The following is a 121,896-nucleotide window of genomic DNA, read 5'->3' as shown; positions in this document are numbered from 1 at the left end:
ACTCTTCCCCTGACACACTCCCCACCAGCACGCTGACCTGCTTACTCACATCAGTCACTCTGCCCTTGTCCTTACAAGCGAGGCTCTTTGGCTGAAAACAACCATCCCACGTTGAGTGCAGGATGGATTCATTCTAGCAATCTCCAGGATGTCCTGGTATAATGTTGGTGTGTTAAACTCTGCTGATAGGTTTGATGGGTGAAGAAGTCTGCAGTCGCCACGCCCCTACATTTCACAGTGAACCAAGACATAGAGTGGCAAACGGAATAAATCACAGCCCTGGAGAATGTGTGTGTTGTCAAAAAACAAAACAAAACAAAACACACACACAGCAGGACATCACTGGTGAAATGAATGCATTTCAACTTTCTCAGTCATGTTTTCATTCACTGGTCTCGACAAGATGAAATTCTGAGTAGTTTTGTTCCCCAGGGGCTGCTGTAGAAATACAAAGCATAAAAGAAAGAGACAATCTTTGAAGAAATAGGGATTTTGGTACCCTTGGTCCCTCCCAATAACCAGCACCTTTGCCGTATTCATCGTCACCCACAGGAGCTCGGCCATCAGCATGCCTCCAGTTACCGCCACCACCACCACCAGCACTATCCCCATCAAGCCACCAGTTACCATCAACACCACCATTTACCATTACTGTTGTTTTTTTTTAAATATTTATTTATTTATTTGAGAGAGAGAAAGAACAAGAGCGAGCAGGGGGAGGGAGGGGCAGAGAGAGAGAGAGAAGCAGGGCTTGATCTCATGACCCCGAGATTGCGACCTGAGCCAAAACCAAGAGTCAGACGCCCAACCGACTAAGCACCCAGGCGCCCCTACCATTACTGTTATACGACCATCATTACCGCCATCACCACCATGCCACCAAGTACCATCAATGCCATCACCACCAACCCAACCAAGCCTAGTGTTGCCAGCAGCAGCAGCCTGCCGACCACAGCTACCACTTCTGATATTTCCATCTCCGTCATCTTCACTGTAAAAATTATCAGCATGTTTATCACTACATAGTAGATGACACCATAGTAGATGACACCCCACCTAGACGCCCTTTACCAGGCTGGTGCACTCATCTCCCAGCTGCTGTGAGGGTTGGTTCCTCACAGGTCACGGCTACTCCCTTCTGAGACTACCCCTCAGCCAATGGAACTCCCTTGCCAGGAAAGGCCTGGAAAGTTGTGCCCCTGAAGGTAGCCACCACCCAACGACTTGACTAACTGGACATGTGAGTCCCCCGCCCCCTTGCCGCAGGCCAGGATAACTCCATGGCAGTGTTCATGCTCCTCGAGTTCTCTTTGAAATTAGACAGAGGCAAGACTTCAGCTGAACCCACATTTTTTGGCCTATCTTTCTCCCTTGTCCTATTCTGCTTCCCTTCGCCCCTCAAAGGCCTCACCTGAGCGATCCCTCAATAAATCACTCCAACAAGAGTCCCATTTCAGACCTTGCTTCCAGAGAACCCAGGCTAAGACACACTACCACCACTTTAATCACTGTTCTAGGAGACAGCTTTTGGAATACTTTCCCTGCCCATACCGCCTTCTTGGGAGAAATTCCACCTCGCATAGACACTGGTGTGCTGGAGCTGGCCAGCTCTAGCTCATGAGGGTCAACTGCACACATTCTTCCCAACTCTGTGTTGAATGACATTGCATTGATAGCTTGGAATCAGACATGGAAGGAGTATTTACACTATGGAAATTAGCAAAAACATTTTTTGTTAACGTTTATTTTGGAGCGCTAGCTGTGAAATATTTACTGACATAGCACCAGACACAGGTTGGCCATACAATTCCAAATCTTTGTTGGAATGCCAGCTCTGAGTTGTAACTTAAGGGGCAGAGGTAGACTCCTACCCCTGGGGGGACTTACCCATAGGCTTCCAGTGGCATATGAATTATGTGGTGAGAAAAAAATGGCTTAGGTCTGCAGGTGTCTCATGGAATTGGGAAATCAACAAGTTGTGACCAGTTGGCAAGGAGAATTGAATAATGCTAACAATCACAGCTGCCATTTATTGAATGCTAAGCTAAATTTGTGTTGTGCTAAGCACTTTGCATACATTATCTTGTGTAAGTCTTATAACACCCCTTGCAGGAATACTATCACTCCATTTTATCAGATTGAACAAGCTCAGGGAGGTAACGTCCTTGTCTAAGGCCATATAGCTTTTTGGTGCAAGAACTGGGATTTGACCCCCAGTCTCTCTGACTCCAGAGCCTGTAGCCATAGCCACTCATGAAACAGATCTGGGGGCCCAGATAGGCAAAAGCCACACAGGCACAGTGATACTAAGAGTGAACAGAAACCAGAGTAAGGCAAATGTACTCGTCAGGACACTTTGGTTTCAAGTTACAAAAACTAAACTTGAATCAGCTTCAATAAAAAAGGATTCTTCCTTGGCTCAAATCTATCCTTAGGAGGGACAAAACTAGGGCTAGTTTTAGGGCAGACTGGAAGAAGAGTCTGGAATCCCAAACCAAGCAATCAATTCATTCTCTCTCTCTCCCCCCCAACCAACCCACTCTGCCCCTTTCTTTCCCTTTTCCCCTCTCCCCTTTGTTTCTCTTTGCATCCTGGCTGGATGCATCCTAGGGAAAGGCTGTCCCAGTTACCCTGGGCCTTCGGTCCCATCCGATTGCAGAGGATAGCTGTCCAAGGCATCCAAAGGGTAGTGGGGTCCTGAACCCAGAATTCATGTGAGGTGACTCTGATCAGTAAGGAGACAGAGAGATTTTGAAGAAGATGAAAAATCTGATGGATAGTAGATAGTCTCCATAGCTCACCATCTTTCCCCATGATTGGAATTCCTGGACTTGATCACAGTTCTTCCCCGGCAGCAGGTGGTGCGAAGTGGAAGAGAGAGAGTGAAGTTTTGGTATCTGGGAGATCTCGATTCAAACAGCAGCTTTCCTGTACCCACCCAATACATTGCCTGGGAGATATGTGATGGTTAACTGGCAGTGTGTGGCTTTGGGCAAGTCGCTTCACTTCTCTGAATCTGAATTTGCCCATTTATGATGTGGAGATGATCATCATGCTTAGCTAGCAGCATTGTGAGGATGAAATGAATAAGGTGAAGCACCTGGACCAGAGATGGGGCTTAGTCAGTGTGAGTTACCACATCCACTCGCTTTCCCCGCAGAATCAGCTCTCCTCTCTTAGGTCATTTCCGACTAGGCTAAGTGGAGTGGCCTCCACTTTTACCCAGGGATAGGGAAATATATCATACAAGGGAAAGGGAAATATATCATATTAAAAATATCTGGATGAGGCCCTAATAATCTGTTCTGCTAGCAGTTACATAAATTCCAAAGTCATCTCTATCTTTCCCTGCCACCCTGGCTAGCCTCCAGACCAATTAAACATTGATGATGTAACTATACTTATCTCCAATTCCCTCTTCCCACCAAGGCTTGGACATCAATTCTCTCTTTCAAATAAAAAATTTAACCCTCACATTTTTGGAGTTCTTTGGTTTATGAAGTACTTCCAGACTCACTGGTTTCGCATCCTTATTATAGCGGGTAAAGCAATATGGAAAAGTACAAAAAAAAAAGTGAGAAAGTCAAGTGATCAAGGTCAACATCATGAATGGTAAGTCATGTTGATATTATGTGCCCCTGCTGTGATGTGGTAAGAAGAGTACATCACTCCCCCACAAACCTACAACCTCGGTCTAATCATGAGAAAACGTGAGGTTTGCCAAAATTGAGGATATTCTACAAAATATCTGACCACTCCTCTTTGAAAGTGTCAAGACTATGAAAGACAAAGAAAGATGGAGAAACTGTCAGAGGCCAGAGGAGCCTGAGGAGGCATGACATCTGAATGCAAATGGTATCCTGGTTCAGAAACTGGAACAGAAAAAGGACATCAGTGGAAAAATTGGACAATCCCAATGAAGTCTGTAGTATAGTTAATCACATCACACCTATCACCAAGTTAATTTCATTTTGATAAATGCACCATGCTTCTGTAAGGATGTTAATGTTAGAGCAAGTCGAGTGAAGAATAAATGAGATGGGACTTTCTGCACTGTCTTTGCAACTCTTCTGCAAATCTACAATCATTTCAAATTTAAAAGTCTAAAAACAGAAACAACCTAAAAAGCCTGAAATTTGCATAATTCAAATTAAATGAACGTCATGCCAAGCATTTTTCGATGCATGTACACAGATAATCAGAAATAATTTTATCAAAATTGTTTCATATTATAATACTCTTCTTCAATTTTGAAAGACATTTCAAATATCTTTCATCATTTGCATCATTTATTTGACTGGGATTTAACAGAATTTTTGTAAATGAAAGTAAAGGTGAAAGACTATCTGAACTTTAGATCCTCTTTTGCCATCGAAAGCAGTATTAGCTCATCAAAGATCCCTCCAGAAAACATCAGGAGGTTGCAGTTATCATTGTTTTTAGCTAAATATTTCAATTTCAGGTGGTGACTACCTGTGAAACATTAGCACTGTTATGCTTTTTCTCATCTCTTCTCCCCAAACTTCCCATTTTGTATTAGCTATATTATTATGTTTACACTGTTGGGTGGAAACAGTTAAAGATCACTTTTAGTCATGGGTTACAGAAAACCAAACAGTAGCTTAAACAAACAAGTAGTGAAGAGTTAGACAGTTGCTGCCTCTGGTTCAGGGCCTCAAGGATGTCAGGACTGGGGTCTCTGCAAGTTTCCTGGGGTTTTCCTCATGATTACAAAATAGCTGCTGCAGCTCCAGCCACTATGTCCTTATTTCACTAAAAGAAGGAGAAAATGATTCTATCAAGAAAACTTTCGGGGCGCCTGGGTGGCTCAGATGGTTAAGCGTCTGCCTTCGGCTCAGGTCATGATCCCAGGGTCCTGGGATCAAGCCCCACATTGGGCTCCCGGCTCAGCAGGGAACCTCCTTCTCCCTCTCCCTCTGCCTCTCTCCCTGCTCATGCTCTCTCTGTCTCTCTCTCTGTATCTCTTTCTCAAATGAATAAATAAAATCTTTAAAAAAGAAAAAGGAAGAAATCTTCCAGAAATTCCTAGTCTATATCTCATTGGCCATAACTGCATTATATGTCACCCCTGGCTGCATAAGAGGCTAGGAAATGTGGGTTGTTTTTTTGTTTTTGTTTTTTTTGTTTCTTTTGTTTTGTTTTTACTAAACACATTTGATGGACCTAATAAAATTGGTATTTCTTAGCAAGGGAGGGAGAACTAATTCGCCCAGCTATTTTCTTCTTGTTCTATATTTAAGCATATTTAATATTTACAGGTAATCTTATATAACAAAGCTTCTTTATACTTAAATTCTATATTCTGATCCACTTCTTGGTTGGCAGGATTTCATTGTCAGGGATGAGCTGAGGCTTAGGAAGCAGCCATGAGAACCTGCCTTGCACCCGGTCTCATTTCTCCACTGCCCTGGAATCAGACTCTAAATGGAAAGAGAGAGGCAAGGGGGCCCAAACCCAGCTCCCTTATCCAGGCAGAAGCTGTCCCTTTAAGAGAGGAGGCAGAGACAGCTTCCTGCTGCCATGAAAGCCTTCTGATTGACAGCCAGTGTGCTCCCCGGAGGTCTGATGTCATCGCCAGGGAGCAACACGGGTGTCTGACTGGCAACAGAATGAGGAGCTGAGGAGCCAGGAGCTGTTGCTGTGACTGGGACGGCTCTGTGCAGCATCCACCCCGGCAGGCTTTTAAAGTTGCAGTGATTTGTCTTCAGGGTGTTACTTCAAGTCCATCCCAGGCTCTTCCAGAGCCTCTCTCTCAGCTTTACCTATCAAGCAGGGCCGGGCACCAGGCTTCTCTCCTTCATTCTCTCTGTCCTCGGAACCGTGGTGTCCTGCCTGCAAGACCAGACTCCAGTTCACCCCCAGAGTGCCAGGTCTGGACCATAACTGGCTCTCAAGTGTGTGCTCTCCTCCCCACATCCCCTCCAATGACGAACTTGACATTATTTTTTTTCTAACTACAAAACTAATATAGACATTGTAAAAAAAAGAAAGGAAAGGGGGCGCCTGAGTGGCTCAGTTGGTTGGGTGTCCAACTCTTGATTTTGGTTCAGATCGTGATCTCAGGGTCGTGAGACAGAGCCCTGCCTTGAGCTCTGCGCTCACCATGGAGTCTGCTAGAATTCTCTCTCCCTCTGTCTCTGCCTCCTCTCCTGCTCGCGTGCTCTCTCTCGATCTCTCAAAATAAATAAATAAAATTAAAAAAAAAAAAAGAAAGGAAAGAAAGTACCCATTGGCTCTTGGACATTGATGACCCTGAGCAGTTGAAAAATCACATATAACTTTGGATTCTCCCAAAACTTAACTACGAAGAGCCTACTCTTGACCAGAAGCCTTATTGGTAACATAAATGGTTAATTAACACATATTTTGTATGTTATATGTATTATATACTGTATTCTTACAATAAAATGAACTAGAGAAAAGAAAGTGTTAAGAAAATCATAAAAGAGAGAAAATATATTTACAGTACTAGACTGTATTTATTGAAAAAAAAAATCTGTGTATAAGTGGACCCGTGCAGTTCAAACCCATGTTGTTCAAGGGTCAACTGTAGAGAATAGTATAAAGAATAAAATGAAAATTACATTTAGCAACAATCACTACTAACATTCTTCTGTTGCTTTCCTTTAGGACTTTTTCTATTCATTTACGTATTTTTTTCTTTTTTAGTGGAACATGGCTTATATAAACTTATATAAAGCACACAGAATTTTTTTAAAAGATTTTATTTATTTGACAGAGAGGGACACAGCGAGAGAGGGAACACAAGCAGGGGGAGTGGGAGAGGGAGAAGCAGACTCCCTGCTGAGCAGGGACCCGATGCGGGGCTGGATCCCAGGACCCCGGGATCGTGACCTGAACTGAAGGCAGCCGCTTAACGACTGAGCCACCCAGGTGCCCCTAAAGCACACAGATTTTAATTATACGACTGGATTGATTTTTATATATGCACAGACCAATGTGACCCGCAACCCAAATCAAGATCTAGAACATTTCCAGCACTCTCGCAGGCCTCCCAATTGACAACCCCCCACAATCTTGATCACTGCACTCTAGTCTTTCCTACTTTTGAACTTCATAAAAATGGCATATATGCATTTTTTAAAAAAAGATTTTATTTATTTATTTGACACAGAGAGAGACACAGTGAGAGAGGGAACACAAGCAGGGGGAGTGGGAGAGGGAGAAGCAGGCTTCCCGCTGAGCAGGGAGCCCGATGCAGGGCTCGATCCCAGGACCCTGGGATCATGACCCGAGCCGAAGGCAGACACTCAACGACTGAGCCACCCAGGCGCCCCTGCATATATGCATTTTAAAAGTTAAAATGGGACCTAGCTGTTTTACATATTTTTTGGTTAGTATATCGTGAATATTTTCCTGACATAATTTTTTCAAAACTTCTTCTTAATGATTATGTATTTTATCATACGATTCTACATGATTTATTTAATTATCCTTCAGTTTTTGCACAATTAAGTTTATTTCTGAATTTTTGCTCTTCTAAACAGTACTATGTGGAACATCATTTTTATACAGCTTTTTGGAGGGTAGGATAGTAAGGTGGTTCAGAGCATGGGTTTGGGAGTTAAAGAGATTGGGGTTGGAGCCCCAGCCTATCACTTGCTTGACAGGCTTGAATTTGTGCAATTTACAACCCCTTGTTGAGCTTCAGGTTCCCCACCCGCAAATGGCAATACCCATCCCATTGGATGTGGCTGTGGGGCCTAATTGAGGTAAGTGTAAAGAGCTTAGCATATTGCCTGGCACAGAGTGAACACCCAGTAAATGTTAAGCTGCTATTATTCATCTTTGTGTTCACTTCTAATTATTTCCTTAGGAAAAATTCCTAGAAGTAGAATTGCTGGATCAAAGAGTGCTTGTCTTTAGGGTTTTTAATACAGTCTGCCAAATTGCCCTCCAGATAAGCTGTGCCAATTCACAGAACTATCAGCTGTGCGTGAGCGCCCTTCCACCACTGTCTCTCAACAATCAGTATCGTCATAAAGAAGAGAGGGAGCAAGCAAGCAAGAACAAAGAGAAGGAAAAAGAAAAAAAAAACCTTGCCAATCAGACGGGGCAGGGGGGAATCCCTTATTGTTGTTTTGCTTTCTAGTGAGATTGACCATTTTCTTTTCTTATATTGGCCCTTTATTTTTTTTCGTTTGGAGATTTGCCCGGTCAGGTCTTTAGCTATTTTTTTTCTCTTGGGACATGTGCTGGTGTTTCAATAATTGGACTATTACTTGGTTCAAGAAGTCCTGTTCTACCCCTGTATGGGCCAGAGTTCCTGTGGTGGGGCTTTGGCCTTGGTCCTCATTCCCAAGTTCATACCTTGGTGGTCTACCTGATTTCCTGGTTTCTTTAGGTTCAGGCTTCTGCTTCATTCTTGTCAGGAACCCCTTGCTCTTGCACTATCCCCTACTTTGCCAGCCTGAGATGCATAGTGCCCAGAGCAGCTAATAATCCAGTGTCTCTTTTTCCCTTTAAATGCATGTTCTAAGCATTTGCTTAGAAGGGAGGTTGGGTGAGGCATAAGAAAAGAGCTGGGAAGGAAGAACCCTTGTGGCAACAAGCAATTCAGCTCTGGCCCTGAACTTGCATAACTGGCTTAATGAGACTAGGGCCCTGCAGTTGAGCAGAGCTGTCTTCCTTAGAAGGCAGTTCAACAGTGCAAATCATCATTTCCCTCCCCCAATACCCAAGCAGTTTAAGTATCCCCTTCAAATGAGCCTATGGTACTCTCGAAAGGAATCCAGGTCAGTATAATTCTTTCCATCTCATTTCATATGCAAGACTGTTTTAGAGCCTCAGAGATGCACAGCACCTTTGACAGATTAGAACTCTTGGCAACTGCCCGTCTGATGACTGCTTTCCTGGATCTGCCTGGTCCTGGTAGGGGCCTGGGTTTCTGAGATCTTTGGGGTCATTCCTTGCCAAAGAGGTGATCCAGGAGACAGGGTCATGAAGGGAAGTTGTCTAAAAAACTTGGCTGTCCTGGGGGTGCCTGGGTGGCTCAGTTGGTTAAGCGACTGTCTTTGGCTCAGGTCATGATCCTGGAGTCCCGGGATTGAGTCCCGCATCATCGGGCTCCCTGCTCAGCGGGGAGTCTGCTTCTCCCTCTGACCCTACCCCCTCTCATGTACTCTCTCTCAAATAAATAAATAAACAAATCTTTAAAAAATAAAAATAAAAATAAAAAACTTGGCTGTCCTGAAAGAAGATACCATTCCCAACGATTAAATTGGAGAATATTAAAAAAGAGAGCAAAAGAAGGAGAGAAACTGAATTATGTAGAAATTAACTTAACCAAGCATGTCAGAGAAAGCTCACTGAAAGAGAGGTTTAGTTCTTAGATAAATGGAGATATGTTTGTGAAAGGTAAGGCACAGCATTGTCATGGTGTCAGTTCCTATAATTCTAACTAATATTTGGGGGAGAGAAATTGGATAAACTAATTCTAAAATTTGCATGGAAGAATAAGTTTCCATGAGTAGCTAACACAAGTAGTCTCAAAAAAAAAAAAAAAAAGCAAAGGTGGGGATCTCACCCTACCCGATATTATGACATACTATAAAGTTTAATTTTTTGAAGTGTAAGCACTACAGATCAACGGAACAGAAGAGAGGAATCCGGAAAGAGACCTATGCATGTGGATATTTGGTATGTGATAGAGGGGGCAACACAGATTGGTGGGGAAAGGATGGATTATTTTAATGGTGTTGGGAAAGTGACTCCACTGTATGGAAAAAATAAAATAACATCTTATCTCATACCATGTAAAGACAAATTTCAGATGGACTAAGAAGCTATAAAAAATTGAAAGGCAAATCTTTATGATACTGAGTTAGGGAAGCATTTTTTAAATAAGATACAAAACCATAAAGGAAATAACTGATGGATTTCCATTCAATAAATGACATCACAAAGTTAATGAATGATTAACAGTCCGGGAAAAGGTATTTGCAGCATATTGTACGATAACAGATGATAAAGAATTAAAATCTCAATTATATAAGAAACTTAGTAGTAAATCAGCAAGAAAAAAATTTGGCAACCCAAGAGAAAAATAGGCAAACTCACTTTCTGAGGAACTCAGAAATGTCCTCAGTTGAGGACCAAGGCCAAAGCCCCACCACAGGAACTCAAGTAGTGAATAAACATATGAAGAGAAACAAATTATTAGAAATCAGAGAAAGAAAAATCAAAACAGTGACATTCTGCTTTAGATTCATCAGACTGGCAAAAAAAAAAAGTCAAGTGCTGGCTAGGACATAGGGAGATGAGAACCTACTGCCTTGTAAATTAGTGTAACTACTCTGACATGTAATTTCAAAGTATTTCATGAAACTGAATACATTTTAATTATTATTTTTCAAATTGTGAGTCATGGGCCATTAACGGGTTATAAAATTAAATTAGTAAGTTGTGATCAATGTTTAAAAAAGGAAATTGAGTTAAATAGAATAAAACGCACCAGAATGTTTTTCTTATGATAAGGATAAGCACTATTTCACAAAACTTTTGTTTCACTTGTGTTCGTGGAGGGAGCCTTACCAGATTCTGATGTAAAAACTGTATTTCTAATGCGTCATAGTCAAAAGAGTTGGAAAGATACTGTTAACCCTGCCACCCAGCAATCCCACTTCTGCTTAGAAACTCTAGCAGAGATAAAGAGACAGGCATGAAGATGTTCATTGCAGCGTTGTTTATAACAGCAACGTGATGGCAACAAGTTCCATCAGTCTGAAAATGAACCTCAAAAATGAAGACAAAAATCAGGGAGTCATTAAAACAAATGAATTTGAGTTACATAAGTTAGCACAGATCTCAGTAAAAAACAAAAACAAAAAACCAAAACACCCGCATTGATTGAACAAAAAGGGACAATAGAATGTAATACATAGCACAATAGCATTTACATGAGGTTTTATAAATGCCCTCCCAAAGCAGTATTATATATTGTTTGGGGATACACATGCATACATATAAACAAAGGTTTCGGGGGTGGATTGTCGATGTTTACACATCTGACACGTGAGAGTGCGTGCCCGGTGATGGGGAGTGGGAGCTATGCACTTATGGGATTGTGATGACAAACAACAAAAAGAATCACAAAGAGAATAGCTAGTTCGAGAGAATGGGGAATAATGTCATATGCTTCTGGAGAGTGAAGAGTGGGCCAATATTGTTTGGGGAGATTTGTCAATATTTATTACAAGCTTCCAAAACATGCATCTTTTTGACCAGTGGTTCCACGTCTAGAGAGGCCATTAAGCGTGTGTCCAACAACTGAACTGCAAAGAATATTTCTTTGAATTTTAACACAAGAGCAAAAACATTAAATCATAAGAAATGTTATTCAGTAATTTAAAAGAGTGACATAGAAGTATATTTATTGCTGTGGGAAAATGTTCATGATAGGAAGCTAAGTGGAAAAAAACAGATTACAGGCCATGAAACTACTTACAGTATGAGACCATTAAAAAAGCACTTATATGAAACACGGTCAAGGAGGGAAAAGGGAGAAAACACATCAGGTTAAAATGAATCTCAAAAATGAAGACAAAAATTAGACAGTCTGTCTCTGGGTAGCATGACGAAGATGATTTTCAATTTTGCCTTTGTGCTTATTTTCTTCCCACGATTTCCTAAAATGTGCAAAAATTATTTTTGTAATAAAATTCATTTATTTTGATTTGCAAATTGAGCAGCGTATCCAGATGATTTGTCAAATGGAAGGAACTAGGTTGAGAAGAGAGAACGAGGCACAAAACTATCAGGATGGGAAACTAGGAGATGGGCAAGAAGCTCAGAAGCAGGGAGAGCAAGGAGAAAGTTTAGAGAATAGAGGGTCTGGCGGTGTCTTACAGGGACTCTGCAAGCTAGGGACTCGGCCAGGAGGGAGGGTCAAGGTGCAGGGTCTCAGCCCTGACCCAGCCCTACCTCCTGCAGGCAGCTTGCCAGTCTTCAGATGCCCAGTGGCCTGGACCCCACCACCTCCCAGCCTTGATCTTTTGTCATTGTCCTATTTGTCAGGCTGGGAGTGAAGATCCCCCAAGTATGGAGCTCTGTTCACCACGGGGAACCTCAAGCCACTATCAGCCTCAGCTGGATGCAGCCAGAACGAGACAGGGAAGCGTTCCTTGTGGGTCAGATATAAAAGCGTCAAGTCTAAAGGGTACATAAATGAGCGATCCAGATGAGCAGGACCTGGGGAAGCAGTGGGACGGAAAGAATGTCTTAGTCATGTATTGCTGAGTATCAAATTACCATGTATGTACATAAGGGCTTAAACACACACACACACATACACACATGTTTATTAGCTCACAGTTTCTGTGAGTCAGGAGTCTGGGCAACGGTCTGCTGGGTTTTTTGCTTTAGGGTCTCTTGGGAGGATGCAGTCTAGGTGTTGGCCTGGGCTGTTGTCTCATCTGCAGGATCAACAAGAGAAGAATCTGCCTTCAAGCTCACATGGTTGTTGGCAACATTCGGTTCCTCTGGGCTTTTGGTTTGAGGGTGTTCATTCCTAGTGGGCTGTTGGCCAGAGGTTGCCCTTGGGCCTGCCTGAGATGACTTCTTGCTTCATCAAGCATGCAAACAGAGAAGGGCAAGAGAGAGAGTATGTCAGCAATATGGATGTCACCATCGAATGTGATCTAATCATGGGCGTGACATCCCATCACTTTGGACTCCTATTACAGGTTAGAAGCAAGTCATAGGTTGCACCCACACTCAAGGGTATTCTTGGGTACCTGGTGCATGCGCATAGATCCAGGGGGTGAGGATCATCTTGGAGTCAGCCCATGAAAAGGGCAACCCAGAAAACAAGTTGAAACAAGAGGGTGTGACGCTAAGGAATGGGATAGGAAGCCCTGGGGATAGGATGTCCAGAACCATCTCAGTTCTAGCCCTGAGAGAACATCCTGGACAGCCCCTCAGTCCCAGGGAAACCAGAACAGTTGGAACACAGATGATGTGTCACACCCCCCAACATAGACAGTCTCCGTTTCATGGACAAAGTCTTCACTGCCGTGTCTTATCGCTTCTCTAAGACTGTCAACCAGCTGGTTATCAAAGAGATCGCTGGCTTCAGACCCAAGCCTTCTGCAGGCTACGGTATCTCCCTATAACTCAGTGTCGTTTCAGTTTTGTCCTATTTACTTATCTGGTTACTTTCTATTTATGGCAAGTAATACTGGGTTCTTCATTTATAGTAGTGTTATAAAATTTTCATCTCAAATAAATGCATCTAAACAAAAAGTAAAAGACACTTGCCACGAAAATCAACATTTAGATGTGACTTGGAGAAGCTCTGGCTGAGTCTGGGCTTACTTGGTATCCAATAAAACATATCGAAGAGATGCAGGGGAATGTCAAAGAATCACTGGTAGGAAATAGAGTCAGATAAGTATATCCATGGGATGCTTTTGGTGACAAAAAATAAAACACCCCAAAAAACAGAAAAACAAAAACAAAAACCAAGAAGCCCAAAGCAAAATGTATTAAACAATAATAAGATGTATATGCTAACAATTACACCAACCCACTAAGTAGGGCAGCTCCAAGGTTGGTTAATTCAGTGGCTCAATGACATCATTAAGGATCTGGATTCTTTTTACCTGTTCTGCCATCCACTGTTGCAGTTTTGTCCTAATTTAGCTTCCCTCTTGGTTGCAATAAGAATATGTCCAGCCATGGAAAAAGTGATGTTTCTCTCTTGTGTCTGTTTTTCAAGATTGAGGGCACCTTTCCAAGTAGCTGCTGGCTCCCCAAATTTCACTCACTTCACCATGGTCAGAACTGGGTCCTATGCATACACCAAACACTGGCCAAGAGGAATGTGGGGCTTGTAGCAGAGGGTGAATTACTCAAATAAAAACAGAGGAAGGGGCAGGAAGAGGGATTTGGGTAGGCAACCTACCATATAGGTTTCAGGTGACCTCATGAAGGAATGGAACTGGTAACTGAAGTATCAGGCATCGATCGAGGTTGCCTGCTCCCTATTCCCACGGTTTGATTTGCTCTGTTCATTTCCACAGACTTCTTTTTCACTTTCCTGCTTCTCTGGGCAACCTGGCTTTCTTCACTCCCATGGTCCATGGCCCAGACAAGGCTCCATTACCCCAACTTCAATCTCCTCCCTGTTGAAGTACAAATACCCAGTAGTGAAGGCGTCAGCTAGGGAAGGTGAACCACTGTAACAAACACCTTTGAAATCTCAACAACTTCAGGTGATACAATTTTATTTCTTGCTTACATCCCAGCCCAATTTGGGTCAGTGTGTGTGCGTGTGTGCGTGTGTGTGTGTGTGTGTGTGTGTGTGTGTGTGTGTGTGTGTGTGTAGGTGCTGATCGAGGATGACCCAAGAAAAGTAGCAGCATCTTGATCCTGGGGCTGCTACAGGTGAAGCCTTGTTTGGGGGGCAGCCCAACCGGGTCTCATGACGCTGCTGCTGCTGTTACTATAGTTAATATAATAAGCACCTACTATGTGCTCTGCAGTGTGCTAAGTGTTTTATATGCAGTATCTCACTTAATTCACCCCACCCACTCCCAGCTCTTTCAGGTAGATGCTTGTATCATCCCCATTTTATAGGTGAGAAAACAGATACACAGAAATTTAGAATTTGCCTCAGAGAAAAAAACCACGTAACTAGTAAATGTCAGTGCAATTGAGATGAATAGGTGGGTGGTTGGATGGAGGGGTGGATGGATGGATGGAAGAATAAAATAATGGTTAGGTAGTTGGTTAGGGACTTGGAGTTAACAAAAGATTTGGACTTGGAGTTAACAAAAGATTTTAATATCTCTATTCCCCTCAGCTTAGTCATGTATTAGCCACTTAAAGGCAAGGAGTACGCCAAGGAAATACAAGAGTCCTCTCTCAAGCTACCAGTCTACATGGACAAGCTGCATTCATGCTCAGTCAGGGATGAATTCATACCAACCAGGATGCAGAGAGGCAGATACACATGCACAAGAACAGAATCTTACAGTGACATACAAATACACTAACACAACCTAGTTACACACATACACCAGGATGAATGTTGCATTTAAGGCCACACTGGACTCATTTCACTCAAGAACACACACCTTGCAAGGACGTGTTTAGAGACAAGGTCATTCACAGACAAGGACACAGATATGCAGAAATACCCATCTCTTCCAAGACATGCATACATAAACAGAGATGTTTTACACATGCACACACACACACGCGCGTGCGTGTACACACATGCACACCCCCACCCTGGTAGGCAGAACACGGACAGGTTGAGTCTCTCTCTGACAAAGCTGCAAACAGGGCCCTGTCAGATTTAGCTATATTCTAGCCACTTCTCCCTTTCTGGAGAAAGGCACTCACCAGGGTCTTGCTAAATATGCAAAATTTAGGGGCCACTTCCCCCAATGCTTTGTCTTAGAGGAGAACTATTGAAAAGGAGGTGCTCCATCCAAATGCGGTGTTTTCTCTTGATGCTCTAAAGCTGGGCAATACCTCTCTGTCTTTCCTTTTCCTTCCTGGTCTTTACTAGTCCAGTCCATCTCTTAATCTGGTTCAGGTCATCTCTGGAACTTCCTAAGGGTCAGCCCTTCTGGCTTCTCCTCAGCCTCGTCCTTTGTTGCATCCGGCCAAGGCCCAGAGACTTAGGATCCAGCGTCCCCCTCCCTCCTTTGCTTCACCTTTCCACAGGGCACTCCCGCTCAGCCTCCCCAGCCTTTCCCGGAGAGGAAACAGTCAGTGGTCTTTTGGTTCAAATTAGAATTTATCTGAAGAGAAGGAGGAAGGCAACGCTCTGAATTGACTCCAATCTATTCCTTCCAGAGAAGCCCCACGGATTATTTTAACATGCAAATGTAAGGGCAGTGACTTTATTTTATTTACTGATGTATATATCCATCCTCAGGGCCAAGAACAGTGCCCGGCACATAATAGGTGCCATTTTCAGCTTAAACGCCACTCCCCGGGGAAGTCTTCCTAGATTCCTGCAGGTTGGATTAGATCCGCCCTACACCCTCACACACTTGCAGGGGCAGACAAGCACACACGTGCACTATAAAGCACGTAAATATGTATCTTGTATGACACTCATCACAGTTGTAGTTAGAATTATTTTTACAGGGCGCCTGGGTGGCTCAGTCATTAAGCGTCTGCCTTCGGCTCAGGTCATGATCCCAGGGTCCTGGGATCGATGCCCACATCGGGCTCCCTGCTCAGCAGGAAGCCTGCTTCTCCCTCTCCCACTCCCCCTGCTTGTGTTCCCTCTCTCGCTATCTCTCTCTCTCTGTTGAAAAATAAATAAAATCTTAAAAAAATTATTATTACAATAAAACAATTACATCATGTTATAATTAAATAATTATTGGCATAATTATCTGTTTAATGTTGCCAGACTGTAAACTCCATGAATTTGGGGACCAGGTCTGTCTGATTCCTCTGTGTGTTTAGGGCTGAGTACAATGACTAGACTGGGTGGGCACTCCAAATTACTCAATGAATGTGTCTATTAAGTATCTAGGATCTGCCAGGCATTATATTTACATCCCATCTCCACCATGACTTGGCAAAGTGAATGTGAATTATACTCATTTTTTGATGGGAACCCTGAGGGGGCTTGCCCAAGGTCACACAGCTAAACTAAGGATAGGCACTGAAACTCAAGGCAGGCAGTTTTTCAATTCCAATCTACTGAGCTGTCTGGCCCTTGGCGTCCTCCCTCTACCCGGGCTGTGAAGCCCACACCTCGAGTCTGTTCCTGATTCCCCATTGTTCCCTGTTCCGGACTAACCACTTCCCCCATCCGCCATCTCAAGCATCTCCCACCATCAAACTTGTTCTTAGAACACATTATTCATACTCAGGTGCAAGTAGTGGACAACTTCGATTTCCCATGGGAAAATGATATATTTACAAGAAATCAAAGATTTAGGTTTACAGGCCCAAACCCTACTGGGAGAATTTTAGGCATGAGCTAACCAAGAAAGGAAAAATCACACCAGGAGTCCACTGCCTATATTGCTGGCCAAAGGCCAAGTCTGTTTCCGTTGGCTGCCTCTCTTCCTTGACACCACCAGCTTTGTCTGCATTCACCCCAGGGACCCTCTGCCTCTCTTGCCAGGTGAGCAGGCAACCTGGAGCACAGCAGGAAAAGCACTGGCCTAGGTCAGGAGGCCTCTGTTGTTGATAACAGCTCTGCCCCCATGGCTATGTGGCTTTAGGCGGTCCCTTGCACTTTCTGGGCCTCAGTTTCTCTCTCTCCCAGCAGAGGGAGGCGTTGGATGACCTTTCCAATTCCTCCCAGCTCTGGACATCTGCCTCTGACAGATGGGGCTGTCCGGTCCTGAGTTGTAGGAGCTCACACTTGCAGAGCACGTACTTTGTTTGGGCACTGTTCTAAGAACTCCACATTTATAACTCACTCCACGATGACACTCACACTGGGAGGCATTGTCCCCATTTTACAACTGAAGAGACAGGCCCGGAAGAAGTTCATTTGCTTGCTCAGGGTCACGATTCCATTGTGGCAAACAATATTATCCCCAAACTTAGTGGTGTCAAACAACCACCATTTATTCTTGGGCCAGGCATTTGGGAAGGGCTTCCCCTGAGGAGTTCCTGCTTGTGTGTCCCTCATGCAGCTGCCATCAGATGTCAGTTGGGGCTGCATCAAAGTTAGACACCCGAGATCACTCACTCAGATGCCTGGTACTTGATGCTGGCTGTCGGCTGGGGGCTCAGCTGGGCCCACTGTGGCCTCTCCAGCAAGCGTGGCTCAGGGTAGTCAGGGTCCTTATGTGGAGGCTGGCATCCGCCAGAGTGCGCAACCCAAGTGAGCCAGGAAGAAGCTGCCGGAAACTTTCTGACCTAGTTCGGAAGTGATGCATGTCACTTCTGCATTCTACTGGTTACAAGCCAGTCACTAAGGTTGACCCAGACTTAAGGGGAGGTGACATAGAACCTACTGCTCAATGGGAGGGCAGGCAAAGAATGTGCACACATGCTTTAAAACCACCATCGTGACTCAGGTGGTAAGTGGAAAAGCTAGAATGGGAGCCTCCAAGCAGGGTCTGCATGCTGAACTGGCACACATGTCTAGTTTTAACATTCAGGCCTGGTTCCTGGGAGCCTCACTGCTGGTCAGTCAGACATGCCTCACGGGTCCTTGAGACTCCTTCCCCAGCTCTAGGCCAGCCTTCCCTGGCCTCCCTGTTGTCCTGTCCCTTCTCTAGGCCTCTTGAGTGCTGATCTCCCTCCGGCCTGTCTTTCTTCTGCCGTGGTCTTAGGCCGCCAGCAGGGCAGTGGACAGAGCACTGGCCTTCCCCGCTCCCTGTGACCTTGAGTGTGTCATTTCCCCTGTGAAAACCTCTGTTCTTCATCTGTCAGACTGGTGGGGAGGTATTTATCCAATCAATTATCTACTGAGCACCTGCTTTTTGCTAGGCACTCTTCTAGACTCTGGGACGGGGGAGAGAGAGACAATAAGCAAATAAGCAAGAAAAATATGTATGGCGTCATATATATATATATGATATGTCAGATAGTGATAAGGGCTAGAGAGAAAAAATAAGAGTAAGGAGGATGTGGCATTTCAGGGAGGGGTGTTGCACTTTACAAAGGGTGGTGAGGGAACACTTTCAGAAGAAAGTGATGTTTGAGCACAGCGCTGTGAGAGTGAGCCACACAGCTATCTGGAGGGAAAAGTGTTTCAGTGTTTCAGTGAGAGGTCAGGACAGTGGATCTGGAGCGGAGTGAGCCAGTGGTGTGGTAAGAGGTAGGACAGAGAGGGAGCAGAGCCAAAGGACTTAGGACTGCGTCCAACTTGTGAAATGAGTCCAAGTGAAATGAGACCCCGGGAGGGTTTTTGGTAGAGAAGCAGCAACCTCCGACTTCTGTTTTTGACATCCTGATACTGACCTTGAAGATGGAGGAGGCCATGAGCAAGAACCAGAGAGCCATTTCTAGGAGTTAAGAGCAACTCCCCAGCAAAAGGCCAGCGAGGAAACTGGGGCCTTGTCCCATAGCCACAAGAAACAGCAAACTGCTAACAACCTGAAGGAGCTACAAGCGGATTCTTCTGCAGAGCCTCCAGATAAGAGCCCCGTCTGGCTGATACATTGTGAGGCCCCAAGCAAAGAACACTGTTAAAACTGCTTGGATTTCTCACCTATGTGACTGTCCACTAATATGTGGATGTTGTCAAGCCTCTTAGTGTGTTATGCAGCAACAGAAAATTAATGTACATGTTATCTGAACCCTCACAGCCACCCAAGATAGAGGGTCTCCCCATTGTACAGACAAGGGAACAGGTCAGTGAGGTGAACCGCTTTGCCCTAGGCCACACAGAAGCGTAGTGCCACAGCTGGGATTGAAACTCTGGGATCTTGCTCTCGCCCCAGGCTGCTCTGTAAAGAGGGTGTGAGAGCAGTTGGCTGAGGTTAGACATCTGGGGCTTGGCAGGATGGGGACCTCAGGCCCTGGGTTAGAGGATGGAGTTCGGGTTTCTGATTGTGATTGTGTTCATCCTGGGGGCTCCGAGTGTCTGAACCCACGTGTGTGTGAGTCTGAAGACTGTGGGTCCCTGGAGGCGTATATGTGGGTGTGTCTGTGTGAGCGTGTGATCCTGGTGGAGTGTGTCTCATTGTCTGTGTGCGTGTGCGAGGGAATGGATCCACCACCCGGAGTGACTGAGACTATATGTCTGTGTCTGGGTGTCAGCATGTGTGTGCGCACTGAAGTGTGTTTGAGCGACTCTCTTGGTCTGGGTCTGAAGGTTACCATGTACGAATCGGCCAGTGTTTGCTAGCATCTGTGTGTATGAGTGAATCAGTGCTCAGGGAGTCAACGGTGGGGGGCACTGAGTGTCTCTGTGTGCAGATCTGAGAGTGTGCATCATCAGTGTGTGTCTCTGTGTGTGAATTTTAGGATATCTGTGAGTAGTGTGGGTGCATGAGAGTGTGTGTGCCTGTCTGAACTTCTCTGTGGGTTTGTGTGGGATCTGAGGGTCTCCCTGTGTGGGCGGCGGTGGGGGGGGTCCCTGCTTTTCACTCTGAGTGCGTCTGCAGGTCTCCTTCTGAGTCAGTGTGTGTCTGTGGGTGTATCTACCTCTGTGCATCTTGTGTGAGAGTCTGAGGGTGTCTAAAGGTGTATCTACCTGTGTGCGTGTCTGGAAATGGTCAGAAGGTGTCTGTGGATTGATTCAGCAAGCGTCTCTATGAGTGAGTGAGTTTGTGGGTGCATCTCTCCGGGTGTGTGTGTGAGTCTGAGGGTGTCTTGCAGAGAGAATGCTATCGCGTGGGAGCCTGTTTGAGCTCCTCTGCGGGTTCATGTGCGAATCTGAGGGTCTCTGTGTGGGATGCTGAGTGCGGTGCGGCGGTCGCTCTGAGTGTGTCCCTTCTGAGCTTGTCTTCGTCCCCAGGTGAGGCCTGTCTCTGTCGGTGACAGGACGCCTGCGTCCGGGGCGAATCTGAGGGCTGAGCCTGGGGTCGGGACAGAGCGGGGGGGCCGGGGGGGAGCGAGGGGCACGGCCCCGGGACGAGGGCGCAACCCTTTCCGCCCGCTCCTCCCACGGGGCGCGCACACCTGCGGGGCTGGGGGCGGCGAAGAGGGGCCCCGCCCGCGCCCTCCCGGCTCCCACGCCCCCGCGCGCGGCGCCCCCTCCCCCGGGCGGCGCCGATTGGCTGCGGCGGCTGCTCCGAGCCCGCCCCACGCGGCCGGCTGGGGGCGCCGCGGGCCAGAGCGCTGCGCCGCCACCTCCGCCGCCGCCACCGCCACCGCCGCCACCGCCGCCGCCGCCGCCGCCGCCACCGCCGCCGCCGCCGCCGGGAGCACAGCGCGCCTCGGGCTCCGCGCGCCGCCAGCTCCCGGCCAGCCCCCCGCCCGTCGGCCCCGCCGCGCCGGCCAGCCCCGCCGCGGAGCCCCGGCCTAGCCCCGGGCCGCCGCCACCACGCCGCGCGCCGTACTCCGCGTCAAGAATGGGGCGGCCAAGCTGCCCAAGCCGCCCGCCGCCGCCGCCGCCGCCGCCGCCGAGGCGCCCGGGGCCGGCGCGGGCATGGAGCGCTCGCAGAGCCGCCTCAGCCTGTCCGCTTCCTTCGAGGCGCTCGCCATCTACTTCCCGTGCATGAACTCCTTCGACGACGAGGACGCGGGTAAGCGCTCGGCCCGCCCCCATCCCCGGGGTGGGGTCCGGTGAGTCAGGGCCGGGAGGGCCCCTGCCCAACCCGGTGCTCCCCGAGAGGGGCCACTCTCTCCTCCCTACCGCCAGCCCTGCTCGGGATACGCCCCCACCCACGGGGCCCCAAGGTCTTGAGCTTGCGGCGCCTTCTAGCCTCCCGCCGCCCCCAGGGACCCCTAGCTCCTCTGCATTCAACCCTTTCCCGCAGGTGGGCCCTTAGGGTCGTCTGGACCAGCTCTGTTTACTCATCTGAGCCTACTGGATGCCCTCTGTCTTGTCCCCGGATCCGACCTGCCACCCTTCCTGAGCCTCCCTCCTGTCGTGCCCACACCTCGAGCCCCGGGGCTTTGGCTGCCTCACCCCTGGGGCTCCGACGCGCCCCCGGCCGTTGGAGGTGGCGCGCAGACCTTACCTCTCCATCTTTGTCTTGCCTGCATCCAGAGGCTCCCTGCCCGAGACCCCCGCCCTGCGCCCAAGGCCTTGAGCGTCCTCATTTGGCTCTCCTCCCCTTCCCCCCAGAGGCTGGAGCTCCAGACTCCTGGTTCCTATCATACTGGGGCGGACCGCGGGGAAACTGGCCGGGTGCGGCCTTTCCTCCCCTCTGCTCTCCGCTGGTCCCGGAGGGAGGCTTGGGGCGGCGCTCCCCCCGGAATGTGCCCGGACCTTGGGTGTTCTTGTCCCTGGAGTAGCCCTTCTGGGTGGGCTGAACCCGGCCACCATCTAGCGGCCCGAACCTCGCGCTCCCGGGCCTGCGCGCAGCCTCAGCCAGAGCCCGAGGGGCGGGGAAATGTAGGGACACCTGCCTTTTGGGGCCCTGGGACCAGGCAGAGGGAACATGAGGGCTCCAGACATGTTTCTGCGGCTTCTGAGGAAGCCAATCCACCAACAGGTGGGGTAGCTAGAGGGTTTGGGTGAGAGTTCCCCAGAGAGTGCCAAATTGGGAGTCAGAATCAGGTTCCAGTCTTGCTTCTCTACTTATTAGCTGTGACCTTGGGCAAGTCATGTCACCGGTAGCCTTGAATCCTCATCTGTAAAATGGGATGACAGTGCCTCAGACACAGGATGCAGTTAAAAGTGTTTTCTGAAAATCTGATGTAACAGAAGCTGAACATCTGAGAGTATTTGAGTTCAGTGAGAGGACAAAAAGGAGAGGGGTGTTTGTGGTGGGGAGGAGCAAAATGGCTTTATGGACACTTTTGAGAACCTGATGAAAATATGGACTATCTCTTCAAAAAATACACATATGAGCCATGCTCAAAATTTTGTCTGCAGTTTTAGGGAATTTATGGGTCCTGCTTAGGACTCCCTGCCTGCCGGGACCCTTGTCTGGTCTCCAAGCTATCTGGTGAGACATGGGATGGAGCAGTGGGTAATGGGTGCTCACGTCTTGCAGGCAGGTGGGGAAAAGGTTCTCCAGAAGAATTTGTTAGCCAAGTGAATGAATAATGGGGTGCATGAGGCAGACTCCTGACAGACCTAGAGTTGGGGGTGGGGTAAAGATGGTTATTGCAGAGCCATTTTACAGAATCACCATTTTATGGAAAAAGTAAGTGAGGCTCAGAGCATCAAGAGCTTCCCCCTTGATGTAGCTGAGGGAGGTCGTTATGCTGGACAGGGCAAGATGAGGCGGAATGGAGAGGCTGTCTAACACAGTGGCCTCCACTGGAGAAAATCAGGTTAGCGGTGAGGGCCGGGAGAGGGACCCCCACCAGCGTAGGTGAGCTGACTCTTCCACTCTTCGCCTAATGGCCAGGGACTCCCTTGAAGTTCAGCAGGCCACTTGGGTCTCAGGAGGCAGGTGGGGCAGGAGCATGGGTTTGTAGGAGCAGGGACGGTTAGGTTTTTTTCTCCTAAGTCATGCTCCATGTCCTGGATCAGATGCCTTGGTTATCATTGCTGGTTGCAGGCAACTTGCTCTGATTTCACTGAAGTCAGAATAGAGAACTTCATGTAATAGTAGAGATTTTTTAAAAAGATCCACCTGATGTTTTTTCCAGCAAGTTTCTTCAAGTTCTTGTTTTGCACTTGGAAGAGACCTAGAAATCATCCTGTCCAACCCCTTTTTGCCCTCAGATGGATGAGTGTGTGTGTGTGTAACCCGAGGTCACCCAATGAGGTTAGGCACAGAGCTGAGACTAAATTTAATCAGTTTTCTGGTTCTCTTTCCAGTAAACTACTAGCCTTCTGTCTAAAAGAGGATTTTTTGAAAAGCCACATCTCACTGTGTGGAAAATAGTTCCCAGGTGAGGGGGCCCCAGGGAACGGCTGACAGCCAAGAGTTTGGTTTGGGCATCTTGTGCTCCTTGTCTGCTCATCTTAAGGGATGCTTCGAGTTTGGGAGGGGGAGGGAGACAGTCAAGTTTCATTTCCGGGAGACTAATGAGTGTCTGGTAAAAATCGGAAGTAGGAAACACTGTCTTGGTGCTTAATTTCTCTTGTTCTTCTCAAAGTCATTAATTTTCTCCTAAAAAAAAAGCCTTTCGGATTTATTCTTTTAGAACAGCACCACAGAACCATGCTGAACTAATTTCTAAAAGCAGTTCGAATAATCTGTCACATACTGGACAGAGACTGCGTCTGTAGGAGGGTTACTAGACCTGGCTTCGCTCCACCTTCCTCTTCCCTGATCCCTCCCCTGGCCCGTTAATGCCAGGCTGTCTGGTGGCCCAGAGGTGTGTCCTTGACGGCTTCTGGCTCATCTAGGTGCCTCCTCTTTGATGCTGCTTCCAAAGCCTGTGGAATGCATCTTGTCCATCACCCAGGTCGAGCCAGAGCCATCTGTGGGCTTTACCTGCCCCTTCAGCTGGTTTCCTGAGAAACTGTGTGAGGGGAAGGCTGTCTCATTAGTCTTAACTGGGCCAGAGTACTTTCCTGTATCGGGCTTGGGAGCCTTGGACGTTTTGTGGGCAAAGGAAGCTGCTCCTTCCTCCCACCCTGTTCTAGCCCCCCTGAGGCTCAGGATGCTGGTCATTGTAGGATCCTAGAATTCCTCCCAAGGAGCATCTTCCTTCTCTTTGCACTCTGGACTCATTTCTTATGCTGCTTTTGTCCCTTTTCCAAAGATGCTGGGGCTTTAGACATGACCTGGGGGCATTATTGTGTAGGTGTCATCCTTGCTCAGTCTTGCTGGCATTGGGTTTGTAATTGGGGAGTTAGATACATGACCTCAGCTTTTTCATGCGGATGAGGAAGAAAATAGTAGCATGGACTGTATAGAGTCAACATTTTAAAAATGATTACCTTTTGAAAGGCATTCTCCTAGGTACTTTAAATATATTACTTTAATTCTTTCCTCATGGCAACCCTCTTAAATTAACATTTAATATCCCCGTTTTCAGATAAGAAAATTAAGGCACAGAGAGTATTTGTTCAAGGTCACTCAGCAGGAAGTGAGGGAATTAGGATTTGAACTTGAGCAATCTGACTGAAACATACATGCTTTTGATTATTATATTGTTTGTGGTCTGCAAAGGGCACCAGTACAGTATCTGGCACCAGGTAGGCTCTTAATACCTGTTAGCCATTATCTAATTATCAAGTAAGACTTGTTTTTGAGCATGACTGTAAAAAAGAATCTGTGGGATTCTTAAAATGTTAGCTTTTATAATTTTTATAAGCTAATTTTGTTGCATTGTTGTAGCTATTAAGGCAGCGTTGGGCACTCTTTTTTGGCGGTGGTTTAAAGATGGGGATTTGGGGGGCTTGCATGTGGAACAAGAGGGTGGGGAGCAGTCCAACTCCCTGTTTCCCTGTTCTTCCTGAACAGTTAATTTTCATCACATCTATAGTCCTAGCCCTGCTACCGTGCACTGGGGCACGGCTGGGGAGCAAGGGTGTCTCCACTTTCCAACAAATGCCAAAGGGGTTTGTTAGCATCAGGGTCTGGAATTGAGGATGGTGTCCCTGGTCTGACCAAGTGGTTTCAGCATCCAATTCTCCCTGGTCTGGGAGAAGGGCGGAGAAGCTGGAGCAACCAGCTCTGATTTGCCCATAGGATGCTTCGATCCAGCACTGGAGGAAGTTGCCATGGCAACACCAGGCTGGCTACCGGTCCCTCTCTTAGCGGTTAGGGCCACATCTCTGGGCTGCAGAGCCCTTGCTGCACCGCCCTCTTCCGCTCAGGCCAAATCTGGCGGGTGGGGCGACATGGTGGATGGATCCCACAGACTAGTACCAAAGCCCACTCCCTCTGTTTTTGGACAGAGGGAAATGGAGGGGGTTGTCTGAGTTTCTTCTCCTGGATTGTGGGGTAGAGGTGCCTATATCTTGCCAGACAGATCCCGGCAGGGGGAATTAGAGCTCTAATTCTTGCCCGCACCCGAGGCACCTGGCACGACAGCACTGGACCTCCCTCCCCACCCCCAATTTACTCCATTTGGCAGAGTTTTCTTTCCCAGACCAAGTGCTAACTTTTGTCCTTGAAATTTGACCTGAGCTTTTTCTGAGAAACAAAATGTCATGCTGTCCCACCCCTTCCCGCTAAGAGGGTGGGTGGGAACGGAGTACTTCAGCCCCGAGGGGGGGCTAGGGCTGAGTGCATAAGGAGGAATGGTGAGGGAGAGGCCTTGAAGTATCCTTTGGGATCAGGTCCACTTGAGGTGTGTGGCTGAGGTTTTCCCATTCCCACCCTCTTTTCTGGGGCAGGCCACTTCCTGCCCCCCCCCCCCCCGTTCACTCCCCAATTTACCGCCAAATGCTGTTATCTCCTTTAGTTTTGGTAGTTAGGCAGAACTCTTCTAAATTTGGGTAGCTGAGGCATGGTAAAGAATTGTACCAGTGTTCCTCTGGTTCATGTCGCGGGGTGGGGTGAGAGTATGGACCCAAACTACTTTATCTGAATCAAATTATCCTGAAGGAAGCATCTCAGAAAAATCGGGTGCATGGGGATTCAGCCCTTCCTTCACTACCCAGAGCACTGCCCTGCAGATCTGCCTCGATGCCTTTAGAGCTCTTTCCCTGAAATCCCTCTCCCTCCGGCACCCCCTCTTCCCTGTCCCCAAGCAGCCAGACTCCTGGCTCCAGCTTCTTGGAGTTTGCAGTGGCAGGAAGGCCGTCTGGTTCCGTTTTAGTGGGAGGCGGGAAGGAGGGCTCCCTGCACCTCAGCTCCCTCGGAGGGTGGTGCTCTGGCTCCCTCCCCACCCACCTGGGCTCCGAGGCTGAGCCAGTTCTCGAGGCTGGCTGAGTGAGGGTGGGGCGGAGGTGTGGAGGAGAGCTGGAGTGTGAGCAAGCCGCCTCCGAGTCAGCTGACCTGCTCTCCAGGCTCTGGGCCTTTTACTTTGCCTCCTCTAACGTCTTTTCATTACGGCCTTAACAACCATCGTTTCAGCATTTCTTTTAAGAATTGTTGGAAAGGTGCCAGTTTTGGAGAGTGTGTTCACAAGCGTGCACACACGTCCTGCACTGTAATCTGTGCCTTCCATCCCCTCCAGGGCTACCTACAATCCCACTGTCTTACTGTCAGAGCTCCAGGTCCCCCCAGCTCCAGTCACCTGGAGTGACCGCATTGCAGTCACCTCTCTCCCTCACCAGTGTACTCCGTGGGGCTGGGATTGGACTCCACTGTGGCTCTGGGGCCTCAGGCAGGGCCTTTCACCTTCCCCGGCCTCAGTTTCCTCTTCTGGAAAAAAGGGTTAATTATCCTTGTCTGAGCATCTCTCAGGATGGTAAAAATAAAATGATTGAAAGTTTTGCTTGGCTGTGCTCTGCGCTTTCCATGATCTTACTGAACCCTATAGCAACCGGAGGGGATAGCCGCTGTTGCAGATGTACCCATTTTGCTGACGAGGAAAAGCCAGGCAGCTTGGAGGCATTTAGTGACTTGCTTGGGTTGCACAGTGGTGATTCACACTGAGGTGTGTTTGGCTCCAGAGGCCACCCTCTGCCTCTTGGCATGAAACAAGATTGCAGGTGGGAGAGGGCTGTGCACGCCCCAGGGGCTGTGCTTGTGCTAACAAAACCGCCAGTGACAGAGGCTGGGGCGTGGGGTCCTGTTCAGATCCACATGTGCCCCTCCAGGGCCCACCATCCCACTACAGTCCTCCCCAGCTCTCTGGGTTGCCTTTCTGGCCATCGTTTCCTGGACCATCCCCATCACCGGGCTGCCTGGCCTCCTTGAAGAATCCAGTTGTCTGTCCTGGCCCTGGGGGCCGAGCCGTCACCTGCCTCTCCAGACCGATGTAGGCCAGTGCTGGATTATATTTAACGCTGTGCTATTTCCACTTGACAGCTTTAGAGCGCCATCCCCCCTCCCATTTTCTCCTTTCTCCTTCCTCCCCCCTCCCTTTCTGATTCACTCGGAAACTGACGTGGCTGATGTCAGCGCCTTATTCTTAGCCCCCGTAATTGTAACTGCATTTAGCAGTGCGCACTTCATTAACAGTTTCTGCCATGGGGGAGTGAGATGACTGCGTGCCTGGGCAGGGACACGGGTGGGGGTGAGGAGGGGGCAGCTGCAGCAAGGACCCTAGCCAGCCACCTCTTCTGGATGGACTGACTGGGCGGGTTCAGGCCTGGCTTCCCAAGACTGGCAGTCTTTGAAGGACCCTTGGAGAAGATCTAGTCCATTCCTCTCGCTAGGCAAGGAGGGAAGCTGAGGCTCAGAGAGCAGAGTGGTTTGCCAAGGTCACATGTTAAAGATCCAGGGCCCTGGCCTTTGAGTCCAGGTTTTCTTCTTTGGTATTTACTTGCTCAACTAATATTTAATTGGCTGCTCAGGGCCGAACAGTATTCTAGGTGCTGAGGATATATTGGGGAACAAGGCAGACATGGTCTCTGCGCTCATGGACTTATGTTCTGTGGTGGGAGAGGCAGACAATGAACAGGGAAGCAATTAAAAAATAAGTAATTTCAGTAATTTCAGATGGTATAAAGTGAAATGGAAATAAAACTGATGGGATAGCAGGTAACAAGAGGTAAGGTAGTCAGGGAAGGCTCACTGAGGAGGTGACATTTGAGTTGAGGCCTAAATGACAAAGAGCCAGCAGTGGGAATATGAGGGGGTAGAGTGATCTGGGCAGAGACAACTGTTGGTGCAAAAGCCCTGAGGTCAGTGTGAGTTTGGGTGTTTATGGAACAGAGAGCAGACCAGTGTGGTTAGAGAGAATGGGTGAGGGGAGACAAGGTCAGAGACGTAAGCTGGAGACAGATCACTCAACCTTGCAGACAATAAGGAGTATGAGATGGGGAAACCGCCGTCCAAACTGGGAAGAGAAAATGCCCCCCACCTGTGTGAAGTCAGAGAGAGGCTGAGAACGCATGCTTCCTGAAACCCTGTCTTTGTTCCTTAGACAAAGGTGGTTGTGCCTTTTAAATGCATTATGTGGCGTCCTTTCACATTGTAGCCTGGGCAGGGCTCTTTCTGCCCTGCCCCTCTGCCTGCCCCCCTCCCCCCCTTTTTTTTTTAAGATTTTATTTATTTATTTGACAGAGAGACACAGCGAGAGCAGGAACACGAGCAGGGGGAGCGGGAGAGGGAGAAGCAGGCCTCCCGCGGAGCAGGGAGCCCGACGCGGGGCTCCATCCCAGGATCATGACTTGAGCCGAAGGCAGCTGCTTAACGACTGAGCCACCCAGGCACCCCCACCTCCCCTCCTTGAATCTCACCTGACCCAGCTTTATAGCTCCCTAAGCTGACGTAGCTGTGAAAGACCTCAGGGAGCTTCTGTTGTGGGACAGAAAGAACATGGCTTTGGAATCCGACAGACCTGAATTCTCATCCTGCTTCCCCTACTTCTGAGTTGTGTGACTTCGGGCAAGTGGCTTCAACTCTCTGGGGCTCAGTCTCCTCATCTCTAAAACGGGGGAGGTACTCTTCACAGGGTTATTTTGAGGAATACGTGACGTGATGCACAGAACTCACCTAGTCCAGAGCAGGGCATGCGGGATGGAGGTTTCCTTGGTTACAGGGATGGATGAGATTGTGTGTTCCATGCTGAGCACATAGTAGATGCTCAGTTACAGGTAGTTGCTGCTGTTGTGTTTGTTCCCGTCAGTTTCAGTGCGTCAGAATCACCTAAGGGGCTTGTGGAAGACATGGATTGCTGGGTGCCACCCCAGTGTGGCTCATTCAGTTTGGAGTAGAAGCTGAGCATCTTGTTTCTAACAAGCTCCAGGTGGTGCTGATACCAATGCTGCTGGTCCAGCGACCCTACCTTGAGAACCTCTGGGTTAGGGAAGAAAGCTGGAGAGAAATGAAGGGTTCTTCTTGACTTAGGATGTCTCCTGGCTACCTGTGTCTTAGATGCTGGGACATTGGGTACCAAATTCAGGAGCTAGGAATAGTCTTCCGGTGTTCCTGTCTCCAGCACATGGTCTTAGATCAAATGAGCCTCCGATGCTGCCCTGCTTTGTACCGGGTTTAATGTGTGGGACCCCATAAATCCTTTTGGAAGTCATCTATATAAATGATAAATGAGTCGACATGAATAACACATCGGGCCTTAATATCCTTTTGTGGGATAACAGACTCAGACAGTTCTGGGGAGTCTGAGGGGTTCAAGTCTAGCACCTTTACCAGAGGGAACAAGACACAGTCCCTTTCCTGAATTGGAGAAAGGCAGGGCTATGTCTTAAAACCAGGAGGTTCATTTGAGGACAAGCCTCTGCTGGGTAGAAGTAAATCAAAGGAATCATCGATGTAAAGGGGCAAAATGCTGGGAAATGCTACTAAGGGAATTTACTGAGTCAGTTAATTTAGATGTTTCTAAGAAAAGGGTCGCTGGTAATTTTCTAGGGAAGGTTTGAAATTTAGTTCAGGTTGGAGGCCAGTAGGGAACGGGGGGAGGGGGGGCAAACTTTATGATGTGATAAGATTCCTACCCAGTCCCATGAAACTCTGAGTCTGAAGGCAAAGGCATTTACAAATAGTTTCCAGGTGAGACTTGTCTTAAACTGATGGGAAACACTCCAAGAGGGGTAGCTCAGGGTCATGAAAGAACACGGGCTTTGGGTTTGAATCTCTGCCATGTACCGGCTGAGGCGCTCTCTCTCTCTGTTTTTTTGTTTTTGTTTTTTTTAAGATTTTATTTATTTGACAGAAGAAGAGAGAGGAGTGGGGGGAGGGGAAGGGCAGAGGGAGAGGAGACTCCCCGCTGAGCAGGGAGCCCACCGCAGAGCTCGATTCCAGGACCCTGAGATCATGACCTGAGTCGAAGGCAGACACTTAACTGCTTAACGGACTGAGCCACCCAGGCGCCCCCCCCCCCCCCCGCCCCCCGCCGGCTGAGTCTCTTGACTGTGATATGTAACTGTTCTGCTCAGCCTCATCCTTTGCAAAATGGAGTGAATAACTCCCACCTTGTGAGAATTAGAGATAATGTGTCTACTACCCATAGGGCATCCAGGAAAGGGAAGCTGCTAGGGTCAACTGCCCAGGTGCAGGACAGGCAGGATGGTGGGAACGCACACCTGGGCTCGGGACTCGTGGCTCTGGTCTGGTTGGCTGTGTGCCGAGTGGAGCCCGAGAGGCTGCGTGAGGAGTCAGAAGGGGTTTCCGTTCAGCCGCTGAATTTCAGGGTCTCCTCTAGCCACTTCCCTTTGTCCTTTGGGCCTCAATTCCCACCTGCAGAGTGAAGGTCTGGGGGGCTTGTTTATTACACACAACCAGAGTCTCCCAGAAAACAGAGGATACTTGTCCAGGCCCCCCATTTCCTCCTTTGGATGCCTCCCCCACTCAGCTTACAGCCCTTCTCTGGTCATTTTTACCCCCAGAGCATCCCCTCCTGGTGCAGTTTCTCTCTGGCTGGTCCTTGGCTGACTGGCCATTGAATACTTTTGAAAAGATTAAGTGCCATTTGGAGTAGGTAATGAATGCAGATGGTGTAGCATTTTATTTTTATGTATTTATTTTTTTAAAGATTTTATTTATTTATTTGACAGAGAGAGACACAGCGAGAGAGGGAACACAAGCAGGGGGAGTGGGAGAGGGAGAAGCAGGCTTCCCGCCGAGCAGGGAGCCCTATGCGGGGCTCGATCCCAGGACCCTGGGACCATGACCTGAGCCGAAGGCAGACGCTTAGCGACTGAGCCACCCAGGCGCCCCTGGTGTAGCATTTTAAAAGCATGAAAAGCATCTAGTGAAAAGTGTCCCAGGCACCTCCGTCTTCTGACACCCCTGTCTGCTCCCCGGGACACACGCTGTTTCCACCTCTTCCTGCTGTTACTGATGACATGTTACAATAAACAGGCCAGATGGCACCTGTGGACACCCAAGGAAGCATCCGTCTCCCCCCCCACCTCAGTCACCCAGGCCCACTCCCAGCACCATCGTGGTCTTTTAGGCTGCCAGCTTTCTCTTTATTTTCCAGTTACCACATTCTTATTAGGCACTTGTGGTCGTGGTTAGCTCTGTGCCAGGTATTGTGAAGGTTTGAGAGTAGTCCGATTAGACTAGGCAGTATAACTTGGTGATGCTTATGGTACGGACTCTGCAGCCAGATGGCCTGGGTTTGAATACTGGCTTTGCTGCTTATTGGCTCTGTGTGTCCTTGAGCAAGTCAGTTAACTTCTCTGAGCCTCAGTTTCCATGACTATAAAAACGGGTTAGTAATAACCCCTCCCTGCCCTGAAGGTATCATGAGGATTAAAGAGTAAATACTTGTAAAGTGCTTTGTAGAGAGCCCACACACAGGGAAAGTCTGTCAAGAGTGTTAGCTCTGACTGTCTTAGAGCCTCCAAGCTGGGAGTCTCTCTGAGGTCATCTTCTTGCTCATCTTCATTCGAGGCCCAGGGAGGGATCTCATGGCTTGCCCAAAGGCCCACAGCAGGTCTGTGGCAAAGCCAGGAATAGAACTGATGTTTCTGTATTTCCCAGCCAGGGCCTTTTCCTCTCCCGTGAGGTACCCCAAGTGACCACCTTGGACCCTATCTGCGCCCAAAGCTTTAAGTCCTCACCCTGCATCTCCAGCACTTGGTGTCCCTGGGAAGTGCTGCCTGGAGTCACCTGGGGAGTGGGTAGGAGGATGTGTCACTCATTGGGGCCTGTAATGGAAAGAATTAGTTCCTCAGCAAATGTCTCAAGAAACATCTTTTCATCTGCCCGGGCCCAACACCAAGACTGGACCAAGTACCTCTGGGGACCACCCACCCAGGCCAGCCCATCCCCAGGCCATCTGGCCCCAGGAATCTGCCACTTTTGCCTAGCCTCTGTTGGGTGCAATGAGTTCTGGGAGAGGGACCCCCACACTGGGAAGCCTGGCCCTGTTGGGAATCAGGTGGGTGCCACTCGGGAGGGAGGAATGAACATAAGGAGTACTCTTAGGCTCCTCCCAGGAGTCTTCGAGTGGAAAAGAATACCGGTGAGGGAAGACCTCTCCCCTCTTGTTGCTGCTGTCTCAGCCTGAGACGTGGGCTCTTGGGCAGGTGAGGCGCTGTGTGGTGCTCTTGGCGGGGGCTATGAGAGGGATGCACGGCAGGTGGGAAAAGCAGCAGCTAAAGCTGGGTCCTTAGCCACAGGCCGGCCTCAGCCTGATTTGGGGGAAGCTCTGGGAAGCAGATGGCATTGCAGAGTTCACTGGCTGCCTGTATTCCCATATCCTTCATTGGCTGTGGGCGGTCCTGAAGGTCAGGACATAACTTTTTGGGCAAGTCAGCTCCCATCTAAGAGCAATTCTCCCCAGAAGGGGCTGCTGTGAGCCAGGACTTGCAGCTACTCCCAGCAGCTATGGGATGGGTGTCCTGCTTGGCAGAGGGGATCTGGCTGGGCTGGGGACTTCCACCCCTAATTCAGGTCACCCTCTCCACCGTCCCACAGGATGTGTGTGATCATTGTAGTAGGTGGGCTGGAAGAATCAAGTATCTGGATGGACCCTTGACTTGGCCACGGTCACACAGCTAGTGATGGGTTACAGGGCTTCACATCCAGGTCTGCCTCCAACACTTGTGGTCTTTTCCAACATTCTGTGTACTGCATTTCATTTCTTTTTTTTTTTTTTTTTTTTGGTGAATGTGTTTGTGTATTTCATGTTCTTAGTGGGCTTCTGAGTACCTCTTTGAAGGGTGTCTTTCTTGATGTTCAAGCTCTTTGGGTTTGACAGAACATTTTTGCCTGTTTGATCTCACCTGATCCTCATGGAAAATTGGCACGGGCCCTCACAGCTTCCTGAAGGCAAAGTTTAAGGGGTAGCTGATTTGTCGTGGAATGAGCCCTGGCTTTGTCATAAGAAAACCTGGATTTGAGACTCCATATCTTCCAGGTTGCCAGTTGAGTGACCCTGGGCAAGGCATTCTCCTCTTTGAGCCTTGCTTTCCTCTTTGGACAAACAAGTCCATGGCTGTAAGCCACAGGTAAGCCTGCAGGTATTCTAATAATACTGCAAGGATTTGGCAAGGCTTTGACCGGGGTGGGGGTGGGGAGTCCAAAACCAGGGCTGACCTCTGCCATGTGGGTACAGGGCCTGTCTGTCATATGGGCACAGTGACACTTACACTGCTGTCCAGGTTTGGGTTCCCCTAGAAGCAGGTCCCAAAACAAGGCTTTGAGTACAAGTATCAGGAGGGGCCACATGAAATTGCCATTTTTAAGTGTCAAAACAGTCACAGTAATTGTACATGGTTTGTGTGGTTCATAAAGGTGATGGATGAAACTTCAGGAGAGGCATTAGAGAAAGTGAGTCAGGGAATGGTGTGAGGAAACAGTGTGTTATCCTCCAAGTTGCCCCTAACTGAGGGCAAGTGGAGTTGAGTCTTGCTGGGGGCTTCTGGGAGATTGTGTAAAGGGCCAGGCAGTGGATATTTTAGTCTTTGTGGACCATAAGGTCTCTCTTACCACTGCTCAGTTACACAGTTGGAGCTCGAAAGCAGCCATAGAGAATATGTAAATGGATGGGTGAGGCTGTGTTCTAGTAAAACTTTATTTACAACAGTAAGCAGTGAGCTAATTTAACACATGGGCGGTAGTTTGCAGAACCCTGGAGTAGAACATGTACCTCGGTTGTCCCATCTAGGAGTGAGGGAGCTGGGGTATTTATACACCAGTTCCTATCAGTCATTGGTGAAGAGCCATGGGGGCTGGGCTGGGGAGTATTTATTGCAGTTGTTTGCAGCCTGCTACCAGGTGGTAGCCCTCAGGCCAGGAAGCACCAGGAGTTCGGACCAGTGGTCACTGACAGTAGTAAAGATGAGGGATACAGGACAGGGGACCACCAGCATTGCTCATGCCAGTTCAGGGGCATGGCTGTGTTTGGAGAGTGTACTGGAAAGAGGGTGGCAGGATGAACACATTTATGGCTAGGGCCAGATTATTTCATTTCATATTTCCAGGCTTTCCAGCCATGTGTTACTTTCAGGCAAAAATTGGCTCCTCCATTCTTGGCAGTTTTGTTTGCATTGTCTACCTTCATGCCTCTACTTCAGTTCCCTTTTCTGGGATGCCCGCCCTCCCCCCCCAAGCCCCCCCCCCCCAGGGCTCCAGTGCTGCTGCCTCCAGAAAGCACACCTGTCTTCTCTCACATGGAGTCGATCATACAACGTGTGGCTTCTGTCATGTTTCCACTGCCACCCTGAGAGGTCCTCCAGGTCAAGGACTGTGTGATTCCCTGTTTGCATCCCACCTGGGGAGCATTGACTTGGGAAAGGTGGAGCTGAATCCCAAACCCCTCCCTCCCTCCTATGCTCCCTACGCCCTCCACTTCTCCCTTTCTTCCACTAGTACTTGGTGAGGGCCAGGCCCTGTCCTAGGTGCTGATGACCCGGGAAATGCACAGTCTTTGCGGGTCTCATGGAGTTTACAGTCTGGTAGGGTGAGGGGTTAGTCATTAGATTACCCAAAGGAACAACTAATAATTCAATCACTACTGTGGTGAGTGCTGTACAAGTGGAGGGTGCCAGGAAAGGCTGGAGCTGGGAGAACTGACCTGTCCTGTTTGGGAGGAGAAGAGGGCGGGGACAGCTAAGCTGAGACCTAAGGGATGAGTAGATGAGTTCGCCAAGCGCAGGTTGGGAGTGAGACAGGATGCCATGTGCTGAAGGGACAGACTTGGGAGTCCGTTGTGAGTCAGTTGTGAGGTCAAATCCTGGATTCGCTCAGTCTGTTTGTTTTCTACTTTGTGCTTTTTTTTTTTTTTTTGTATTTTCCGAATTTTCTACAGTGGATGTGTCATGGTGAAAATTGAGAGCTTCAGAGTCTGGAGACCACGCTCCCACTGGTAGTTATGTGACCTTGACCGTGTGATTTAAGCATGTTCTCCTCCTCCTCTCTCCGCAAAATGGGGATAATCTAGTGATGATTAACACACGCTGCCCATCACGTTCTGACACTTCACCTTCATTAATTTATTCAAGCCTCACAACCACTCTGTGAGGTAGGTACTATCACTATGCCTGTTTTTTAGATGAGGAAACAGGCACAGAGAGATTAAGTATGTTGCCCAAGATCACACGGCTGGTAAGAGTCAGAGGCAGGATTCAAACCCAGCTATGTGATTTCAGAATCTGAGCTTAACCGCTTGACTATACCACCTACTTCACAGGGTAGGAAAGAAAATTAAAGAGAGGACACCTGTCAAGCCCTTAGTCTAGTGCCTGACACATAATTAGTGCTCTATAAATATTAGCTCATATTTTTACTGGCAGCTTTGTAAAGGCCCTGTGGTGGGAAGGGGCACATGGTGTTTTGAAAGCCCAGGGAAGGGAGCATGTAGTTGGCAAAGTATCAGGACTGGATCATACTAGATCTTTAAGTCAAGAATCCTAGACTTGAGCTTATGGACAGTTGACCCCCTGTTAGGTTATCAACAGAGAAGCCACAGACTCAAAATCTGCAGTTTGCAAAGACTTTTCTGGCTGCAGGTGGGAAGAGTGGAGCCCAGAGGCCCAGGGATGGCTCCTTTTGGTTATAGCAGCTCTCCCCAGATGGGTCTGACCAGTCCAGCGTTGAATCCTCAGACCGTGGCGATGATGATCTTCTGGTGTCTGGGCTGGCTGCGTGGGCTAGCCCACAAGACACGAAAAAGTCAGGAGTGTGTCACCAGGCTGGTCTGGTGATGCTGGGAGGCTGGGAAGTGCCGGTTTGAAGGCAGGAACAAATTACTCTCCTGGAGGTGAGGCTGGGCCAATTCCTGCCGTGTTACATTATTAAATTTGTAATCTTCATTCTGATACTTCCCAGCAGTGAATAAGAACCAAATTTAAAATGCCAGCTTTACATTTCGGGAATGAAGCTCTTTGTCAAGAACTCTTGAAACCCATAATTTCTCTCCAGAGGTGAATGTCTATGTCTTAAAAAAAAAAAAAATTAAAAAATAAAGGAAAGCCACTGTTTTAGGTAAAGGTTGGACTTGAAAGGTTGTCTGAAACCCCAGCCCCAGCCAGGAATTGGGAGTAGGGTCTGTATGTCCCCAGGCCCAGAAAGGGTTCAGAGGAGGACTGGACCTACAGATACCTGGGGCCGCCCCAGAAATTTAAGCCCCTAAATCTGGGCTTTGCCAGGGAAAAAAGGTGAGAAAAGCCTCATGTTCTCCTCCCCAAGTAGTTGGCAAATCTGCTGATTTTTGAAAGGGTTGGGTAAAAAATCAGGCCATAGTCCCGGAAAGAATGGAGCCACGTCAGGCTGTGGTAAGTTTTCTTGTACCTGTATGGTGAGTGGTAGCCCCGGCTGCTGGTAGGGCCGTATTGTTACTGCCCTTACACCTGGCTGGAAGGGCCCTGATTTGGGGCCTGCAGCATTCCTGGGCGGTTCTCTGGCCCTCCTCACTGGGTGAGGAATCTATGGATGAAGGGGATATACCCACCTGGACCCCTCTCATCTTCAGGGTATGTGGGACCCTGGAATTTTCTGTCCAAATGGCCCTGAGTCTTCTTGGGTCTGTCCAGACCCCTTCCCTAGGTCCATCCTCCCGAGGAGGGTGGACTCTGCCCATCACTGGTGTCCCGATAAATGGCTCAAAAGTGGCTGTTTGTGGAAGTGAGGACAGAACACAGATGTGCAAAGTGGGCCCCTTTATATGAGGAATGAGGGGGTGGGAATGAATCGGAGGGCAGGCTGCAGCCAAGGACTGGCTCCCTTTTCACTCCATATTCAGCCATGGAACACTGTGGATTCTAAATTTGAACCTGTGCTGGCCTTCAAGGTCATTATGTAGGCCTATTTGTCAGAATAGAAGGATAGATCATATTTTATTCAGTAGCCTAATTTGTAACTTTTAAATATTTAGAATAAGTATGAGGGCCTCCATTGGACTCTTGCCCTGGGCCCCACAATATTAGGGGCAGGGTGGGGGACAGCCTTGTGTCCCTCTCTGAACTGAGAGTGAGAACAGCCCAGGGATGGCCCTTCTCATGGTCCCATTGGTGGTACACATGGCTTGCATGGACCTTTGTGCAGATTATAGAGAAGAACACTTCTCACACCCAGCCTGGGTGACTGAATAAAGAGATTGCACCTCCTGTAGAGGGATGAATCGGAAGAAGCCCCCCCCCCCCCGCCCTTCTCCAGTGCCAGCTCGGGAAGACAGGCTGTATTTCTGCCCCGGACCCACCTTCCATCGGGTGCCTTTGTGCAGGGAGCAGCTTGCCCAGTAGTCCGCAGGGCCCCCTGAACCGGAACCATGGGCAAGACCAGAGGGAAAGTGCTTGACACTCTGGGATCCCAAGATAATCATTAAGTCATCTTAGTTTTTAATAATCATCCTCATGATAGCAAACGTTTATTCTTGTTTCATACATGCTAGGTACTCTGAGCACTTTTCCTGGACTATCCTATTGAAACATCAGCATATGAAGGTGGTAAAATTGTCCTATCCATTGTACTGATGAGGAAACTGAGGCTCAGAGAGTCTAGGCTTATCTTTGGCCCAAGGTCATTCAGCAGGAAGGTCAAACAGGCCTGCCTGGCATGTGAGTCTCTTAGCCTAACCACTGCTGGGCACAGCCCTTTATCATTTTTTAAAAGCATTGTTTATGCAGTCAACATATTTATTGACCCTGCTGCAGTGTGCTGGGTACTTGAAGGTAGGATGGGGGCCTCCCTCAGTCGAGGAGGAAAGATGAGCAGAGCAGGTAACTGGGTGACCCCATTGAGCAGGGGGTGCTGAATGTGTCCCCGAAGTGTGAGTAGCTGTTTATCAGGCTGTGTAGTCAGGGAGGAGCCCCCTGTGGTTTATCGATGTCTTGTGAGGGCGAGGTAGGTGCATCAGGAGGAGGCAGGGCCAGGAAAGAGGTGGGTGGTTGGGAAAGGCTCTTGTGCCCCCGCCCTTCTTGGAGACTAGAACTCTCTTGTCCTCTTCAGGCTTCCTGGGCCCTTGCCGAGAGGGGCGAGACTTACTGTCCACCCTGCACCACGATCTTTTGCAAAGGTGGAAAAGTGAGATTGAGAGGGTGATTTGCTGTGTTTTTGGCTGGGAGGACTTGGGACCCGGGCCTCTGAGCCCTCCTGGACGTGGCCTGGTCCCTTCACTGGACTCCTGCTATGGTGGGAGTGGTCGAGTTACTGCTTGTCGCTGTAACTTCTTAAAACAAATATTGTGCTTTCCCTAGTCACAAACACTTGTACGGTTATACTAGCTGACATTTCCCGAGCACACACCATGTTCCAGATGCTGTGCTAAGATTTCACGCAGTTTACTTTGTACAGTCCTCAGTCCTGTGCAGTCCTGTTGCTATTCCCGAATTCACCCAAGGTCACAACCCAGCAGACAGCAGAGCCGATTTCCTCGGGCCTAACGTCCTCAGTCTGTGTCATGTGTACCCATGGTGGAGATTTTGAGAAAATGCAGAGGAGGCACACAAAAAGAAAATAAAAATGACTCCGATTCTATCATCCAAAAGCAGAATGTTTAACCACTAGGGCTGTTTCTCTCCAGTTGTGTGTGTGTGTGTGTGTGCAGGAGTGTGTGTTTAAACCAAGACATGGTCATGCTGTGATACTGTTTTGTAAACTGAAGCCACTACTTAAAAATCACCTTAAAAGGACCTTCACAGACTGGTCTCCACAGGGACACTCTGATTTCTAGGATCGGGTCTAGAACTGTGTATGATCCGTCTGTAGACCACAGCCCGGCCAAGGCAGGCCCAGGGACAAGACAAGGCTGCTTACCCTAAGAGCTGCGGCTCATTTTTGTTCCTGCTTTTCACTCTTGTTCTTATAAAAGATAAATAAATAAATAAATAAATTGAAAACTGACAGACTTACCCAGGATTTTATTCCATGCCCAGCCCCGCATTTAAATGTGAGAAGCAGAAGGCTTGTGAGCTATAAATAGCGCAGGCCAATTCTGAACAGTGGCAGAGAGAATTTGTAGGTTCTGTTTCCTCCCAACCTGGTGACCTGGATTACTTCCTTCCTGCAACGATGGCTCTCCTCCCTGCCTCCTCTGCCCATCCTTCACGGAGCAGCGCAAGTCCCTCTTGGCAGGTGTTCAGCGAGCGCCTACCCTGGGCCAGGCCCTGGGTGCTGGCCACACGGATCTGAGCGAGCCACCAGCCCCGTCACAGCCTGGGGTGGCAGGGGTAGATGTAGACACAGTTGTCCACAAATGGAAACCTTGTCATTGTGGAAGCCCAAAAAGGGGTCCCTAGCTCTGGGAGTGGGGAAAAGCATCCCCATCCTGAAGGACGGGATACTGGAGGTGACAGAGGGCAGGAGGAGACAGGAGCCCCAGAGAGGAGGGGTCTCTGGGGCGACGGGTGTGCTGCTTGGCACCGAGCAAGGTTTTGTTATTACTCAGCGGTTGCATACTTCTTGAGGGTGCGTCCTAGCTTCCTTTGGTGGCTCCTGTGGCTTCTAGAATCCCATCATCTTGGGTGAGGAGGGTGCACAACATTTCACTAGTCCAGTGATTCCCAGACTGCTGTGCACATGCTTTTCTACCTGACACCAGGATCCTGAGCTCCAACCCCGATTATTCAACTAAAACTCTCAGGTGGGACCTGGGAATCTATTTCTTCACAAGCTCCCCAGGTAATTCTATTGTTTGACCACACTTAGGATTTGCCCTACCAATCCAGTCTCCATCTGGGGACCTGCCTTGACTGTCCAGTCTCCCTTGGATGACAGTGAGGAACAGTCTTAACCGCTCAGGGCTGTTCCTTCCATTGACCGACAGCTCGACTGCAGAAAGTCCTTCCTTTGTGCCCAGAGTCACCTTCACCATTAATCCTAATATAATAATGATGCTGAAAATCAAATTTGCACAGCCCTTTGTTATCTATACAATTACTTATTTAATTTGAGAGGCAAAAACCACATAGATTTTAAATTCAGAGGGACCTGCATTAAAACCTTCTCTCTTTTCTTGTCCTACTCTGTGTCCTTAAACCAGTGAACCTCTCTGTGTCTCAGTGTCCTTATCCCTTAAGTAGACATAATAATAGTATCGGGTCATTGGAAGGACGGAGTAGTGTGTGATATGGGCTCAGGATGGGAGTAAGGCACCGATTTCATAATCATCATAATTTTATATTATTGCTACTACTATGACATGAGACATTTACATTCAGTATTTAGAGGTTTTTACTGGGCGCTTGCTGTGTGCCCAGCACTAATCTAGGTGGTGTGGTACATCGTGAAAAAGCTCTCACTCACTGGCAGTCGTCCTCAGTATTGTTAATATTATTTGAACCTTCAAAGTTGCTGGAGCAGGTGATAAAATCACACACCTTTTACCGATAAGAAGATGGAGCTCAGATGGTTGGGGGAGTTCCTTAGTTGATAAGAGATGGGCAGGGAATTTAATTGGTGCCTTCTGCTAATTCTCGTCTTTTCTCCCACCTTCAGCAGGCTTTTGTTTCAGTCCCTCTGGGAAGGAAGGAGGGAGGAGAGACCATTATGCACAAAGTTAAGCTCCCCATCCCCGACATACACTTTAGCCCCCCTGATTTCCTCGGTGCTGGGCAGTTTAGGGACAGCTGTGTGGTCCTTTATTCTCTTCCTCCACGGCATTCCACTGGAAAAATCTAGTTCTGGTGCCTTTGAGCATCTTGCAGGCATAAAGGAGTCCTAGGGGAGAAGTGTAGGGTCTGGCTGCTAGCTGGCTCTGCTGGGTTGGGTTTGCAGCCTGAGTGCGGTTAGGGTCTTCACATCTGCTCTGGCAGCCATGGGTGCAGCCCCCACTCCACCCTGAGTCACTACCCGGTGCCCATAGCATGACTTCCCTGAGTCCAGGTCTGACCGGATTGGTTGGGTCCAAGGCTGGCCCTGGCTGGCTGCAGAACCCTGCTTGCTCTTGGCCTCCTCACTGTCCCTGGAAGGTGAGCAGGAGTTTCAGGCACTGAGTTCTCTCTCCCCAGGGGGCTGCCATTCAGCCTGATCTCTCTCCACTGGATGAAAGACCCCATCTCCTGGTAAGGAACCACGGACATCAACAAGGAAAGGAGAAGCCTTGTAGTTAGAAAAGGGTCCCTGTAATCAGACATACAGGTGTGTTTGCTGCTGGCGAGGTGGGTTCCAAGCCAGTGACTCATGTGTCTTTTATCCTGTGTTAGAAGTCGGTCTCAGCTTCCCTCCTATGAGCTTTTGTCTGAGCTCCCTTGCTTTCTTGTACAATTTCAGCTGCCCTGTTCCTGCCTCCCCTTCCATCCACTTCATCAGGCAAATCTCATTTCTAGTAGCCTCTGACCGTGGGAAAGCCCTGGGTCAGGAGTCAAGAGACTGAGTCGTAGGCCAGTGCTGTCTAACAGAAATTTCTGTGATGATGGAAATGTTCTGTATCTGTACTGCCCCAGATGGGTAGGTACTAGCCACATATGGCTGTTTCAGCACTTGATGTGTGGTTAGTATAACTGAGGAACCAAATTCTTCATTATTAAAAATTGTGATTAATTTAAGTGGTCACACGTCGGTAGTGGCTACTATATTGGGCAGCACAGCCCTGGACCCAGTCTTGTATGTGCTGAGCTGTGAGACCTTGAGCAAGTTTCTTGCCTGCTCTGGGATTAGGAAGGGGTGCAGTTGGAGAAATTAGAAGGAGACTGGAATAGAGACTGAGGTCTGAGTCAGCTAGATCTGGGGTGTATTCCAGCTCTGTCGAAAACCAGCTGTGTGGTCTTAGGCAAGTCACTTAACCGCACTGTGCTACAGTTTCCTCATTTGTAAAGGGTGCATAACAATAGTCATCTCACAGGCTTTAAATGAGGTTTAAATGAGATAAAACAAATCTACAGGGACTCACTCCCAGGAGGCTCTTGACAAATAGAAGTAGTTTTAGCTGATCTTATGGGAGTCCATGTTCTCCTCTTGCCTCTTTGGACAACTCTGACAATTCTTGCTTTTGCTACAGATGTGTAAGAAGTGCTTACTTTCAGAGCCAGAGGTTTATCACCTTGAACCTCTTGGAATTATGTGTAGGTTGTGTCATTGTGCATTTGTACTTTTTTCTGGAGAAAGCCAGAATTTTTTTAATAGAGATAAACAGCTTTCAGAAGATTTTCAAAGGAGACCAAGAAGTTTATAAGAACTCTGGGAGGGAAAGAAGCACGGTACATGTGCAGCAGGGCTGGGATGTTTGGGAAGACAGAGGGTTCTGGCCCCAGACTGCCAGCATTTTTGACGCAGCCTTGCCACCTCCAAGCTGCATAAATCTTGTTGAATCTCAGCTTCCCCATCTGTAAAATGGGGATAAGATAGGGCCTCTTTCATGGGTTGTTGTAGGGATTAAATAAATGAATCCATGTTCATTGTGTAGCCCAGCACCTGGCATATGATCATTGTCCAGTGAATGCTGGCTGCTTCTGACATCATCATCATCACCACCGCCACGAGCACCCATTGTTTCTAACCACTGCATGCCTGGCCTGATGCAAGCTGTGTCTGTCTGCCAAAGTTTGCCCTTCTTCACCTGCTGCATCATCTCAGACTTCACCTCATACTGCTCTCCCGTGCTCATTCCGCTCCAGCCGCTCTGGCCTCCTTGTTTGTCGGACGGGCCTGACATATGTCTGTCTCAGGGTCTGTGTGCTTGGAGCTCTGTGCCTCCAGGTATCCATCTGGCTTGTTCCTTTCCCTCCTTCAGGTCTTTACCTGCATATTATAATGAGGTCTCCCTGACCCCCCGTCCTTCCACTCATCACCTTCTAGCACCCTCTATATCTTTGTGTATTTGGGTGGTTCAATGTTTCCTTCCCTCTCCCGGATTGGAGCTTCAGGAGGGCTGTTTGTATCCCTTATTTTATTCCCGGCGCTGTCTAGCTCCAGTGCCTAGGACAGGCCCTGACATAGAGAAGGTGCTCAGAAAAATACTTGGTGAGTCAGCAAATGAATGATTGGATCTCATTCAGTCTGGGGTAGGCTCCTGTAGGATCCTCACGCTCCAGCAAATATCTCCTATGTAATAGTTTGAATCAACAAATATTCTCTGAACCCTCCTCGGTGCCAGGTTAGGTGTTCGGTTCCGGGGTTAGAAAGATGAAGAACATCCCAGCTTTGGAGGAGCTCACAGATGTGGAGGTGGCTGCAGTGTAGTCCCCTCAGTTGTAACTGCGGAGTTGTGCTACGACACTGGGGTCTGTCTTCCACCCTGTCCCGGGAGGGCCTGGTGGACCAGGGTCCCCATCTGCCTTGCTCCATGCTGTGTCCTCAGCACTGGCCGAGGCAGGCTCACATATGAGTACAGGATGCATCAATGAGCACATACAGGGTGTGGTGGGAGAGGGACTGGCAGAGGGTCTGTGGCTGCACCGAGGAGGAGCACAGCCTCACTCACATGGGAGGGGAGGACCGTTCTCCTGTCCCTTGGCAGACTGCTTGGACTGTTGCTTGGCCAACGATGCAGCGACTTGGGAGCCATGGGAGGATGGTGGCTTCCCCTCCATCAGGAGACTGGGTAGCCCGCTGCAGCCTTTCTGTATTTCAGCTTCTGCCTGGGCCTCTGTCCTTGGAGTTAAAAATAACCAAGGATGGGAGTGCAAGGACACGCTGTCCTCTGCCATGGAACGGGGATTCTGCTACCGTGTCTCAAAAGGGGCGGCCGGGCGGCAGGTTTGAGAAGCCAGTGGCTTAAGGAATCATCCCTTCCTGCCCCCTCGAGGACAAGCACGGACTTCTCTTTCCCCAGTCTGGGATGACTCTAAATGAGCTATGGAATGTCACAGCTGGAGGGACTCTAGGGAGTAGACTGTTATGGGCAGGAAGCCCATCACCTACAGGCCTGGGACCTTGGCAGACGTCACCAATCAATTAAGGCCCCTTTTTCTTGGGCACATGGCAGGCATCACCAATCAATCACAGCACCCTTTTCTGCCAAGTCCAGACACAGTCTAAGAATTTTTTTTTTAAGATTTTATTTATTTGAGAGAGAGAGAGAGAGCGCACATGAGAGAGGGGAGGGTCAGAGGGAGAAGCAGACTCCCCGCCGAGCAGGGAGCCCGATGGGGGACTCGATCCCGGGACTCCAGGATCATGACCTGAGCCGAAGGCAGTCGCTTAACCAACTGAGCCACCCAGGTGCCCACAGTCTAAGAATTTTTAACACAAGAATATTTTAGGCAATAGCTATCAGAGTTGGCAAACAAGAGAAAACCAATTTATCATTGTAATCTAGTCCAGCCCCCTCCTGGTGGGAAAACTGAGCTCAGAGAGGGGTAGAAACTTGTCTGATGTCACGCAGAAAGTCTGTAGTAGAGCTAGGACCAGACCCCAGGAGTCCTGACTCTGCTGGGACTTTTTTTGTTCTCTGTCCCCTACTGCATCTGCTTTTTTATGAGAACTAAAGTGTGTCTGTCCAAAAGAAAGCCTTTTCACTGGACTACAAACCTCAAAATTCTATGCACCGTACTGTGTATATGTGCTGACAGGTACTTTTTTCTAAGGAAAAGAGAGAATAGCTCTTGTCAGCTTCTCAAGAGGCTTCTTGCACAATCAAGAAGGGTGAAGAGGGGCGCCTGGGTGGCTCAGTTGTTAAGCGTCTGCCTTCGGCTCGGGTCATGATCCCAGGGTCCTGGGATCGAGCCCCGCATCCGGCTCCCTGCTCGGCGGGGAGCCTGCTTCTCCCTCTCCCACTCCCCCTGCTTGCGTTCCCTCTCTCGCTGTGTCTCTGTCAAATGAATAAATAAAATCTTAAAAAAAAAAAAAGAAAGGTGAAGAAATCCAAGAAGAGTGAGTAGAATGGGCTGAAGTGCTACTCAAAGTATGGGTCACAGACCAGCAGTGGGGACCTTGCCTGGGAGATAGAAATGCAGAATTCCAGACCCCAGCCAGCAGCTACTGAATCCAGTCTGCCTTTTAACCAGATCCCTGGATGATTCATGTGCACATTAAAGTTTGGGAAGCTTGAGGCTAGAATTTAGAAGCTCCGCCTTTGGGTTCCTGAAGTGTATGGAGTGCCTGCTCAGGGCCAGGCACCTTTGCAAGTCTGTAGGGCGGACATGGTCCTTGCCCTCATTTGAAGGAATGGAAGGAAACAGGCTCCTTGGCCAGGATGGGGCCCAGCTATGCTCAGTAGCTCTGCTAAGGCCAAATCAAGGGAGGCATTTGTTTAAACTGTTGGAAGATAAAGGGTAGCACTTCTCTCCGAGGAGTCTGAGACGTGGTGTGGGGGGATGTTCTTGCCTGGAAAGCCCTAGTGGGCTCCTGGTTAGCATCCCTTCTGCAGAGCAGTGCGGAGGGGGCCTGGACGCTAAGCAGCCATGATATTTGGATGCGCTGAGCCAGAGCTTGAGGCCAGGTTTACCAGTGGCCTCTAGTGCTGAAAACAGCTCATCGAAGGTGGATTTGCTCCAGTGAGTGCTGGAGCCGGTGGTTCCAGCTGGTTCTAACTGGTCACAGCTGATCCTAGTTAATTCTTGAGTCCTTCTGAGGCTCTGAAGCAAGCTGACCATGTGTAGACTGAGGAAGGTGCCAGTGGGGAGGTGGAGGCACAAACAGGCTTGCCCCGGTAGGGCTGGGATTAAGAGATTCCTTCTCCTCTCTCCCATGTGCCCACTGCATGTCATCATCCGTGTGCCTTCGTGGGGATATGAGTGTACGGGTGTGCTTTGAAGATGGCACACCTGGGGTCTAGAGGGCGCAGCCCAGGCCTCATCTGGCCTTTGCAGCAGGCTTCCCATGCTGGCCTCTTGCTCAGCTGAGGCCTTTGCTGCCCCTGTTGGAGGCCAGCGCTGACCTGAAGAAGCCTTACCCACCCCCATGCTACTGGCTCCATGTGGGGGGGGTCAGTGTAGAATAGGGGATAAGAGCAGGGCCTGGGAAAGGAAATGGGTACGTATAGAAAGAGAAAGAAAGCTCTAACTACAGACCATACAATTCACTATGTATTGTGGACAGCTCAGTGGTTGTTAGCACACTCACCATTATATGGTCATCACCACAACCGATCGTAGGACATTTCCATCACCCCGAAAGAAATCCCTGTACCCAGTAGTACTCACTCTCCTGTCTCCCCTTGACCCTAGAAACAATCTTTCTATCTCTATGGATTTGCCTATTCTGGACATTTCATATAAATAGTCATAGACTATGTGGTGTCTCATGTTTCATGTGGCTTCTTTGATTTTGCATGTTTTCAAGGTTCATCTGTGTTGTAGCATTCATCAGATCTCCATTCCTTGTTGTGCCGGAATAATATAACATTCTTCTAAATACATATATACATATATACATACACACACATATATACACAAACATATATACACACATACATATAAAATAAATTTTGTTTAACTGTTCATCAGTTGATGGACATTGGGCTGTTTCCACTTTTTGACTATTATGAATAGTGCTGCTGTGAACATTTGTGCTCAGCTCTTCGTGTGGTTGGGGCAGGTTTGTTTTGCATTCTGCCCCTCTACTAACTTGCTGTGGGACCTTGGGCAAACTGCTTCAGTTCTCAGAGTCTTGGTTTTCTGAGAGTTTCTGGGAATTGGGGACACTGGTATCCGTCTCAGAATATTGTTGAGAATAGTGCCTGTAATTTACTGAGTGCCTTTAACTCACCATGGCAGTCACTTTACATATGTTCTGTCATCGAGGTCAGCCCCGCACGGGGCATGAGAGGATTTATTTCACAATTAATGTGAATCAGTGCTAAAATAGGCTAACACTCTGCCTTGTTATAACAAATCACTTGGTGGCTTCTCTTTGCAGTGTGCATCCGGGGGGAGAGCTCCCCCACCTCCTCTATATCCTTAGCCTTTTCACATTATTAGGGGACATATTTTTTATCTATCCTTTTGTATATTCTTTTTTTTTAAAAAGATTTTATTTCTTTATTTGACAGAGAGCACAAGTAGGCAGAGTGGCAGGCAGAGGGAAAGGGAGAAACAGGCTCTCCGTTGAGCAGGGAGCCCGATGAAGGGCTTGATTCCAGGACCCTGAGATCATGACCTGAGCCAAAGGCAGATGCTTCACCGACTGAGCCACCCAGGCACCCCTCCTTTTGTGTATTCTTAAAAATGCTTAAATATACATAGAGAAAAGCTTTCTGGAAGAGCTGCCTCATGGTTTCATCATTTCTGTTTTCCCTCTGCCGTGAGATTAGCGTGTCCCAGATAGGGTTTGCTCCTTCCTCCTGGATTCCAGAAGAATTCATGGGATGGAGCCCCAGCTAACTCAGAAGGGATGTTTCACGTGAGCAAACGCTAAACCTTTAATCTGTGAGCCACTGAGATTTGGGCGTCGTTTGTTACTGTAGCATAACCCAATGAGAGCTGATCAATATTACAACAGTGAGAAGTGGGTTCTATTACTTCCATTATATGAAGGGACTGAGGCCCAGAGAGGTTCAGTAACTTTCTTTCATTTATTCAGAAAGTGGCAGGAGGATGCTGCAAGTCCTCCACCCAGTCATTCTGGCTCCCAAGCCTGTGCTCTTAAGAAGATGGCAGTATGCGGGCTGTGTTTGGTGAATGATGAGTAATCCAGTGTGGACAGAACACCTGGTGTGTTCATGATGTAAGACTAGTAGTATAGGTTTGGGGCAGATTCTGGAAGCCTTGAATGCTGTGAGTTGTGAGGGTTCCTAGTGCCAGATGGGATTGTAATCTCTACCTTTTTGCCCGCAACCCAGCTTCTTCCAGAGCTTGCTCAGCTTGTCCCAAGAGCTATTGGGAATGGCTTCCTGGGGAAGGGCGATCATTGTGGGGACTGTACATTGTCTCCCTTCCAGTGATTGCTGAAATGCCTCTCCTCTAGAAAGTCTTCCCACTCTGGCAGGAGTAGAGTGAGTGACTTTTCCCTGACCACCCCTGGTAAGTGTAGGAACCCCTCCTTCCCCAAATACATTTACTCTGCATTCAGAGTTCGTTGTCCTCAGTTGACATTTTGGTTCTGCCTTTTTGCCTTCTCCCTGAGTGTTTGTCAACATGGCTTTCGGTTGAACTCCCAGAAGGTAGCACTTGCATCTGCGATAAAAATCTTGCTATGATTTTATTTGCAACCAAGTATAATTCAGTATTGAAATCATTCTTAAAACCCAAGCACTGCCTCTACTTCCAGTGCTGTATTAATTACTCCTCAGTTCCCATAGTACTGTGTGTATATCTCTGTCCTTAAACTATTGTATGTTGTAATTATAACAGCTTGTGTTATAATTGCCCATTTACTTGTCAGTCTCCCCATAGACTGGGAGTTTCAATAATGTCTGGGTTTAATTCATCTGTATTATGAGTCTCTCGCATAGGCCCTGGCACTGAATAGGCACTTGGTAAGAGTTTGTTGAGTGAATGACAGTTACTTATCTGTTATCTCTCCCCTCCCCCTCCACCAACTGTAAGCTCCTTAAGGACAAGTCTTCTTCTAATCTCCAAGACCAGGAAAAGCATGGGATAGGAAATGAGCTCAGTAAATGCATATTTCGTCGGACAAATGAGAACAGTATTTCCTCACAGGGGCAGAACTCTTTAGAGTTAGAAAGCACATTCAGATACTTTACTCAGTCAATTCTCTCAAAATCTTTAGACTCTCCCTGTCCAGTGTTCTCAGATTGTTATCATGTGCCCTTTGCCTTCCTTGCTTCCACCAATTTCACTCTGTGTCTTTATGACCTCTCCCTCTTCACCCTTCGTATGCTCTTGGAAAAAGTTCTGAGGAATTCACACACAGCTCTCTCCTCTCATCCCTCCAGTGTAAAGCGGCCTAAAGGGCAAATTTCACTCTGGCCTGCACTGAACTAAGACCATTCTCCCACTTAACAGCTTTGCCGTCTTGGGCAGGTTCATTAACCTCCCTGAGTCAACTTTCATTTCTGAAAATCGAGACAATAGTGGTTGTGAGGATTAAATGAGGTAATGTAGGTTGACCTCTGGGAGCTCAGTAAGTGGGAGTTCCTGTCTTTATGTGGAAGGGTGGAATTTGAGACATCATTAAGCCCGTGGAAAAGAATTGTGTCTTAAAAACAAACATGGGTTGGGGGTTACTTTATTCTGAGATCTCCCCTCCCTGTGAGCTGCTACCTCTGCCCCAGGCAAGCCAAGGCCTCAGCACTTAGGTCAGCACCACGGACAGTTCCCAGCACGTAGGACTGTTCAGTTCCTGTTCTGTAATAGGTCTAGGAGGCTTTCAATTCCAAGTCACAGCTTTATTTTATATACCATCAAGAGAGATAAAATGTGTCAGAATTTAACTGACTTGCCATTGGTTGTCATTCGTATCTTAATTTCAGAGGTCGTGAAAATGTGTGTCTTAGATTCAAAGAAATAATGACAATATATATGAAAGGTGGTATTAGCGAGCCATTGGCCAGTGACCCTTGAAGAGGTTAATTTTACTAGCCAGCATTTATTGAATGCTTACTGAGTTCCAGGCCTTTTTCACCCCTCCCTCTTCTGTCTTGGGTGCTGTCTGCCCTTCATACATTTACTTAGCAAATGTTACATTTGGGGAATATAAATGTGAGCCAGATAGACAGTTAATCAGCAGTTTTCCCACCATCCTTCTTCCCAAAATATTTTAGTTCTGAGTGTCATTTCTTCAGGACGTTGCTTCCTGCTGAAGGATAATCTGTGTTAACCTTTCCAGTCTACATCATGTTTAAACCATTTAAAAAGCATTTTAGGGGCACCTGGGTGGCTCAGTCATTAAGCGTCTGCCTTCGGCTCAGGTCATGACCCCAGGGTCCTGGGATCGAGCCCCGCTTCGGGCTCCCTGCTCCATGGGAAGCCTGCTTCTCCCTCTCCCGCTCCCCCTGCTGTGTTCCCTCTCTCGCTGTGTCTCTGTCAAATAAATAAATAAAACCTTAAAGAAAAAAAAGGACTTTAAATACATACCCTTAATGACCCAGCAATTTCACCCCCAGGTTTGTGCCCAGAAAAAAGTGCACAATGGTCAACAAAAGACACATACAAGAATGTCTTTGGCAGAGCTTTCTGTAATAGCCCCAAATTGGAAACTACCCAAATATTCATCAGCAGTATACTTTTGATATGTAAGACAATAAAGCTATGAAAATGAATGAACTTCATTAAAACAATCAGTGTGAATGAGACTCAAAAACATAATGTTGAGTTAAAGAAGCCGACGTTGGAGAATATATAGTAGATGATTCTATGTATACAAAAGTATGAAAGAGGCAAAAGAACCTTTGGTGTTAGAAGTCAGGATGATGCTACTCTTGGAGAAGTAACCATGGCTTGTGAGGGGCTTCTGGGGCATTGGCAGTGTTCTGTTTCTTGATCTGGGTGCTGGTTCTGTAGATGAGTGCACTTTGTAATATTTATCAAGTTATATACTTAAAATTGTACATCATATAATTGTACACTTTTCTGTATACATATATATGTCACACTTCAACAAACAGGTTTTTTTTTTTTTTTAAAGATTTACTTATTAATGGGAAGGGCAGAGGGAGAGGGAGAAAGAGTCTTAAGCAGACTGTGTGCTGAGTGCAGAGCCCAGTGTAGGGCTCAATCTCACGACCCCAAGATATGACCTGAGCCGAAACCAGGAGCTGGATGTTTAAGTGACTGCGCCACCCAGGCGCCCCAAACAGTTGTTTTTAAAAACATCTTTCTCCAGAAGAGAAGGGGATGGTGAGAATTTTATATGCAGGGTGATTGGCAAGACATTTGGGGGTAGTTGGTCACATGGGATGTTTGGAATTACCTGAATTATTCAGTGTGAATGGAATGGAGAGCACATTGGAGAAAAGGGAAAAAATAGGCTGAGAATGTAGATTGGGACCAGATCCGAAAGGCAGTGTGTGTTAAGGTCTTTGGAATTTATTCTGCAAGCATTGAAGTATGACTGGAGGTTTTTAATCAAAGAGATGACATATTCAGGATTGAGTTTTAGAAAGTTCATGCAGGCCACAGAGTGGGGAACTGGCAGAAGAGAATGCTCTGGTGCTGGGACACAGGTTGGAGTAGAGGCTGACCACCTGACCAAGCATTCGAGGCACCTGGGGATCTTCTGAAATTACAGATTCACAGACCCCCACCCTAGGCCTACTGAACCAGAATCTCCAGGAGAGGGGACAGAGAAATCTGGGTTTTAGCTGAGTTCCCAGTGTATTCCAAACTGTCAGACCAACACTGACCTCCAGGTGGGTGTTTGGGAGCCTCTAAGTTAGTTGACTCTTGCAGCAGTCTAGGCAAGAGAAGGCCTAGGGGGTGAGCTAAGGCTGTGCTCCTGCTGATGCAGAGTAGGACTGAATTTGAGTCCCCAGAAGGAGGCATGGAGACACAGTTTACTTAATTAACAAATACTTGTATGTCATTTACTAAATAGTACTTACTCTGTGCCAGACTCTGTTCTAAGTGTTTTTTTTTAATACCAAATATTAACTCATTTAATCCTCATAAAAATGTTACGAGGCACTTACCATTATTTTCTCCATTTCTTTGAAGAGGAGGCAACAGAGAGACAGAGAGGTTAAGTAACTTGCCCAAGATTCACATTACTAATAAAGTGACCAGGGCCAGCTCTACATACAGCTCAGACCATCAGGCGCCATTGTCCATGGTTTTAGTTACTAGGCTTTGCTCCTTCTTGAACATGCCCCAGAAATAGTGGCAAATGGCTGTTTAAGGTGAAAGGGGCTGAGAGGTTGGCAGTGAAGAGACCTGAATTCTAATTTCAACATAGTCATTGACTCATGTCCCTCTGTCGACCTCAGTTGCCCCTTTACACAGGAAGGCATTAGTCTGGATGACCCCTAAGTTCCCTCCAGATGGAATCTTCTCTGATTTTAATGGAAGGCAGATTTTGACAGCTCTGGAGAGACGAGGGGGCGGTAAAGGGCCCTCAATCAGGGTTTATGCTTCTTTGGCCTGTTTTTGGAGACACAGCCAGAGGCAACATCAGGGCTCAGGAGGTCTGAGTGCCTGCATGTCATCTCAGCCTTGATTTTCAGATGAGTTTTAAGGCGTGGGCAAGGGAGACATGTGAGGCTGAAGTCACTTGGAATAGCTAGGCCAGAGAGAGGTTGACCATAGAGGAAGAAGAGGCAGCAGCTTCCAGGGTATTCATCTTGGAGGAACAAGAAGGGTGGTGCTGGTGGGCAGGGGAAGCAGTGAGTCCCAGGGGCCATGGTACTTCTCCGATCCTGGTTTAAAATAACAGACTGACCCAGAGCTCTTGTGTCCAGGGGACTTCACAGACTGTGACATGGATCTGTAGTGGGCCTTTCAGAGAGACGAGATTACACTCTGGTCAGGGATGTGGTGAGGGGTTTTAGAGCCTGGGGACCTGGAGTAAGTCATGTGACCTCTCTCAGCTTTGGGCTCCTCATCTGGAAAACAAAGCTGGGAAGACCCATCTTCGATAAAAGGTCAAAGTGGAGAATAGTTGTATTCTCCTTCCTCCACCTCCCACCACCACATTCTTGGACTCTCTAGTGGTTAAGAGTATAGGATTTGTCTTCACACAAATCTGGGTTTAAAACCTAGCTCTGTCTTGTCTGGTGGAAACTTGGACAGGTTGCTGAACTGTTCTGAGCCTGCTTCCTTTTTGTAAAATGAGGATAACTTGACTCTCAGAGTTATGGTTAAATTATGTCTATCTATCTAGAGCCTAGCACAGGGTAAGTGCTAAGAATAATGGTATTTACTCTAATTTTAAATTTATCATTATGATTATTTTATTATCCTGTTCCTTATGAATGCTTGTTTTTGGGAGAAGGTACATTAAACACATACATGTTCAGGTATAAACAACTGAGTGAAACTTACTTTTCTTTATTGGAAAATTTGCCTTTTTCTTGGGGGCCTGTCTCAAATATAAAGCCAATTCAATTAAACATAAACATTCATAAGCACTGTTCATGGGGCTGGGCTATGTTGGGTGTTGTCCTTGGTGCTGAAGGGGAGTAAGGGAGGAATGAGCTTACACTGTAGACATAGGTACCGACTAGGTTGACTGAGGACTGTGTTTCAAGGTGCAGTGGAGTAGATACTTCAAGAGAGGTGAAGATGAAGTGCCCTGGGACTCAGGGAGTCTGATCAGGGAAGTCTTTGTGGAAGAGATGGCATTTGAGTTCTGTGGTAGAGCTTAGTGAGTTTAGTGCAGTGGTTCATTAAAAACATGGTTATTGAAGATGTCCATCGACGGTTGAATGGATAAAGAAGAGGTGGTATATATACACAATGGCATATTATGCAGCCATCAAAAGGAATGAGATCTTGCCATTTGCAACGACGTGGATGGAACTGGAGGCTGTTATGCTGAGTGAAATAAGTCAATCAGAGAAAGACATGTATCATATGACCTCACTGATATGAGGAATTCTTAATCTCAGGAACAAACTGAGGGTTGCTGGAGTGGTCGGGGGTGGGAGGGATGGGGTGGCTGGGTGATAGACATTGGGGAGGGTATGTGCTACGGTGAGCGCTGTGAATTGTGCAAGGCTGTTGAATCACAGATCTGTACCTCTGAAACAAATAACGCAACATATTTTAAGAAAAAAAGAAAAAGAAGAAGGTAGCAGGAGAGGAAGAATGAAGGGGAGTAAGTCAGAGGGGGAGACGAACCAGGAGAGATGATGGACTCTGAAAAACAAACTGAGGTTTCTGGAGGGGAGGAGGGTGGGGGGATGGGTTGGCCTGGTGATGGGTATTGAGGAGGGCACATTCTGCATGGATCCCTGGGTGTTATGCACAAACAATGAATCATGGAACAGTACACCAAAACAAATTATGTAATATATGGTGATTAACATAACAATAAAAAATTTAAAAAAAAAACATGGTTATTGGAGTTAGAAAGATGGTTTGGGTTCCAGCTCTGCCATTAGTAGGTATGTGTCCTTAGGAAAGTTCCTTAACCTTCTGAATTCTTATTTTCTCCTCCTATAACATGGGGCAGTAACTATTTGCTCACAGTTTATTGTGACAGTTAAATGCTATGATCCCTCTTAAAACACTGGGCACAACATCTGACACAGTGGTGATAATAATAATAATAACCGTCTTTATCAAGTGCTTGTGGTATGCCACCGCTCACCTAGGACATCCTGAAGATTAAATGTTCGTATTATTACATTACCATATTGTTGGAGTTAATCTTCATAACAGCCCTAAGAGTTTGGTGAGTGCTGAATAAATTATAGGTGTTATTTAAAGCTTAGCTCTGGAGGACGGTTAGAATTTTGCTAGAGAAGGTGAGGAAGGGAGGAAAGTCAAAGAGAGAAAACCATGGTGAGGAGTTACTGAGGATGTACCCAGAGCGAGGTGCCTGGGGCTGGGGTGTGAAGACTATGGGGGAGACCAGTAGCAGATGGGCTGGGAATCAGATAATGGAGTCTTGCATGCCTGGATGCAAAGGTTGAACCTAATTTGGCAGGCAATGGGGAGCCGTTCTAAGGTTTTAAATAAGATCATGGCATGATTGAAGTGATTTACTTATAAATTTATATTTCACCTTCATTTACATTATAGAATTAATATATTTAACTATAAAAAATTCAGAAGTCACAGAAGCATACAAAAGAGAAATAAAACTTTCCCAATGTGCTGGTTGGAGTATAAATCGGTACAACTACTTTGGCAAGTCATTTTGCAGCTGACCAAATGCTTGCCCTATAACCCACAAGTTCTGTTTCTAGGTATATTTCTGAGACATGTGTGTGAATCTTCCCTAAAGGCCAAGCATTGAAGTAATCATAGCAACATTATTCCTAATAGCCCCATACTGGAAAAAAAAAAAAAAAAAAACCTAAACAGTACAATGGATAAATAGGTTGTGGTATATTCATACAGTAGAATACTATATAGCAGTGATAATAAGCATCTACAACTACACACAGCAATGTGAGTGGATCTTATACATTCAGTGTAACACTTAGCAGAAGCAGCCAGCTCCCCCCTCCCCAAAGGGCCATTCTCTGTTTATAAAGTTCAAAAACAGGCAAAACTAGTATTTTGGGTTAGAGATCAGGATAGTGGCTCCCCTTTGTGGAGTGAGAGAGACCTGAAGATGGGGCACAGTGGGCTTCAGGGGTCCTGGCAATGCTCTGTTTCTTCATTTGGGTGCCGGTTATACAGGTGTGTCTGCTTTGTGAAAATTCATCAAGCTGTATGCTTTGGGTTTGCTCTTCTGTATAGATCTTGTAGTACTTAGATTTGAAAGTTACAGAAACACATCTTTCATCCCCCTCTTCTGACAGTCTTTCTCCCTACAGTTATTCCCCATTAACAGTTTGGTTCATATCCTCCCAGATTTCCTCCCAAATATATATAAGCTATCTATAGCTTTACAAAAATGGTATTATGATTTACATAGTGTCCTGCAGTGTACTTTGTTAACAATATGTTGAGGCAGTCTTTCTGTGTCACTGTATGTGTAGATCTGGATGATTCTTTTTTTAAAAAAAAGATGTTATTTTAAAATAATCTCTGCACCCAACGTGGGGCTCGAACTCACAACCCCGTGGTCAAGAGCTGCATGGTCTACTGACTGAGCCAGCCCGGCCCCCCCCCCCCCCGATGATTCTTTTTAACTGTTGCACAGTATTTTATTGTGGGGATGTGTCATTTAGTAAACTGGTTCCCTGTTGGACAGTTAATTCCAGCATTTCATTGGTGTAAATGATACATGGGGAACCTCTTCATGCACATCTTTGTGTACTTTTGTGACTGTGTAGAATAAATTAGTAGGAGTGGAGTATCTTTGTCTGAAGTGATAATTTAAGATGGTTAATCTCTTAATGACTTGTTGGGTGGGTGGGTTGGAAGCAGGGAGACCAGTTAGGAGTCTGTTGACATAGTTTAGACTTGAGGTGTAGGTGGTTGGCTGTGAAAATGGACAAGAAAGGGGAGAGATAAGAGCTATTACAGGCAAAGACCTTATAAGGCCTGCTGTTTGAAGAGAGAGGGGAAAAGTCAGAGAGGTCCTGAGGGGGTTCTGAGTCTGAGTGGCTGAGTTGATTGGGGGAAGTAGGACCAGGGATGGGTTTAGTTTTGGCCAGGTTGCATTCAAGGATTCTGCTCATCATCCAGGTAGTGATGCTCAGAATGCAGTTGGAAGTATTGCTCTGGCCAGAGTTAAGGACTCCATGTTGGGGGTGGGATTCATTTGCATAGGGTGGTCCTGAGGTTGTGGGAGGGGAACGAAATCACCAGGGGGCGAGGTCTAGAGGGAGGGGGAACCCAAGGTCTGAATGGTGAGGCCCTCATGTATAGGGATGGAGGCAATGGTCAGAGGGACCGGAGGAGATTCATAAAATTTACTATCAAGGAAGCCAAAAGGGAGATCTGAAATGACTGTTGTTCAAAGGATGAAATAATCCATAGCCTACGTTAGTTGCCCTCCCACTGGTCCCCCAGTGGTGCTGTCATTACATTTTGTACTTGGTCTTCAAAGCACTTACCACACTTGTGATTAATCAATGTGATCATCTGTTCAGGGTCCACCTCCCCCCTCTGAACTGTGAGCTCTGTGGAGGCAGGGACCATGCCATTCTCATACTCTTCTATCTCCAGCATCAGGCATGGTGTTTATCACATAATGGTGTTGGTACCCCAAGTTGTTGTTGCCGTTTCCTGGCAGGACTCCAGCTGTTCACACTCCGTGCCCCCCTCCCCCGGGGCAAATAGGGAGAAGAGGGACTTAGGACCCCGCGGAGAGAATTCAAGCTGCTCATTTCAAGTTTTGGGTGCAGCAAGTGTGAGTGGGTGGCCAAAAGTGGGTCATCCAAACTCCCATTTATTTGTACATTACAGTAGTCAGCTACAGTTGGTGCCCAAAGCTTATAGGACTCAAACTCCAAGCCTCTCCAATGGGGCACTGTGAGAACCGTGGACAATGTAGCTTCTCCTTTGCTCTCCTTAACCATTCCTTTGGAGAGCATGCCCTTCCCCATGCCTGCACTCATTGTGCAGCAGCTCTTCTTATCACCACATTCATGAAGGGAATGGTGTTCCCATCATGATGCTGGAATCTACCTGTGCAAAGATTTTTGAACTTCGACTTCCTTAGGATGCCGGTCAAGGCAGGTGTCTTAAGTCACATTTCCCCCAAAAAGTACCCTGAGATGAGATTTGTGTGCAGGTGATGGAAGTGCCCCCACAGGAGGCCGGGGAAGCAGGAAGCATGCAGGGATGTGGGATTGAGGGCAGCTCCAGCCCCCCCACCTCATAGGGTTCCTCTGGAGCGCATGTTATGCCTCAGAGTTGTTCTGACCTGAGGTAAAGGACCTGAGTTGAGGGTTCATTCTCCTGTTCCATTTAGGCTTTGATTAAGGGGATCACGGATCATAAACCCCCAGGCACTTCTGCCTCTCTCTGTGTGGGGGCAACGTGGGCTCAGTAGCCAAAGGAAGACTGAGAAACAAACAAAAAGTTGGCAGGTAGAGGCTTTCAGAAGCCCAGTTTGGTGGTGGGGCTCACAGGAGTGGGAAGAAGGGAGATCTGTGAGGTGTGGGTGGAGTGTCAGCAATGTGTGCTACAGCAGGTCATGCCCGGGTCTTTTTCTGGGACCCGAAGGACCCAAGGCAGAGGCTGAAGCTCCCCTCTCTGTCTTCCATCCGCTTGCGCTTTATCAGTGGAGACCAGCACTTAGAAGCACATTTCACATCCTCATGAAGCCTTCCCACCAGACCAGAAGGCACTCAGTAGATGTTCACTGAGTGAGTTGGAAGCACCACCGTTCAGGAGTGGGGGCTGAGATGAGGCCGTTGTATTTGGTCACGAGCAGCCGTTGGAGACTGGTTTAGGAAGCTGTGCGAATGCAGTGGAAGCCAGACTGCGAGAAACGACAGCGTGTGGTTGTCTCTGTGCTCGGGAGGAGTTTGTTGGTTGAAGGCGGTGGTGGAAGAAGCGAGGCCTTGAGCAGACTTGCGGGAGGAGTGGAAAGAAGCAGAAGATGGAGAGGTGGCAGATTCAAGGCCCAGAGAGGACAAATGGGAGGAGGAGTTCCCGGTGTGAGTGGGAGGAGGTGGGATGAGGAGAACAGGTGGCAGATCAGCCTTGGCCAAGAGAAGGGTTACCCTCTTACTGCGAGAGAGCGGGGGAGGGGGGTTGAAAGGTCTGAGGATGGTGCAAGTTGGGAGTGAGAAGGAGCAAGTCAAAGAGACACAGCTTTTCAGCCAAGTGGGGGAAAGGTCATTGGTTGGGGTGACGGGGTGATGGGGTAGGGAGTGTGAAAGCGTTGGTACAGTCACTTTGGGGACCTTGACTGAGTCAGCAAGAGATGGCCAGTGGAGGATCGGATGGCTGAGGGTAGATGGCGGACCTTGTTGGTGTGGTTGGGCACCACACTGGGGACTCCTGTGGTGGGGAAGGTGGCATGTTGGGGAAAATTTTGCAAGATAGTTGGTGTGAGCAAATTTGGGGAGTGTTGAGAGGTCTTAACTCTGCAGTCACTGTGGCTACTTCTGTTTCGCACCTACTATGTGCCGGGCTCTGTGGCAGATGTCCAACAGTTCCATGGGGTCGGTGCTACCTGACTTGCCCAAGGTTGGGCCACCAGTGGTTGCAGAGCTGGAACTCTGTGCCTGCCCCGACTGATTGCAACACCAGCCTCACCTGAGGCCCATATAGGGTATTTGGATGTGAAATGCTTTGGTGCTGCAGAATGCCACACAGATGTGAAGCACACCTCTCCAAACCTCCTCCTTAGCCCCCTTGGGGACTGAATTGCGTCATGCTTTGGTTCTCCCTCTTCCAGGAGAAATGTGTCAGACCCTGGTGGGTGGGGACAAACCAGTGTGAGTCTCTAGAACAGGGTTCTGTGGGGAGGTAGAAAGCCCAGGCAGGTGTCTGCAGCCTGCCTGCAGGGTGCCAGGTTCTGCGTTTGTATCCCCAGTGTGGGGGAGTGGAGTTTGTCCCTGGACCTGTGTCTGCACTGTGTGTGTGGGAGTTGGGGGACGTCTCTCTGTGCTTGTGAGTCTGTGCTTCTCAGTGAGCATGTGCGTGGTTTTGAATCTTACTCTGTCTTAGCACCTGCTACACACAGAGGCACACAGAAGTGGTTGGGTGGGTTGCAGATACAGCTTAGGGAAAGAACAAATGGTGGGATGAAGGGCGGCGGAGAGACGGGGACACACGTGTTCCCGCACGTGTTCAGAAACACCCAGGTGACACATACACGCACACACAGAAATGCAGTGTCTTTCTCTGTGTGCTTTCTTGAGTGGGTTGGCATATACTTCTTATGGATGTGTGTCTGTGTGTATGACTGGCACATACCCAGTTAGCCTCTGAAACACAGAATGACAGGTATATGGAGACTCGTGGAAACACACAAATAAAAACGCTCAGACACACATTAGCGCACTCTGTGTCTTAGCACGTGTATTCCTGCGTGTTTCTGTGTGACCATGTGTTCTTCTGAGTGTGAACATCTGTGTGCCTGAATAATGCAGGTACATGTGGGAGACAAACGTGGGCACACACGCTGAGAAACACACACACAATATGTGTGTGTGTGTGTGTGTGTGTTTCAGAGTCAGGGAGGGAAGGAGGAGGGAGGCCAGGAGGACAGTGGGAGGGTCCTGGTCTCGCTCTGCCTCCTGGTACGCAGACCCAGGGCCCCCTACCTTTTGGGGAGCAGGATGATGGGATTTGGGTGACACTGCTTTGCTCCGGTGGGTTGGCCAGCCAGCACTGAGGAAGACCCTGAGGTATATGAGTTCATCCCAGACTTCTTAGAGGCGTGGGGAAGATCCCCCTAAAGGTCTACCCCACCTCGAGTACACCCGCAGTCCGTGCAGGGTGGCAGGAGATGTAAAACTCACCCTGATCACCAGGCTGTGGAGCAAGGAGCAGAGAGACCCTCCTGGGGTCAATTCCTGGTGCCATCATTCCCCCACCCCTTTCTGGCTCTATGGGCGTGGACAAGTGGCTCAACCTCTGTGTTTTATGTCCTTGATGCCCTTGAGTCTGGGAGAACAGACTCATCTACCTCATAGGCAGTTGAGGATTAAGACCACCCTCAGGGCAGACATCCGTTCATCCAGCAGTTATTAACTGAGCGCCTACTGTGGCTGGACCCTCTTCTTGGCCCTGGGACTTCAATAGTTACCAAAGCTAAGTACCGTGTCCTGAGTTCACCTGCTATGGGGAGGAAGCTGGTCAATAAACCAGTAATGCCATAAACATGTCTGGGCTGGTGTTGGGAAGAAAGCCAGAGCAGGGTGATGGGACAGAGAGGGGCAGGGGGCGGTAGGGGCCAGAGAATGGTCAAGGAAGGCCTTGGCTAAGATGACGTTTGATCACAGAGTGGAAGCAAAGGAGTGAGCTACTGGCAGAGGAGAGGGTGTTTGAGGGGAGGGAATAGCAAGGGCAGAGGGCCATTTGTTATAAGTCTGTTGTTCTCCCATTTTACAGTTGAGGAAATGGAGGCACAGAGAGGCTGAGTGATTTGCCCAGAGTCTCACAGCCAGTGAGAAAGAGATCCACATTTGAACGTGGGAAGTCTGGTTTCAGAGCCATTGGTCGAATTGGTGGTCCTCAATCAGGGGTGACTCACTCCCCCCACCCCAGGGGATATTTGGAATGTCTGGAGACGTTCTTGATTGCCACACTGGACCGGAGGGCACTACTAGCATCTAATAGGTAGAGGCCAGGGCTACTGATAGAACCTCCACAATGCACAGGACGCCCCCGACAACTCAGCGGGATCCGGGATCCCGTCTAAACTGCCAGTTGTTGCTGAGGTGGGGAAAACCTGGTCCAGATCCATGCAAAACACTCAACAGAGTATGACACATAGTAGGTGCTCAGTAAAGAGTAACTGAAGAGGAGGAGGAGAAATGATCTGTAGAGAGTTGCAGGGGAGTGTTGAATTCAACGGGGAGAAGAGACCTGTAAATGAATCCGTCCGTTAACAGGACTCCTGTGATGCTGCTTGGTGGGTGGGTATGAAGGGCAGGGCCGCCCCAGGGAGGGGGTACAAGTGAGGCAGGTGGTAGGAGGAGTTTGGTGGGCTGGAGGGGGCGGGGCGACGCTGGGCAGCCACCAGCCACTGTACCACTAACCAGATGACTCGTCTCTCTGTCCCTTCCCGCCCTCTGTCTCTCTCCCCATCTCTCTTGGCCTCTCTGCCCAGAAGGGGACAGCCGGAGGCTGAAGGGGGCCATCCAGAGGAGCACGGAGACCGGCCTGGCAGTGGAGATGCCCAGCCGGACCCTGCGCCAGGCCAGCCACGAGTCCATTGAGGACAGCATGAATAGCTACGGCTCGGAGGGCAAGTGAGTGTGGGGCCCGGCCTGCTGCCAGCCCTCCTGGCTCTCGCAGCCCCTGTGGTGTGGGGTGGGAGGGGCTGAGCAGCGCTGGCCAGGAGGCCGGGCTCAGCCTCAGGCCGGGCAGGGCATTGGCTCAGCGCTGCGGGTCGTGCCGAAGGGAGGTGGTAGGGCAAGCAAGCTCCAAGGGTGACGCAGAGCAGTGTGGGGCAGACTCCGGTGCCTGACGGCCCACGGGCTGCATGCACCATCTTGGGCCCATCCCTTCTCTGAGCCTCAGTTTTCCCATCTGTAAAACCGGGTAATAGGGGCAGCCTCAGAGGGGTGTTGTGAGGATTCGGTGGGTTTCTGTTTACAGAGAGCAGAGGACAGTGTTGGCACGTGAGTGCCGTATGTCAGTGTTGGCAAATAAAGAACGGGGACGCGATGGGTTTTATCAGGATGTTACTCTTTCCCCTTTACTTTCTTAGTTTCTTAAATCATGATTGGTTTTTAAAAATACATAATCAATAAGGAGTTTGATAAGGAGTTTCACACATGTCAAACCATAAAATATGAGGTCTGACCGCCTCCTCACCAGCATTCTCTCTCCCCTGACTGTACGTCAGCACCACTGGGTTCTTGTTCCCGCTCCAGATTGTAGGCCCTGTGCCCTGAGTCAGAGTCTCTGGGAGTGGAACTCAGAACTCCATTTTTTAAAGGTTCCCCGAGAGAAGACTACTCCAGACTGGGGGGATCTCATCTTTGTAGCAATTATGGACCTCTTTGAGAATTTTGGGCAAGTTTTGGGCCTGCTTTCCCCTGAGAAATATGTGCACATACACCCTAACACACACACAGTCCCACACGTTCTCACACACATACACACACAGTCATACAAACATACTCTTTTCATAATTAGAGCACGTTCCCAGATTCCCCTGGAGCCCATCCATGGATCCCTAGCAAAGAAACTTTGCTCCCAAGTGACATTCTTACCGTACAGATGACCAGGGCACTCAGAGAGGTTGGGGAGCTTGTCCTGGATCACAGAGCACGTTAATGGGTCTGGAACTTAGGAGTCCTGACTCCCAGTGGGGGCTCATTCCGTGGCAACGCATCGCTCCCTTGTCTTGGCCATCCTCAGCCAGGGGTATGGGGGTTCTCGTCACCCTCATGAGGACACTGGGGCTTGGGGAGGTTAAAGCGGCGCTGTCCAGTACAGTGGATGCTAGGCACGTGGCTATTTAAATTAATTTAAATGGAATAAAATGAAATATTCTGTTTTTCCATCGCACTGGCCATATTCCAAGTGTCCAGTGACAACTCTTTGGGACAGGGCAGGTATAGAGCATCTCTGCCCTCGCAGACAGTTCCGTTAGGCAGCACTGGCTAAGTGGCTCGTCCGGGGGCAGACACCGGGGCACGGCTGGGGCTTGGCCGCCACCTTCTGCTCTTCTCCCGTTTCTGGCACTGCCTCCCAGCTGGGGGTTCCTGCTGGCTGGAAGCCCTCCCACCCCCAGCCCCTCCTAAACTGGGCATCTCCGGCCTCTGTGAATGGCCTTGCCTTGGCAGATGCTGCTGTCCCACCCACCTCCTCGGGAGGCTTTCCGGAGGGCGAGAAGGGGAGGGGGACAGGCGGAAGGCAAAGGAAGAGGAGGAGGAGGAAGGGAACAACTGTTTTCTTTAGCCTGAGAAACTTGGCAAGGCAGCAACACTTGGAGGAAGATATTGTAGGCATCAGGGTAGCAGTGGGTCTCTGCTGAGTTCCAGAGGGTCAGGAGGTTTGGGACCTAGTCCTGGCTCTGCCACTGACCCCCAGATGGCCTTGGGCACATCTCTTAAGCTCCAGGAGGCTGGCCAACATCTTGTCGGTTGGTCTCGCAGGCAGCTCAGGGGGAGGGCAGCGTGGTGCAGGGAGCAAGAGCGGGAAGTCAAACCCAGAGCCCCATTTTACAGAAGGCTCAGAGATGCCACGTGACTTGTCCAGGGAGAGCAGCACAGGAGAGTGTTGTGAAGGAGAAATGAGCTGATGCCTGCACATGACAGGTGCTTGGGAGGTGGCTCTTGTCATTTGTTGTAATGTGCTTTAAGGGACCAGAGAGTCTGAGTTAGATTCCAGGCAGGACCCTGGAGTCAGACAGGCCTGGTGTGTGCCTCATTTCTGCTTCTTAGTAGCTGTGTGACTTTGGGGAAGTTACTTTACCTCTGTAAGCCCAGTTTCCTCATCTATGGAAAGGGGACAATAATAGCACACTGAGACTCCTCTTAGAGTTGTTGTATGGAATATATGTACGAGCGCTTAGGACTGTGGCTGGCACGTAGCATGCCCTGTTATTCTGTTATTACTGGCTTTGATTATTGTTGTTTGTTGTTGATTCAGCCCCTGTTAGTTGGGTATTTTGCTCCTTGTGGCCAGTTGCATCTTACTGGACAACAGGGAGCCACGCCCGATGCAGTTGTGTCTGTAAAGTACTTAGCACAGAGCAAGCACGGGATTGATGTTGGCTGTGACATTTGTGATTATCAAAAGGTTTGGGGTGCATATCTTGAGCCCAGCGGGTTGGAGGGTGCTGGTTCCAGCAGAGGGGAGAGCCTTGCCCTTCGGAGAGGGTCTGGAGTATGGATGGAGCCCAGCCAGGTTCCTCCACTCCACGTAACACCTGGGCAAGGGAGGGGCATAGAAAGGACTGGGGGGACGTGGAGCTGTGGTCGGCCCTCTCCTTGTTCTAGCGGTATTTTGGGCACTGGTAGGACCCAGATGCCAGGCTCTGAAATAGGAGGGGGTGTGACTGTCCCCCCCTTGGGCTCCTGCCAGCCCAGCTGAGGCTTACGAGGAGCCAGCATGCAGTCCCCACGAGCCCGCAGCCCCTGGCACTGCTGGATCTGTCTGCCCGTGCCCTGGATCACTGGCGTGTGTATTCCTGCAACTGGGCACAGGGGTTTTTCTTTCAGCAAACATGATCGAGTACCTACAGTGTGCTAGACAATTGGGTGGGGCACCTGGGAGCCCCAGACTTGCACTGACTGAGCAGCTCATAGTGAGGTGAGAGCTGCCAAGGACAGGCATAGAGAACTTTGGAAATACTGCATCCTCACCAGGTCTCTGGGCTGGGGAAGGGATGCGTATGGGGGGGCCATTCTGTCAGCGAAGATCCGTGGGCTCCAGACTGCCTCATATTAGCTGACAGTGACATCAGCCCTTGCTGTTCCAAGTGTGGCCCCCAGTCCAGCAGCGGCGGCATCCCCTGCGGGCTGGTTAGAAATGCAGTGTCGGCATCCCCTGGGGGCTTGTTAGAAATGCAGTGTTGGCATCTCCTGGGGGCTTGTTAGAAATGGCAATGGCTCCACCCCAGACCTACTGCATCCGAATCTGAAGCTTTACAAGCTCTCTGGGTGGTCCGTGTGCACATGGAGGTTGAGAGGCCCTGGCCCAGTGGGAATAATGTTCTAGAGCTAAGCCTTATAGAGCACTTGCTACGGGCAGGCACCGTGCAAAGCACTTTTATATATACTGGCCCATTTAATCCTCACAGCAACCCGATGACGCTGAGCCTGTGAATGTCCCCATTTTACAGACGAGGACACAGATGCCAAAAGAGGTTAATTAACTTGCCCAAGGTCACTAACTTCAAATGCCAGGCTTCAAATCTGGGCCTTGGAATCTGCCCTTCACCTTTACACTTGATTCTTTCCCTCATTTAATGTTTGCGTCCATCAAGATTTCGGTAGGTGGACGCTTCCAGCATGGTGTGGTGGCTAGGTGAGTCCCTTCAGCTTTTCCCTCCCTAGATCTCAGCAGGTGGGACCGGTCCTGGTGTGTCCCCTAGGGCTGGGGAAGGGCCTTCCTTCCCTGAGCCCCTTTCTGCCTGGTTGAAAATTGGAGTTCTCTGTGTTAAGCATGGAAGGAAACAGCTGTGGGTTTGGCAGAGCCGAGCCACTCCTCACTCTTGCCTAGATGCACACAAGCCTCCCTTTTGGTCGAAACTCCAGTCTGTCACTCAGCACGCACTTCTGCTGACCCCTGCCAACCTGCCCCAGGCCCCAGCCATGTGCCCCCAGCTCCAGCGCCCTGAGCCTCTCACGCTCCCCTCCATCTCCCCTGCAGGTCTTCGCTGCCTCTACCTGGCACTGCCCTTCCCACCTCTCCTCCCTCTCCACCCTCTGACTCATTCCTCTTCCAGATCTCAGCTCAGAACTGGCACGTAGGCTTCATCTCCTGTGCCAACTCCAGTTAATTGATAGTAGCTCCCTGGGCTGCTGTGTGGAGAAGGATTCTGGAGCCTCGTCCAACCTTGGCAGGGGTGTGGAGGTTGATTAGCAATGTCTGCCCCGGTGTGGGCAGACGGGGAACGGTAAGGGCTGCGAATCCTCTGGCTGCATCAGCGGCTTCCGCGGCCTGTTCTGCCCTCCACAGCACCCTCCCCTCGGTCGTGATGGTCATGGGCGTGTCTGTCTGTCCCACTAGGCACCAAGTTCAGTGCCTGCCCAGCCTAGGACCTGGCCTACAGGTGGTATTTTGCAAATTTTGGTGGATAATGGGTAGGTGCTATGAGCAGAAGCACCCCCACATCCACTCCTTCCCGCCCTTCCTCAGCCTCCATCATGCAGAATCAGGGCCCCAGCATCCTCTCTGGGTGCCGGAAGCTCTTGTAGCCAGCTCCCACAGCCCCTTCTGCTCCTTCCTTCTGTCCCTCGTCCTGAGATGTCTGGGTCACCAACATCCAGTTCCCTGGGCGTCTGGGTCACTGTGCCCACAGCCCTGGAAAGCAGGGTGTGGGAGCTGGTGCGTGTCCACTGCACCTGGGCTCGGGGTCACGTTTTTGCCAAGGCTGTTTCCCTAATCACCAAAGGCCCCGGAGGCCTGGTGGGTGGCTGGGACCCCCTTTCTCTTACCCACCTCTGCTCTGTAATGGTCCATACCTGAAGGACAGCCTGCGACTGCATGTGGCTCTGGTCTAGGAGACGCCGGGGGGAGGTGGGGGTCCGTTTTGTAAGCACTCGTGTTTATGGTACATTTGACTGTGCCAGACTGAGTTCTCAGGAGTTCATCTCATTTAGTGCTAACAACGGCTCGGCGGGGTATCCTGTTTGTTCTTGCCCCACCCACACGGAAACCCAGATTCTAAGAGGTGAAGAATATACCTCCACAGTTCCAAGCTGGGGGATGGGGGGGGTGGGGGGTGGTCAGGATTCAAATCCAGGCCTGCCTGGCCCCGCCTGGAGCCCGGACAGTAACACCCCCCGCCCCCGTCGCCCCCCCCCCCCCCCCCCCGCCCCGTGCTGCTCTGGGCAAGGGGAAGGTCCCCCCGGGGCGCGTAGACACAGCAGAGCAGAGGGGTTAAGTAGGTGCTCTCTGGAGCCAGACTGCCAGTTTCTAGCAGAGAGATCTTGGGGTTATGTAACATTTCTGTGCCTTGGTTTCCCCTTCTGTTATTTACTGGGTGGATAAAAAAGTAAATTAGATCCCCAGCATCATGCCCGTGAGCCACACTCATGTGCTTGGGGGCAGGTTTGGAAACATCTGGATGCTTGAGAATCGGGAGTCGGGCTTGTGGGTTCTGTGTCTCCTGGCATACAGTCAATTCTGCGACACCGCTTGTTTTGAAAACGTGAATTTGTTCCAACACAGTTGAAGTATTAGGGAATAGCTTGAGCACAATACAGATTTCGCCTTTGCTCAGGTGTGTTTCATCTATGAGAAGCACGAGGGGAATGCAGAAAACTGCACCCACATGAGAGTAAACCAGACACCCCTCCAGCCACCCCCTGCTCCCTCAGCTCCTGCCCTGTGTCCCGTCCACACCGGGCCTTGCAACTTCCTATCCCGTCCAGACAGCCCTCCTCCTCCACTTTGCAGCAACTCCTGGGCCGCAATCCTTCCGACACACATTTTCCACAAGCAAACTTCAGGTCGTCGCCTACGTAAAGCACCGTATTTATTGTAGTCTGTATGCATTTCTTAACCGTTTAATGTGTATAAAGACCGTGCTACCGTTTTTACTATGTTCCCATCTTTCCTGTGTGTGTGTCTGTGTATATGTGATACTGACATAGTGTTTGGGTGTTGTGCCCCTAACCCTGGTTTCCTCGGAAGGTCTGGGATTTCTTCTGGAAGGATTTTGCCCTGCAGAGCGATTTTTAGGAATGTCTGTTTTGCATGATAGCAAACTATAGTGTAGTGGAGGCTCCGTAGGTCTGTGGGAGGGCAGATGGATGGGAGGAAACATGGGGGCAGACAGTGAATGGAAGAACAGAGAACCCATAAACTACTAAAACCTTTCAGAGCCACATAACCTATAATCACCATGAGGGCTGTACAGCCTTTTAATTTCGGATGCAATTGAGACAGGTGATCCATCCGGAAAAGAGAAGAGTCAACCCCTAAGTAACCCAGTTACTTCTTTAACTGTCGAGAGCACAGAAAATCCAGGGGCCAAATGGAGCTCAAAGGTTAATAATAAAAGACAAATGGGTTTCAGCTCCACAAACAAAACTAACGAGATTTGAAATGCAGGAAATCTTATTTCACTATTAACACAAAATACAAGGCTAGTGGCCCACAGGTTGTAATCCTGTTTCAGGCCTGTGCCTCTACCTGTGTGGCTGGCGTGTGTCCTCAAGAGGAACCACTTGCTGCAGCCCTCTCCCCATCGTCCCCCATCCTCCCCAGGCCCCCCCCCCAATGGCCTGGGCTTGGTCTCAGGCATCCAGATGCTGCATTTCCAAACAGACCTGGAGTCAGAAGTGCCATGAAAGTACCATGGAGAGAGAGAAGAGGCTCTCCCAGGCCAGACAGCACGGGTCAGCATCTATTCCTCCAGCATATAATGTCTGCTGGGTCCCGTGCCGAGCACCCTGCCCGCGCGATCTCACTGACTCTCCCCAGCAACTCAGTAAGGTGATTACAGTTTATCCCCATTTCATCCATGAGGAAACAGCAGCTCAGAGAGGTTACAAAACTTACCCCAGGTTGCACAGCACTGGAATCCAAGGTCTGTCTTAGGCCAAAGTCCAGTCTCAGCCACTGTATTTTCCCAGTTTGGGGCCAGCAGAAGGGTTTGGCAGTGAACATTTATTGAGTTCCTCCTGCATATACAGGGCATGGTCTAAGTAGTAGTATGTGCACGGTATTTAATTCAGCAGGCTCTTTCCCACCCCTTTGCGAATGGACCCTATGAGCAGAGATTTTTGAAACCTTTAAATCTGGTACAGCACAGGCACCCACGGAACGAATGGCTACACGCTGTCCAAGAGGGAGGTAGGCGTGGTCTAGTGTGCAAATGAAAAGATTTAAGTGCAGAGACACCAGCAGCTTGCCAGAGATCACACAGCAAGCAGGTGACCAGTGACTAGAACCAGCTCGGACTTTGTGTCCTTTGCCTTTTGTGCTACTCCCGGGAAGACCCCGAGGTGGAGTGAGATCTCTGGTACCGTCGGTCCTCAGGCCAGCAGGAGTCTGCCACCACTTTCTTCCTTCCTCCAGCCCCATGGAGGATGTGATAACCCGTTCAGGGTTTCTGGGGCGTCTGCCTGGTTCCTTGGCAGCCGGCGAGGCACCCTGGGATGGGAAATCAGGCAGCCGCCCAGATATTATAAACAATTACTGCTAATTACCAGGCCTGCCAGTTCCCCATTGTCTGCTCACAATCCCACCAGGAACTGAGGCGCAGACAATGATGATGTTGGAGGGAACTTTCAATTTCAGGCTGCAGAAGCCTCGCTCTGCCTGGGAGGCTAGACCCTTCAGTGACTTGGAGCCCAAGAGGCACCACCGTTTCTTGGGCTTTTGGAGCCCAGGCTCTCCTTACAAAGTGGAGCCTGGACCCCACAGATGGCCAGGAGCATGGGGTGGAAGAGAGACAGGACCAAGGAGGAAGGCCCATGTCACCAGTCGTGAGAGAGTCTAGGTCTTAGCCTTGGTGCTGTTAATTAAGGATTTTTGCGAGAATACACATTTCTATCCCTAGATATTTAAGTTATTTTCCCCATACTTTCTCTATGAGACTGTTGCATAATTGCTGAGATAATAGATTCAGAAGCCGGACTGCTTGGATTCAGTATTCCTCTGCCTGTCTTGGTTTGGCCCTCTCTCGGGTGCGGCAGGAACATATGCTTCTCTGGGGCTTGGAGGGACACAGAGAGCCTCAGAGACACAGGGTCACTTGACAAGACACCAGGCAGCCATTTCTGCAAAGCATCATGCCCTTTCCTTAGCTCCACCCAATAGGAAGGATGGGCACAAGTCCCCTCTGTTTTCAGGTTCCCCAGGCCTGTGTGGGGGTTCCCCTCGGGTCTCAGCACCACCAACCCCGTCCAGGGCCCCAGACCTTCCCCGAGGACCCTCCAGCATCCCTGCTCTCCCCTCCTCCCTGACTTCCACTGCAACCTCAGGCTGAGGAGTCGTCGTTGGTTTATTTGGGGACAGGACAGCCTGGTTTTTGCACATATCCCTCTAAGTCTGTTTCTTCTTGGATTTGCAGCTCAAAGGCCAAGAATCTGACCGGCTTGTTCACTGCCTTCTTACTGGGTTATTACTTGTCTCAGGCAGTAGTCTGAGGCAGTGGAAGAGGGTGGCAGGGATGGTAGGAGATCATGAGAAGGAAAAGCACTCAGGCTACAGTGTCAAATTATCACTCTGCCATCAAGCCTGCCAATAACTTAAGTAGAAACCGAATTTACTGGACGCCGCTCAGGCACCTCACATGGGTGCGGGAGGAACTTGAGCACCCAGGACTTGGGGGCTAGTTCGGGGCTCTTGGTGAGGCGCACGCACAGGGCTCAATCCTCATGACTTTCGATCTCTGGGATTCTCTTTTTTTGTTTCCCAGAGAGAATTTTTGTTTGACTGAGCTTGGGTCAGGTGTCTAAGCCATGGAGCCATCAGCTCTGGCCAGGGGACAGGGGCACTGTATTTAAGTAAAGCCAGTAGCCATAACCGGCCTCTTTAATCAATGACTGAATGAAAACATTCGTTTCTTGTTTATGCCAGTTTCAGGGCAGGTGTTTCTGGTCGTTGGGCCCAGGCTCCCTTTTTCTTGTGGCTTCACCATCATTAGGGTCCCTGATGGGGGAAGAGAAGATCATATGTGAAGTGTTTTTTTTTTCCCCCCCCTAATTGTGGTAAAATACACAGGATACCCGCTCACCATCGTAACCGGTTTTTTAACTGAAGTAGAGTTGACACAGTGTTACACTGGTTTCAGGTGTACAGCACAGGCTGGGACAACTCTGTACCTTATGCTGTGCTCACCGCAGCGTCGGTACCATCTGTCCCCATACAGCCTCTTACAGTAGCACTGATTGTGCTCCCTGTGACTCATCGTCCCATACAATTTTTTTTTTTTTTTTTAAAGAGAGGAACTGGGGTTGGGGAGGGGCAGAGGGAGAGGATCTTGAGCAGGCTGTACGCCCAGCGTGGGGCTCACGGCCCTGAGATCATGACCTGAGCTGAAATCAAGAGTCAGGTGCTTCACCGGCCGAGCCCCCCGGGCGCCCCCGTCATAACAATTTTTAAGTGTGTCGGTTGGGTGGCATTAAGTACAGTCCCATTGTGCAACCAACACCACCATCCACCTCCAGAACTCTTCATCTTGTTAAAGTGAACTCTGTCCCCATAAAACATGAACTCTTCGTTCCCGCCCCCACCCCAGGGCCCCGGGCAACCATCCTTGTCTCTGAATTTGACTGCTCGAATACCTCATGTCAGTGGAATCACCTGGTATTTATCCTTTTGTGACTGGCTTATTTTGTTTAGCATGACATCTTCAAGACTCATCCCCGTTTGTAAAATGTGTCACAACCTCTTTTCCTTGTGCAGGCTGAATAATATTCCATTTTATGTATAGACTGTTCATCCACTGGTGGGCACTTGGGGTTGTCTCCACCTCCTGGCTATTGCAAATGACGCTTCTGTGAACATGGGTGTACAAATGTGTCTCAGACACCCTGCCTTCAATTTCCTTGGCATACTCCCAGAAGTGGAATTGCTGGATCATATGGTAATTCTATTTTTAATTTTTTGAGGAACTGCCATCCTGTTTTACATAGCGGCTGTACCATTTTACATTCCCACCAACAGTGCAAAGGATTCCAATTTCTCCACATCCTTGCCAACACTTGTTATTTTGTTTTCTTAATTTTATTTTGTTTTTGATAGTAGCCATTTCAGTGGGTATGAGATGGTGTCTTGTGAGCCCTGGCAGGTTTTTTTTTTTTTTTTCTTTTTCTGTAATGCCAGTGCCTGACTTCAACTTTGATTGCTTGAGGCATTCATTTCAAAGAGGCAAACAAATTTGTCAGCCACACAGAGCCGGGCCACCTCCTCCACAGTTGAGGCTCTTTTGTTTTAGAGATCTTGATTGATTTTCGATAGCTGACCTTTTGGGCCACTTGTCTTTTCTCTTCCCGTGCTTTAAATTGCTGCTCTTATGTTTTAAATTCACCAATAAAGAGTGAGCCCTGAACGCCTAGGCCCCCACCCTTGACCCCAATAAAAGCAGAACCCCTGGTCTGTGCTCTCTCTCGTGCCCCCCTTCCCATGACCTCGCTGTGTAGCCCCAGGTGTACTGGGCAGTTTCCCAGGTCTTGTAGGTAATAAGCCTTTATTTCTTTAAAGTTTCCTGATGATTGTTGCTGAGGGGCATCTTACAATCATAGTAAGAACCACAAGGGTTGGTCCAGTCCTGACATTGGTTTGAAGAGGGGAGATGTCTGTGGCAAGCACACGGTGGCCCAGGTAAGTGCCCCAGGCATTTCTAGGCTTTGGTATTACTATCATTGGCTGAGGCTGGCAAAAAACGGATGGCATGGGGGTTAGGCCTGGAAGGGGCCTGTATCCCTTCAGCTCACATTGGCCACACTTGCTTACAAGGCTAGGAGACAGATTAAGCTGTCTCTCCAGGAGGAAGAGATGAGCAGAGCATTCCCCACACTCAGAAAAGCATCCCGGACTTCCAGGAGCCCACCTGCATAGTGGGACCAGTCCTGGACAAGGGGAGGGTATTGTATGCCATGGCAGCCGCCTGAAAGGTGTCTTCCACAGGCAGACCTAGGTTCAAATCCTGCCTCTCCACCCTATCACTGTGTGACCATAGGCAAGTGGCTTTCCCCCGCTGAACCCCAGTGTCCTTGATGTTAGCTAAATAAAATCATGCCCGTTTCCTTAGAAGCACCGCAGGAGTCACACCAGAGGGTATGGCTCATGAGGATAGGACTTGAAGAAGCCCTGGAGCCCCGAGGGCGCTGGCACGTTGTAAGCCCTTAGGACTGAGGTACCCAACCTGAAGTAGGTGGGCCAGGGACTGCGTGTGTCTTGTTATATTGTCCTCTTTAGTAATTTCTTCAGGAGCAACACAGTTCCCCAGCAAAATGGTCGGTTCTTGTGTACAGGGTCTTGTCCCTTGGGAAAGGCAGACCAGTGGTTCAAAGCAGGAGGGGACACACGTGTGGAGTGGATCCCCACACCCCACCTTCCTTGGAAGCTCTTCCTGCTCCTTCAAGACTGAGATCCTAGCAGGTTTCCGAGGAGGGGGGCTTTGGTCGGCGGGGGATGCTCTGGTCCGGCAGCGAACCAAGCATACTGTGCCCTCGAGGCCCCAAAGCGGTTTCCTCCTCCTGCTCAGAGACCTCCCTGGCTGCTGCCGGGCAACCTGGCACATAGTAGGCACTTGTTAAAAGTCCGCTAGTGTTCTTGGGACCTGCCCAGGTGAAAAGTCACCAGGGATTGGCATTGGGAGTGTTGTATTCAAGTGCTGACTGCCCTGGGAACTCTGTGGCTTTAGGCAGAGCAGGACCTGGGCCTCCTCATCTGAACAGTGGTGATAAATATGAAGAACCAACCTCCTGGGATTGGAGCGAGGGCCAGATGAGGAAGTGGGCTGCCGGTGCTTTGCTCCTAAAGATAACAGTACTCATCTCATTTAATACAACAGACCTAGGAAATGTGAACATTCTTATTCCCATTTCAGAGATGAGAGAGAAAAACTAACTCAAAATTGGCTGAAGCAAAATAATAATAATTTGTAATAATAATAGTTGTTACTGACTTATGGAACCAAAAAAGATGTATCTTGCTTCAGGTAGAACTTGATCCAGGATCTCACGCAAGGCCACCTGTCTGATGGCTTCCGGATGGAAGCGAGATGGCTCCAGTCTTCTGTCTGAGGTTCAAGTCTGGTGGGAAAAGAGAGCTTCTCACTCCCTGAAGTTCACACAAAGCTTCTAACCAGATTTCTGTGGGCTAAATTGGGCCACGCTCAGATCTCTGAGCCAGCACTGGCCAAGGGGAGGAATGTGCTGATCGGCCAGACTGCGCTCATACCCAGACCCTGGAGCCTGCTGTGCTCTGCTCCATGGGAATCAGTGCCTTGGGGAGGGGGCTCTTCAAAGCAGATTTGAGGTCTCATTCCCAACAGAAAGGGCAGTGGCCTTTGGGCAGCCCTGTAGCAGCAACAAATGCAGGCCTCTGAGGTCGAGCCACTGGTCCTATGCATCTCAAACGGTCAGGTGCAAACAAGTCTGCGGGGGCTCTTGTTAAAAGGCAGACTCTGATTCAGCAGGTAGGGGTGGAGTGCGGTGCAGTTTTATTCCTAATTAGCTCCTGGGCGATGCTGCTGGTCTCTGGACCACACAACCAGTGTCACGGCACTAAGCCATGGGAACCACGCACTGACAAGCATCACCTCTCATGCTTCTTACCACCACCCCAAGAGGCAGGTACCATCAGACCCATTTCACAGAGGTGGAACCTGAGGCTTGGTGAGGAGAGGCAAGGGGATGGTACAGGACACAAAAGCTAAGCCCTAGAATTTTGGAGTTGAAGTGGAGATGTTAGGGCCATGAACAAAGAAGGAAGGAGGGAGAGACAGGACAGAGGTCTGCCTGAGGCCGGGTAATGGGTGTGGACAGAATCCCCGGGGACTGAGGGGAGCTCTGGAGGTGACTGCCTGAGTCATCAGAGTCCTCAGTCAGCGCCGGGGAACATTTGGTTTTGTCTCCTCTTTCTTTCTTGCAGCCTTAACTATGGGGGAGTTTGCCTGGCGTCAGATGCGCAGTTCAGCGACTTCCTCGGCAGCATGGGGCCAGCGCAGTTTGTGGGCCGCCAGACCCTGGCCACCACGCCGATGGGTGAGTGCCCCAAGACCTGTTCCGGGGGCGGGGCACCGCAGGCCCTGTGTCTTTCTCCTCGCCGCCTCTACCTTGGCTGCATCCACTGAGCACCCAGCTTAGAGCCCTGTCTGCGCCCGCCAAGCCCTCAGCAGAGCCTGGGCACTCGTGTTGGAATTATTTCTGGTCTTGTGTTGGGCTGGGAGAAGGGGAAGGGGGTTTCATCTCTAAGTAGAGAGGAGGGGCTGAGTCCTTGGGTGAGCTTATGAGCCACTTCCCGGTCCCTTTGCTTGGGGTCTCTTGCAGGGGATGTGGAGATCGGCTTGCAGGAGCGGAATGGCCAGCTTGAAGTGGACATCATCCAGGCTCGGGGACTGACAGCCAAGCCAGGCTCCAAGACACTGCCAGGTGTGGGGACTGCTCTTCCTTCTGCAAGGCAAGGGTGGACGTCGATGAGGTCCTGAAGGGTATCTGGGTCTAGAAGAGAGAAAATTGGGCCCAACTACGGGGGGACCCCTTTGTCCCAACTCTAGTGACTCACATGGGACTAGTGGTTTAGGGTTTGTTCTGGGGACGCTCTTGAGATTGTCAGTTGACTTTATTGGTCTTCCCCACTGGTTTGAGCTTCTGGAGGACAGAAGCTTTCCTGTGTATGGCTATACCCCCATACGTGGGTGCCTGGCACACCCAGGCTGACCGAATGTGTCCGTGGTGACTGTGGAAGCCGGGGAAGGGGTGAGCAAATCAGGGACTGAGAGAGGAAAGAGGTAAGAGCAGAGTGAGCAAAGGCAGGGAGGAGGCAGGCAGGCCCCCCCCCCCAGGGGGTGGAGTAGTTCCCACCCAATGCTGGCTACACCCCATCATCTGTATCTACCACCCCTGCGGCTGCCCCCCCAAAACTCCAGAGGGGGGCAGTCTGACCCTCAGCAGGGGGTGGGCAGCCTTGCTCTGCTGTGCCATGTGCCCACCATTTGAGGGCTCAATTGGAAGTCACCCTGCTGGCCTCTGTCCTCAGCGGCCTACATCAAGGCCTACCTGCTGGAGAACGGCGTCTGCATTGCCAAGAAGAAGACCAAAGTCGCTCGCAAGTCGCTGGACCCACTGTATAACCAGGTGCTGCTGTTTCCTGAGAGTCCCCAGGGCAAAGTCCTGCAGGTGAGGGGCCCTGGGCGGGGGGAAATGTGCGCAGTTCCTGAGGGAGAGGGGAGCGCTCCTGGGAAAAGGGGCGGTCTCCAGAGGGCCTCCACTGGAGGAAGTAGAGCACCGCGGTTGATCTGAGCTCTGTAGTACAACTTGGAACAGGCTCCTTTCTGAGCCTCAGCTGCCTCATCTGTAAGAAGGGTTGCTCGCGTTAACCTCCAGAGAAGGTCTGCGGTAGCTGCTGCTATTGTTCTTGTTATCCACCATCAACACAGCCATTCTGGAAGCCCGGGGCTTGGCCTGGAGCACAGAGATCATCGACTGGGAGGCGTTAAGGATCCAGAGAGGCGTGTGGTCCCCTGGCCCTTAAGGAGGGTCCTCAGGATGACTTAGACGTGGAGCTGGCAATAGCCGCCCATCGTGGGCGTCGGCTGGGCCCAGGTCGGATGCCTGCAGGAACCGCGTGCCTGCTGCCTGAGAGCCGCCACTTGGGCACCTCTAGCTGGTGCCTCCGTGTCTTGCTTCTAACCAGGGCAGGCAAAGCGAATGAGGGCAGGCCCTGAGCGTTGCAAGTGGCCAAGACAGCGGGACTTTCGCCAAACTGGGAAGCCCAGGCCTGTCCAGGGCAGATTTTTTCAACCTAAGGGTTAAGACCCATCCATGTGCTGTGAAATCAATTTAGCGACTCTCAGCAAGTTGTTTGCTTGTTTGTTTAACGGAATGGAAAGAAAACATTTGTCATTCTTAGGCAAGTTGTAGTTGGTGAGGCACTTGCTTCAACTGGGAATCCCATGTACTTGCTGCGTAATGCTGTAAAGGCCTTACTGTACATCCCTGTCAAAAAGCTTGGAAAAAGTCTTCCAGCCTAGAGGCATGCAAATACAATGTAAAACCCCAGAAGACCATCTGGGGGCCACATCTGGTCCACCAGAGGAAGGAAGTGCCTTCTGGCCTGAGCATCTTTGGAGAAGCTCCAGAGAACGGCCCTGTCTGGGATGTGGAGGGTGTGGGGCGACAGACATCTGAATGGGGGTGGTGGTCCTTGCCACTGAGCTCTCTGACTGACGTCAGAGTGGGACAGACCCACCAGCACCATGCATGAGATCCAAACACCAGCTATAGTGTGTGCGACAGCTGCCGTACCCAAGTACCACGGATTGGGTGGCTTACACGATAGAAATTTATTTCTCGTGGTTGTGGAGCTAGAAGCCCAAGATCAAGGTATTTAGTTTCTTCCAAGACCTCTCTCTTTGGCCTGCAAACGGCTACCTTCTCACTGTGGGTCCTCGCATGGTCTTTTTGCTCTACCCACATGCATCCCTGTGGTCTCTCCGTGTGTCCTCATCTCTTATAACTCCAGTGGGATTGGATTAGGGTCACCCTAATGGCCTCATTTGAATCTAAGGCCCTGTCTCCAAATTAGTCACATTCTGGGGGCTAGGGCTTCAACATGAATTTTGGGGGAACACAGGTGAGCCCATAACCCCGATTTAAAATGAATCCGTCCATGCACTAGAGATGGACTTTGATCAGCTGCCCAAGGAGCTCTGAAGACTGGTCAGGTGAGCCACCTCAGGCAAATGATTTAACTTCTCCCAGACTCTGTTGAAACAACTGAAATGGGAGCATTTTGTAGGTTGTTGGGAAGATCGACTGTAAGGCCAGCGTCACCTTGGGGCAGTTTCTGACACAGTGCACAGTAGCACGGGCTCACGCTATCCCCCCCTCCCCCCCCCCCCCCCCCCCGTGTGCTGGAGGAGCCGCTGAGAGTTTACAGGGAGCTTTTACATCCACTCCTTTGATCCTTACCCGCGAGGTAAACTGGGGATAACTTCATTTAGAAACAAGAACTCGAGACCCCGGGAGGCTAGATGCCTTGCCCACACCACCAAGCCAGGACTGGGATTGGAACCCACTTGTGTCTGACCCCAGAAGCTGTGTGTGCACACCGACAGGCTCTACGGAATGAGCCAGCCCACCTTCATATAGGGGACGGAGTTAGAACCTGAGCCACAGGAGAGCACACGAGGGTCCTGCAGCCACAGGAATCCCCCAACTGGCTGCCCTAAGAGAGAGTGTTGGCCACACAACAGGGAAGGCACTGCAGAAAGGAGTCTGTTGGAAACAAGGAAGGGCGTCAATCAGCCACTTTTAAAACTTTGTTTCACGTGAGGGGTTTCCAAGGATCTGGAAGCTGAGGGCCTGGTGGGGGTGGGGCTGGGGGGACCAGCAGGGGACTCACCATGGAGGGCCAGCCCGCAAGGCTTGGCGTCGGGGACAGAGGAGGGTGTGGAGGGAGGAACGGAGAAGGCTGGATGGGAGGCAGGAAGCCAGTGGGCTAGGCGAGCAACAGTGGTGGCCCTAGAGCCAGGAAATTCGGGTCAGGCTCGAGCCATTCTAAGGCGGTGGCCACCCCAGGACTCAGAAATGCAGCGGACATGGGGGTGACCTGGGGTCTGGTTCTGGGCCTGTGAGCGGCACCGGCAGGATCTGACCCGCAGTATCTCTTGACCCGCAGGTGATCGTGTGGGGGAACTACGGGCGGATGGAGCGGAAGCAGTTCATGGGTGTGGCCCGTGTGCTGCTGGAGGAGTTGGACTTGACCACCCTAGCCGTGGGCTGGTACAAGCTCTTCCCCACCTCCTCCATGGTGGACCCAGCTGCGGGCCCCCTGCTCCGGCAGGCGTCCCAGTTGTCCCTCGAGAGCACCGTGGGGCCCTGCGGCGAGCGATCTTAGGGCCGGGGTTGGGGGGGCTCCCCGACAAGGCCTGGAGAACGCCCAGCCCCAACCTGGGACCCCAGGCCCAGGGGCACATTGCATACAGGAGGACGGGGTTCTCCCCCACAGCGGGGAAGCAGAACGGGGAAACCTGCCCCCCCAGGGCCCCTCCTCACCCTCTCTTTGCCTCCTACCCCCTGAGACCTTCCCTCTCCCAACGGGATTGGCTGCGCTTTTGACTTGGCCGGTTCTTGACCTGGTGGATGTGGCTGCAATCCGGAGAAAGGAAAGACTGAGGTGGCAGAGCAAACCATTCTCCTGTCCCAGACACTGTCCAACTGCTCCCCCTTTTTTGCCTCCTCGGAAGCTCGCTGCCCGGAGCCAAGTCCAGAACCCAGCGGCCATCTCCATGGTGCCAATTACCAGCAAGTGTCTTTCCTGCGGCACCGGGTTCAGGCAGCTACTCCTGCCCCAAAGCCGATGGGGCAGCTTTGCAAGGATCCGGAGCCAGCTCCGGGGGGCCCAGAGCCTCCCACTTGAAGAGGAGCTCAGCCTCCCTCCGCCTGCCTGTGGAAGGAGCTTTGCCGCAGCCTGTCTGAGTCCATCTGTCTGTCCCTTCCTGCCTGCCCCTCTTCCAGTGGCTCTAGGAATTGGGGTCCAGCAGGGACCAAAGGAAAGGAGGCGGTGCCCTGGGCCTGGCACAGACCCCCAGGGTGCCCTGCTCCGTGGGATTGCAACAAGCTAGTTTGGAAATGGTGGACTGGAAAGAACTGGGTTGTCTACATTTTGGTGGAGGAGCTGCGGGACCTTGATTTTTGAGAACCCCAAATCCAGAGAGCTCACCATCTCTGAATTTTGGGGACGCTGGATTGGAGAGGGAGTCTGAGTAAAGTTGGGATTGGGACTGGTGGTGCCAAGGCAAGGGTTTCTCAAATAGGAGAGTCCCTCCTCGTTGGATGAGGTCAGAGGTCTTCTTGTCCACCCCTCTGCCTCTAGGCTCGGGGTCTGGGGAGGCAACAGAGCTTCCCTATTTTAGTCTTTTTAAACAAACCATCCTGTACTAAGGGCAGAACCCACTGCCCCGGCCTCAACTACCTTGGCTCATGAGTGTAAGCATCAGGAGATTCCTTCTCAAGCAGGCCTGGGTAGCTGCCTTCCTGGCCCGGCCCTCCCCGAGGCCTACGGAAGCCCTTTTGCATGCTGGGAGGACACAGGCTGGCCCCTCTTTGTAGAAGCACATTTCTGCCACCTCCCGCTGGGAGGCACCCAGCAGCCCACCACCCCTCATTACCCAGTCCCTGCTGTGTAGGGCGTAGTCCAGGTTAGCTGGGTAGAGTTAGTGTTCCAGGCCCTGGGGCCTGTTCTTAGCTTGCATATAGTCCTCATAGAGCTCCAGGACGGGGTGGAGAGGAGACGGCCGTCTCCCCACTGGTCTGGGTCTGGGCCTGGAGCCTGGGTCATGGGAGGCCAGCCCTTCTTCCTCTTCCCTCCCCCCACCCCCAGGGTTGTAGCTGGAGCTGCCCCTTATACTCAGATGTTCTGATGTATTATCCTTGGTTCTGGTTTTATTTGTGAAGCACTCCTGAGGGTTGTGGGCCTCGGTGGAGAGGCCTGGGCTCCATCAGACGATGTCTTCCACCAGGATGCCCAGCTGTGTTTAGTCCTGCCTCCTTGGCCTCACTCTAGGCTGTTGACCAGGTGATTTCTTCCACCTGGAACCCCTTCCCGCCTCTCCCTTCCCTCCCCTCTACCTGTTTAAGCCCTGGGGAGCCTTTAATGTTCTGGATGAGTTATATCCCCTCCAAGGAGCTTCCCATGCTGCACTGGGAAGGGGAGACGGAGATGCCCCTTTCTTTTATCGATGAGCTCTCTTGAGCTTCCTGGGATTGTGCTGGGTGGAATCCCAAGGCTGGGGCAGGAGGCAGCAGGGCTCTGGATGGCCTCCAATCTGAGGCCCAGAATCAGCCCCTCCCCTGTTTGTTTTTTTTAACCAGTGTGATTTCTCTGCTGTTTGTTTATTACTCACCATTTGGAATATTTTGAGCCAGGAGAGCGCCTTCTCTCTCTAGCCGTCACTGCTCTGCTTGTTCAGGGGTAGCTTTTCAAAAAACGGGGCAGAGCCTGGCTGTCCCAAACAGAGGGAGAGAGGGCTCGGTGCACCCCCCCACACACACCTGGCCCGAGCCCACCTTCTGGTGTCTGCACAGCCTTTATAAAGAGAGAGAGCACGCTCCAAAGCAATAACAACACCCTGGGGGTGGTCACCAAGGGCCTCCCTCAATGACTTTCTTGTTTGTTCTGTGAAATCTCAGTTCACCTCCTGGTGGGGTGGGGTGGGGGCTGGAGCCCTGTTTCTTTGTATAATTGTTGTGAGCACGTGCCCTGCTTCCAAGGGGCTCTGACCATTTGGTGTGGGAACCACTATCTGGCCTCACCAAGAGATGGGGGTTTGGGGAGGGGGTGACTGTTCTCAGTATTAGCTTTGGGGAACCTTCAAGCCCAGCCTGTCCCTACTGCTGCCTGATCCTTTGCCCACTCACACTCCACCGGGAGAGGAGCAGAGACGGAATTGTAGAGATTTGGGAGCCGGGAGCTGGGGTCTATAGGGGCTGATTCGTTTTTCAATCACTGGGCCAAAAGTCACATGCAGGGGTACTGTGGGAGGAAGTCCCCATTTCCCTTCGCCGGAATCTGCTTTTCATACAGATGGGAAAGGGCCTTTGGGACCATTAGTGAAGTCCATTTTACAGATGAGGACCGAGGCTCGGCAAGGCCTGCCCCTGGGATCACCTGTGAATTCAGTGGCACCCCCAGCCTGGGCTTCCTCCCACCCAAGGCTGAGCTGGAGCCAGAGCAGGACCAGATGGGGCCACCATTTCCCACAATACTTCCTCCTCTCTTCTCTCTGTAGAGCCTCCCAGCGGCCCAGAAAAGACGGGCAAATTGTAGCCCATCTGAGAGGTGAGGCGATTAAAGCCCAGAATCAGGAAGTGATTTGCCCAGGACCCCTCAGCAAATGATCAGTGGGGACAGAACAGGGGCTCTGTCCTGCTTCCCTCCTTCCTGGGACCAGAAGCCACTGCCCAGGCATGTCTGTCATAAGTATTTGTGGCCTTTAAGCCCTGGGCCACCCAGCCCTGCTTGGTTCCATCTCCGAGGGCCCGGGTTTGGGGGAGAGAGTTGCCATAGAGACTTAAGCTTTCCTGGGGTCTGGCCAAGCTGACTGAGGGTACACAGGATTTGGTCTAGGCCTCAATGTGTGGGTAGGGGCTCCCGCTGAGGGAGAGGTCATAACCCCCTAGGACCAACTTGAGGGAGGTGAGAAGTACCATTTCCTGCCCGGGGCTGTGTGAGAGTGAGGTGGCTGTGGTACACCTCATCTTAAGCCTCACAAAACCTTCACATGTAACCACATCTGACCTTCCTGTAGTGCTTTTCAGACTTCTGCTTTCAAAGTGCTTTTACGTCAAGTACATCCTCCCAAGAGCCCCTGGGCAGTAGAGGGGGCCAGCATTATCAGCCCCTCTTTAACGAGGAGGGAGCTGAGGCCCCGGGAGGGAAGGCACCTGCTAACGTCCCACTGTGGGGTCATGGCTGAGGCAGGACTAGAACTCAGTTCTCCAGCAGTTGAGAGCTGTATGAGGAGGCAAGGCAGATCGTTAGGGGGTGGTTACACACTTTACAAGCTGATTCACCATCCGGTTCCTTAAACCAGGAGCTCCTGGGCACCCTTCAGTGTTCAGAGGTGGCGCTGAGCCCCCCGCCCTTTGGAGCACAGCTGTCGCGTCAGGCAAGGCCACCTGCATTTATTTATTGAGCAGCAGCTCTGTGCAGGCCCAGGGGACTGAGCCCCCTCCCATTCCCCGTAACGATCCCCTCGGCTCTCTGGGAGGGCCCCTTGTCTGCATAGCAGCACCTCAGAGTGGACGGAAAGCGGCCATGTCCACAAGCTCATCTGACTCACACCCAGGCGGGGCGGGGGGGGGAGGGTTGGCCGACTGCCCATCGTACCCCTAGCTTCTCTGAGGGCGAAGTGGAGACTTGAACCCGGGGCCTCAGGCATCACATCTGGAACCCTTTCACTCTATGGCTGCCTCCTGAGGGGGTGGCAGGGAGGCCAGACCCCGGGTCCTTGGGCTGGGGGCCTTTCCATCCACCCACTTTTCCCTCACTCCGTCTCCGGGAGCAGGAGCTGCTCGGGACTTTGGGGAGGGAGGGTTTCCGGGGCCCCTGGGTTGGCGTGGGTCACGTTGCATTGTGTTCATGACCATGTAGCTCATGTTGAAAATTAAAGTTTTGGCTTTTCTAACCCGGCTTGCTCTGCCTTGTGTTGGGAGTTCTGAGAAGCCAAGGGCAGGTAGTGTCTGAAGGAGCTGAGTGCTGCGTGATGCCAGTATGCCCCACCACGGGCACCTTAGGGGGCAGGGCATGTAACCCTTCTAGAGACGCACGGGGGTGGGGGGCGTGGGGGGCAGGATTCCAGATGAACCCAGTCATATTATAGAGGTGGAAACTGAAGCCCAGGTAGGGATGACATTCCCCAAGGTCACATGATGGGCAGTTCCCAGACGAGGGCTCTTCCCACAGCACGCTCCTGCATCCAGGTGCCCCAGTGATGCGGTGGCTGTCAGCAAGGCCCCCCTCATCCTGCGGTGGCATGGCCAAGGACAAAGAGCTGCAGATTGGTGGGGGGAGGGTGTGCTTCATTCACACATGGGCCAATTTTACTCTACCCCAAATTGAGCAAGAGAATGAACGATCATTTAAATAGTGCAGATTTGCCCACCCCGCCCCACTGCACAGGTGTTTCCCTGCCGTCCGTCCATGGGACCGTGCTTCTCCTGCTGTGCGGGGCTGGCCTCACTGCTAGGGTCCCAGTGTTGAGAGCCGCCCATCTCCCCTGCAACACGGAAAGGCTGCCTCTTCTCGCAGCAGAAAGATGACCACCTGTTTCCACTCCAGGCGGCCAGCTGGTGACGCGGGCCTGGGAGAGCCTCTCCTGGGAGGCCACGCCTTCCTGAAACAATTTGGACCACAAGGGATTTGCACCTACAGGGCGACTTGGGAGTCGCGCTTGTGCTTATGGTGCGGCTTTAATGTATCTTGGGAGAGGAGCGAGGGCCTGGCCACAGAGGGGAAGGACAGACTGCTTGTGACTGAAGACGGCCGTGAGGCCACGGCCGCTCACCCCTCTCCAGGCTCTGGGGAAGGTGCACTGACAGGTGACCCCGGGCCCCGGCCCGAGGTGGGCTGTCAGATGGACTTGCGCCGGGCCGGGGGCCTGCCCGCCCTGCCGCCGCCGCCCACAGCCCCAGGGCTCGAGGCGGGTGAGAAGCCCAGGTTGTCGCGGGCCCCCATCTGCAGCTGGTGCACGCGGGAGGAGACGGAGGTGGAGCCCCCGGCGCTCGCCGGCCGGCGGGGCGGGGAGCGGCCGCGGCTCTCGGGCGCCCCCGGGCGGAGCGGGCTGGGGCGGCGGGCGGCGCGCGGGGGCGCGTCGGTGCTGGCCGCCAGGAAGCGCAGGACCACGAGGTTGAGGAAGGCGCCGATGACCGTGAGCCCCAGGAGGATGTAGAGGAAGCTGAAGGCCACGTAGGGCGGGTTCCTCTGCAGTGCCTCGTCGCTCTGCAGCGCCACGAAGTCGCCGAAGCCGATGGTGGTGAGCGTGATGAAGCAGTAGTAGTAGGCGTGGAAGAAGGTCCAGCCCTCGAAGTGCGCGAAGGCGGCGGCCCCGAGGGCCAGGGTGGCGGCGCACACCAGCAGCCCGGCCACCACCATGTTCTCGGTGGACACGCGCGGCCGCCGCAGCCCCAGGCAGCGCTTGGCCGCCAGCAGGAGGCGCCGCACCAGCGCGTTCAGGCGCTCGCCCAGGCTCTGGAAGGTGACCAGCGTCAGGGGGATGCCCAGGAGCGCATAGAACATGCAGAAGACCTTGCCCGAGTCCGTGCCCGGCGCGGCGTGGCCGTACCCTGGAGGGAGAGCGGAGGGGAGGGGGGTGGTGAGCGCCGGCTGCGGCCGCCCTGCCCGGGCTCCCTCCCCAGCCCCGGGGCCGGCGCAGCATCTTGAAATGCTGCTTCTAACTAGGTCATCCCCCGCCTTTGAAACATGGCGTGGGTATCCCTAATCGCCCCAAATGGTAGACAGCCCACAGTCCCTCAGCCAGGGAAGGATAAACAACCTGCGGTACATCCGTACAATGCAGTTCTGTGCAGAACAGAAAGGCATGAACTAGGGTTACCTGCCGCCACAAAGGGTGGATCTCAGCTGCCTTATGCCGAGTGAAAGAAGCCAAGCTCAAAAGACTACATACTGTATGGTTCCATTGAAATGACATTCTGCAAGCATTCTGGCAAAACTGTGGGGACAGAGAGCAGATCTGTGGTTGCCAGCCATTGTGGCTGGAAGAGGGGGTAGGTAAACAGAAAGTGGCAAGACAAATTTGGGGGTGACGGAAGCCTACTCTATCTTGGTGGCGGCTGCAGTCGCCTGACAGGCCTTCATTTGTCAAAACTCGCAGAAGGCTGCTGCACTGGAAAATGGTGCATTTCACTGTGTGTAAATTATGCCTTGATTTAAAAATAAAGCAAAATCTTCCATGGTGCCCCAGTACCAGTTCTCACGTAGCGTCTGAGCTCCGTGGTGATCTGACTCTGCTCCCCCCTGTCCAGCCTCGCCCCATGTTGCTTCCCCAACCCGCATGTCCCACCTCCCCATGCCTCTTCTCAAGGTTTTTCCTCCCCTGGATCACCCTCTCCCCCCATCCCACTGGTCCACTTCTCCTTCCCACATCCTGCTCCAAGCCAGCCCCCACTAGGCACTTCTTCAGCCTGGTGTAGCAATTCTTCCCTGTTGTAGGGGACCTACACGTGAGTGGGCGTCCTTGAATCCTGGACCACTGTGCCATCACCGGGGAATGAACATTCCTGGAGAGAGGAGCGAAAACTTTCTTGGTATTCTTAAAGGGGTGCATAACCCAGGAAAAGTCAGGTGGACCTTCCCCCAAAAGCACATACCTCCTCTAGCAAATGGGCACCATCTGCCAAAATGTAAACACACAAACCCTTGAGCCGTGCAGTTCCACGGTGAGCAAGTTAGTCCTCCAAAGTACACACGCGTGCAAAGTGAGGTATGCACGTGGGGCGTCACTGAAGCATTGCTGCTCACGGAGAAAACTGGACAACCTAAGTGTCCATCGAGAGGGGTCTGGTGAAATAAATCGTGGTGCCAACCAAACGACAGAACCCTACACAGCAGTGGCTCCAACCGGGGGTAATTTTGTCCCTGAGGGGGACATCTGCCAATATGTAGAGACACTTCTGGTTGTCACAACCGGGAGGCGGTGGCTGTGCGCTACCAGCATCCACCGGGTGGAGGCCACGGCTGCTGCTAAACGGACAGCCCCTCAACGGAGTTATCCAGTCCAGCATGTCAATAGGGCCAAGGTCAAGAAACCCCACTCTACAGCCATGAAAAAGAATGACACGGATTTTTTTTTCCCAAGTAGCCCAACACAGCACTCAAACTCACGACCCTGAGATCAAGACCTGAGCTGAGATTGAGAGTCCGACACTTAACTGACTGAGCCACCCAGGTGCCCCAAGGTGACACAGCTTTTTAGGGAATGTATTTTTTAAATCACCAAAAAATATGAGGTGAAAAAAAGCAAGACACCAAACACTGTACAACCTAAGTTCTCTATAATGGGTGTGTTTTAAAGGAACACAAAGGCAGAGAATGTATCTGGAAGGATGCACAAAGAACTGGTAACTGTATTTAATCCAGGGAAAGGAATTTATGGGTTGAGAGACAGGGTGAGAGGGAGACTTCCTTTTCATTCTATACTCTTTTGTACCCTGTGAGGTCCGTGTGCTGTGCGCACATATAATTCATTCAGAATATCAACACAATACATGTTTTTAAAGCCCTGTGGCTCCACGTCCCATTTCTGTCGGATGGCCCCATCACTTTGCCTCCATCTGCTATTGGGGGAGCTCCTTGCGGCCACAGACCATGCCAATCACTTCTCTGTGTCCCTAGTCACCAGCGCCCTGCACAGAGCCTGACACAGACTAAGGGCTCAATGGATGTTTAATAATGATCATCATCAGTAATCAAATCAAACTGAAGGGTGTGCTGAGCATGAGACAGAGGAGCTTCTTTGGCAGTAAGGGGCCCAGCAGTGCTGTGTCCAGCTGTTCGGGGGTATATCGGGCTTTGACAGAGTGAAGCGAACAATGATAATAACTAAGCATGCTAGGTACTCTGCATAGATTATTTTACCCTCCCAATAACTGTATGAGATGATACTATTACTCCCATTTTGCAGAGAAGGAAACTGAGGCTCAGAGAGAGGAAGCTGCCCAAAGGTCACAGGGCCTGAGCCATTAACCACTCTCCTCCGGCTTCTCAGTGCCTCTCCCATCCATGCAGAGCTCCAACTCCTGGGTTCTGGCTCCAAGCTCTCTGCAAGGCTGGCTTATGCAGCCCGGATCACACAGCTCAAGCTGGCGCCCCCAGGTGGCCAGAAAAGGCAAAACTCCGGCTATTTCCACTTAGTAGGTCCCTTTCCCCAGGCTCCCAGATGCCAGCGAGGAACCACCGGCAGAGAAGACCAAACTGAGCTTCAGCCGTCTCCAGATAGCATGCGGGTGGGCAGAAGAGGTGGATGGGGTCCCACCCACTGGGCACGGCAACAGGGAGTGTCTTGGGCTGAGCCCAGGTAGGGAAGCAGGGGTGCCCATGTTGACAGGAGGGGGCATAAAGGGCTGAATGGGAGCTGGGCCCACAGCTGGCAAACAATGAATTGTTATTATTACTAATTAATAGTGCCCATTTAGCCTCAGGCACCGTGCCAAGCATTTTACACACTTGACCTCATTTAAACCTGGCAACCACCCACTGAGGTAGCAAGAACTGCGTTTGCAGTCGAGAAAACTAGGGCTTAGAGAGAGGTACATCCAATTGCCAGAGAAGACAGGAGGCAACAGAGATGAGAATGGAACTCTGGGCTAGGTAATTGCAGAACTCACTCAGGCTTTTAACCCACAGCTCACATCCACTTGCAAGGGCATTATGAAAAAAACTCTCCAATGCTCAGACTTCCAGAGTGGTGATCCAAGCCGGGGGGGCGGGGGAGATGCCTAGACATCCACAGCTGGGACCTGGGAAGCAGCTGACACCCAGCCTGGAGCCCTGCAGAGCCTGCTTCTCTCCTTTCCTGCTTCTCCAGGCTTCTGCTCAGCAGGTACCAGCCAGACGGTAGCCATGGCAACGGCTGCCTGTCCAAATGCTGCAGAGAAACTGCTCTGGATCCCCGAGGGTGAGGTCCAAAGCTTGTGGTAATCAGTCATTCCTTCAACAAATATTTATTGAGTGTCTACTATGCGCTAGGCTGGGTACACTGCAGTGACTAAGACAGACTAGATCCCGTTCTCATGGAGTAACAGTAATTATAATACAAAAATCAGTCTCTCTTTCTTAGTGCTTTGTATGTGTCAGACCCTGCGCTAAAACTTTCTGCATACATTATCTCCTTGACAATAATTATCTCAGCCCAGCCCTGAGATAAGGCCTATTAGCAGCCCTACTTCACAGAGAGGAAAATTGAGGCTCAGAGAGGTTCAGCAACTTGTTTGAGGTCACACAGCTAGGGTGATGCTGCCGGGCAAGGAAGCCTCCGTCTCCAGCCACTCGCGCTTCGCCCCGCTCCATCTGTCTCCCAGCCCCCGGAGGTTTCCTGAGCACTCCCGCGTGCCACCTCTGGGCGAACTTGAGCTCCCGACTCCTCCCAGCCCCGCCCGCGTGGGACGCCGGCCCGTTGGGCGGAGGGCGGCTGAAATGACTGGTCCGAAGCCACCCAGCCGGGCAGGGGCAGGGGAGGGGTTCGAGCCCGGGGGGCGGGGGGCGCGTCGCGGGGCCGCTCACCGATGGTGGTGATGACGGTGATGGCGAAGTAGAAAGAGCCGGCGAACTTCCACTGGCGGCCGGCGCGGTGCGGCTCGGCCTGCAGCGCCAGGCGCTCCAGCTCGCGGTAGTCCTCGGCCGAGAAGCCGTACTTCCTCCGGAACTCGCCGCGCTTCTGGGCCAGCAGCCGCCGGCGGCCGCGCTCCGCCTCGGACTCGAGCGCGTCGAAGACGGCGGCGCCCACCAGCAGGTAGGACAAGATGCACAGGATGAGCGCGGCTGTGCGCACGCTCTGCTTCCTCATGGCGGCGCCGCGGGCCCCGCGCCCCGGGCCGGTCCATGCGCCCCGACGGCCGCCCCGCGCTCCACCCTCCGCCCCGCGCGGCTGGAGAGGGCTGCGGGCGGCAGGACGCGGGGCGGAGGTGGGGGGGGGTGTTGGGGGAGGACGGAGGCGGGGCCTCGGGGGGGGCGTGGAGGGCCGAGAGGGCTCCTCCTGCCGCCCCGCCCCATCGCAACACCTGCCTTTGTTTACCCGCCGGCGCTCCGGGCCGCAGGTGTCTCTAAACAGTGACAGCTGGAGCAGAGCGCCCAAAGCCCGGGTCTGCAGGTGTCCGGTCTCCACCACCAGGGTCCTGTGACCTTGGGCCAGTCATCCAACAAAACTGTACCGAGCACCTCCTGGGACAGACAAGCGTCCCGGGGTACATAGAGCTGACACCCTAGAAAGGACGGTTGGCTAACCGACAGACACACAAAGATCATTGAAGACAAGTGTGAGAAGGGAAACAGTTCCTGGGGGGAGGTGGGCACCGCCGGCTGAGGTGGTGGGAAAGGCCTCCCTGAGGCGTGACTGGGGAGGGAGCGTCCAGGCAGCAAGTGCAAATCCTTTAGTCAGAGAACCGGCGTGGCTGGAAGCGGGGGGGGGGGGGGGGGGGGGGGGGGGGAATCAGGGTGCTGGGGAGTGGAGGAGCAGGGAGCAGAAGAAAGAGAAGGGACTTCACACAGGGTCTTACAGGCCCTTAGCCGGGAAAGGCGGTAAGCAGGAAAACAAACACACACCAGTGACCTGATTGACATTTTTTCAAAAAGAGCATCCTGGCTGTCCCGTGGAAAAGGGGTGCTGGCTAAGAGTGAGGCCACTTAGGAAACTGTAGTCCACGTGCGCGGTGGGGGGTGGCGCGGACCAGGGGCACAGCACTGGAGGTGTGGAGAAGCCGGGGTCCGAGATAGGGTGGGGAGCTGGAGCTGGGCACACACAGCTAGCCACATTTCCCAGCCTCCTCTGCACTTGGAACCATCGCCAATGGCGACAACTCCCAGGCCTGGCCGGTAAACCCCTCTCCATGCCGTGCTCCACCTCTCGTCCCCCACCCACAGGCTGAATGCGGAGATGAAGTCTTTAGGAGAAGGCACAGTCACAGGGTGGAAGGAGCCTGGGTGCCCAGATGACACCGCAAGGCCGCCCCCACGCCAGGCACACCGATTCTGAACTTCTGTTGTGTTGAACCCCTGAGCTATGGGCTCAGTCTGTTACCCCAGCTGGCGTAACCCTGATGTGCAGAGCAGGAACACCTGCTGGTGGGCTGGATCTGGAGGGCAAAGGGAGACTCCAGATGACCCCTGGGTCTTTGGCCTGAACAGCTGGGTGCTTGGGGAGCCTTCCGTTGACCTCATTCCCCAAGGAATCCAGTCCGGCCACCCAGCACCAGAGTCCGGGGTGGGTCTTTGGGGAGATTCTGGGCAAGCACCAGGCAGCCTCACCTGCAGGTGGGTGTCCAGAGCATCTGCGTGGCCTGATCTCTGCGGCAGCCTTGGCACGCATCCCTAGTCTCCCCATCTCTACTCCAACCTCTCGCCCCGCTGCCCTTTTGTGATTTTTGTTTGTTTGTTTCAGCCACACTGAACTATCAGCTCCTTGCACAAACTCTTGCTTTGCTTAGAACAGTCTCCTTCCCATCATACTCCACAGCCCACATTTATCGAATGCCTGTCAGGGGCCAGACACCGGGTGAAGCACGTTGCCAGTATCATGCATTTTATCACCAGTCTCCTTACGCTGTAGGCATGGCCGGCTGACGCCCCGTTCATCCTTCAGCTCCCAGGTTACTGGACGTGGCCTTCCCCGGCCCCTCCGCAGATGGCCTCCCTCTGTCTGCCAAAGGCCTCTCTCTGAGCTCCTGCCCTCTTGCCTTCGTCCCACGGCACTGTGATCCTCCCATTCCATATCTGTGTTCCTCCTGAGGACAGGGATCCTGTCTGGGTCACCTCTCTGTCCCCGGCACCCGGATCTGGCACAGCACAAGCCCAGTGACTGTGGACGGATGAGCAGCTACAGCCTGTAGAAGTTAAGGGCATGGACTCTGCACCACGACTGCCTGGGTTCATATCCCAGTCTGCTGCTTATCAGTGTGCAAACGTGGGATGACTCAGTGCCCACCCCCCCCCCCCGAGTAAAACAGGGTAGAGAATTTCCTATCTCATAAGGTGCTGTGCCACCCCCGCCAAAGATGCCCACATTCTTTCCCTGGAACCTGTAAGTAGGTTAGGATGCACAGCAGAGAGGAGGGAGGGTTGCAGGTGGAAAGAAGGTTCGCTGACCTGGAGACTGGAGGTTATCCTGGACTATCTGGGTGGGCCCGGTGTCATCACAAGGGTCCTTATACGTGGACATGGCAGGCAGAAGAGGGACAACCAAGGAGATATGAGAAGGAATTGGCCTGATGTTGCTGGCTTTGGAGATGGAGAAAGGGGCCACAAGCCAGGGAGAGCCGGTGACTTCTAGAATCTGGAAAAGGCAAGGAAATGCCTCCCTAGAGCCTCCAGAAGGGAATGCAGTCCTGCCAATCCGTCGGTTTTAGGCCAGTGCGCCCTGTGTAGGCCTCCATCCTACGGAAGTGGGACATGGCGCATTGGTGTTGTTCAAGCCGCTGCGTTGGGGATCATTTCTTTGAGCAGCAGGGGGGAATGACTTCAGTGATTGTGAGGAGGGAGGAGCCCAGAGGCAGGAAGCACTAAGAGCGGCATCTGGCCCCGAGAGGACTCCTCTAGAAGTGTTAACCACTGTTTCAAATATCACGCGCGAGCGAACGCCCAGGGCCCGCAGGGACATTATAGCGTGTGCTCTGACTCGGTTCTGGGGCCGAATCGGGGGCCTTGCACCCCTGCTCCCCTGGGAAGCCAGACTGCAGCTCCGTGGCCCAGAAGCCTCATTTGCAGTAGTGACATCAGCTAGTTTGCTTTTCTGATTCCTGCCCAGCCTTCAGGGGAGCCGGAGGCCGGGTCACAGTCTCGGCGGCGGGAGTTGGAGCACCGTGGATTTACTGCCCTAGAGGGGTCTGAAAAGAGCTTTCCGAGGAGAGTTAATGAGTCCTGGTCACTGACACAGCTCCTCCACTTTCTGGGTGGGGGAATGTGGCTAGAATACTTCGCTGGCCTTGGTTTTCCCGCCCGAGAAACGCAGGTGATCATGGCCACCTCGTGGGACGGTGCCGAGGATCATAAAAGATCTTGTGTGTCACTTTCCAGGAGCCCGGCCGCAGTAGCCACGTTTCCTCCCTGTGTACAACTGACTGCCTGCAGATGTCAAGAATTCTTTTTCTGGAAGCGCGTGTCTGTGCTAGGCATATCACAGACCTTACTAACGCAGCCCTCGCTTCCCAGTGCGGGAAACCGAGGCACGGAGGGGAAGACGCCCCGCCTGCCAGGTCCTCCCGGCCAAGCGGCGGCCGAGCCAGGACTTGAGCTCAGGGCCGTGTGGTCCCCAAAGTCATGATCCTTCCAATACACCACACCACTTTCTCAGACCTCTTGCCCCCCCCCCCCCGGCTTTATCCTTCTCCCATCGCGCCTCTGGCCCCCACCTTCCTCGTCTCTAAGCTGGAGCTGAGGAACCCTGGCTGGCTGCCTCCAGCACTGTGAGGCCCCTGTGACACACAGCTGAGCCGCGTCTTGTCGGCTGTGCCCTCTGGGGGAGGGTTTTATTGGGGCCATGGGGCAGCTGTCTGGCCCTGCCAGGCAGGTGACTCTGCCCTGTGCTTGGCCTTTTGGGTTCAGCAGCTCTATTTTAAGCCAGAAGAGGTTAGAGTTGGCGGATGTGTATTTCTCAGCTTGCAAAACGGTCAGCTGAGCAGTCATCAAGACCGGCAGCGCTCCAAGGCACCCCCTTCAGCTGCCCGTCCCACTGCCTCCCCCGCTCCTTCCTCCTTCGGGAACCTGAGGGGACCCAGTGATTTTCGTCTGTCCCTTCATGCCAGAGTCACACGCGTGGCCCCTCAGCGAGGCCTTGGATCTTCTTCCAGGGCCCCAGGGTTGCCGGCTTTGAGGACAATGGGGAAGGTGATCCCAGTCCCCAGGGGCTGGACCCTGGGCGCCATCCAAAGCACTCTGCATCCCTTATAAATCTAGAGCCTTCTGAAAGCGTCGTGAGCCAGGCAGGCCTTGCTGTTCCCGTGTCAGAGAGAAAACACAGACTCAGAGAGCAGAAGTGGCTGCCACGTAGGGTGGCGCAGGGCAGGGCAGAAGAAAGAACAGGAGTTTCTGAGTGAGCCAGACCTCAGTTCCCTCTTGGACAAGTGACTTCACCTTCGAGCCTCAGTTTCCTCACCTGTGGCATGGGTGTAAAGATATCAGCCTCCCAGTATTTCTGTGAGGATTAAATGAAAGCGTGAAGGAGCACTCAGCACAGAGTAGCTGCCCAGCAAATGTTAGAACCCCTTATACCCAATTAATTTTTTCTTTTCCTTTTCCACACTGCTTATTCCCCAGGCCTCCTGGGATCTTAAAGGATTGATTTTTATAGTTAGAATATAGTTCAGTAATTTTCCAGAAGCCCAGAGGGCCCAGGTGTTTTCCTTGATAAGATCTCTCTCTTGTCTCTGTCCTAAAAGAATGGATTGTTTTGGCCTCAGGTAGCAGCTCCTTTGAGATGGCAGCAGTAACCTTTCTGCAGCCTGAGTATCACTTAGGGATCCAGGCGGCAAGAAATCAAAAGCTGCCTCTTGCTAATTTAAAGAACGTTATAGGCAGGATCTGGGGTTCTTGCAGAATCTTCCAGGCACTGGAAGACAAACTGTATGGTTTGAGGGAACCAGAGAGATAGAACCTACCACCAGGGAAACCCATAGCCATACCCAGTGTGGGGGGCACCATTGTTCCCAAGCTGATGCAGATACTACTGGGGGACAAGTGGCAACTGTCTGAGCGTGACCCTGTCTCTGAATGTTGGGACCCGCCAGAGCTGCGCAAAGGATTCCCAACGTGAGTTTGTGGCCATTCAGTTGGAGCTTTTGGGATTTCTTCACTTTCCTGAGGATGGGTATCTTTAGGTTAATGGAGAAATTGAAACCTTTACCCTGATTAATAATTTTAAAAACGAATGATAGGAGTATGGGGATTTATTAAACCATTCTGTGTCCTTTCGTGTCCAATGGAGAATTTTCACAATAAAATTGTTTTTTAAAAGAACCTTTTCTCTCTCTACATCCCCACCCCCTTTTGTTTCCGTTCTTCCTTTGGTCTGAGCCAGAGGGTTACTCTGCAGGTTGGAGTGAATTGGAAGGACATTTTACTGAGCAGTTGCTAGGATCCAGGCGGGGAGCTAGGCTCTCAGCAGGTGTCTCTTCATGTCATCATCTCACGGGGCACTTTTCATCCCACCTCCCAGGGGAGGAAGCCACTGTCAAGGCGGGGAGGGAGCTGTCCTGTCCTGCTGGCAAGCTCTTGCTCCAAAAGTGACACTTCCCCCGCCCTGAGGAGCATAGCGGAATGCCAGCACAAGATGGCGGTCATGGCCACATGGCAGTCATGGCCACATGGCAGTTGGGGTTCAGGTGTTGCTGACAGGCCTGTCCCTTCTCCTCCTGCTAACGCCCACCCCTGCCATTCCCCAATCAGCATAATGGATTGGAATCAAGGGACATCTGAATCAAAGGGGGCAGTTTGATTTCAGAAGGCATCATGTCTGGAAAGGGTCAAGGCAAAGACATAAAAGATGCTCAGCAAGGCACGTGTTAAAGTTAGCGTAGCACAGAGCTGCTCTGTCTCCTGTGGTAGCCACTAGCCCTAGGTGGCCATTGATCTTTAAATTAACTAAAATTCAATTCAGCTTTAAAATTTAGTTCTTCAGTCACACCAGACACATTTCACGTGCTCATTAGCCGCAAGTGCCAGTGGCTACGACATTGGACAGAGCAGGTCAGAACGTCTCCATCATCACGGAAACTTCCATTGGACATCGCTGATATAGGGAGTCAGCACAGACTTTGCAACCACACCGACTGCTTTTGAATCTCGGCTGCACCATTTAGGTGTTGTTATCCTGGGCCTCAGTTTGTTCACCTGTCAAATGAGGCTAATAATCCTAGAGAAGCCCACATATCCAGCTCAGCTGGGACCAGGGTTAGTTCATGAAAGCATGGGATTATTTTAAATGATATACACCTTGAACATTTGCCATTCTTTCAGTGTGGAGCTGTTAATTGGCTTTTCACATTGCCCTCCTTACATAAGCTACACAATCTATCTTCTGATTTCCGATTTGGGTTTATTTCATGTGGAACAAGCATTTGAAGACGTTGTGCAGCAGCTTGAGTGCAGAATCTCTCTAGATTCTTGTGGCAACTTTTTCCTGGCTCTCTTGTCATTGTTTCTTCCGTGCCTAAACTGACAGTATTTTTTAGCAACTCGTCTCTACTGAATTTTCATAAAAACAAATCTCTTCCTTTTTGCACTCATATTTCATCCGCCTGTGGAATATCGTTACAATAACAAGTGTGGCCAGTGCAAACTGGTTTGGGAACGAACCCAACAGATTCTTGGCAAACGTGCCATTTGTCTTAGCTCAGGCTGCTGTAACAGAATACCCTAGACTAGGTGGCTTATTTCTCACAGTGATGGAGACTGGAAGTCGGAGATCAGGGTGCCAGCGGGTCGGGTTCTTGGTGAAATCCCTCTTTGTGGTTTACAGACAGTGGTCTTCTCATTTTCGCTTTCTATGGCAGAGAACAGAGAGAGAAAGCAAACCCTCTCATACCTCTTCCTGTAAGGGCACTAATCCCATTCAGAATGGCTCCACCCTCTTGACCTCACCTCCTGATACCATCATTGAGGATTAGGATTTCAACATATGAATTTGGGGGTGGGGAGTATACAAACTTGTGATCCATAACATCATTCTTTGGGGGGGGGGCGCAGAAGGGGGCAAGAGTGCCAGAGTGGCCCACCAGCTGTGAGCATTCATTATGCCTGGGGCTGGAGTGTTGTGTTCAGAAGGAACGAGGAGCTCAGGTTAGCCTGGTGAGCTGATTAAACAGACGTTGGTAAAGAAAGCTTCTTTGTCACACTAACTATCAAAGACTAGTGTGGTGTTGTCTCTGGAAGACACCTGCCCAGACAAGACTATACTTCCCAGCCTCCTTTGCATCCTAGCACGACCACGTGACTAGTCCCCGCCAATGGAATGGGAGTGGGAGTAGTGAGTGTCATCTCCAGGCTGGGCGCGTAGGGAGCAGGTGAGCTTCTCTATCCCTGCCTGCAAGCTAGCTGCAGAATACCCCCAGGCCCAGGAGTTTGGGGGAGCCACAACCTGTAAGCCACCTGGCTCCTCACACGAAGGAACTCCAACCAGAAACCACCTGTCTTGGAATATCATGTGAGTGAGAAATAAACTTCTGTTGCGTGAAGCAGCTGAATTTTGGGGTTTGCTTGTTATAGCAACTACCATTACCCTAATTAATAAACTTACCGTATCAGGCTGTTGTGAGGATGAAATTTGATGACATACACATCACAGACTCTTAAATGGGACTTTTCCTGTTACTTCATATTTCCAGTTAAAACCACAAGGTGCTAAATGCCCCCGTATTCCAGAAAGCCACAAGACACATGTCTGTAGGGCCTTCTGAGGGACGTCACACCAGCTTTTCTCCTACCTTATCCCTGCCCCCTCAGCATAAGCAGAAAATTCTTGTCTATAAGCAGAAGATTCGAATTTGAGAATGAATTTCTAGAGTAGGGAGAAACGACATACCTTTTCTTTTTCTACTTTTTTGGGGAAAGAAGAGAGAGGTACTCCCCTTGTCCTGACAGATTCTGCTGGGAGAGATTTAAGGTTTCTGCCAGAAGTGGTGAGTAGTATCTGATTCTCTGACTGCTTATCAGGCAGGCTTGCACATCTGCCTGTAGTATCTGTTGATCTGGGAGAAAGTGGTTCGAGAGAGATGTCAGGGTGGGGGGGTGGGGCATCCTCACACCCAACCATTTGGCCATGCAAGGATGGGCGAGCTTCCCATGAGCTGAGTAGGTGCTGGGCCATCTGCTTAGTATCCTGCCCAAAAGGGATGATCGTTTTGCTTTCCAGGAAAGAGGACTCTGGCAGAAAGAGGCTGTGAAGTGTACTTCCGGGGACAGAATTTGAGAGAGGTCAAGTGGTCCTAGGTCTCCCCCAACAAACAGGAGACCACTACAAGGGCCCTGGATAAGCTCCTCACATGGCCCAGGGATACCAGCCTTTGGACACTTGCCACGCAGAAGGAATCCATCTCCCTGAGAGGACGTGAAGCAACACCAGCTAGATTTTTGTCCCCTTTCAACCACTGCAGGCCTAATAAACAGGAGAAGCTAGAACTTAGACGGGGTGGGGGTGAGAAAGGTGTGGAAGGGACTCTCACCCTGCTCTCGGGGCTGCAGAGAACTATAAGGCAGAGATTCAGGGCAAGATTCTGGAGCCAGACAGCCAGACGGGGTTTGAATCCTGTGTCTGTAACTTACTAGCTGTGCGACCTGGGGCAAGTTACCTCACCTTTCTGGACCTTAGTATCTGTAAAATGCCATTAATAATAGTACCTACCATGCAGTGTTGCAAAGTGCACCTAGTTAGGCTACTTAACAGTTTAAGTTGAATAACAATGTGTTCTTGAGGTGAAGGGTCAGTCCTGATTTAGCAGAAGCATTCAATAGGATCTGATGAGATGTTCAAGCTAGACTGAAAGGCGCAGGCAAGGAGAGGTTTGACTGAATGTGTTCGAAGACAGCGGTTGAAGGAAAACTAAACCCATTTCTGTGTGTCCTTCACCAAATTCAGATTACTTGAGAAACCAAGGACACAGGTCAAGTATTTAGATCAGTTTGGGACACATTGAAACGCATGTTAAATATTATTGTCATTCAAGCTTCTGCCAGGTCGGGGATCAAATCCTCTCTAAGCTCAATTAGTTTGGGGTGATAATATGAATGGCTATTTTTGTGGTCTCCTACTTTTTGGACTTTGTAAACCACCAAATTTCATAAAATACGGGGGAATTCAAGTAAGACTCCCAACTCCATCTGCAAAGTAAGAACAATGGGGGAAAATCCACAAGTATTATTTAGAATCATCCTCAGCTTATACAAGAATGAATTTCATAACCCCTCCAATTAGGAAGGCCATCAGTTCATGGTAAAAGACCGCCCTGCAGATGGAGTCCCTTTAACTTAATGACATTTCACCGTGTTGTCCGTATTTTCAGTCCCAGCTCACGGGCTGGTGTCTGAAGACCTCAGATATCAATTACATAGAGTTTGCAAGCATCTAGAACTGATGTCTCCCGTCCTCATGGCTGACCCGTAAGACTGGGATCATGGTCTACGTTTTCTTTATGAGGATATTGAGGTTCAGAGAGGTTGGAACACTTGTTGAGGTTCACCCAGCTGGCCCGAGAGTCTCGATGTTCCTGGAAAAAACTCGTCTTTTCCTCTGGGTTGAATACATGTTGCAGGGGCCTCTGCTCCATGTGGTCACCCAGGGACCCAGGCTCCTTCTTTCTTGTGGTTCCATCATGCCCTAATGCAGGGACTCTTAGCCCAGAGACGAGGGGTCTGTGGATGGAATTTAAAGTAGTATTCGCTGTACCTACCTGTTGCCAGGAGAAATCACAGGTATGTTCCTATTGCATTGCTGTTACTGCAGATGTTGCAAAGTACTCCTATCCTCCTTATCACGCTGAAAGTACGGTAACTAGACTCAATCTTGTTTATTGTGTTAAAAAAAGAAGCACATATGTCATTGTCTTGCATACTTTTTTGTTTTAGTGACCGTATTTCGATCCTTTGTTTCCCTTGTAACCATATATTTTATTTTATGCATTTAATATTACTAGTCTGAGAAGGAGATTATAGATTTTACCCGCATAAGCTCACAACGCTCTCAGGAGCTTCGCCGGTGTAGACTGAAGCCGGGCCCCATATGCGGAGGGCAGGGAGAGACCGGAGGAAGAGGCGGGACACTCCAGGGTCGTAGGCAGCAATTTTAATCATAGCCAAGGGAACTCACATACGAGGCTTGTCTTGGGCCGAAGCAAGACCAGTGGCTCCCTGCACCTGCCCACCAAATCTTAAAAGCTTATAAAGAAGACCTACCTGGGCTCAGTCATATACACCCTGCAGGTGTTTTCAATGCCACATCACCATCTCAAGGCTGTGTCCTTGGGATGGTCTCTGGGAGCAGGGAAGGCAAGTGGAACCCACATTCCAAGGACAAGGGAGGGGGTGGGGATCCTCTGAGGGCAAGGGCCAGCTCAGGGGTCAATCTACAGTCACGTCTTTTTGATCATGTTCCCCAACAACCTGTCTGAGGAGACCTAGGCTCATAAAGAACAGTTAAGAACCGTGTTCTAGAGCCTGGAAGTCCCCCACTGGGTCCCCTGCACGGGACCAGCGGACAAGGGCAGAGAGCAAGTGTGGTGGATTTTATGGGGCGGGGGGCGGTCCTTATGGTTCAGATCTGGAATCATAGCCCATGGCCAGACCTCAGTCACCTGGCCAGAAGATGTGGTCTCTCTCTGGGTGCCTGGGAGGAAAAGAGAAACAGTTTGGAGAACAAGCAGCCAGGCTCTGCCCCATTACCATGTCACTTACATGGACTTAAATTTAAGGATACACTGGGACCCCTTGTCTCAGTGATTTCTGTGGGAGGCAGGTGCTGGGCACCAGGGGCCCATCTTGCCGGTCTCATGTGCAGGTGCATAAAGTCTGATGTTGCAGGGAGGTGGTGCTGGGGGCAGCTGAGGCTGCTCTTCTCAGGTCTTCCTTCTGTTCTTCCAACATGCTGTCTGCCTTGTCCCAAGAACCCACAGTCTGTCGAAGGCTGGTGAAATTAGGACAAAATGTACATCCTTGAAAATATAATTATAGCTCCCATGTATGTAGAGCTTTAGTTTGCCAAGCACTTTCATAAGCCTGGACTTATCTGATCCTCACCACAGCCCTCGAGCAAGGCAGGGCAGAGATGACCATCTCCGCTGCAGTTGGAAACGGGGCTTGGAAAGGAGAATTAGATGTTCAAGGTCACAAACCAGAGGCAGAATCGGGACTGGAACCCAAGTGTCTGTCACCATTCAGCAGGCATGTGGTAAATACCTACCATGTGCCAGGTCCTGTGCTGGCTTCAGGGACACAAGGATGAATCAGAAATCTACTTGGCTTCTAGGGAGCAAAGCCCAACAGAAAAGCCAAGAATAGACTGGTAATTACACTGCCATATACAATTATATTTGTCAAGACTCTTTTAGCTCAAGTGATAGAAACCCAACTCAGCCTCATTTAAATATAAATGGAATTTACTGGTTCACATAGCAGAAACCTTTAGGGATGTATAACTTCAGGCATGGCTGGATCCAGCAGCTCAAACCCTATTGCCTGGCATCTGTTTCTCTTAATTACTTGGCTCTGTGTGATTTTATTTTTCAGGCAGTCTCTTCTCGGGGTGGCAGACATAACCTCTGGCAATCGAAGGCTTACCCTATAATAGTTTGGCTACTTGAGTCGAAATGATGGTAAGCGTACCCCAGGTGTTCCAGAAACAGTCTTGAGGCTTTGCATGGAATGGCCAAACCGCCTACCTGACCTGTTCATCCCATTCTGGATGCAGGTAAGGTGGGGATGGGGTGGGGCCATAAGATCAAAGGAGTCTGAGTCCCTTAATCATTTTGTGGAGGAGACTGCCAACCAGAAACGCCTGCCGAGGGGGGTCATGGCGATGGAGTGGTCTGCCCCCAGATGCAGGTGACAGTGGGGTGCCTTGTCTTTAAAGACTTCTAAAACTAATAAAACTGGCTAAATTCAATCTGCTTTTTATTATCACCACATACCAGTAAATCTAAACATTGCCAGTGTTAAAATATTCCTTCCCCAGGAAGAACGCTCCCAATTTGGGGCCTGCTTACAACTGGAAACTGGTTTACCCTAGTTAATAAAGACCTGCATCAGGGTCTAAGTAGCAATATGATGAAGAACCGTATGTACACCACAGTGATTAAGGAAACATTACAAATAGGACTGTTGACAAAATAAATGTAGGTTTCTTTTGGACATCAAATTCAGATAGCTGAGAAATCTGCTGAGTGAAAGGCCCCAGGGAGACTCCCATCAGGGCCCTGGACTGGGCATCTGGAGAAAGCAGTGAGATGGTGCATTCGGTTCCAAAACCTTAGGCTTTGATGGGGGTGAAGGTGGACCACAGAGCAGGGACCAGGAGAGGACAGGAGGGCCACGGAATGTGAAGGGGATGTCTCGGAGACTGGGGGATGCAGGAGGGTTATCAGGACATGGAGGTCCAAGTCCTTGAGGGGAGAAGAGGGTGAAAAATCAAAGTCAGTCACCTGTGCTTGGCTCCGGCTGGCTTCAGGGCTGGGGAGCAGCAGCTCCTGTTAGTGTTGCCCATCCCACCCAGAGTGGGTGAAAAGACCTAGCCCAGCAGTGTGGTTCAGAATACTTTCATGAAAGCCAGTAGGAGGGGCCAGGAGGCAGTGAATGGGCCGCGGATAAGAACCAGATCCGTGTGATGGGGCCACTTACAACTGTGCTCATTGGCCAACCTCAGGGTGTCCAAGAGGGCACCCTGCCCTTGGGTTCCCACCTGAAGTTGTAATTAATCATAGCAGAAGAGGAGAAAGTTCTTGAGAATCGGCGAAATCACGAGCCTGTTGCTGAGAGTGTGGCTGAGACCCTAGACCCCATTTTAGCCATCGAGAGGCAGGTGGATTTTTTTTAATAGCACCTGACACCCCCAGTGAGGCTGCTGGAATTGTCCCTTGAAGAGGGCACCCTACCCCTTGTTAGCTGAGTAGCCAACGTGTGTGTGTGTTGATGGGAATGATCTGGAAGAGAGGGAGAAATGGAAGGCATGGGAGGGAAAAGGGGGCCTGGCCGGGCTGCATCACCTGGGAAGAGGTAGACATGGTAACTGGGACTAATGGAGAATAATGGGGGGGGGTCATCCAGGCTAGACGTGGGGAAAAGAGTGCCCCCGGGGCTGGAGTGGGTAGCCCCAACCATCCAGTGTGCTGGGACACAGAGGAGGCCTGTGAGTCCTGGAAGGAGCCTGGACCCATCCCAGAAGGCAGCTCTGAGCCTCGGAGGGATTTGAGCAGAGTGATATAACCATGCTGCGGAGTCTGGCCGCGGGAGGAGGGAGCTGGGCTGCGCGTAGATGGACCGGGGGGTCATCCGGGGACCGATGAAGGCGCTCTGGTTCAGGGCAGCGCAGGGGTCCTCACAGACATCTCTGTAGTATTTGAAGTAAAGGAAACTGCGGCCCTGGCGCAAATAGGGAGGACTCCCAGGCCGAGTTCCGTCCCTGCCTCACTCCACCGCCGTCGGCTGGCTGAGACTCCCGGGGGCGGGCGCAGTGGGAGCGCTCCTCCCGGCTCGGGCCGCTGGTCCGTTCGGGCACCGCAGTGCCCCCGCAGTGCCACGAGAGGGCAGAAGCACACCGCCGTCTTCGCCCATTCTCCCCAGCCACACTCTAGAAATCTTACGCAGACTTTAATGAGGTGGAGGGCTTATTAAAACACAGCCTTCGGGTCCCATCCCACGAGTTTCTGTGAGTCTGGAGTGGGACACAAGATACTTGCATTTCTAACCAGTTCCCAGGTGATGCGGATGCTTCTGGTCTGGGGACCCCACTTTGAGACCTACTGAGGTTGAATGTTGGGTGGGGATGGGGGGAGCTCTGACCCACCCAGACGTGGTCACTGGGAAATCACTGTCAACTGGGCAGCCACTCCCATTTGACAACGACGTATTTACTTTTCTAAGCCCCATTAAATCCCTTTTCAAAAGGAAGCTATATTATTTCATCCATTCAATAAGGACCAAGCCTGGTTCTGTCCTGGGTACTGTTGTAGGTCCTGGGAATCCATCAGGGAACAAAGCAGAAAAAAGAAGTCCCAACCAGCGCTTGTGGTGTCAGGCAACAAATAATAAATGTTGCAAACAAGTCAGGTAGTGTGTTAAAACATGATATATGCTACATGCATCGGGGGGGGATGGAAGAGGGTGGCTGAGGTGGATTCTCTGGGAAGTGTTAACTTGTGAGTCCAACCTGAAAGAGAGCAAGGGGATTAGCCATGGAGGTATCTGGGGAAGACGACGTCACGCAGCGGGAACAGCCAGTGCAAAGGTCCTGAGGTGGGAGCGTGTCGAGCATGTTCAAGAAACAGCCAGGAGGACCATGAGGCCAGAGAAGCATGAGCAAGGGGGTGAGGGCAGAGAGGTGACTGGGGCACAGAGCGGAGCCCTGTGGGTTGTGTGGCCTGGGCTGGCTTGGTGTTCCCAGGATCCCTTTGGCACACACTGTAAGAAGCAGGGTGGAAGCCGGGAGAGCAAGAGGAGGCTGCAGGGGTCATCAGGGCAGAGATGGTGGTGGCCCCGGCTGGGGGAGCAGTGGGAGGACAGGGGTGATAAGAGGTTATACACACCAGCATACACACGTACTTGTCTGTGTTGCCGTAACTAAATGGCCAGGGCCATCTGATGATCTACTCCTCTCTGTGTGAGCCACTCTAATTCCCGACCTGAACTCTTGTGTCTATGTCTGTCCATGTCCATCTGACCCATCTTTGATGTCCAGCGGCCTCCAGCCACACTGTCCTGGGTGACTAGTTCCTCCTCAAACTCAAAACATTGAGGAAACCCCCCATCTGCCCCCTCTAGGGGCTCCTCCACTCTCCCCGGCTTCTGCCGGTGTGGCCCCTCCATTCTGCCGTCCTCCAGTGCAAAGCCCAGGGCTGTGTTGGGTGTCTCAGCTTCCCTGCTGCTCACATCAGGGTCAGGCCACGGTGATTCTTCCATCCGTTTCCTCTTTCCCACCCCCACCCCCCCCACCTGTCCAGGCCGGCGGGCCTGAATGCTACAGTGACTCATGGGCCCTCGAGCAGGACTCTCTGGGTTTAAATCCTGGTTCTGCCAACTGTGAACTCTGTGAACTTGGGCTATTTCCTTAATTTGCCATATCTCAGTTTCTCCATCTGTGAAATGGACATAATTATACTTCAAATGGTTATTATGAGGGTCAAGTGAGTGACTGGAACAGAGTCTTGTATGTGGTTAGGACTCAATGAATGTTAACTCTTACTTTTATTATTTATGCAATAAGTCTTTACTGAGCACTTATTGTAGAGAGACCTGCATGGTATTGGGAGATAGTCTGACCCAGGATAAAGAGCGCAGACCCTAGCAATTCCACTCCTGGATGTTTATCCAACAGAAATGTTCACCAATGTCTAGCAGAAGATGTGGGCTTGAATGTTCACAATACCCTCTTCATAATAGCCCCAGACTGGAAACTACCCATCAAGTATAGAATGGATAAATGAAATGTAGTAAATATTCATACAATGGAATACCATACAGTGTTGAGAACATGTAACAACATGGATATTACAAATACAAATATAACGGGGGGAGGGGCAGTGCCTGGCTGGCTTAGTTGGTGGAGTGTGCGACTCTTGATCTTGGGGTTGTGAGTTCGAGCCCCACGTTGGGTGTAGAGATTACTTAAGAATAAAATCTTTTTATTAAGAATAAAATATATATACATATATATATAACAGGGAAAGCCTGGGCCTGGTACCTCTGGGCTATGAATTTCAGTGGAGTTTAGTCTGATTTTCACCTGTGACCTTTGCCCCCAACACCACCTCCTCTTTTTTTTTTTTTAAGATTTTATTTATTTGACAGAGAGAGATACAGCGTGAGAAGGAACACAAGCAGGGGGAGTGGGAGAGGGAGAAGCAGGCTTCCCGCTGAGCAGGGAGCCCGATGGAGGGCTCGATCCCAGGACCCTGGGATCATAACCTGAGCCAAAGGCAGACGCTTAACAACTGAGCCACCCAGGTACCCCCCCCACCTCCTCTTCTTTACAAACAAGAAAATTCCCAGCCTTTGCCTCATATCACTCTCTGACTTGCAAAGAATCCTGGAGGCAGGATAATAATAATAATAGATTATATTTCAAGTGAACACAGAGGAATTACTGACCTAATACTCACAACACCCCTATGTGTTGGGAACTCACTCAACACAGTGATCCCATAGGGTGGGCACTGCTATTTATGCCCATTTTACAGATGAAAAGACTTAAGCACTAAAAGGTCAAGAGAATGATAGCTAAAATTGTTATTCAAACCACATAATACTCAACAACACTCTGTGTAGAGTACTGCCATTATCCCCATTTTAGAGGAAAGGACACTGAGGCACAACGAAGTTAGGTACCCTGCCTAAGATCACACTAGGAAACAGCAGAGCAAAGACCGGGCAGGTGGCTGAGCCCACTCTGTGTAGCTCTCTTCACAGCTGCTCGGTAGTTGGGTGTAGAGAGGGCCTTGCAGCCAGCTGCCCCGGGGTCCAGCACCACAACCCCAGGACAACTCATTCATTGCTCCGTTTCAGTTTACCCATCTCTAAAATGGGAATATCAGTAGCACCTTCCTTTAGGGGTGTCCCAAGAGCAACATGTAGTTGTGGGTAAAGCCCCTGGCAGCAAAGGCCCCACATGCAGGCATCATTCAATGTAGGTCCGTTGCCCTCATCCTGGCTGTTACCGTTTCTAGAGATATTACGTGAACTTTTCCCGGCAGTGTGTTCAGCGTTTACCCTTGCGGAGCCTGACCCACTGAAACTCTCAGCCTGTGAAAGACCATCAACCCAGGCTTGAGTCAGGTCACCTTGGCGTGGGCTAAATTCCCTCCCCAGCTGCAGACCAGCTTTTGGACAGATCACTTTCGCAAGCAGTCTCCTCCTCTGTGAACTGAAGTTAATTCTATTTTGTGAAGATAAGGTAGCTCGATGCTGCCTGTGATTTGCCATCTGGGGTTTGGGGAGGAGGTGGTACCTAAGCAAAGGCGGCTGTTCCAAGGGGCGTGTCTTGCCCATCGTGGGAACTGGGGTCATCCTTTCCCTGCTCTGCTTTAGACCTCAGTGCCCCACACTCCCAGGCTCCCCTGCCTCTCACCTTCCCAGTGGGGTTGACCAATGGGAGGCACTACCAGAACCTGGGGGTAGGAGAGAGCAGAAGCCAGGTCTGCCTCCCCAGCTCTATGGGCTTTTTGTTAGGTCTGTAAGGCTGCACCTGCTCCTGCTGGAGGGACCTGCTGTGATTCCATCTTCCGCTGGCTGGTCCCGGCTTCTGGGCAAACCCTCCATCCCAACAGCTGGTACCAAGTGAAAGAAGCCATTCATAGAAGAATACCTACTGCATGAGTCTATTGATGTGAGGTTCGAGAACTGGCTATCCATCCTCTTTGGTGGTAAAACTCAGAACAGGGGTTGCCTTCAGGGGCGGAGGAGACAACTGGGAAGGGGCCAAAGGAAACTTCCTGAGATTCTGGAAATGTTTGGTACCTTGATGGATTACACAGGTGTTCACGTTTGCAGAGACTTGGTAAACTGTATGTTAAGACCTGTGTGTTTCACTGTGTGTAAACCGTGCCTCAATCAAATTAGTTTAATAAGAAGAAATCCCTGTTTAAATACTGAGAGTGTTCTCCAATTTCCTGGTTGGAGTCTGATGAAAACACAGTTTTTATTTTTAAACATAACATGTAGATCACAGAGGAGGATGGAAAATTTATATGTAGGTTTAAAAAAAAACCAAAACAATAAGACATGAGACTTCAGACAGAATTTCACGCTTGGGTTGGTTTATTTCAGGCCACGTTCCCCAGTCCCCAGGGGCTATCCTTCATTCTCCCCTACTTTTCTCTGGTCTTAAATGTTGCAAAGCACCAACCTATATATAAAGTGTCTAGCTCAGCGCCTGGCACATTGCAGGTGCCTGAGAAAAGTTCATTCTTATTAATACAAGTTGGGTTTAAGGGATCACTCTCAGGCCTGTTTTCTGACTTTCTTCAAGACAGTGTGATTTCACCTTGTGATTTTCACATAGCACACAGCCTCTGAATTCTGCCCTGGATGGGGCAGGCTTTCTCAGACAGCATAAGCCTGACCTACAAGCTCTTGCACAGGCATGTATTCGGGGACGTTTTTATGTCACTCCAGGAAAGGAAGCAGGAGATTCAGAATATCTGCGTGCCCCTCTTCACCACACCCCCAGAAAAATAGCCAGTCCAGCCCAGCACCTGCCTCGGCCTAATGATTAAGGGACAGCTGGTTGCCCTATCTGCTGGAAAGCTTGCCTATTACACATGTTTGATAAAGGCTGTGTGGAGGGGCTTGGGAATGGACCAGAAGACAATGGAAACCTTGGCCAGCCTAGGCTGTGAGGTAGAGGAAGGGGGACTGGGGCAGACATCCTGGCTCTATCTCAGGGTCCAGGTGGACCAGATGACTTGTGAACATTCTTGTCCTCTGGGGCCTGGATGTCGTTGCCCCAGCCAAGGGTGCGGGGAGGGGCCATCTGCCTTCTGCTCAGGGCCCAAGCACTGGCTTGCCTGCTGGGGAGGGCGGGCACGGAACCTCCAGATTCCCAGGCCTGCTCTAAAAGGCACTGTTCCACGGGCCACGGCCCCTGGCAGGTGGACAGGGCCTGGGCAGGCACAGGCGGCGCTGGGTCTCCAGTCGGCAGAGGCGGTTCTGGTTGGACACCCGAGTGGCCACGCCCAGCCCACAGGTGGTTGAGCAGGGGCCCCAGGCCGTGCTCCACTCTGGGCAGGGGGCACCAGGGGGTGGGGGAGCGACAAGGCGAGAAAACTGGGGTCCTGGGGGGGAAGAAAGAGAGGTCAGCACCGTGAGGTCAGGGTTTGGCAGCCAAGTCAACCCCGCTGCTATAGCAGTGCCATCTTGGTCATGTCACTTAACCTCTCTGGACCTCAGTTTCTTCCTATGTAAACTTTCTAATGGGCGATTGTTAGGGCTGAATAAAATAATAGAGGGGGCATGCTTAGCACTGTGCTGTAAGCACCTCGTTTGTGTCGGTTACTAGGCAACTATGATGGTGCTGGCCATGACGGTCCCCCAGTACGTGGCAGCTTTCTCATCTCCGCACCCCATGGCATCTTCCAGAAAGGAGGTTGTGGCCTGTGTGTAGAGGTGCTGGCACCCGGTGGCAAAGCTGCTAGAGTTTCTGAGGCTGTACCTGGAACAAGATGGGGGGTTCAGCACCATCTAGCTTCTCCTCCTCCTGAAATCTTATTCTGCTCTCTTACTATTGTGGTGTCCTTTCTTCTGGTCCTTATTAACCAAATGGTTCCCAACTGGGGGCGACTTTGCCCTCCCCCGGGGACATTTGGTAATGTCCAGAGACATCGTGGTGGTCGCGACGGGGAGCGAGGCTACTGGAATCCAGCAGGGACGCTGCTAAACACCCTACAGTGCACAGGGCAGCTCCCGTACGAAAGCATCACCCAGCCCCAGTGTCACTGGTGCCGAGGTTGAGAAAGCCTGCGTGACATGCACCTGTGTGCAGGGTGTCTGCACACACACACACACGGACACACATGATGGAGATCGGATATGCATCTGCAGTGTCCTATCCCGCTTTGGCATTCTCCTGTGTATTTAAGTGGGTGTGTCCCATTCCATCGTGGGGATAATGACAGCCACCAAGGATAGAGTGCTGTGTGCGAGGCACTGCCGTAACTGCTTTCCTTGGATTTACTCATCCAGTCTTCACAACAACTCTGCAAGGTGGACGCCCTTACTCTCATCTTACAGTTGGAGGAACTGAGGCACAGAGAAGTTAAGCAACTTTCTCAGAGTCACACAGCTAGGAAATAGCAAAGCGGGGCTTAGAACCCTGGGCAGACTCCATGCTGAACCCACCATGCTTTACTCTCAGGTGGCACCATCATCCATGGCCCAATGCCTTCTTTTCAGATGCCTTTCTTTAAAAAGACCATGTTCCTATAATTATAATAACCCAGTGATGTAACAATAACAAATTCTCTAAAACGAAAGAATTTATAGCAAGAGGTAACTATCTTTCCTCCACCTCTGCCCACCCCTAAACCCACATCTCAGAGGCAACCCCCCTCGCCTGGTTCCTCTTTGGATAAGCCCAAACAACTACATATTAATATATTATGTAATATTTAAATGATATAAATGTATTACTAATACATATCAATATATTATAACTACAATAACAGTATATGTCATAATAGTATACCTCTGCTATGAAATGTGAGCATTTGATTCAAGTATCCTAGCTCTCCTTTCCCTTCCCCGCTCTGCTACCAATTTTTAGTTTCTATTTTTTATGATTTAAAATTATTTACTTGTTGTTTGTCAGTTTTAAAGAGGTCTTGTGACGCCCCACTCGGCTTTCCCAGTCTCCTCAGCCACCAGCCCCTCCCAGCTGCGGGCAGGGAAACCTGTGCTTTGACAGGTCCCGGCTCCGGAGAAGCCCCGCCTCCGCCCCGCCCCCGGGGGCTTTGACAGGTCCCGGCTCCGGAGAAGCCCCGCCTCCGCCCCGCCCCCCTGCACGCACCTTGGGCTGGGAGGGGCTGGACCCCCAGCTCCCCTCGCTGGTCGCACAGCCACTCAGGGCAGCACTTGCCAGGGACCTCAACCCTCCTGGGGTGCGGGCAGTCCCAGCTGGGCAGCCGGACGTCCTCAGTGCACAGGGGCACACAGGTGAAGCCGCCGTCCTGACAGTGGCAGAGAATCCTGCAGTGGGGTTGGAAGGTCTCCCCATCCCGGTACAGGCGGCCATTCACCTCGCAGCTCCCATCATCCTCTCCCCCTGCAGAGGAGAAACCGGACCCCCATCCTTGACCCCCAACTTTTCCCTAGGCAAGACCATGCCAGCCACATCCTCCACCCGGTCTCCCTGCAGAGGCTGGCCCCGATCCTGCTGGGGACCAGGGCCCCTAAGCGTCTGCGCACTGCCTGGGGCCTCCGGCCCGTCCCCACTGCCGACCTGCCTGGGCGCCTGCAGGAAGACAGCGTGGCATACCGCATCCTGGCACAGGGGCTGTGGGGACACGGGCCTGCTTGGAGCCCCCACTCTGCTCTTTATTAGCTATGCAGTTTGGCCAAGCGACTTCACTTCTTCTTGCCTCAGTTTCCTTATCTGCAACATGGATTTTATAATGGGCACTTATTTCACAGGGCTGTGGTAGAGACTAGATGAAATGATGTATGTAATGAATCCAACATAAAAGAGACCTTCAATAGATCCCAGCTGCTCTGCTGTTACTATTAATATAATTAATTACTATATATTAATAATATATAACTTATATACACACGGAGAGTTCATGCAACACACTTTCATTGTGCTATGTTGTGGTCATCACTGTCCGGCCCAGGCTTACCTTGCTGGCTTTGTGACTTTGGATAAGTTGCTTAACTTCTCTGAGTTGCCTTAACAATAGCCTTGATGAGAACAGCTGAGTACCTTCAGGTACAGATGGTAAGTCCCGTAACATTTAGCCCCACGCTAGGCATAGGGTAAGTACTCAAGAAACACTCTTCAGACGAAGCCCTTAAGATATGGGTGTTATTCCCACTTCCTCCACTGGACAAGCACTCCTTGAGGGCTGGGGCTGAGAGTGTTCAGGCTGGCACCCTCCCCCACTCCGCTCCCCCCTCCCCCCGTGCTGGCCCAGAGCATGGATGGACACACAGACCCTCAGGAAATGCCCTTTGAAAGAATGCCTCGTGCAAGGCCCAGCACAGAAGAGACATTAATGAAAGAGGTTCTGATTTCTTATAGTTCCAGAGATATGTAGTGTGCCCCTCCAGGGTGCCAACTACTGGGCTCCTAGACAGGACTAAGACACAGTCCTTGTCTTGAGAGATGGAGGGCCAGGCAGGGGACAGATGTGAAAGTCACCATCTGCAAGACAGAATGAAAAGCCATGGAGAGGCCTGGGTGAGCCTCCCGGAGAAGGGCAGAACAAGGAGGACCTCTTTCAGAGGTCCTGGAGACGCAGGGTGGCGGGGGCGGGGGGGGGGGGCAGTTCGTTTGGGTCTGGGAAGGATTTGCCTGAAAGCAGGTTTTCCCGGGTTTTCAGAGAAAAACCTCCAACAGGCCCATACCCACGCAGAAATTTGGGACCTGCACAGATGTGGACGCCAGCCCCTGTTCCCACTTGCTAACTGTGGGGCCTGGGGGGCAGGTCACTGCACTTCTCTGAGCCACCGGACCCGGCTCCCAGGGCCACTGGGGGATTAAAGGAACTACTGTTAAAGCATTTCGCCGCAAGTCTGGAGCATAGCGGATGCTCAGTGAACGGGAGTGGGGGATGTTGTTCCTCGGGGGAGGACAGAACCAGAGCCAGCCCTCTCCCTGCTCCTTCCAGGCCACAGCCCTCTGACGCCAAATCCCTGACCTTTGGCCTGGATCATGTGGCCCCTGGTTTCCTGGAAACTAGGGGCAGCTGCACCTTAATCCTGAGGGGTCTCCCAGCAGACTTCTGGGACCACAGGCCTGGGGCCTCCTGGTCCAGGAGGGCCTGGTAAACAGAGGGATTTTTTCGGAAAGTCCGCTGGAGGGGTGATAATTTTAGCAAGGTTTCCTGGCTCCTCTCCTGGTCTTCCAGCTCAGGGCTGGCTGGGGGTGGGGCTGATGAGCCCTGGGCAGCCATCCCCATCCCCCGCCCTGGGGTCTGTGTGCACCTTTGTGCCTGGTCCCAAACACCAGGAGGCGGCTCCAAACCTACTCACTCTTCAGTCCGCCACTCCCTCTCCCCCGCCAACCATATACACATATAGTTGCCAAAATCCTACTTCCTCTTCCAGGTCCTTCCAATGCCCCCTTGTCCAGCAAGCTCCCTCAAATAACTTCAGAGCCCAGTCTAGGCATCTGGTGATCTCTGTGTCCTCTCTCCCTCTGAGAGTCCCTTGTAGAAGGAACAACAGAGGATTTTTTTTTCCCCACCTTTAGCCACTTGCACACTGTGCGAACTTAGGCAGGTGATTTCTCCCCTCTGAACCCCCGTTCCTGCATCTGCAAAATCAGTTTAATAATAGGACCTACCTCATTATTGAGGGTAAAAAGAAATCACGTGTGTAAAGGGCGTGCCCACAGGACATGCTCCCTGAATGATACCTGTTACTGCTAGGCTCTCCAGAGCTCTTACTATGATTCATTCATTCGGTCCTTATTTACTGGGGGCCTACTATGTGCCAGGCAGTGTTCTAGGGATTCATGATAGATACAGCAATGACTAAAACAGGCCAAAATCCTGCCCTCATTGGAACTTTCACTCTAGTGGAAATAAACACTATAAACAAGTAAAGTCTATGACGTCCAATGGTGATTAGAGCTAGAAAAATAATGGAGGGCAGGGTTCAAGAGAGGGATGTTGAATGTTGAATATGGTGATCAGGGAAGGCCACCCCGAGAAGGTGATTTTTGAGAAAGATGAGAAGGAGATGCAGAGCTTGCCATGCAGATATCTGGGGGGAAAGAACACTGGTAGAGCAAACAGCCAGTGCAAAGGCCCTGAGGTAGGAGCCCCCTCGGGTATTTAAGGCACAAAATAGGCCAGCATGGCTGAAGCAGAGAGCAGGAAGGAGAGAGGGAGTTAGGCAGGGTCAGAGAGAAAACAGGAGCAAGACCCTGCGGGGCCTTGTAGCCACTGAGAGGACTGGCTTTTACTCGGAGCCAGTGGGAAGCTGTTGGAGGCCTTGAGGAGGAGGAGGGATGTGATCTGATGTCTGTATTGAAAGGGCCCCTGTCGCTGCTGTGTTGGGAACAGAGCAGGGGGCAAAGGACGGAAGTGGGAAGACCGTTATGGGGCTAATGCAACATCTAGTGTGTGATGACGAGGCTCAGACCAGGCTGGTAGCAGTGGATGGACTGAGGAGGGACTAGAATTTCAGGTTCTAGAATATTTTGAAGACTTTGCTGGCAGGCAATATTGGGGTGTGCCAAACAAGAGATGTGAAGAATGACTGTGGTTTTGAACTCAAGCCACAGGGAGGGTGGAGATGCCCTTGGCTGAGTTGGGGAGGCTGCACGCTTGGGGTGTGGGGGTTCAGGAACCTACGGAGGACACACACACAGCTTGGAGTGCACTGTCAGAGGCCCACCCAATTAGGAATTGAGAAGAAAGTTTGGGGCAGCAGATTCCCTCCAGAGCTAAGACCTAGACTCTGCCTCTGTGAGGTCTCACCTGTGGGGTTCACCAGCCTCCAGATCTGGCTCATGAGCACCCACTGTGTTGCCTGACCAGGGCTGGGAGTTGTAGGAAGAAGCAAAGACCAGGTACATTTTTGACCTCCAGCTGTCTGAAGTCTGAATCAAGATGGAATAAGAAAAGCCCCTTAATAAACTTAGTGACAGTGACAGCCAACATGAACTCATCACATGCTGAGTGTCAGGCAGTAGAGTGATGGAAATGAAGATTGTGGAGCCAGCTCCCTCAGCTCAAATCCCAGCTCAGCCACTTATGAGCTGTGTGACCTTGGGCAAATTGCCTAACCTCTCTGTGCCTCCTTTTTTTTTTCCATTTATAAAATGCGGATGACATTAGTACCAACCTCATATGGTTGTTGTGAGATTAAATGAGGTGATATTTGTGAGTGCCTGGCACATAGTTAAGTGCTATGCAAGTGTTCGATAAATAAAGTTCAGCCAAATGCTTTGTATGTGTCCTGGCTCGTTGAAACAACAGCCTGGGAAGATAAGAGTTACTTATCTCATTTTTTCCCTAGATACATTTTTATTAGCAATCATCTATGAGTTTATAAAATAAATCACTATTTTCTCATGATTATACTCCCCTGATTTAAAAAAAAGCATTTAACAAGGGTTTAGTATTGATAACTTTATGTCTATTAGTCTTGTTGTTTTTTTAACCTTGTTTTTTTTCTATAAGTGGACTCATTATCAATGATTCATGAGCCCTTATCTCTCTTGTTCTTTTTTTTAAAGTGATACATGCAAATAGATGAAAGACGTAGATTGCTCTACAAGACTTATTTAAAAAAAAAAAAAGAACACCATCACATTTTTGTTTTTCCCTAAAGTAGTGGTTCTCTGTTGGAGATGATTTTGTTTCCCAGGGGACATTTGTCTAAGACAGATTGTCATGACTCGTAGGTGAGGGACATGCTAGTGGCATTCAGTGAGTAAGGGCCAGGGATGCTGCTGAAGGTCCTACCAAGTACAGGACAGTCGCCCCTCCCCAGCAAAGAATGATACCAAAGAATTATCTGGCCAAAAAGCAAAGTTGAGAAACTCTGATCTAAAGCATCAGAGGGCACCAAGGCTTGGAATGGTGGGAGATGTAACACACTCAAGGTCACTAGTAAATGACAAACTCAGGATCCAAACTCTGGTCCAAGGGCTCCCAATCCAGGAGGAAGACAGAACGAAATGTTGCTTCAGAACCTGTGTGACCTGGTCCCAAGCTGTGTAACAGTAATCATGCCAGTTAATATTACCAAGCCTCAGTTTGCTCATCTGTGAGTCTGAAAGGACTTACCTCAGAGGATCCTTGTGAGGATTATGTGATTTATGCAAGGATCGTGTGGTAAGTTTCAGCATACTGCCTGAGACCTATTACTCCATGCCCTCCCTAAATAAACGGTTGTACTTTTATTTTCTCAGAAGTGTTGTGAAGGTCCTGAGAAAGGATAGTGATTCCTGGTTTGAGGAATCTGGGAGGACTTCTCGGGGGAGAAGCGTTTGAGCTTGGCTTTGACAGTTGGTTGTAATTTGGACAGGTAGGAATGGGGGGATGCCGCTCAGGTGGGGGGCATAGTCGGAGCAAAGACAAGAGGGGAGGGGCAGGGGGAGGGCCTCGGGAAACGTGCGTCCCCAGATTTGGCTGGAATGGATGGTGTACCTGCACTGAGGAGGTAGGGAGAGAAGAGCTTCTCTTTGACTCGGGACCCCTCAGGCTTGACCCTCGCAAACACACCCACCATCGGTCCCGCAAACCTGCTTACAGAGGCACACGGCCCCACGGCCACCAGGGCCCGCCCTGGGCTGGCAGACCAGGCCCTGGCTGGGGTCGCAGACGTGGAGATGGTCGCAAGGCTCCCCCAGCCGCCGTGCGCACACCTGACAGCAGCTGCAGCCGTCCAGCACCAGGGGCACCCCCAGTGGGCATCGGGGTGGTGGCCAGCGGCAGGCACACGGCGTCGGGCACAGCTGGGCACACACCTGCAGAGACAGAGCATGTCACTTGGTCATTCAAGGTGGGCAGTGAGGGGTCCATGCTTTGGCCCCCGGGTCACACAGACCTGGCCTTGGACCCTTGTGGTCATGAGCAAGGACTTTGGCCTACAGTTGCAGTCCTGACTCTGCTCCTTATTAGCTGAGTGACCTTGGGCAAGTTACTTAAGCTCTCCAAGCCTCAGTTTCTTCATCTGTGAAAAGGGGGCATTAGTAATATTTAACTCGGATGATTGTTTTCAGGAGTACGTAAAATGATGCATGTTAAACCCTGAGCACATAGCCTGGCACGCAGTAGATGCTCCGTGCATTTAGCCATGATGATCACCGTAGGGAATTACAAGGAATGACTAAGGCCCTGCCCTCTAGAAGCTTACAGAAAGGCAAAAGCAACAAAACAAAGGATTACAATGGCAGGGTACTGTACATTTTCTAGAATGTAGACTGCGAATATTTATCTTGACAGCTGAATAAATCAAACAGTATCATAGATGCTTTTGATCTTGGAACAATCCAGAATATGTTTCTGGATACATATCAAATCAGCCAGGAAACTTGGTAAAATACTAATTCCCAGGCCTCCCCTGGGACTTACCAAATAGAACTTCCAGAGGCAGAGCCCTGGAATCTGTATTTTTATCGGGCTGTCCAGGGGCTTCTGATATATAGCTAGGATTTTGACACCTCTGCTCCAGTTCTAACCCCCATGCCCCTGCCAGGGAGAGATGGGGGAAACTGAGCTCCAGAGAGAGAAAGCGTCTTGCCAAAAGTCACAGCATGTTAGCTGCAGAGCTGGGAGCCCACTTCCTCCTCAAGGATCCTGTTAATAGGGAAAAGCCTGAGCCAGGGACCCACCCCCCAGGGACAGGGTCAAGGTATTGACCCAAGTGTCCTGGTTGCTTCTCCACACTCAGGACAAAGAAACAAACAAACCAGAAACCAGATGCCATCATCTTCCCATATGTCCATCTGAAGGTGGGTACCCAGAGGCAGGCATAATTCAAGATAGCCGGGTAGTTTCCGGTAGCCCCCTTGGTGAGGGACCAATCTTTAGTTCAGTAGGATCCTTGGAGGACCAGAGGGTTTTAGCTGGAGGATGGAAGACTTACAGTTTACAAAAATGGAATGAATCACCTCCTAACTTCTGTGTGGCCCCAAAGCAGGCAATGACCCCTTTGCCCTAGTGCCTACTTTGTCCCACCCCGAGGACCCCCCAGTCCTGCAAACCTGCGTTCAGTGGCCTGCAGCTTGCACCCTGGCCACCAGAGGCCGCCCCACACGGGCCAACCAGCCCTGGTTGGGGGGAAGGGGGCCTCCAGGCTGGGAGGTAGTGAGGCAGGTGGGCAGCTCTGTGCCCAGGGCCTCACAGGGGAGCGAGTTGCCATCTCTTTAGGAATTCCAAGCCAGAGACTGGGTGATACCAGAGAGATTCTAGAGATAATGGCCTAGCCTTGCCCCTCAAAGCCTGGTCCAGACAGCAGCATCAGCCTCACCTGGAAGTCTGAAGCAGCATCTAGGGCCCCTCTTTATAAATCCAATGCTGCATTGTAATATGTCTGGAAATGATTCTCACGGAATCGGCCTGAGGAGCAATCAGCCGGACTTTGGGGTTCCCTTGCAAATCAGAGGTTGGGCTCCCTTGGTTAGTGAGAAGTGAGGATCCTGACCAGAACTGGCTCTTGGGTCCCTTCCACCCGAAAGTAGGGTTGTCAGGCCACAGGCCTTTTGCTTTGTACCAGGGTTCCCACCCTGGGTTTTCTATGGGGTGAGCTCGGCTGGGGCCGGATGTGTGCACCCTGACACCCAGGAGGGGCCACTAGTAATATCGATGATTGTAGCTAGCATTGGCCATGGGCAAGCCGTGAGCTGTAATGTGCTAATTCAACCCTGCAAGATTAGGTACCAGCTTTGTGCCCACTGGAAGGACCAGGAAACAGAAGCTCAAAACAGTGTGGGGTCAAGGCTGGACTCCCTGGATCTCCAGGCCCTTCCTAACACATGCAGTTTCCCCAGACCCTTGCAGCAGACACCAGGGGGACGAGTCCTGGATGTGGAATATTCTAGAGAAGAGTTGAAATCCAAGTTGTACCACTGATGGGCTGTGTGACCTTCAACATGCCATTTAACTGCTTCATGGGGAGGGAGCTGTTTCCTTCCCAGTAAGAGGGGTTGGAGACCACCTATCTTGAAATGGTGACAGGGATTAAATGAGGTCACGGCTAGCTCTTAGTCACAGTGACTTTGTCCGTTTCCAGGTCTCTGCCACCTGGCCCTGTTCACAGGCCTGAGCCCAGGAGCCCACAGGCTGCTGGAAGACTTAGAATTCTCTCTCTGAGGATGGTTGTGGCTTTCCATGTTGGTGATGACTAAGTCCTTGACTCTGCATAGGATGCTGCCCAGCTCCCAGGGACAGGGAAGAAGGGAGGGGCGGACCGTGAGTCCGGGACGGCTTCCTTTTGCTCTTTCATTTAAGCCTGGGCCCAGAACCCCAAGTCCCCCATTCCAACTACCCAACCCACCCACCCAGGCATCAGGTTTTGCTCAGCCCCTTCGGGAGAAGAAACAGCGGGATTGGGATGCCAGCAGGGTTCGCAGCCTTGCTCCCACTCCTGCTCAGGACCCAGGAGAGAAAGGCTCCTGCCGTGCTCTTCAAAGAAGCATGAACGTACAGCGAGATCATGGCTTGTGGTGGGGCCGATCTCCATGGCATGGGGAACTCAGCATTTGCTGAGGGAATGACAGGGCTCGGCAGCTGTGGCCTTGGTCCAGGTAGGGGAAGAGGCACAGGCAGCAGGAGGAGCACAAATGGAAGGGCGCTTTCCCCACCCCCCACACACCCAAGCCTATCCTGGGCTCCACCGCCTCTATTACTCCAATGTTTCTTTGCTGTGTGATTTTAGGCAAGTTGCTTGCCCTCTCTGAGCCTTGCTTGCCCGAAAACAGGGGATAATAATTCCTTATGAGGTTGTTGGATATGTTAGGCAAGGTAGGTATTTCACAAACCTTTTGATAAATGTTCCATAAGAGGAGGTCATTATTCCATGAGGTATCTCCCCGTCCCCCTTCAGCCGGGTCTGCAGGTCCCTCACGACCAACAGCATTAATGCCCTTGTGGTGGGAACTTTCCCATCAGCTAGACACCAACATCCATTCAAATCCTGGCTCACAGTTAGGCAAAGCAGATTTTATGTTGCGTCTCCCCATTTAAAATGAGGACACCCCCTTCAGCTCTGTAGAAGGGCTCTGGGGACCATGAATAGTCATGGCCCTCTTCTTTGGAACACCTGCCACGTTCCAGGTCCTGTGTGGAGCACTTCTGATGAATTACCATCAGTGGTCTTCACCAAGGCCTCATGATCATTATGGCCATTTAGCTGGGGAAGCAGCTGAGGCTCAGAGAGAAGGGACTCGCCTGAGGTAACACAGCAGAGCTGGCCAGAGGCGAACGTCTGGGCACCGGGGAGGGAAGCTGGACTGTGCCCAACACCGGGAACCTGCAGGAGTTCTTCCAGGGGATCCTTGCAGTGATTTCACACCTCCCCCACCACGCCGAGGAAGTCAGTGAGACGTTTTGGGGCCCGGGGCCCCCTTACCTTTGAGAGGAGGCAGAGGAGGGAGAAGGCCAGAAGGTGGGTCTGTGGCACGCCTCTCATGTCACTGTGTCCCCCACGGAGCCAGCCTTTGAGCCTGGGAGGCAGGACCTGTAAGTCTTTATGTTCCGGCGGCTGTGAGGTCACTCTTGGGCATGCGTGCACACACACACACGCGCGTGCGCGCGCGCACGCACACACAGACACACACACACACACACACACACACACACACACTCTGGTCTCTGCATTCCCCTTCCTCTCCCCATCCTCATGCTCCCACTGATGAGCCCATTTACCTGAAGATGAGACCGTGGAGGCCACCAAGAGGGGGCCTGCCAGTGTGAGTGTGAGTGTGTGCGTGTGTGTGCGTGTGTGAAAGCCAGAGCCAGTGCCAGTGCCAAGAGCCTGTGACAGGCTGGCGGGGGCTTCTCTTGCTCCTCCCAGCCCCAGGGGGCCTTCCGAGCTGCGGCTGTGGCCGCTGTAGCCCTGCCCCAGACCCCCGCCCAAGCCCCGGGGCGCTGTGCACCCAGCAAGAGCTCCACAGGCACCCCCTTTGCAGCGCTGACCCAAGTCCTCCGAAGCCCCGTGGCCCGGACTCTGGGCAGTTTCAGCTGGGCCTGTGGTTTCTGGCAGGAAGATTGGCAGCCACCCAGAGGCGGGTGTGACCCAGAGCAAAACTTCCCCGGGCGGCCTGTTTGCTTTTGGCACCAAGGAGCCTCCCTCCGGTCTGCTTCCCTGGACTCTGGAAGGTGGCCCAGGGTGGATGAACCCGTGCAGGTTGGACCTACTGTGTGCCAGCATTTGCCGGGCGCAGCCAGATGGTCTGGAAGAACCAAATCCATTTCGTTTAATTCGGTCATCTCTGAGGCCCCCTCTGTAAGAGCTGGGGACACAACAGTGACCTTGGGACAAAGCCCAGAGTGGGAGATGACAGTGGGGAAACAGGTGGAATTCCTGGGCATACTGAGGTGGGTCCTTGTTCAGACGGAAGGTGAGGGACGGCTGTCCGGAGGAGGTGTCTTTACAGAGAGCCACAGACGGGGCGGGGGGTGGGGAGTAAGAGATGGCAGAACGTTGCGGGCAGAGAGAACAGTACGTGCAGTACGAAGGCCGGAGTGAGCATGATAATGTGCCCATCCTGGGAGCCAAGGTGTGGCTGGAGCTGAGGGAGGTGAGGAGTGGTGGTGTACGCGTGGGAGCAGGACACCCAAATCCAAATCCCCCAGTTTCTGGGGGCATCTCCAATGCTCCAGCTGCTTTGGGTAAGGGGTGTGAGGACAAGGGCTTGGACTATAGAGTTTGGTAAAGAAAATAACAGGGGGTGCCGAGCAGGGCCTGGGGAAGGCTTTGGTTCCCATAATCTCCACCAGGACCCCAAACCTCAAAGTGAGGGCACTGGGCTCCAGAATGGGCGGTGGGTGAGGAAGAAGAGTGACCTGATATAGGGTCAGACTGAGTGACTTGCTGAGGGGGGAGCCTCCCTCCCAGCTGCAGTCCTGGGGAAGGAGTTGATGATGGAGGATGAAGATGGAAATGCACGCTAGGTCTCGGTGGTTCTGGCTGGAGGAGGAGGGCAGGGTGGGGGGGGTGGTGTCCCCAGGCCTGGAGGGAAGCAGGTACATTTGTTTGTCTATCCATGCTTATGCTTATGTTTTAGTCCGAGGCATGCCTAGGGTAGGGTGCTCTACACCCAGAGTGGATCGTTGCTGAGCAGCCCGCTCCTTTGCACAACAGGATTATTTTCAGTAATAACCATGAGATGAGACAAATAGTTTTCACGTATGAACTAAAGTTTGCACTTACCAAATAAAAACAGCCCCCCCCCCCACTTCACGGTCACACTGTTTGACTGTTTTCAATTTTAAGCACAAACCCAAACTCCAAGAACTCAAATAGAACGAGAGAATTGAAATACCTATATCTTCATTTTCACCATCACTCTGTGACCTTGTTGCTTTGAATCTACTGTCAGGGTGCAGAACCGCACCCCCAGGGTTGGAGACAGGGCTGAGCAAGATTCTGAACTGTCAGGAGCTTCTGCTCCCAGTGAATGTGTGCTCCTGAGTCTGTGTGCGCTGGGCAGCTGTCTTCCTAGAGATCTCCAAGTTCTCTTCCACGTAGGATAGGTTTACTAAAGGGTAAGAAATTAGGGGGTGCCTGGGTGGCTCAGTCGGTTAGGTGTCTGACTCTTGATTTCAGCTCACATCATGATCTCGGGGTTGTGAGATTGCGCCCCGCATGGAGTCGGCTTGAGATTCTCTCTCCTCTGCCCCTCCCCTGTGCGCGCGCGCTCTCTCTCTCTCTAAAAGAAAAAAAAAGGATAAGAAACTAAAATGTGCTAAATTTGAAGCTTAATTAAAATTCAACAGTTACTGCATCAATTGTTTAGAACTTGGACCAAGACAAGATGTTTTCAGGACAAAGTACTTTATGATTGACAGAAGTTACATTTCTATACTGACATGGTTTATATATATATACTGACTTCTCATCAGTTTCATTTTATCTTTAAATTCTCTACAGACCGCAGGCCCCTCTTATTGCCTGCGCTCAGGGAAGACCACTCCCGGGCCCCGTCCTTGCTAGGACCACTGGTTTTAAGAACAACGGAAGTGATTACATAAAGGGCACGCAGAGGAAGCCAGCCCTATGCTAAGTATTTTTTATAAAAAGTGGTGGTTCTAATCTTCACAGTCTACGCCTCAATAAGAAAGGGGAGGTTCAGAGAGGTTAAGTACTTGCCTAAGGTTGCACAGCTAGAAAATAGAGCCAGGTTTTCAGTGCAGGTCCACTGGGCTCCACAACCTTTTGTTGTCGTTTTGATTGTTATTTATTGTGACTACTGCTTATAGAGCTCTCGGTGGCACATATTTTTTAGATCGAGGGAAATGTGCTAGTGTGAAGTGTACCTCTCGATAACTCTTCACATACGTGCACACCCATGTCACCACCACCCAGAGCAAGATACATTTCCAGAAGGTTCCTCATCTCCCTTCCAGGTACTCACTCTTCTGACCTCTATCACCATTGATCAGTTGTTTCTGGAACCACTCCTCCGTCTGAGGCAAGAAGGAAGACAGGAGCATTTCGGTGTGGGGGGAACTGGCCAGAGGCACACTGCCCAGGGAGGCATCGGAGGGGACAGCCTCTGCCGACAGCCAGGAGGTGAGGCTGCCGTGGGCTCCCGGCGGGGGTGGGGGGGGGTGAAGAAGTCACGGGCCAGCGCAGGCCAGGGAGGCGACAAGAGATGAGTGGAAGTGTTGCCACCACCATCCTTCCCCCGACCCCTGCCCCCAGGGGCCTCTCTGAGTCACAGTGTGGCTGTGTGCTCGCAACTGGTCCTTTCTTATAACTGAGGAGGGCAACGTGCGGACAGAGGGAGGCCCTGGGGCCTGGCCAGCTCCGGGGATGGAAGTGTCGGTGGTGAGCCGTGCATA

General features: G+C 50.8%; 3 protein-coding genes and 1 long non-coding RNA gene across 4 annotated transcripts; 1 reads left to right on the top strand and 3 right to left on the bottom strand.

The window, feature by feature from the left end:
* Nucleotides 1–10,529: 10,529 nt before the first annotated feature.
* LOC114223207 (uncharacterized) lies at nucleotides 10,530–17,840 on the bottom strand. Its single transcript, XR_003612098.2, has 3 exons — nucleotides 17,720–17,840; nucleotides 13,946–14,165; nucleotides 10,530–12,604 (listed from the first exon to the last, which is right to left on the bottom strand). It is a non-coding gene; the product is annotated as an uncharacterized LOC114223207 (long non-coding RNA).
* Nucleotides 17,841–21,073: 3,233 nt separating this feature from the next.
* RIMS4 (regulating synaptic membrane exocytosis 4) lies at nucleotides 21,074–82,876 on the top strand. The gene is made up of 6 exons (XM_028121847.2): nucleotides 21,074–21,170; nucleotides 61,542–61,680; nucleotides 74,666–74,778; nucleotides 75,064–75,165; nucleotides 75,773–75,912; nucleotides 78,416–82,876. Exons 1-6 carry the CDS (start codon nucleotides 21,074–21,076, stop codon nucleotides 78,632–78,634), a joined length of 810 nt encoding a protein of 269 aa, XP_027977648.1. The 3' UTR covers nucleotides 78,635–82,876.
* Nucleotides 82,877–83,869: 993 nt separating this feature from the next.
* KCNK15 (potassium two pore domain channel subfamily K member 15) lies at nucleotides 83,870–88,820 on the bottom strand. The gene is made up of 2 exons (XM_028121858.1): nucleotides 88,538–88,820; nucleotides 83,870–84,582 (listed from the first exon to the last, which is right to left on the bottom strand). The coding sequence occupies exons 1-2, from the start codon at nucleotides 88,818–88,820 to the stop codon at nucleotides 83,870–83,872; spliced, it is 996 nt and encodes a 331-aa protein (XP_027977659.1).
* Nucleotides 88,821–107,269: 18,449 nt separating this feature from the next.
* Nucleotides 107,270–118,519, bottom strand: CCN5 (cellular communication network factor 5). The gene is made up of 4 exons (XM_028122063.1): nucleotides 118,460–118,519; nucleotides 114,638–114,854; nucleotides 109,221–109,475; nucleotides 107,270–107,490 (listed from the first exon to the last, which is right to left on the bottom strand). Exons 1-4 carry the CDS (start codon nucleotides 118,517–118,519, stop codon nucleotides 107,270–107,272), a joined length of 753 nt encoding a protein of 250 aa, XP_027977864.1.
* Between the last annotated feature and the right edge of the window lie 3,377 nt (nucleotides 118,520–121,896).

Source organism: Eumetopias jubatus, unplaced genomic scaffold (assembly GCF_037043125.1).
Source record: "Eumetopias jubatus isolate StellerSeaLion01/CBP00866 unplaced genomic scaffold, mEumJub1_p1.0 scaffold_9, whole genome shotgun sequence".
NCBI classification, from domain to species: Eukaryota; Metazoa; Chordata; class Mammalia; order Carnivora; family Otariidae; genus Eumetopias; species Eumetopias jubatus.
The sequence above is the reverse complement of the archived record's forward strand: the minus strand, read 5'-3'. Positions and strand labels throughout refer to the sequence as shown.

Excerpts from the sequence above, each read along its gene's own strand:
- RIMS4 (XM_028121847.2), top strand. The coding sequence starts at position 21,074 with ATGGAGCGCTCGCAGAGCCGCCTCAGCCTGTCCGCTTCCTTCGAGGCG. Across the intron at positions 21,171-61,541 it reads CTTCGACGACGAGGACGCGG|GGGACAGCCGGAGGCTGAAG; the intron begins GTAAGCGCTCGG and ends TCTGCCCAGAAG. Across the intron at positions 61,681-74,665 it reads AGCTACGGCTCGGAGGGCAA|CCTTAACTATGGGGGAGTTT; the intron begins GTGAGTGTGGGG and ends TCTTTCTTGCAG.
- KCNK15 (XM_028121858.1), bottom strand. The coding sequence starts at position 88,820 with ATGAGGAAGCAGAGCGTGCGCACAGCCGCGCTCATCCTGTGCATCTTG. Across the intron at positions 84,583-88,537 it reads CACCGTCATCACCACCATCG|GGTACGGCCACGCCGCGCCG; the intron begins GTGAGCGGCCCC and ends CTCTCCCTCCAG.
- CCN5 (XM_028122063.1), bottom strand. The coding sequence starts at position 118,519 with ATGAGAGGCGTGCCACAGACCCACCTTCTGGCCTTCTCCCTCCTCTGC. Across the intron at positions 114,855-118,459 it reads TCCTCTGCCTCCTCTCAAAG|GTGTGTGCCCAGCTGTGCCC; the intron begins GTAAGGGGGCCC and ends CTGTCTCTGCAG. Across the intron at positions 109,476-114,637 it reads CCGTGGGGCCGTGTGCCTCT|GGGGAGAGGATGATGGGAGC; the intron begins GTAAGCAGGTTT and ends TCTCCTCTGCAG.